The following is a 125,417-nucleotide window of genomic DNA, read 5'->3' as shown; positions in this document are numbered from 1 at the left end:
GTTGGTGGTAATTGATTATAATAGTTTAAGTGATATTGCAACTAGGTTGATGGTCATTGATATAGCCTGAAAGATATTGCAACTAGGTTGATGGAAATTAATGCAGATTGAAGGATATCGCAGCTAAATTGTCGCTGTTGGGCTAGATCAACAAAAGATATCACAGCCAGAATGACGGCTAAACTAAAGTATAATATTGCAATTCTTTCACTGAAAGTCATTTGCAAGCACATGACTTCTATTTTCCATTACTAATAATTACTTGTGCAGAATTGTTATACATGGGAAATGGCTTTTCCACCTACACCTTTTTGGAATTCCAAATTTAAAGGGATCTTCCAACGACTTTATGCCCGAATATGCCACTCGCCCTTGATAGGGATGAACGTAAATACCGATCGTGAGCTACTATATAAATCATATTCCTTTTATATAACGCTTGCGATACCAACAATGAAAACTATAAGAAAATTTTGCTTGGACAGCGGCGCTTTTGCCTCTCTTCATCGAATTCCCTCTGTCACGGACTCTTTTACGTGAACAACAACGTGCACGCAGTACACGGGCTTTTCTCACCTTCCGAATGACTAGACACTGGAACTTACCAGACTCTCTATACTGCAACACCGATTAGGGGAAAATACATTGGAAAATGGTGAGGAAGGATTTGGAACAACATCGGTATTCTTACCGTAACCTGCTGGTTTATGAGCCAGTGCCTCACTCACCGAGCCACCGTGCCTTCTCATTCTATATTTATTTTTATAACATTTCTTGGTTCCGGAAAATAATACTGATTCGTGCTGTGGTAAATGGCGAAATTTGGGTGTTGGAATTAGTCTGCAGAAAACCACTGCATCATGCAAATGGGCGGGGACATTTTAGGGTGAATTGGCTCCATGGAATAGAGTTGGTTCGGTAACCGTAAACACATGTACTTTTTCAGACCTAATGCGAAATATTATATCAGTATGACATTTGCAAGGGTAGTATAATCAAAAATAATCATAAAAATCATAAAACAAATTAAATAAAAATGTGTTTATTAATAATTAACATTAGTTCAGTAAGTTCTAACCAATCTTACATCACAAACGCCACGATTCTGTTTTTGGTGGCCAAGCAACTGTTATCACAGGTATTTTGGGGGTATTACTTTAAATTGTAAAAACAATTGGAGTTGATAGTGTGGGTAGAAGGCAATTAAAGACAAGTCTTATTTATCTATCAGTCACGGTCAAAAATGCAATGCCCTGTCACGTGCACTTATATAGTATAAACATAATTTTGCTGCAGCAAATGTTCATTTAAATAAAATAACTAGAAGGGTTGTTCATTTGCTCAGTTAATCCATAAACGTGACGCAATACTTCATTTCACTCTGTGACGTTCCGGGATTTTTATTCTACTCAATGGCATCGGCTCTTTAAATATAAATCAGAGTCTTTTTGACCAAACTGTATGTGAAATAGCTTTATTTAATGCCTGCATCCACCGAAGTGATATCGCCGACAACATGTAAAGAAAGTCCTAATTATTTATACAGATTCAAAATGAAATCCTAATAAACCGCAAAGTTGTTCTTATGTCATGTTTCGTTGAGATTCTGAATAATGTTCAGGATGCTGTCTCTCAACTTGGTGCCAGTTTAAGTAGTGATCTGAAAACTATAGAGATATATATAATGCCTCGTGTCTAGGAAAAACCTTTACCCACATCCCGAAAGATTACTAAAATTGAGGAAAAAAACATAACATAATGTCATTAAGCCAGTTCGGGTTTCAAATGAATTTAGGACTGCGAATTTGTCAATATTATATACAATTCATAGCATAAGCTTATACAACAGAGAATAGGAGGTAACATTCTTAATAAAGTAGCCAGGGGTCTTTGGGACAAATTTAATTCGAAAATAATTTATCAGATAATATTTCAATATCTAAATTGTATGTTCCAGAGCGAGGTTCTCTCCCTTGTTCTATTTTCATTGTGTTTGAATGGTTGCGAATTTCATCCACTGGCATATTATGATGTTCAACTTTGGACATAAAGCATAATTATGTATGCTATTTTCAGAAACTCTATATGTACTTATACACAAAAATGAGATTTATGAGTGAATATTTCAAAATCAAAATCGTAATTTTTAGAATTGGGGGGGAACATAGGGAAAAATAGATGAATAATATAGGCATTTTGTTATCAAATCTAGAATTTGTTGATTCTTTTAACTAGTTAAAATTTAATGGTAAAATTATAGAACGCAAACAAATGTATCTGACCAGGCAGGAAAAAACTTCATTTTCAGTCTTAAGGATGCTAATTAAAACAATTTCAACACAGTAACCAAATTGTCAGTTTTGCATATCATGTAAATATGTTTCTTTTCTTTTTCTGTTATGTGTATTATTTGTGTGTTTTAACGGCGGGACCTTGACCCAAGGGAATAAAGAACTTGGACGAACTTGATAAAAGCGATGATAATGGGTGATCTTAAAGCTCCATGGGCGGTGGTGCCAAACGCTGGAAGTGCCGAAGGCGCGAAGCGGACAACGGGACCTCCCCCGAAAAATTTCGAAAAACTAGAAGCCTGGAAATGTCATTTCCAGAGAGCTCAGACTAGACCCGCTCTTGAACTCTTTTGTTAATTAGTGTTGTGTAATTAATGGGATGGATGGATAATAAATATGGATTTTGACCACAGAATTTGTCCTTTATGAGAATTATACAATTGGCGGTGAATACCACTATTGCGTCTAGTGTGTATTTTGTATAAAATATCTTCTATTTGACGCTTAAATGTGTCGTGACTTAAACATGCATTATGCAAGAGCAAAATATGCTTATTACAAGTCTTTCTTTAGGCCTGAAATGTTATCTAAATTATCAATTAGACATTAATTAACTTATCCAGACCATAATAAACTCTCGATGTCAAGGCTAGCCTTCGATGTTGGCTGGATTAGATTCCTATATGCCGCTAACGGTCATTAATAATTAAATCAGAAAAAGTGGATAATCGAGACTATGCTGTTTATATTATTAATGATTTTAGTAATGATGACGGAGACTATGCAAAAATTTCACCCGCTTCTTTCTCGGCTCATAGTGGATCAATTTGACTGAAATTTCCAGCAAATTACCTTTACACTATCTAGTTTTTAACTATTATAGCGAGAACTGCCATCTCTTTATCTTATCTCCCATAATGTATCTTTAAGTGCCTATACCCATTTAAAAGACTGTGAATGCCCCAACTCCGATGCGCTCACTTTATTAGAAAATCAACTATTCAGTAACTTGGAAGCATACAATTTGTAGTGTGTATCACTCGTATGCCACTAGATCGCGATAGTGTTATGCAAAAGTCAAAAGAGCTAACTATCCACCCCACATTATGTTGCATTGCAGACTCCAGAATCTACCATCGCTTCTTTGGAATGGCTGGAAAGTAGTGAATGGGAAGTGTTGTCTATATGATACACACCCGGTGCTCTATGTCAACGTGTTTAAAACAACTTCTCAGTCGATATCTCCCATGTATATGATCTGAGTTGTGAATAAATTTATTTTCTGCTCTAAGTGTACAATATAAATCTTAATTATTATACTAAAATAAGAAACCATAATTTATACATTCATAGAAAGCGGTATGAGTAATGAGTAGTACTGACTAATAAAACTATATATGGATCTGGTCTGATAGCCTAATATTATATACCTATTTGGATAAACATTATAATAACACCTTACATGTAAATACAACCATTATAATAATGATGCGATCGCATGCATTACACGCTATTATATATTATCCCAATCGGTGCAGCAAATAAAACGTTATAACCCCATTTCATATCTCTATTTAGGACGAGTTTTTGTCCGGATGCTTTTTGTAATTATTTTGCAGACCATCGCACCCCATCCCTAAACGTTTAGTATACTAAAAATAATTGATTTAATTTTAATTTGATACTGTTGCATCTTATGAACAATAAATTTTGATACCTCTAAATTAACAGTAGTTGTTTTTAAAATATTCAGCATTTCAAATTACAAATATCAAACATTTGCCAACGTGATTTGGGACAATTTTGATGTAACAAGGTAAATATAAAAAAACCTGTAAAATTAACCCCGATGCACACAACCCAGTAGACAACAGTATTGCACGTCATGTTGTCGAAGTAGAAAATAAAAATTCATTTTGTCAGTTTGACCTATTGAATATCTAAGCCTTTCAATGATAACATTAACAGATATATCACGAAGCATAATAAACAGCCCGGAGAGCAGAGTTTTTAACAGTATTTTATGAAAGGACGGGGAAATTTACGTGCAATATTTAATGAGCTTTTATCCAATGAAAAGATATGTTACGAGTGAGTTAAATGAACCGTAAAACATGACGGCATATTAAATCCGTTGTATTTTAAATGTAGCCAATAAAATTTATGCCGTACAAATAGCTACATCCATTCGAAAGACCATGATCAATTCTTAACATTCCTCGGTTCCTCCCGTTATTAACTATACTCGGGTATTATGCAGGTGTTGAGGAGATTTTATTTCCATCTTTCACGATCTGGGACAGGATAATCGACGCGTGATGAAGTTCCCTCTAGGGCATATCACTAAACAACCTATGAGAATAGAATATTTTGTTCATTTCCTTCACTGCTCCTAGACAATTTTAAGGAAAACGTAGATTATATGCATTTATCTGTCACACCTTTATCCACAAGCTAATTCATGATGATAATAGATAATATATACGTCGTGGTTATTTGAATATTGTATAGAGTTAGTCATTTGAACTATTATAAAAAGAACGGCCAGCTCTTTATCTTACATGATAATATCTTTAGGGTCAATACTGAAGATAGAACAAAATACTGAACTTACTCCTGGAAACAAAAACATGTTCATTTTATTTGATCTCCAGCAATAACTTCTCTGGCTAAGGGAAGAAGTAACACGATCATTTTTTCTGCGCTTCTAATATTTTCTACAGGATCCATTCTGAAAGGTAGCATTCAACTCAATCCATACACATAGCTGCTATATAGTATTACCTCTTATCTTACTTTGTGTATGCCCTACTAAGTGAGTTAGACCCGAATCCAGTCGGACAAAGCTCAAGACGGAGGTTATGCTTGGGACAGAGAGATTGAAGAAAATAACCCGAGAAAAAAACAAGTCGAGGAGTTTATCTTGCTTATAAACCGTCTGTGTTTACATGTACGTAAAATGAGAATATCCCAGAATTCTAGTAAGAAAAACAAAACCTTATATTATGTTTTTTAAAAACCCTACCCTGGAAGAATAACCCGTTACAGGTTTAATGAAAAGCTTTCAGAGGAATATACCCCAAAGATCAAAGAGATTTACCGTTACAGGTTTATAAGGACACACAATGCATGTATATACCTTAATGAGAAAGTCCTAAATTTTCTAAACCAACAAGGTTCATCCTCTTTGATCTCAATAATTCGCATCAAATTTGAAAATCAATATGGTTTAGCACCCCAGAGTCCCAATGCTTCATACCAAAAAAAATCAGTTAAACAGTATAGCTTCTATTGCAGTAACAAGCTTTTCAGTAAAGGGGGGTAACTACAAAACAGAAGATCGCGTAACGCTGCTTATAGGTAAGATTCGCCCTTTCGATCATATTCAAAAAGCTTCACACCAAATTTGAAAAAAAAATCTGTTAAAAACTAGTCTCTATCACATTAACAAGGTTTTATAAATAGAACAACTATACTAATTATTATTGGTAAATATTGGGAAACTTCCCAATTTTCAAAATGCTAGACAGACGTAGCATATTACAGAGTTATTGTGTCCTACAAGGTGTGCATACAGGCAGACTGACAGATAATTCGCCTATACGCGGAAAATAGTCACCATCTGACTCAGTAATGACAGTCACCGAATGCAAATCTAAAAAGTTTGAAAATTGTTCTACCCCAATCAGACGCAGAGTTATTGTGTCATAAAATGTGCGAGGATGCACGAGCTACTTTTATCCCCTGGTTTCCTTGAAAGGCTTAGATATTTTGTTATGGTCACAAGTGCATTTAAATGCCCGATGTGCTACTAAGGATTTAATGAATAATTCGAGGGCTGAAAGCCAGAACTGACTATCTCCAAAATTGACGTTTTGAGAAAATGAAGATTTAAAGTTTGACTAAATTTAAAAAATCAGGTAATTGTTGGATTTAGATGATTTTTGGTAATTACGTGTGTATTAATAGTTGAAAACAAATTCTGAATGATCAATAGGCTTATTGCAGTAGTTTTCAATTTATTTCATAATAATGGATATAGACAATTCTGGTTGATATAAATGCCCCCAATATGGGAAGTCAACATTGGAGATATATGTGCATAATGCTCATACCAAGTTATGAATAGACTGAACAGAAGTCAGAAATTCAGTATGCAAGCCCTGTGCTATAAGGGGAATTTTGCCTAGACAGCATTGGCGGATTTAGGGGGTGCTATAGGTGCCCAGGCCCTCTAAACTTGGACAACACAGCATAAAAACACTGTTTGTTTTTTTTTTAAAAATTGTTTAAAATAATTATTCGCCCCCCCCCCCCCTCACCTATTTCAAATTCCTAGATTCGCTACCACCGCCACTGAAATGAATAAATGAATGAACTACTTTAAAACATTGAAAAATGCATTTAATTCAAACAAGTAATTCAAATACATTTTAACAAATTGAACATTAAAGGTACATTATGGGAGATTTTAATAGAGAGTTGGCCATTCTTGCTATAACAGTTCAAAATAGACGATGAAAGAAGAATATATTGAAAATTCCAGTCAAATTACTTTATTCTGAACAAAGTTATCACTATTGTAATTTTTGACTAGAAATAGGAGTCAAATCTCTCTTCACCGTCTCCGATCGTTAACTCCACCTACATAATCTCGATTATCAAGTAACGTTTTCAATGGCTGTGGTTTGAGACGGGGTTGCAATTCAATTCGTATCACTGATTCACATTTATTTTTACTACAAATTAAAAATAAGACTTTTAATATATAGATAAGAAGCGAAAGTTTGAAAGGAATGGACCAAATCAATGAGGCATAATTATAGCCGACTTCTTGTTAGCCTGCGTGTACTCTTGTACTGTAACTGGTAGGTCTACGTAACTCACGAACAGTGATCCAATGGAGCTGCAATTTAACTGGGGTGATGTTAGCTGCGATGTTTATCAATTTCCATAATTTTTCTGTAAACGCAAGTGACAAAAGAGCGTATAATACCGACATCCAAACTCTCATTTTAACCACAACTAAACATAATATCAAGGCCGTATATATCGAACTTTCAATCAAATTGACTGACATGCGGCCACGCTCAAAAGCGGCCTCGCTTCGCACAATCTATCATTTAGCCTCGATCTAAAATTATTTCCGGGAGTATGACGTCAACGTAACGGTTAATCTCCGCTTACGACGCCATTTAAAAATTTAATCAATCAACGAAATCCTCTTTAAATCCAAGCCGAATCCAAGCCATCCGTGGGTCTACAGAGTTGATTTTGTGCTTGTTGTGTAAATAAAGATCTAATTTATAATTTCTATGACATCTGAAGCCTAAATAAAGACTTGCAATAATCAGATTTAGCTCTTGCATAATGTATGTTTAACGCACAGAATCCACTATCTGAAGACCTAATTCAAATACATTTTAACAAATTGAACATTAACACACAGAATCCATTATCTTGTTTAGTGTTGATAAGAAAAATTTCTTACATACACGTTTTTGTTGTAATTTTTCTGTTGACATTTTCGGCAATGAGTACAAAATTGACAGAATTCTGGCTCTTTTGCGTTGGTTCTTTTGAACACGCACTCGCTGTACATTAAAGACCTCTATTCTTGACAGCAGATAATCCTTTTGTCTCTTATAGTCAGCTAAATCCCAACAAGCTTTACAAATTGCAGCTCAATCATCTTCATTGAAATCCATGTTGCATTTGTATCTGCAATTACAATTACAGGGTACTGGAGTTTTTTCTGACATGAGTTTTCCAGCTGAATTGACATGGGTTTTTTTCAGATAACTTCTTTCTGACATTTCGTTTCCAGTTAGCTTGATTTGCCTGTCTTATTCTGCTCCCCTGAATGTTTTGTTTCCCTGTTACTTCATCTTGTGTGTTGTCTTGTTGTCCATTATCTTGTGTGTTGTCTTGTTGTCCACCATCTTGGGTGTTGTCTTGTTGTCCATCATCTTGTGTGTTGTCTTGTTGTCCATCATCTTGTGTATTGTCTTTTTTTTCCATTATCGTGTGTGTTGTCTTGTCCACCATCTTGTGTGTTGTCTTGTTGTCCATCATCTTGTGTGTTGTCTTGTTGTCCATCATCTTGGGTGTTGTCTTGTTGTCCATCATCGTGTGTGTTGCCTTGTTGTCCATTATCGTGTGTGTTGTCTTGTTGTCCACCATCTTGTGTGTTGTCTTGGTCATCATGTACATCATCTCGTGCCTTGTTATGTGCAGAAGATTTCTTTGTGGTGAAGAACTGATCATCAGAAGTATCATCACCATCGGAATCAGACGTTTTATAATCTGGATCATTATCAGTATCATCAAACTCGCTTTCCATATCCTCTAATAGTTCCAGCGCCCCCGTAGCATCTAGACATCGTCCTAAAATAAAAACAATAAAATATTTCAACTTCCTTATTATTAATTGCGAAATATCAATATTGTAACATTTATTATGAATTAAAAGTGATCATGTTTTTGTCCTTGGTCGTAGGCCTACTTCAGCAAGAAATGGATATATCCATCAAGGGCTAAACTAAATTTTAATGAAGTACTTTTGGAATATCTTATGTATTATATTACATTATTTTTGTATATAAGGTTACACTAGATAAATTAATTGCCTCTTGCCTCGTCTAGCAGCCATTTAACAAATCACAAAAGTGAAACATCAATTTTATATCCTGTTCTGGTACATTAACAAGGCAGTTTAGGCAGTTATTCAAGGGAAATAACTCTCAACATATAAGTGTTTTATCAGCAAGAACTGGACAAGTGGGATATATACATATCTTGCACTAATGTAGCAAAACAAAATGACAGCAAGAACTCTCTATTTGGAGATACCTTTTTTTTTGCTTGAAAAAAAATTAGTGGTTCTGTACTTAACAATATATGACTTCTCTGTTGCGTCATTATTTATAAAGATAGGACGTCTGACTTTCAGCCCTCGAATTGATATAAAAAGCGCACATGTTGATATGGTTAAAAGGCTGCAGATTCGATCACTGGTCGCAAAGCTCTACACTGTAGTAACATAGAATGTATGATTGATATTTCAGGAAAATCGGAATAATACGTTATTTAAAGTAGCTAAAGCTCTAACTCAGTATCGTCCAAAATCTTCGACATTGAAAACACAAATTATTTGTCAATTTAAAGCAACACTGATGTTGTGATCTTACCGTGAAAAGATGGACTTCTGATATCCAATATTTAAAACAAAATAAACATTTTACGATTGTTACACGAATCGTGTACCATGATGCGTTTCAGCGCTATTTGTGATAAGGGACTCGAAAAACGAGGCAAGGCAAATTCTACAAGTTATGTCAAACGTTGACGTCATATTTTTATCTGGAGAGCATGCACAGTAAATATTATCGGTGTAGACTGGAATAACAAGACGCTAGAGATTGCCATAAAATTGAGACTTTTGGCGTATTTCGCCGAACATAACTGATTAGAAATTAAAGTAAAAACAGAAACGATTGAATGTAAATCAGTTTATATACATTCACATTACATTATTATATGCGTTGCGACCCATTTGTGTCAATTTCCAGGTCCCAAATATTAGCGATTTAGCCCCTTTAAGGATGACCATTGACCGTAAAGTTCTTTGCGTAAAGCTTTAGCATCATCTACTATATCCATTTGGATTTAGTTAGAATCCAGTAAATAATTTAGACATCACCGCTGAAACTTTTGAAATGTACTCAATTTCGGAGGGGTGCCATTTAGAAATAAAGGCGAAATTTACAAATCCATTTAGTGGCCATAATTATGGTCAAGACGTAGAAATTTTGCGCTAGAAACGTCGTTTTTCGCGAAAAATACTCTGTTTGACCTTTGATCCCGGACCTGGTCAAGATAGGTCGAAGTTCGAGTACAATGTGAGATATTTGCACCAGTAAAATTGTTATTCAATTCGATCCTCGTATCTAGGACTAGGAGCTCGACCTAAAAAAAATATCGTTTATAGGTTGTTATTGGCATTAGTATTCAATAACTACAATATTATACTTTGCATAATAAACCCAGTTAACTTCAGAGTATGACCCACAAACATCAAAACTCAATAGTGGCATTGTGATGACACTAGAAAACAGATAAAATAATTCCTCTTTAATGTTTACGTGAAACATTGTTCATTATAAACCCCGTTCTTCAGAATACGGCCAACAAACAACCTTTTACAATAGTGACATTATGGCCATAATAACAACCAGCTTAGATTTATAAAGAACGGGAATTAATATAGCAACCGAAAATAAATCTTTTAACCTAAATACGCACAGACACACAACCTTTCAATTTAATTTCATCATAAGCTGTACAGCTGTCCATTCCAACTTCCATCCACACTTCTTAAAGACCTGGGCCCTTATTCACGAAAACTTAAACTAAGATACAATCGAAATTTTAAGAAATACTGCAATTCGATTGGCTGACCAGTAAAATCAATTTGCATATATCCAATAAAGTTGCAGTATTTCTTAAAATTTCGGTTGTAACTTAGTTTAAGTTTTCGTGAATAAGGGCCCCGAACAGGATTGTCAGTGTTACGGTTGACGCCCCAACAGCAACTGTGTAAATCACATAAACTTCGAAATGTTAAACAGTCATATTCAGAATCTATATTAGAGCATTCCAAATACATCAAACGATACCTGTATAATAAAGTTCAAACTTTTGCCTATTTAACCAGTCATTCTTCGTCTCTATAAATGTCATTCTTAGAATTACAAAAATTATTATAAGTAAGATATATTACAATCAGAACTACATAATCCCTTAGAAATACCAAACATAATTCCGCAAAATATAAGCTAGGTACAATAATTCTCATATTACTCAAATTATTATGATTATAAACCGCAATATCTGTTACCATGTTAGCACTAATATTTCTCTTGACGAAACTAATCGGATTACAATCTGCTTTCATAAAAACAAATGGAATGAAATCGGGTTTAACGTCCTATTGGTCTGCTCTGTCTGGGTTAGTGAAGATGGACATACGCCATAGTGTGCTATGATGGAAATTTTGCCTTCACAGCGGCGCTATGGCCTACACTAATGTCGAATTCCAATTGTCAAGAGTTCTTTATATATGCACGCCAATGTGTGCACGGGATCCCGGTTTTTTCATCCCATTCAAACGACTATCTAATAAACATAAACCATAAGGCATTTAATTAAACGAAATACTATAGAATGAGAACAAAATATACGTATTTTAAATGCAAAATATAGGTCTTTGTCATAAGTGTAAATAGACAATTTACTATATTGGTAAGTAAAAAGTTACTTGCATAAGCATTACTAGGTTATACAAATGTTACTTGCATAAGCATTACTAGGTTATACAAATGTTTTAAATAATAAAATCGGAATTTCACGCAAACATAGATGTATTTTATTTGCCTTGAAGTTTTAAAAACTAGGATTGATCCAAAAATATTTGCTCTACATATTCACACAACTGAGCATTATACAACAATAACCATTATACCCAGCAGGATTAAAGATACATTAGTTAAGAGTTTAATAAAGAGTTGGTCATTCTTGGTATAATAATTCAAAAATAGGTGATAAAAAAAGAAAATATTTAAAATTTCATTCAAATTAATTCATTCTCAGCCAAGTTATCGTTATTGTTTGTAGTTTTGACAAGATGTGTTAAAATCTCGAGTATCCGATGCCATAGAGAGTCGATTATGGTCTTATTTTGTTAATAGATGTCTAATTAATAGTTTATATAACATTTCAGGCCTCAAGAAAGACCTGCAATAGGCAGACTAAGCTCTTGCATAGTGTATGTTTAAGTGATATTATTTTTATTTATTTAACTTATTCTTAAAGCTCAGTCCGAGTCAAATTTTCATTATAGATTACTCATTGATTTTTGTATTATTCGATAAAATATGGCCCTGATTAAAATTATTCCATAATAATTATCATTTGGGAAATGCAAACAATTATTGACGGCGAAACATCAAAATTGGCTAGTAAAAAATGACTTCATGGATTTTAATTGTGGACAATTGCATGTTTTTATTCTTTCTTTTTGTTGATTCGTGGGGTCTTATTTAATGAAAGTGAAACAACTTTGCTTCATGTTTATAGGCATTATTGTTTAGAATTACCAATAGCATTTGTTCTATATTCTACAATAAAACGTTGTTCTACCAAAAAGAATAATGTTGGTCTCTACTAAACGTCGCATGATACAAAGAAAATATATTGTTGATGTCAAATAAATGCTAAAACTACCATAACGTTTTTTATTTACCTATTTATAAACAGTTAATTGTATAGAGCTGCACCGCTCATAAAAGACAAGAAATAGCCTTTATTATTATTATCATGAAAGTGCGGTCTTCAATAATTATTCCGTGAAGAAAACACCCTTTTCAATGGTAGCTAATCGTACGTTACCTTACTGTATAATTGTCCTACATGTTAATAAAGACTCCTTTATGCGGAAAGTAAAATCATGATAGCCAATCATATTCATTGGAAGAGCTCGGCCATATCCATGTTGCTTAAATAAACAAAAATTATGTCCAATAAAAAGCATTATCGGATTTTCAATAATTTCATTGGATGTTTTGATAGCATCAAAATGTATAAATATGGACATAATGGATCATTACTTCAGAGGTATACAAGGAGGAGAGAATGGACCTAGTGAGAACAATGGAGACTAACAACATACCATTCAACACTAAGAATCTACTCTTCCCGCGACCAGATTTGAAACTGCAAATCTTCGAACAAATCCACGCCCTAATGGACACAGTTGGACTAAGTAGAATAGTGAAGTAAGAGGGGGTCACGGCTAGACGGGCTCGGCATCTAAACACTAAACTACATAGGGGATTTATACCACACTGGCAGGATAGTGGAGTAAGGGGGAGTCACGACCAGACGGACTCGGCATCTAAACACTATTCCGCCAAAAACAGACACCAAACCTACAGAGTGGGATAGTGGAGTAAGGGGAGGTCACGATAAGACGGGCCTGGCACCTAAACACAAACCCCTCAAAGATGACATCTACCAAACTAGCAGGATAGTGGAGTAAGGGGGAGTTACGATCAGACGAACTCGGCACCTAAACACTATTCTGCAAATAAAAACTAACACCAAGCCCAAAGAGTGGGATTGTGGAGTAAGGGGAGGCCACGACAAGACGGGCCTGGCACCTAAACACTAACCCCAAACGATGACATCTACCAATCCAGAAGCAGACGAAATCATCCATCAAACGATATGTTTTATATTAAATAAAGGGAAGAACTTCCCACTAAACCAAATCCATGGCCTAATGCCAAATGGAAAGATTGCAAAATCATATTCTAAAAACAGGAATCAGCTAAATTCGGCTCTCCTATGTCTTGTCTGCGATATCACTTATGTGGAAGCAGACGTTAAACACCAAGAACTACTACTACTACATCATTACTTCATTCGATTCCAACTTTTCTTATATTGGTAATCAAGACACGAAGAAGAATTTCAAGATGTTAAGAATAATTCTGGTGAGTATTTCATTTCGTTTTTTTTATTAATGTAAGTTTCTGAAGTCAAATTATCATGGTTAAAATTGTAAAATTTTATTTGACAATATTTGATATAGTTATTTTCGTCGGTGAATTGGAGCTGTAAATTATACCGATTAAGCTGTAAAATTCTACTACTTATTAAAAAAAAAAATATTAATAAATATACGAAAATTTTTGGTTATTTCTAGATTTCTAGTTTATTATGTTGGTTATTATATATTTCTATTTTTTATCTCTGTGTTATAAGTACAACCATATACCAGGTTAAAAAACGAAGAAAGTGCCCCAATATAAGAAAATAGATAGCGTTGGCCATGTTAATTGTTTGATTTCTATCCATAATTTTTATTACAGATAACCATATTGGTTGCCCTTATCAATGCCCAGGTTAAACTTGAACCATCACTGTCAGTCGATTCGATTGCACCAATATGTAAACTAGAACCGTCGGCTTTAGAAAATTCCTTGCAAGTAAACTCTGCTGATACACAAACGTCAGCACAGCTAACAGATGAGATGGCGAAAAAACTATTAGCGCCCGGAACAACAGAGGAAGCTCCGATCAGGTAAGTTTATTAATTAATAACATCATCAAATCTGAGTGCTGCTGAGTTTTGATCCACAGCTATCTATAATATATCTACATGATATGATTGACTGTAGATGGACAAGTATATAAAGTAGCTGGATGTACGGGAATGTGGAGTGGATGCTTGACATTGTTCAATTAAAAATAACCGTCGAAACAAATTAAAAGATCATGGATAAAACAATTATTTTTTTTCTTATATCTTGATATTTTAAATAGATTCAGCTTTTCATTAGATTCAGATATATTACCGTTCACGGTCTATAAATATGATTTCGAAGATTTCAAATAGTCCGAACTTATGGCGAATAAAAATAATTTATATGCTTTACCTTTATTATTCTATAACACCGTTTCTTTCACAAAATACGTAGACAGTTCTTTCTTTTAAAAAAAAAAAATCGCCAAAAGTTCACTCCGGCTGCGAACCTAATAATTAAATGAATTAAATTCTGTATATTATACATATGCATGTTTGAATTTGCTATATAGGCCTGTGGGCCCCAACTTTGTTTTCAATTCTATAAAAGATGAATTTACTGTTAATATACTTTTCGCCATGCTTTTATTATTTATCTAGCCAGGTTCGAACAAAAAGAGCAGAAAGTGTAGCTGCTTTGGCCCGAGCGGAATTGAAAGATGCCACTGGAAGTATCCTTGCTTTACCTACATCATTGAAATACAGTAAATGCCCCGAGTACCCGGCAGCCAATTCCTACGTAGTACAAGATGTTTGTCCTCACGAAAGAGTATTATTGACATCCTTCTACAGTGGTGGATATTGCAGAGTTATTTTCCCTTACTGGCAGAGAAAATACCAGACCCGGTGTCTGTAAGTACATTTAGACATATCTTTTAATGCAAAAGATGGCGGCTATAAGCAAACTAATTGAAACGCCGTATACAACCGTTGACACAAACTAGTTATAAACACATAGATTGACTCAAACTAAATAAAGAAAAACACATCTATGAACTTACCAGTAGACACCAGTAAATACTCAATTAGGTTTTTCGCATTTTCTTAGTGTGCCGTTCAAAATTTCGCTTGCACACATAGAAAGTAAGCTGCTAAATTGACTAACGGTGGTTTTGGTAGTACTTACTACTTACTTACACAGATTTTCCCCCGCCCCCACCATCACACACCACAACATTAAATCTTTATCTTTTTATTTTAGATGCAACAAATGTCTAACAGGATGCAAACCAACAAATGGGCGTCGAAACTTGTGCAGGCCAGAAAAATATACTAGCCATAAAGTTTGGGCGTTCTGTCGTGTATGGGGATGGTTATGGCAAGTCAAGAAAGTTACAATTCGACTTGCCGATGGTGACTGCGATTGTAAATCGTACCGATCTTATTGTTAGGTATTGTTTTAAAGAGATATCACATTTTTTGAAAACAGAAACAAAATTGTTAAGCTTATTGTAATTTCATCATGAAGTCCATTGTATATGGCTAAGCTACATTTTACATTATCTTTTGTTTAATTGTATTTCCAATTTTAACATGAAGTTATTAAAATCATGTATGTAAGTGCTTGTAACTTTGTATTTGTGAACTATGCTTAAAATTACTATTAAATAGCTTGGTAAAATGTTTTTATCTGTTCGTTATTGCGAGAGAGAGAGAGAGAGAGAGAGAGAGAGATGGTACAATTTGCATTTCAAACATTTAGTAGGGGAATTTGGCAATGTGGGAAAACTGAAGAACACAGAGGAAACCCAGGCAATTCTCCGTAATCTTTGTCACGCACACGTTTGTGATCGATCCCACGCCATTCGATTCAAAGATATACCTTATAATCTAAAGCGCACGTGTTGCCCCCCCCCCCCAAGATCTAATATACCTTGGCCCCGAAGGGTAATGGATACCGCGGTGGCTAAGTGAGTTGGACGTTGGTTAACCTGGAGGCCCCATGTTCGATCCCTGCGTTCTGGTTTCCCCTTGTCAGTGGTGTATGACCGAGGGCTTGGCAAGAGACAAGGACGAAAAATCAAGGTCCCGTGTACATAGTGGCGTGCACGTAAATGAACCCCTGACAGTTGGAATTCGAACGAATAGTAGGCCAAATTTACCTCATAGCACACGGCATCGCGCATCACCTTATTGAATCGATTTATATATACATATTGTGAATGCTCATGAACTTTTTGTTTACGGCAATAAAACAATACAATGCACGTCTTCATTAGCCCAGTAGGAGCAGAACAATAGGACGTGAAACTCCATTTCATTTCATTTCTGAAGGATAATGAACACTTTTAAAATTGCAATCAAATACGTTTAATGACCTGCAGCTAGTCTGAAGGAGGTCGCAGCTGGAGTCAAGGCATTTGCTTGATAGTATATTGCGAATTAGATTATTGATTCATATATGCAATTAGATCAATGACAGTTTATCTGTTAGTTTAAAATCACAAAATATTCCAAGCAAATATACTTTAAGTATGCCATCATGATGTCTGAATTGTTGATAGAAATTTTCATTGATTTCAGACAAATTGCACGTATATTTTGATACGAAAGCAACACCTTCACATTCTCCTTAAATTTTGTTTGAAAAAATTATGAGATATTAAACAGTCTCTACAATATGTACACATGTAAAATATAACATCAAAGAATTATGTATTTCATTAAGTCAAAATGAATAAACTACAAGATACAAATAGAAATGTTAAAGAACCTATTATAAAAGTAATTACAAACACAGATGTAAATCAACCCCTTAGTACAAAAAGATACTAAAGCACCCGCCCGTACCCAAACACAAACACACACATATACCAAACCAAGGCATCCACACTGTAACATAAACCCAAACAACACACTGATAAATGCCATAATGCATATACCAAAGATAATCACGCAAAGCGTGGAAATACGCCGACACAGCAGTTTTGTCCCAACTACAGCTTATCCGAAGGAAAAATTGGATGTTGAGCAAATTCGACGACTTGGAAAGTCGCAGAATGTTTAATATTGATAGGGTTCGTCCGCACATGACCCAATACTCCCCACCCCTATATCTGAAAGAAATCCTTTACAACTATAGCCTACCGGATTCACACTGTTTTTAGAAAAGGGGGTGACTCCTAAACGAAAAGTCGCGGAACATTGAATATTGATCGGATTTGTCCTCTCATGACCCAAATGCTTCCCACCAAGTTTGAAAATAACCGTCAAAAACCGTATAGCCTGTATTGAGATCACATGGTTTTCGGCAAAACTGGCATAACTCTACTACTAAATGTCACAGGATGTTAATTATCGACAGGGATCGTGACGACGATGCTTCACATTCATTTAAGTCTACCAGGTTATGACCAAGTGTGCATCAATAAACTAGAGATTCCTATGGAACAGACGATAATCAAACCGTTAAATACCACGCGCGGGTCCCTTGGGAATTTTTCAAATCTTCTCGGAGCGCCACATCTGCATTTACTCTTTTCATTCAGATTTCTCACATTATGATGTACAGTGCGTGCCCCAACTTTTCACATTAATCAGCCTTAAAAGCTTGGGCCATCTGACACCGGAAACAAATATTCATGAAACGACATGCATTCCCTTTTCTCCACAATTCACACCCACTCTTCAGTGACTGCTTTGAGCTGCTAATCATCGACAAGAATATTGTAAAAAGTATAAATAAACATATCGTATCAATAATTTAAATGGTTTTATAACAAATGAGGAAAATGATGGGTAAGTCAAATGTTGACAAAGCGGAGTAACATTGTTTCATTCTGTATGGCGACATGTATTTGATAGTGCAGAAGCTGGTTTTATTTTGAAATAATAATACATTATATCCATTAATGGGCGTATATATAGCCTTTTTTCTTTGTAACCTTAATATAGACGAACATGGGTTTAAAAGCACACATTAAGATAAAATGCGCATATATAAAGTGATTTACACCCTTTTTGAAAAATTGTTATTGTAATTTCTAATTAATTACGATCGGTGAAATACACAACATTCCAAATTTAACGACAGTCATTTGCGCCTGCTTAGTCATTTCAACATGTTTGTTTATATATTATTATTTAGATGCTATTGAATCAGCTATTTTTATTTACTTCCGCGTTACGTTGTCTTCTGGGATAGGTTTTTTTTTCCATTACAAATGGCGCTCGAAACAATTATACGTAGAATGCCCGACTCGTGTAGTGATTTTAAAAAGTTCAGTGCCTGATATAGTTGATATGAGAATCCCATATTTTCACGTTAAAGGACTATCCCGATTTGAACAGAGACTTAAAAATAAATGTCCGAGTACGTATGACTTGGGTGACTTGATGATCGATTCCCGTTCCTTGAGAGGTCTATACAGTGCACGACCCACGTGCTGTACTTGATAACGAAAGGTAAATTTCACCAACACATTATTTTTTATAAAAAAAAGTCTTATTTTATCCAGATACCGCATAATACATCTTGAGACACCGGTCTCCATTTCCAGATGAAGACTGACGGGTTTAAGTTGTTTGAAAACGTATCACAAATATTGAGTTAGTTGCTTGGCCCTTAGGTAGACAATTTTAAGGGATTTTAACACAAAATTAAGCAGTTTTATTCTCCAAAAAATTATCGGGATTGGCCCTTTAAGATATAAAACATGAATATTAATTGAAATGGACCAAATTTTAATTCCAAATCGTGTTTCGAATATTAAGGTTTAGTTCCTTTAACGATAATCCAAACGTAACTACTTTTGGATATGATAAGTAGTGTATCTTATATTATCTATATTTAGTCGGGTAAAGATAAGCCATATGGAATGGATACTTAGAATAAATTGCAACAAAATTTATCTCGATGGAATCTGGTAAAGGGGTCCCTGAAGGTCCCCCAAACAAAAATCGCCCAAAATAAAAAGATAGGTTTTCGAGTAATTAGCATATGGCCGCCATTGGCACCTTAAAACTCCACTATCTCGGGAATGGTTGAGTTTGGAGGGTGTAAATGTATTACGGGTAGATAGGAAAGTGGTACAGATGGCTCAGAAAAACAAAGCGAAATGACGTCCCTGTTACGTCATACAGTCATACGACCAACGATTTGCATAAATCCGATATGGCCGCCAGTGAAACATAAAACTCCGACATCTCGGAAATGGTTGAGTTTGGGGGATGTAAATGTATTAGGAGTAAATAGGAAAGTGCTACCAAAGAACTAGAAAAACAATGCCAGGTGACTTCCCTGTGACGCCATAACGTCATACGGTCAACAATTAGCATAAATCCAATATGGCCGCCATTGGCACCTTAAAACTCCAATATCTCGGGAATGGATGAGTTTGGGGGTATAAATGTATTACGGGTAGATAGGAAAGTGCTAACAAAAAATCAACAGGAATATTGAACTTGGTTTCTGATAGACCTGGATTTCAATTATGGACTGTACAGTTCTTCTAACAACTCTTCTTTATTGACGATTTCAGGGACTGTAGTGTCAAGTATGCAGTTGGTTCAGGTTCATGCGAATCGTTGACTATGAATTTCAATCTTTAAGTTGGCATCGGGTGAATTAGTTAAGAAACTTGGTGAGTCAAATCCTACGTACTAATGAAGACGAATGATATTTTTATATACATTAAAAAACTCCAGTGATATTTGAGTAAAGTTCTTACCATTGTCAAAATATCCATCAAATTCTATCAGTGTATGACATGTGGTTAATAGACCAAATAAGGTAATGTTCTCCCCCTGGTTTTTGGAGAATGGGGGTGCTTATTCCATATTTGGGAAGGAAATGAACGCCTAGGTCAGTCTATAACGTGCAGAAATTAGGGGTTATACAAGAGGGAGTTGAGTGAAATTCCTAGCAGCTATCATCAATGCTTTATTGAAAACGTGAAACATAGAAACTTTGCAAGCAGTTTAATAGTAAAGCTGTAGAAACGAAATAACATGTAGTTATTATCAAAGTGAATTATCATAACATCGTCGAATAGTTGTTCCACTTCTTCGTTTAATCATTACGTCTTTTCACATTGTCTGCCCACAATACCTAAGCTATTAGAGTTTTAAGATTTCCAAAGGCGGACATATGGACGCAATTTAGCAAGGTTTTTTCTGATTCTTTGAGAATAGTTAAACTTTCTTTTAATTATGAAATAATCAATCATATCAATGAGTCTATATTCTTGAATATAGAAGTTTTCTTTAAATTTATGCAATAAACAATCATATCAATGGGTAATCTTTCTTTTAAATTTTAGAAATGACATTAAATGAATTAAAATGTTTGCTTATAGTTATAGATCACTATTGCTACATTTTATTATTTAGTAAATTGGGTTCGACGCCCGTCTATCTGCCTGGTAAACTTTTTGGGTCACAATAACCCTGCTTTTAATTGAACTAGAATATTCAAACTTGGTGTAGGTGTTTATTAGGCGAATGCTTAGTACATGATACAGAGAAAAGTTATTTGAAAAACTTTATTCTAAAAGGGTGAGCGCCCCTGCTCAGAAATATTCGAAAATGGCATCATCTACAGCTTTCCACTGTCCAACTGTATTGAGTAGGTCACACAGTGGGCTCGCGAATTGTCCCTACAAAACTAATCTATTCAACCGTAACTAATCTAAAACTTGTCACAAATGGAACGTATAACTAATAAGACGTGACCGATAAACACATTTGTACCAATAATATATGTCAAGTATTCTAGGTCAAAGACCCATATTATTCTAAAAAAAACAACAACAACACAACACAATTTCTATGGAAAACAATCACTGGTTTATAGACATATAGCACGACGTTTCGACAAGTAATCACTTATCGTTTCAAGTACAAATTACACAACGGATTTAACTCATTGACAGCCGTGTTTAACAATTCAGTTAAATTCTCCAAGAGCTCATAAAACTTATCTGCAAACATAACAAATAACATAGGTCTAAGAATACAACCCTGTTTTGTACCTTCAGAGCGATCAAAATATTCAGACAGTTCATTCGCATCTAATTTATTATGAAATTAAATTTATTTATATCAAAGTACTGATGTAAACATTGAGATTATATACAAAAGTAGGATCCCATATATTGACTTTATCTCAAGATTAATATAATTATGTAGTCTCGTCAATAGTTGTACCAGTCCGACTACCAATTGGACCTTCTGATTTATTTGTTGTCTGTCCCCGGGATTCGTTTCTACACAACTAGTTATTAACATGACAAAAATATAGTCAGAACTAGATTGTTTACCGTATACAGTGGACCGGGAATGGAAATAAAGCCCAACCTTTCATACATTTAGCCAATAAAGTAGCGGTCTCGACGTACGAAACGGTTTATAATCAACGTATCTTTGTCACGTCCACAGAAGATGATGAAGTCGGCGGACACGAATTATCTTTTCGTAACCGTTAATAGTCCAGATTCAGCTATTCCATTCATTATGAAATTGAAAGCTGAAGGCATTCCTTCACAATTCATATAGCAAGAATACATCCGTGATTCTAAAATAAATAAATACTATTAAAAATGTTTCCAGGATCTTAAACTCACCGATATTAAGAACATCATTCTCTCTCCATTGCGATAGATGTTATACGTCAAAATGAAATTAACGATATTAGTTCGAATGACATAATTTACCCTAATGTAATAGTTTTAGAAATATTTAAAGAAAAAGTTCAAGAATGAGGAATTTACAGTGTGAAAGTAATTGACTAATTGATAATAAGGATTCTAAAAGCTTGCAAAATCAGTGTGAAAGACAAAAATCAAATATACCACTCCTGTATTCCATATACAGTGAAATAGGTTTTACTGTGAGTGAAAACGGGTCCACTGATTTTGAAATCGCTTCAAAATAGTAAAACATTCACTGATATATTGTTATCTTCTTTCTAACTCTGCAGATTTTACATTGAACAGTTCGGAGGCGTATTAATCGTTCAAATAAAAGAACGAAACAGGATCCAACAATTCCTATGCACACAATATAAAAAGCCGCTTGAACGTCAATTAAAGATAGTATCCTTGCAGCAGCGACCGACGATGATGAAGTGTGTGAACACTGATTACCGTTTCTCAACCATTTGTTCATCCACATGGTTAATAATCCAGATTCAGTTATTCGAATAATTCTGAAATTGAAAGAAACCCTTATGAAAGGCGGTTGCCTTATTTTAGTGTGAAGTCAAACGTAATTTCATCATAAAACGTTTGCAAAATCCCTGGTCCTACTTAAAACGTCTTAATTTATGGGACAATACAAGGTTCACATGTATCTGCCATTCTGAACATGGATATGAAACCGTTCTCACTGGTCCACCAACCCTCAGATTTTTTAAAAAGTATTCTCAAAAGCCCTAATGCGAGTAGACCGTTTGCGTGGTCTCTCCTTGTCAGTAGTGCAGAACGGAGGGCCTGACAGGAACAGCTGTCTAATCGTTGGCAGATTGAATTCGACATAAAAGTAGGCCAAATTCCCCTCATATGCCCGTCCTCATTAGCCCAGTAGGAGCAGAACAGTAGGACGTTAAACCCCATTTTCTACTCCAGTTTGTTGGGGTGGTGACCGGAGAATGGTCTAAGCCGTGCGCTTAGATTATAACGTCGTACCAATATAAAACCTGTGGTTACGCCATTATAGTTTAGGACGGATTTCGGCTCCTAAAATACAACTTACTCTTTAGATATTATATCTTGTAGACTAGAGTTCATTGGTAGAGCAACACTGTAGTATAGGGGAAGAAATTTCTCTTTTATTATATGTAAACTGCAGTTATTTGCCTTCATGAATGACTGGAGAGCCATCATATCTCCAACATAGGCATACTTCTCTTGCGTCAATTTAGTTTTGTGAACATCAAGAACAGAACTTATGACGTCACTATCTGTCTTCCTGAAACGGGCAAGTCCATTACCAATTTGAGTGTATATTTCTGTTGTGGCATTCTGAAATATAGACCATACACCGTAAAAAATACATTTATTTAAAAAAAATTGGACGCAAAAAGTATTCAAATCGATCGATTTTATGGTCAATTAAAGTTTACATTACTTTCGACTGATTTCACACTCCCGTCTTATGTAATAATAATCCTGCTATATTTTTCGTACTATTAGCCCCGATGGTTTTTATATCCGGGTGTGCGTAATTACAAAATAGAATTTAAAAAGATAGCCACACAAAGCGTGGAAATACGCCCACACTACAGCTATGTCTAAACAGCAGTTTATCTGAAAGGAAAACTTGGATGTGAACCAAATCTAATCTCTCTCTTGCCCAGAAGCTTTTCCGAACGCATAACATATCTTTGGAAAGTCCTAGCTTGCTGGAATGAAAAAGAGTTCACCCAATCCGATTCAAGGCTTTGCTAGAAAATGGGATTAGGCTTGGGGTTGTGGTGGTTTCAACTTGCTGTAGTCTATGTCGTGGTCACCTTTTTTGGGAAAGTTGGATGTGAGGGAGGGGGTGGGGTGGGGGTAACTCGGGAACGGAAGGTCGCCGAATGCAGACTCAATTGAGTTAACAAGGTTTTCGTAGAAGGGTGAGTGAATCTAGAACAGATAGCGGAAACGGAATACGGATAGACTTAGTTATATCATGACCATAATGCTTTACACTGAATTTGGGAAAAACTGTAGCCTCTATCTGATAAATAAGATTTTGGGAAAAAGTAGGGGAGGGGGGACTCAGGCACTGAAGCCTAAAGAGAGCTGAATATCAATAAGGCACGTCTGCCCATGTCCCCACATCTTCAATAGAAGGCTTGGTCTCGCTTTAGAGAGAAAGAAAAGTGGGGTTTAACGTCCACTCAACACAAACTAGGTCATTTCGGGAATAACACATGGTTCAGTTTTATTTCAATAATTCGCTTGCGCGTAGGGATTTTTAGCAGTGGATTCAAACCGGAGGACCCACAGAAAACCCACGAGGTTGGACAGGCGACCCTACTCCTTGTCACGTACAAACGGGGAATCGAAACCACGATAGTTGACTCAATGACAGACCTTATGATACAGCGCGAACGTGCTAACTATTTGCCCCCCCCCCAATCTCGCTTTAACTACGTACATATTATCAATGCCTTCACGCAATACCCTGCATATTTCGGCGCTAATTCCGATTGGGTGATAATCGAGTTGCAAAGTTCAAGGTTCGTTGCATGTCAAGGTTTCCGTGGAGGTCGCTATGTCATAACCTCTGATTGGACGCTACTGTTCACGTGTCTTCAGATAACGTTGCTATAATCGGGAAGTGTAAAGTAATCTAGCAACGTCCAGATGTTGTAAAACTCACAGTCGTTGCTTCAGGAACATGATGTCCCCAATGCTTCACACCATATATTCAAAACTATAACCTCTATCGCGTTAACAGGCGTGGGGTGTTATTCTGGAACTGAAGGGTGGTCCTAATGCTTCACACCGAATTTGAAAACTATCAGTTAACAAGCGATTATCATACAAGATAGACCCATATTTTGCAATAAATGGATTAAGAACAGAGAAAACCAATAGGGCTCATTCTCTCTTTGCCCTATTTGCTTCACATCGAATTTGAAAAACAATCAGTTAAAACTGATTAAATACTTGCCGTTATAATTTAACATGTCTGTTTTAAAATATTGTCCTTACTGGTCAAGGTTATGCCATAGGAAATTGTCCATATTATTGGGAATAATGAACAATGATCAAAATATGCATTGTTTAATATGTTGATTATTATAAACACAAATCTGTTTGTTGTGTAATACCAGCGTATAAATATTTCAATGTGAAAGAACAAAGATTTAAAAACTCAATATCTTGTTTAATACAGCCTTAGCGATCCATAATCGTACTCATTCAGTTTTAAATGAATTGGACAAAATTGTAGATTTCGGAACTCCTGCAAACTTCATACATATTTCAAATATTGCACAAAACAGGGGCCATAACTGTAGAACACCAAAATCAAACTATTCCAGGATCTTTTGATCCCTGAATTATGTTAAGTGCCATCTGAATACAGAGAAAGGGTTACTTCCAGAGAATCAATCACTTTACGCACCTATTTGCGTAAAAGGGGGCTGTCATGTTGACGGGAAGTTACCGTCCGGTTTTCACGAAATTCGAACTAAACCGTAATTATGGTGTAACAGTAATATTTTTGAATGGTTTTTAAAATCAAATAATTGGGATCTCTAGAGTGTCCACAAGCTAAAAATGTAATATTTCGTACACACAGGGGCCGTAATCCAGGAAGTTACTTCCAGATATGGGACAGTATTTAAGGAACCGAGATCTTTGGGATATAAACATTTTTATGTTTCGCCCATAACGGATAAAAATTTTAACACCTATAGATTGTCCTCAAACAAATGTGAACGGACATATGGACGGGCAGGGGCGACAACAAAATTTCATGTAGACGTATACAAACTGTAGCCTCTTTCGAGTTAACAAACTCCACTGTGACGGTCGGCCGGGTAAAAGGACCAACATGGGTATAGGTCACATGGCTTTAGTGTTCTTGTTCTAAACTAAAACATCCTAACTCGTCAAACGAAAAGTAGCACCAGGTGTTCTGTAAAGAGTAAATATACACTATGACACCCACCACGTCCCCACCTAGCTGGAGCAATGGTTTGTACCAGCTAGGATTATATTCCCCGGGAGCTACTCGAGCAGAGTCGCCAGCCCAATAGTAAATAACCACAAATGTGTTAGCCAAGTGAATTAAACAAATGGGAAGTAGTACCAGATGTTCTGAACTTACATTAAAGAGATCCGTGTAAGCGGAACCACCGAGTGTACCCCACTTATATTCATCTTGATCTACCATTCCTGCTAACGTATCAAATGGTACATTGACTCGAGCAATGGTTAAAAAAGCCATAAGGTTACCGCTATAAATAGCTACCAACATTATACAAAATAACCACCAAAAACTGATGAACTTCCGCCCTGCAAGTGATTCTGGAAGTCTTTCTCCTCCTGAAATCAGGTGATCAGATAAAATATGTGATACGCATTGTTAACAACTATCCGATTTAATATTTCATCATTCATACAAAGAGCTCTCGCAAGCAAAACTGTTATAACAATAGAGAAAACAAGTTTATGTTACATGGGGTAGAGCACAAACGGTACTTCTCTTATACCTTCAATGGGCGGTATAAAAGTGGTCTCCCAGGGTGAATGAAAGGATTTTCTCACATGGAAGAAAACCTCGCCGGAGTTCATGCCTCGGTAAATTAATCATCCGTTTAAGTAGGGCAGTTCAGAGTTGAAGCTGTCTACGCAGTGTCGGGTTAACAATTAGGTAAAAAAGGTACGTTCCTTAGGGCCAGCCAAAAATTCAGGCCACAAAAAAATAAAGTAAAAAAAAGTTGTAATCTAGCTACTGCAATCATATAGTAATTCCTATAGTAAGTGTCTACGATATCAAAAGTTGGAGTAAAACCCTTAGGAGTTTATACTTCAAGTAAGATTAAATGTGTTTATTTGAAGATATACGCATCTGGAATTTTTTTCTGCTGTATAATTGTCCTTGGACATTGTTTACTTGGACCTACATGTATATTTCAATAATTGATTAAAGGTATATAATTTAGTTGTGGGGTAGATCTATTATTGGTAATTGAATGTTGCACTCACTATTCTATTTGATGTTAAACATTTTTCTTACCTTGTGTTAACATTGCCCCATAAAGATACCAAAACACACCCGAGAAATTCTGAACTGGAGTATTCGGGTGTTTTTCATAAAATGGATTCCATTTCTCAACAGCAAACAATACCATGGTTCCTAGTGCCAGTGAAACTAACACACATATCAACACGTGTGAGCTAAAAGGTTTAAAATACGTGAACCAGTTATTTTCACGTTCACCTGCTGGTTTTAGAATAATAGACGTGTGTTCAATGTAAAATGGATACGAAAAGCTAACAACCTCTTTACGTTTGGCCGTCGCTGATACAGGGGCAACCGAGATATCCGCTTTCTGAAAAAGATGATAATTTTACATTAGTTGCTAGTGATAATATGTCAGATTTATAGAATTAAAACAATTGTATAAATAGAGAATCTTCTACCAGTCTTTTTTGATATTAAAAAATATCAACACAAGTTGATAAAGTGTTGATATTTTTTGATATCAAATAAGACGAGTAGGGGATTTTATTTATCACCCAATCCCTTCTTACATGCACAAATGGATAAATATAATTCTTTGCTGTAGATTTCACTTTTACTGAACATTACGGCGTAGTGATACATCATTTTTTGACAGCAATTCAACCATTGCAAAGTCCTTCATATTGACCCAGTGTTTCCATCAAGGTAAATTGAATAACAATAGTTCATTTTTAATATAAAAAAAGTTACTTTTAATAAGAAATGAACTGTTCTTTGAAAATAAAAAAAGTAGTTCCTTTTCAACTGACCAATCAAATTCATGTAAAGCGATATCTCCTAACGAGATATCGCAGTAGATTATGAAATATATCACACACGCGATATCTTCTGTAGAATGTATTATTGTGTGATAAATTGTCTTTAAAGATATTCAAAGATTTTCAGAATCAAATCTTTGTACTGTTTCACCTCATTCTGTAATTCACCGATTATTCCTGTCCAATTTCCATCTTCAGTTACTTCTCCCCATTCACCATCTTGGGACTGAACGATTATATAGCTAGAAAACAAAAACAAAAAAACAACAAAACATAAACCTCCAAATCGTCCCCAAGTCAAATGGTAGGCCTAAATAAGATACAAAACAGTACACAACAGGTCAAATAATAACGACAAAAACGTATAAATGAAACACTATTACACCAAATCAAGCGTTTAATAAACATCCAGGGTTGATGAAAATATACCCTGTCATCCGTGTCACAATTTTAATGATCTTTGCAATATCTAAACAAATTAATCAAATTGCATAAAGATCTAATCTGAAATGATAACGAAGAGATATTATCGGAAATTGTTGAAAATCGATAAGTTTGTCCATTCTACTTATCTTTACATATTAAAATTTTATAAAGATCGATTGATAACTTTGTAGTCTTATATAGTTTCGCACTGGGGACAGAAGTCTGCAAGTCACCATCTTATATCGTTAAACAATTACTGATCTTCAATGTCACCCATCTGAGCCAATATTAAAATTTGACATAATTTCAATAATGGAACACGCATTTTATTAAGGCAAGTATCATCATAAATCCTCTATAATCAAGATTTAATTATAATTAAAAATAATTTGGGGATGGTGGGATTTATCGCTTTGGAAATCAACAGGGGTTTTCTATTTTTCAAGCAAAAAATTGTGAATACTATAGAGGGGTAGATTACAGGCAATTAATTTTTTTGAAACAATGAACCAAATATCAAGGGATATTAATCTAAAAAGACTGCCACATTCATTTAGCTAAATTTAGCCAATTTTAAGTGAATGCCTGTAATCTACCCCTCTATAATACTTTCAATTTCGAAAGGGTTCTCATTTATTATGCTAGAAAAGGTAAACGTGAAAAGGGGTGGCTGTCGATTATTCTATATTTGTATTAAACTGAAGCGACTATCATCAATACGCACCTGAAATTCATTAATCTTGAAAGTTCTTTTAATAAATCCATGCATATACCAGTATATACAGTTTCTTTTTTTAAAATGGTTTTATAAATAAAAGGTTCATACTGAAATACGACACAAAAAATGTTTTCATTTAAATTGTTGAGATTCTTGTCAGATATACATACGTGTATTTTCGTTTGATAAATAAACAAGACACACAATTGAAAACATGTTCTATTCAAAGTGAGTGTGTGTACCTCGTTGCCCTAAATATGAACTAAACTATTTTAGTCGACCCCCGCGCGCCAAATGTTTACAAAACCCCCAGTGTGATCAATTCCGTTACGTAGAATAACAGCGTTTCGAAGAGTAGACAGGAAATTGTTCATTGCATTAATATGGGCATCTGAATATAAGGAGTAATTCAAGAGAAAGTGTTCAGTATCTTCGAATTAGTGACCACATTTACAAAATGGAATGTCAGAAGCATGACGTAAAAAAATTAGGTTCGTTCAGACTGCTACAGGCGAGACGCAGTTTCCAATGAATGGTTTGGTTTAAGCGGGATCTTGATAAAAAGGATTTAGTTTCGAATTAAATGTATTTAAAGAAGGTTAATTTTTAGTGTCTGGGCTTAATTTGTTCTGACTTAACTGGCGATGGTATGAAAGAATTATAAAAAATATTTATTATACACTGATATTCAGGTAAAGTGTTTTGTACGGAGATTGCAGTTACATTTTGTTAAGATTCAATCATTGTGGAGAACGGCCTTTAACACTTTTATAAAAAAAAGTTCATGTCTTCTGCGTTTCTCTTTTAGGGTAATAAAAACGGTTTCTTTATAACAGTTTATGGCTGGTATCCCGTACAGCAACAGATATGGACCGAAGTGCATCCAGTTGCGTGGCCTAATTTTTCAGCTAGCTTGTCCGTAGAATTGTCTTTGATGGTGTCACAATAATCAAAATGAAGACGCATAGATATTTATTAGGGTTTAGTCTGTATTTAAGGAATATTAAACCGATATAACTGACAACTTTACTTAAAACAAAATCAATGTGATTGATATGTTTATTCCATTTGCAATTTCGTTGAAAGGTAAAAGACCAAATGATTGTGATCAGAGACCTCTCCTTGATAGGAACACTGTTACACTATTTAGCTTAAGAGTAGATAAAAAAGATTTTGTTTTGTTGTCAGTTCTTCGGATCTCAGTGGATTAATGGATACCAGCCACGTTTAAGAATAGTTGCGTACTGGGTAGGGTCAATTATTTACGGATAGCGAGCGGCAGGAGGGTGGGGTATCGTTAGCGAAGAATCGAACGTCCTAGGGAAAATCTTTTTTTAGTAAGAGGTGAAACCTCCAGCAACAACAGACTGTTTTCGACCCTCTAAGTAGTTGTGTCAATAAAGAATCGAACATTTGATTCATTCACAACATCATTGATGTACAACAATAAAAGAAGTTGTCCGAGAACAGAAGCCCCATGGTAAAACACCAAAAGTAACAACAGACTGTTTTGGTCCCTCTAAGTAGTTGTGAAACCATTTAAGGGTGTCTCCTCGTAACCTAGCAGCTTTAAGCTTGTGACAGATTTCAGCACGCCAGGTCTTCTTAAAAGCTGTACTTATGCCACAGAACACTGCTCTCGTATAGGATCCCTGGCCAATGGCTTTAAGCAAGTAATGTGCGATAAACAAACGAATCCGCATGCAAATAGCCAACCTGGAGCTTATATCGCGTACGGTATACGTTTAGATTATATTTGACGATATATGCGTAACATTTACCCTTCATGTGGAAACAGTCGGGATGATCATTTATTTGGCTACTTACAGTGTTTACAACCACATCTAATGTTCGATTGTTGAGTCCAAAGTGAACATTTGGAAATATATCTCTATTCGTTTTCCTAATACATCTACTGTTAAGATACGCAACAAGATTTAATCTTCGACCTTCAGGCTTCCATAATAATGTATACAGAAAATTGGTATGAAATGGAGACAGCGATAAATACTGAAAATTAAAAGTAAACCCACAAAGTTTTAGTTTGCCAATGAAATAACAGATTAATGTCACCTCGCTGTCATTGCATAAGAATATGTTCTGACTCAGATAGAATGCAATATGTCGACTGTACCCATCTTTACGGTTCATAGAAACCAGTCATCATAATTTTGTAATAAGCCCTTTAAAAACTTTAAATTTATTACAAAAGACAAATTGCAACAGAAGAATCCGGAGTTGTTATACGCGTTTAATTTTGTTATAAGCCCTTTAAAAACTGAACTTTATTACAAGACCTTTAAAGATCGAACTCATTCATCTTGGTTTCATACTGAATAACTTCTTTTTGTGACAAACCTAAGAAGCTGTTTGATCGATTATGTATTGATTCAGTGAATGCATACCTCCGATATTTTTCTCATGATACCAATCTTAGGTACAGTTATTACAGCTATATTATTTATATTATATGATGCTTCCTGTATCATAGACTTCGATTCATCTGTTTCGGGAACAACCGTCAGCCATCGTGTGGTTTGACTTAATGTAAACTTCTTCCCCTTTCTGTGTTCATATATATCTACCTTTGTAAGAAACGAAAAGATGGTTAAAGAGATAAACAAGAGACCACTAACCCATTCTGTTAATGCACTGTGGAGATTTCATATTATAAACGGATATGGTATTTTTCATGTTGTTTGGAATCTCGACTACCGGGGAATATATTTAACGAATGAAATTATAGTAGTGCATTGAAGTCAATGATCTTAGAATTTAATTTACATAAAATAAAAAGCTACTATTAACGACCTTTTTTAACTTGTCCCTACTCAATCCTTCTTAGTGATAACAGCGGTTGCGCTAATATTCACATCGGACCAGTGTCGGTTAGAATGACAAATCATCAGCTACAATGCCGATGACATACAGTTGGGAATCACTATTGACAGGTGTAAAATATTGTATTATTTAAAGATGCATTATGTAAGATTTAGTCGAAAAGTCGTTCAGTAATAAGCAGTAATTGTATTCCATAGAATTGTGACCTGTATAATATGTAAGATTTATACAGTTTTCTGTATAATAGTAACAGGGGATATGTTGAAATTTAAGTCAAATTACTTCATTCTGAGCGGAGTTATCATCGTTTGCAGAGCAGCATATTCCTCCCGTCCGTTGTTACGATAATGTACAAAGTCTCGATTATTCATTTTTAAATTAAATCATTAACTGTCAGTCGTATTTAAATCTGTTGAAAATCAAAACCATCCGAAGTTACTTATGGGCCTAGCATGTAAATAAATTAGGCAAATTAAGCTCTTGAATAATGCATCCTTATCAAAACATAGTTGTTTATATACTTAGAAGAAATTGAATGTGCAGTTTACCTGCTGAAAGATATATTGTATGCTATTAAGAGAAGCTAAAATTAGTATATATTTCTGTCTGGTAGTGTGTATAGTCTCTAGGGTAATAATGAGATTTGGATCTGAAGTGAACATGCGGGTCTGGTAGTAGGTTATTTGAACACCTCTAGTTGCAACTTTCCTCTTGATTTCATCACCAATTATCGCTATAAAATGTTCGAAAATTATAGTTATTAAAGAAATAATATTCCAGAAGGGTACAACAATGTTACAATATTAAATAATGTATATAAAACACTTTAAAAATTTTGCTTATCACTTCTATCACACTAGATTTACACATCTTGCACCCTCCAGGTTTTAAAATAATCATGAAATGTTTATTTTACCACTTCGCCATTAGCCCAGTCGGAGCAGAACAGTAGGACGTTAAACCCCATTTCATTTCGTTCCCATTTCGTATCCATTTTCTGTCTTAACTTCTGGCGGTTGATACCCACTTTCTGTCTTTAATTCTGGCGGCTGAATAGCCAATATCAGGGCTGGGTTTAATGTTTAAACCAATCGTGACAGGTACGTTGGTGGCCCAAATGTGGTGCATTTGTTTTGTTAAGTCTTGTGAAGCGTTTATAATCTTAGGCCGTGTCATCAAGGCCTTCTTTCTGGTCCTCAAATATGTCTCCGCCGTTTGACAATTATGGAGGGTAAAGAAAATGGAACGCCCACCAGAAGTGTCGCCCGAAATTTGTAATTGGCTTCCATGGATTCTAACTGCAAAGTAGTGTGTACTTACCATAATGATTCTCAACCATTAACACTAAATGATCTAAATTTGATATCATTTCTAAAACACTGAAAACAGCATCACTTATACTAAATTCATTAATTTGTCTTGAATTAAAAGATGATCCAGTGGGGGAAACAGTCGTCTCATTATTTTGTCCAAATTCACTTTCACACCAATCGTTTTCTGTATTGGGTAAATACGCCGTTATAAAACTTGCTGTCCGTGAATTCAACAGTAAAGACTTAATATAAAATATGTGAAAATCTTTTTGTAGAGCTTTATTTACTTCATCTGTTATCATCAATACATCAAATTTCTGCCCAGCTACCAAATGTACTGTAAACGAAAATTAAAAACTGAAATACTGCTATTTAAAGTACGTTTTAGCGTGGATTAAGTTGTAAAAAAATAGATAATGTCTGAAAATGCAAATGACAATCGGGCTTTAAGGATAACCATAATCGATGTTAAGTAGTAACGATCTAAACTTGTCACACACGACTAATCCCAGTTGTTCATCAAAAAAATGAAATGAATTTAAATGGGGTTTAACGTCCTACTGTTCTGCTCCTAAACTAAACTAAACTTTCAAGACTTTCGATAGGATTTTACTTAAAGGATAAATCCACTAGTGTGACTCAGCCTTAATAAAGACGGGCATACGCCATACAGTGTGCAATGAGGGAAATTTTGCCCGGGCAGCGGCGCTACTCTTATATTGAATTCCAACTGCCAAGGGATCTTTGACGTGCACGCCAATATGTACACGGGACTTCGGGTTTTCGTCCCATCCGAGCGACTAGACAGCTGTCCTTGTCAGGCCCTCCGTCCTGCATCACTGACAAGGGGAAACCACGCCGGAAAATCTGGATGAACTTTCTCGGCCAATGCAGGGATCGAACACCCGACCTCCAGGCTAACGAGCCAGCGTCTTACCCACTTAGCCACGTGATCCCCAGGTGTTCATCAAATGTAAAGCATACCGGTTCTTGGATGCATAATGCTAGCCATATATCGTTGTGCAGTAACAATAGATAGAATAATTCACGTCACTTGTTTTTATGCTATAAGTAAAATTTAAATTCTTTACCCTCTCTATATAATAAAAGTTGGTAACCAGTCTGTACGGCAACGGAGTAAATTGTTAAGTTTATTTGACTATTACAAGTGATCTGTAAAGTTGTTCTTGAAACAGGCGGTGGAACATTGGATACTGATAGAGTACCTTAATATAGAAAAAAAATTCATAATAGATAGACTTACAGAGAATCACAAAAGCTGTATTTTCTCCTTGACGTTTGTAATTTTGATATAACTTTTGTCCAAGGGGACGTTTTTAAACTTGACAATACGCAACATACATGTAAGTAATATACGCAGATATTTATTCACTTTAACCACTAGATCTCTTATACAGTCACTTGTTAAATCCCACATTGATAATTTTTATTCTTTGTTAGTTGGCACACCACATAAACCTACTCAAAAGATTACAGAATTCAACTGTTCGTCTTATAACTGATCAAATCACTCATATACTATTCAGTTTTGACACTGGCGCCCAATTTTTGTTAAGATAAAACTGAAGCCACTGAGTCAAAGCAGAATCACAAGCTTGGCTGCTGGCTGCCGTAGTTCAGCGGTTATACACTCTTAAGACTAACTAGAAATCAGCCCGATTTCTTCAAGTTTAGGAATTTGACCTCACAGATAATGGAAGTTTGTTGAAGAGAATCCTGTCATCAACTTCTCAAAGATAATAAATTGTCGCCCAATTATTATCTATTTAGATGGTGCAGTGTATAAGTGTCATATTACACTGCTCTATATTTAGAATATAAAAGCTAGATGATTTGGAGATCAGGCTCTATGGGATTTTCAATTGAAATTAAAATTAAAATTGAATAAGAGAATAAAAGAAAATAATTAAATTGAATGTAGAAATAAACAAATTTAATAATAATTTAATATAATAATTATATCATGAAAATAAAATTGATTCAAATATTACATAAAGTAATAAGCTTATTTAATTAGATGTAATATCTACAGCATCTTGTTTTAGTCAGGGCATACAAATATCAGGTTCTATGAGATGTTCAATTTAAATTGAATTAGAGAAACTAATCAAATTAAATATAGAAGTAAACAAATTTAATAACAATTTAGTATAATAATAAAAACCAGCGGCTGCCAGGCAGGATATACCCACATTTTCCAAGAGATGGATAGAGAACAAGCTAAAAACAAACGCAATTTTTTTGTACAATCAGGGGCAATAATCCAGAAAGATATGGCCTGAAATGTGCAAATATCAAAAGGGACTGAGATCTTTGGGATATAAAGATATGTTTGAAGTTTCATCAAAATGGAATAAAAATCGTGACCTCTAGAGGGTCCACAACCTTTGTATTACACACACTATTTTACACAATTTGCGTACAAAGAGCGTCCATTTTGTCGGGCAGTTTCATTTCGATTTTCCCGAAATTCGAATTCAACCTTCATTATGGTGGAATGGTGATGTATTTAAACGGTTTTTAAAATCGGAAAAAAAAATTGTGACCTCTAGAGAATCCGCAAGCTAAACGTGTGATTTTTCAAACAATCAGGGGCTATAATCCAGGAAGTTAAGTTCGGGTATCCGCGATTATCAAAAGGAACCAAGATCTTAGTGTGTAATGGTGATATATTCACACGTTTTTTTTTAAATCGGATAAAAATTGTGACCTCTGGAGGGTCCACAGCATTGATTACCAGATGTTTACACTATTTTCGTACGAGGGACGGCCATTTTGTCCGGCAGTTTTGGCCCTTCTTTTCGCGAAATTCGAACTCAACAAACATTACGATGTAACGGTGATATATTCGAATGTTGTTTTTTTTTTAAATTGGATAATAATTGTAACCTCTATAGGGTCCACAAGCTAAAACGTGATTTTTCGTACACTCAGATGTCATAATTCAGGAAGTTATAGTCCGATATGCGCGAATATCGAAAGATCTGTGGGTTAAAAACATACATTTCAAATTTAAACCAAATCGGATAAAAATTGTGACCTCTACACTGTTCACAAGCTAAAAACGTTATTTTCGTACAATCAGGGGCCATAATCCATGAATTTACAGTCCGATACATGCCAATATCGATAGGAACCGAGATCTTAGGGGGATAAACCTATATTTTCAAGTTTCATTGAAATCAGATAAAAATTGTGACGTGTAGAGTGTTTACAAACAATTGTGGACGGACGGACGTCCGGACGGAAGGACAGAGGCGACGACAATATACGTCCACATGAAAATGTGGGCGTATAAAAATTGATTCAAATATTACATAAAGTACCGATAATAATAAGCTTATTTAATGAGATAATATCTACAGCAACTTCTCTAAGCCAGGCTATAAAATATCTTACACTATTTTACTGATATACTTTGACATTGACCAATTTGATGTTATCCAATTTTGGACCTTTTTCCTGGGAAGATTAATATTCATAAGTAAAATAAGCGTTGTTGGGCACATTATCTTTGTATAACTCTAGCCAGTGGCACTTTACATTCACCTATGCATATTTATTTCCATAGAAAAGGGCCTATTGAGCCATCGTACATGTACTATATGTGACTACAAGGTACAATACTATTTACAAACTTATCAATTATTATTAAAGAAAATTTGATCCCAAAATATCTTATGTTCGTGCAAAAATATGAACATTTCCTGATTTTTTAAATACAGGGAAAGGTTACCTCAAAACAATCTATTTGTTATTTAATATACAGTATGAATATGAAATATATTTGGAAACAGGCATTGCCATGCAAGAGACGCCAACATTTTGCGAGAGATGGACAGAGAACAAGCTTTAAAAACAAGTTTTTCGTACAATCAGGTATCATAATCCAGGCAGACACGGTCCGAAGTATCGACTGGAACCCAGAACTTTGGGATGTAAATGTATAATCGGACAAGATAAAAACGTGATTTCTCGTACAATTGGGGTCATAAGACGGGAAATTAGGTCTGATATGCGTGAATATCAAAAGGAACAGAGATATTTGTCGGTAATGAAATATTTAAAATACACCAAAATCTGATTAAGAGTAACAACTCATTATGTAATTATCAGAAAATCATTAGAATTTGTTTGGCCCATGCTAACGTATATGCAAAACACTTAATGTCATGTATTTAGCTGTTCAAGTTATCAAAAATCATTGAAAATCAATATACTTGTTCGTCTCAAGACCTTAAACTCTGTATCAATCTAAAGTCAATCGAAACTATTATATATAGGCGTAAACACGGTGTATGAATATAAAATCAATCAGTTGATAACTATCTGGCAGTAATTATCAGAAATCGTTGAAAATCAATAGGCTTCTTCGTCGGATGACCTTAAGGCTTAAAGACTGTGTATATATTTAAAGTCAATCGGATATTAACTTTAGCCCCTAGAGCGTCCCACCAGATTTTTCAAAGTGATAAAGGGCCATATATGTAACTCTGGCAGTAATTATCGGAATTTGGTTAAAATCAATAGGATTCTTCGTAAACACGGATATTAATTTAAAGTTACCCGGATTTAAATTTACCTCTAAAGGGACCACAACCTTGTATTACATACTTTTAGGCTGTTCTTCAAGTGTCATATTGAGTAATTTGTATATAATAGTGTTAAGTTGTTATCTATCAACCTCATCATCGATAAATATGTTTTATATAAAAAGAGCTTTTTATTTTAGAAATTAAAATGTTGTCATTTGATACCCACAATGGCAGGGTTATAGCTATCAACATGTATCTAACTGAACTATTTATATCGGGGCAATAATGTCACTCAAGTTGGACATGTTGTTTAGATTAGCATTCCAGGCAATTAAAAATCAGTGAACCAGGCCAAACCCAAACATCCAAAATTTAGCTCTTTTTTCTAGATGGTCTTAGGACTGTATAAATCCGAGCCTGAAAAAAGTTCTGGAATTTTAACCCATGTACCCACTAGTTAGTGCTAGAACATGCGCGGCTCACAAGTAAAGTGTTGTCTTAGATAAAAATTGGAGTGCATGTAAAAGATGCGCTAACAGTTATAATTGGATAAAAAGTAGGTGGAAACGCAGATTTCCATAGAATTGTATTTGCAAACGCGGCAGTATTACAACTGAACATTTTTCGATTTCAGTTCTATTTTATAGAATAAAATGTACAGCCTTGTGTTGTAATTCCTAAAATCTAATATAGTTCGACCACGTTTATCGTTTAAGTACAACGTAGGAACAAATTACTATATATCCAATTAGTCCTATTTTCATTTTAACAAAAGAAAGCTCCAATGCGTCATGACAACGTCAATAGTTTTTAACATGTATTGATGATCGTGTTTTGAAGCTAATATAAATAAATGTATGGGTGGAAGAAATCGGTGAATAAATACATTTCTATTTATATTATTGACAAAGTATCAATTGTAAATTTTCTAAATTACGGTTTACATACTAATGCAAATGAATAGCCATGTATATAACATCATAGCATGATTTCTTCTATACTAATTATTCCCGATGATTCACATCAGATTTGACCCCGCCCCCCTCAAAAAAAAAACAACAAAAAAAAACAATCTGTTAATTTTCATTCAGCAAGATTTTCATGTTGCCACCCCTGTCCGCCCGGGCGTCGATTCACATTTTTTTGCGGACACTCTACATGTCACAATTTTGACGAAACGTGAAATATGTTTATATCCCAAAGATTTCGGTTCCTGTCAATATTTGCACCTTTATTGATTATAGCAATTTGTTTTTGATTTTAAAAAACATTCCAATATATCACCGTTACACCAAAATCATGATTGAGTTCGAATTTCGTGAAAATCGGGCCGAAACATCCAAACAAACTGGGGAAAAATGTAATACGTATACCAAGGTTGTGTTCAGGATTAAAAATCTTGCATGAGTTCGATTTTGGTGTGTATCAAAATCCCTGCCTTACACGAAAAATGCAAAATATGTACACAGGTTATAATCCTTGGGTGGCATTTAGTGATTGAGCACATTAAAAAACACAACACAATTTATATGGAATACAATCATTTGTACTTGATAACGATAAGAGAATACTTCTCGAAACGTCGTGCTATATGTGTATAAACCAGTGATTGTATTCCATATACATTGTGTTGTGTTTTTTAATGTACAAAGGTTGTGCACACACCACATGCCATAATTTCTTGTCTGATACATATGAGACTTATCACATATGTTTGGTTATGCCCCCTTACATAAAAACTTTGTGGATGTGATAGTGGCCATAGTTTTTAACCAAATCTTTTTCAGATTTTGTGTGAAACATTGAGTTTATGCGAGCACGAACTATATCGATATTCAGCATTCTGAAACCTTTCGTCCTTTGCTGAAAACGCGCTGAATGCGATAAAGGCTACAGTTTTTAAAAAAGTTGATGTGAAACATTGGGGTCGTGTCGATTTTCAACCTTCCGCGACGTTCGGTTCTAGAGTTACCTTCTATCTGATACCTTGTGAACGCGATAGAGGCTACTGTTTTGATCGGATTGTTTTCTAATTTGGTGAGTTGAATTATTCTGCTAAAGTTTTTAACAATATATATTTTTCAAATTTGGCGTGAATGACCCCTTTCTGTGATGTTCGTTACGGGGTTACGCCCCTTTTTGGAACATCTCGTAAACCTTCCGCGACCTTCGGTTCTAGAGTTGCCCTCTGTCTGATACCTAGTGAACGCGATAGAGGCTACTATTGTGATCGGATTGTTTTCTAATTTGGTGAGTAGAATTATACTGCTAAAGTTTTTGACATATATATTTTTCAAATTTGGTGTGGATGACCCCTTTCTGTGATGTTCGTTACGGGGTTACGCCCCTTCTTGGAACATCTCCTGAACACGTTGGAGGCTATATTTTTAAACAGCTTTAAAGTACAGCATTGGGCCATGAGATGGCTAACTCTATTGAGTAAAGTGTTCTGCGACCGTTGGTTCTGGTGTAACGCTCCCTTTTCCGAAAACCCTGTGAACGCTATTGATGTTATGAACAATTGTTAGAGGTTTTGTTTTTTCAAAATTAGTGTAAAGCATTGGGATCATGAAAGGGCGGGTCTTTTTCATTTTAGCACTATCCGCAGATTGCCGCTTTTCCGAAAACATCTTGGTCATGGTTAAAGTTACAGTTTTTAAACGATTTTTTTAAAAAGACATGATGTGAAGCATTATGGTGCTACCCTAATTTTTTTTTGTCTTACAGCCAATGGATAAACCGTATTTATTTTCAAATAAAATCTAGTGGGAGTATAACGCTGTTAATTTTCAGTATTCTGGTATCCACGCAAAACACTGACCAAATAAATTGTCTTAGCTATGTTATTTTTTGTGGCTTAAGATTAAAACCAGGACTACAATGCTCTTTTTCCGTTTATAGACGCTGAAAAGATATGGAAGATAATCATCTTAGGTATGACCACAATAAAATAGATGTCTTTATAACTTGATTTGGGTTAAAAACAAAACTGTCGATTTCACTGAATTCTATACGTTGATGTGTCTTGTGGTAGACAATATTTCTTCGTTGAAAATTTTACGTCGATACATAAAGCCCTTGTTGAGATATAATCAATTGTGTGTTCTTGTATCTACATAGTTGGCTACAAATGAACATGAAAATTAATAAACACACGGATTTACAGAATATAAAGTTAATCGTAAATGGCTTGTTCCATCACTACAGAACAACCCAATTCAGTACTTTATTTTGACTTCTATGAAAGAGGTGGAAGCTCCTTGAGATTAACTTTACTGTACTGTTGGTTTAAATTGCCCCAGAAAAGTCCTCGGAGAAAATGATATATTCTACTCACCTATCTTGATAGAAAATATGTATCCTCTAAAGACTGCAGATCCAATAAACATGAGCAGCAATAAAGACGAGAGAATTTCCATTATCCCTTAGCAGGAAGATCATTTACACTTAGAACAAGCTTTGAGATTGTCTGTTTCACGGGATTGTGTTATATACACATATAGGCAGATGTGTGTGCTAGTTCTAATTTACAATTAGTCCTATAATGTCGCGTGCATTAATTTAAGTCGTTGAGATATCAATATCTCCTCTTTTTGATAGAAAATATAACAGGACTTCATGTATATTCACCATATTTTGTTAATGCTCGTTATATTTATATATTAATAAGGTTGTTGGTAACCACTTTGCCATTATAAATGCTATGTATTTGATAGCAGAATGTAGACAACGGAGGGAAGTCAGGCGACGACGGGAAATGGCGCGTAGAATAGATATGATGTAGCCTACAACATTTTGTACTAAATATTTACACAAATTATCAATTTTGTCTTAATTAAATTTGCTCAGGCTGTACACCTAAACTACTACGGTGATTAATAAATAGTATACACGCAATTTATATATTTACATTCTTTTAAACGGATGTCGTAGGTCAATATCTGTTGTATTCGTTGTATAGATTTAGTTCAACATGTAACTTTCATCTGTATAACAAAAAAACCAAAAAAAAAACCAAACAAACAAAACGGAAAGTGGTGCAGTAGTTGGGTCTTACTGGTATTTTGACTGACTACTAAGTTCAGGGTCGTATAGAATACTATTCATACTGAAGGTATATATGTCGGGTCTGTGCAGGAACCTTGACAAATTTGGTCAACATACAAGTTTTATTTTCGAATAAGCTGCCATCTGTGGCATATTATTGCAAATAAATTTTACAACCCTCAATATTTGTGTTGGATATGTATGCTGATACAGTGTTATTCTTTTAAATATAGCTAAGGGCTAATGTGCGAATATAGCATGAATTATGTATGATGCTGTCGTTTACCACAATGGCTATTTATTGATCTGGCACATACCTTTTAAGATACATTCCCATTTATAGGTAGCTGTTGAATTAAACGTATTTCAGACTTGGTACATCTGGAAAGTAGAGTCACCTGATCTCACAATAAAAATACCTGATTTTCCGAAAAACATTCACCAATTGGCACTTTATCAGTTTGCTGTCTGCTTGAATGACGTGTGTGTGGTGGTGGTGGTGGTGATGGTGTGGGGGGGGGGGGGGTGTTGATCGAGTGTCTAGCGGATGTGAGAACAGTGGGATAATACAAATGATAATAAGGATGTGTTTTAAATGTGCTCCCGAAGTGCAGTCAAGCGGATCTGACCTCGTTTATAAGACTTTGTGTTTGTTTTTTCCCTCGATTTTTTGGGATTTAAAATTCTACATAACTGGAATGTGATCTGGATATTTAAGTGTGTAGAAATTGGGATTTTGCCCCTGGGGCCTGGACCCTCACAACATGGATACCTGATAGAATATAAAAAAAAGGACCCTGAAGGTAAATGTTATCAGTCTGAGAAATATATGTATTGGTGATGTTATTCAAGCAGTTGAATATAGATATGAAAATGGGCGTTGTATTGGTTGTGTCCCTAGAAAGCCAAATATAATTGAAATAACTTTAAAGGGACAACAACACTCTTGCTGGTTTGACAGCTCCAGAAAATAAATAATAGCCTTATTCTAAGTATTAGATGTTTAAGTGTCCTACCTGTTGTGTAAATTATCCATTACATCCTATTTTACTTGTCCAGAGGGTTCGAAAATATTTTTAAATCCAAGTCACATTTGAAAAGGTTTACGTTAGGCTTTTCAAATCATTTAGTTGAATTATTCCAGTTTTTTAAATTAGGTGTGTTAATATGAAATTTGTATCACCAATTAATTGGAATATTGTAAAATAGTACAATTTGTTGACCAAAATAAAGATTGGGACATATTATTCAGTTACAACAAGAGTGGTATTGAGCCTTTAAATACAGTAGTTAATACGATTGGTATGTGTGAAGGAATCGTTAGTGGAAAAAATTATAAATGTTAAAATGTTATATTCTCCATATTTCGTTTAGGAATATTCGTATTCACATCGAAGATGAGATTATACTACAAACACTAGAATCACATGAGGTAGAAATAGCTGATCAAGTTATCCGTCACTTTATGATATGTTTAAAACGTAAGCGAACGGTACCAGGCATGTGAAATGCACGTTTCCACCCCACATTACATCCTTACCGTGGGCGATGAATTTCGACACACATGAAGGAATAAGAAGTTTTAAAGTTCTGCATAATAACCAGGGTAAGGTTTCCCCCCGAAGCAGCTAATTTCTAGGTGCCCCAAAATTAGTTGTAATAAGTGTGGACATTTTGGTCACATGGCGTATGGGCGTCCAGCTTCTTTTTGTAATACGCCTAATAATGTTTCAAGTAAGTGTTAGTGCAATATGGAAGAAAAAGAAGAATTTGACCATGATCAACATATGTCGAGTGAAAACACAAAGCCTAAAGATACCGACTTAATTGTCAACTCTACTCAATCTATAGCAAGAGAGCAAGCAAAGAACGCGGGAAAATGTGACGAAACAAATGTGCGTGATGACGACCATCTAACAAGTGATGAACAGACTCAAAACGCGAGTGAAGATGTTTCCCCTCAAACCGGTGTCGAAAAGAACAAGAGAGAGAAAGAGAGAGAAATGGGGTTTAAGGTCCACTCGACACAAACTAGGTCATTTCGGGACTAACATATGATTTTTTAAAATTTTATTTCAATAATTCGCTTGTGCGTAGGGGTCTTTAGCAGTGGGGGGAAACCGGAGGACCCGGAGAAAACCCACGAGGTTGGACAAGCTACCATATTCCTTGTCACGTACAACCGGGGATTCGAAACCACGCCAGTTGACTCAATGACAGACTTTATGATACTGCGTGCACGTGCAAACCATTCGGCCATCCAATCCCCCGAAAAAAAAACAAAGTATATGACAAACAAGAGAATAGTATGAATAACAACTCAGTGCGTCCGATTGAATAAGCTGAAGCTAATAGATAATGAAAGTGAACGAAGTGGACAAGAAACATCAATTTAGCTACTGTTTACCTTTTATCTCTTATATTTTTGATAATGTGGAAAGTAAACGGTTTAAGAGACTAAAAAAATAAATAAAATATTTTCTTTATTACACGAATCAAATTCAAACATCATTTGTCTTCAGGAAACTTTTTGGGATAAAGACTTTCTCGGGTCTATTGTGCACTTGTGGGATGGGATTATATATTGTGGTTTTTCGGGAAACAATAGAGGAAAGGGGGTAGCTATACTTTAAAAAAATAATTTAAAAAAAAATGTGTAATTGAATCTGCAGATGAAGAGGGTCGCGTTGTTAAAGTAGACCTAGAAATAGACGATAAAATGTTTTCTGTAGTATCTGTGTATGCACGAAATGAATATTTAGAAAGAAGTTTTTAAAGACATAAGATTTATTTACAACTGAAAATTGTATCATAGGTGGTGACTTAAATGAGGTCTTAGACCCATTTATGGCCCGAAGTAAATGATAGAGAGAGAAATGGGGTTTAACGTCCACTCGACACAAACTATATCATTTTGGGACTAACATATGGTTCAATTTTATGTATATAATTCGCTTGCGCGTACAGGTATTTAGCAGTGGGAGGAAACCGGAGGACCCGGAGAAAACCCTACTCCTTGTCACGTACAAATGGGGAATCGAAACCAAGCCAGTTGACTCAATGACAGACTTTATGATATAGCTAACCATTCAGCCATCCCCCCACCACTCCCGTAGTAAAGGAATGACTCCAATTAATCAAGCAGTATAGAGCAGGAGCCCAGGGGGTTAACCTAGCTAAAAAGTGTACCAATTTTCTCCTATATGGTATTAATGTATGTATATCTGGTATCATCAGAATGTAAGTCTGCCGGGTTTCTGGTGGTGGGTGTGGTATGCCATGCCCCCCAACTAGTCTAGATTAGCTCAAAAGTGTACCACATGAAAATTGCACAGCAATGTACCGTACATCTTCAGGTATTACAAAAACACTCTAACAGATATTTCTAGTGATGGCGTACCCCTGACAGAGCTATGTAATTGCCAGACATTTGTAGTGATGGAGTATCCTTGACAAAGAGTTATCTAATTTCCAGACCAAAGCTAGGCTAGATTAGCTGAAATATGTACCACCTAAAACAGCTTTGGAGTTGTTCAGTACCACCACAGGAATCATAATGACCACTGCCGGACAGTTTGTGCGGTGGGTTGCCCCTAAGAATAGTATAAATCACAGCTTTCTATCCATAGACGTTAATACATGTACTGAAGAAAAAAACCAAACAAACAGACAAACATAAAGTTCTGTGGCATAGGACTACACCCAGAAATAGACCAATTTAGAGACTGCTTAAATGTCAGACTCTGACTTTCTAATATCATCATGCTTTGATATATTTCTGTCAAACTAAAAAGGACTAAAAAGTGAAAATGTGTTTAAATAAAGTCGCGTATTTTTTTTAATCACATACCTGTCAGTCCAACTTTTCGCCCAAGTTCTTTCCAAACATCTTGTTTCTTGGTTGTGTCTTTGTAATTGTTATCTGTTTTGTCATAGAGTATGGGATTTCTCTCCACAAGGATGATTATTTCCTCTGTCCTGTCCATGTTGTGGACACAGCACACAAGGCCAGGCTTTTCTTGGAATGGATTGAGTTTCTATTTTGGGAGCTGATGTAATAAACGAAATGAAATGGGGTTTAACGTCCTACTGTTCTGCTCCGAACTGGGCTAATGAAGACGGGCATACGCCATACAATGTGCTATGAGGGAAATTTAGGGAAAGTACTCACTGATTGGCTAAAGCTCGGTTCACTAGCCGAAATGCCGGACGCACTTTACAAAAATACGCTCTGGGAGCAATCAATCCGGCTTGACGGACGCATTTGTTTTTGTGCGCAATATGTGCCAGATTCTATTTGAACCCTTTCTCTAAAAGTAACTAAAGTATACCAGTACGTTCACGCACGTATTTACAGATACGGATACGGATGTAGTATGAACGGACCTTAAAAGAATCGAAGGAGCCACCGTGTCGAAAGCAGTAGATAATCTTATAAAATTAAAAATGTACATTTTCTATTATTAATTTCCATTAAAACATCATTTCAAACCCGGGTTAAAGCGGTTTCGGTACTGTGAAATTGTTTATAAGCACTTTGAAATGGTTCATAGAAACAGTTATCATATAGATGGGCCTTTATCTAAGAAGCAATGCATTTCTGCAATATTTTAGACAAAAACGCTCATGCTGTATCTCACCCATACCTCATCTGGATGTTCAACCAAATTGGAATTATTAGAGAATGAAGCATCGTCCACCTGACTTCTTCCATACGAAAACCAGACAATATCCCTGAACCTACCTGTTTCGCCACCCTTTCCTTTAAAGGTAGCTTTGAAAATTTCTCAGTAGCAGCTTTATAATCAACGATATCTCCATTTTCTATAGAATTAACATTAAAAGGTTGGCTAGGACGACTCTCGACTGTGATATTCTTCCAGTCAGAAGGTATCACCGGTTTTCAATTTTTTTACGCTTCTAAATACAGCTAAAGTCCCTGTTATTTGGCAAACATTATGACCACGATGTAAGACATAATGGTTTATTTCTGTATATAGCCTTCAATACATCCATTCCTAAATAAATTCAGTTTTTCTACTCCATCCCGTTTTCTTTCTATCAGTATTTTATTAAGGAAGCTGCTAACCTCAGACGACCATCTTATTGCAATTGTTTCATTCCATATATTTAAATTTTCGTTATGGTAAACTTAAGCATCGCTTTAGAAAATTCTGTAATATGTTGTCTTATGGTCTGTCGTGTATTTTCTTCCTTTGTGGCATGATTACCATGTTTATCTCGTTGGTCTACTGGTGGTACGGTACATTTTCGAACATACTGAAGTTGTTTCGTCTTAATACATAGAATACCTTTTAATGCAGATTGGCATATTTCAACATCTACTTTTTTGAAATATGTATATGATGCTTTCCTATATCCTTCCCTGGGAATATCCTCTGTTTGTCTACTTGTTGGTGAGCTTTTTCTAATATAGTCGAGTGCGAGAACGCGACGAAACAGGGCGAGGATCTGGTCCCGAAAAACGAGATTATTTTGACCTGGACTTCTCGCTACCCCGTCTTTGAAAATCCTCGACTTCTCGTTCGCGCCCGGTCTAGTGGATAATGTTTTTCATTTAGGTAGGAATATTGAGACACGTATTATATACGGTGACTGATGGCACATCAGCTCCAACCGGGCTATATTGCGCCAAATAAACGAGACAAATTAAAACAATATCACAGATATGTACTTATATATGTAAATAAAAACCATTATCACAGAAAATATAATTAAACATAAATATATCAAATCTTTTACATATATAAATATCTAAAACGGAATAAATGATAAATTATATACAATCAAAATGTTGAATAAAAGTTCGTCTCTTAAAAAATCTACTGCATTACAATATAGACCCGGTTGGGCAAACAACTGGTGTGGTGACTGACAACGGTCATACCGTGATCTACTCAATCAAAATGTACCTGTCAAAGGAACATGACAATGTTCACATTCTGGCTGAGGCTCTCGCTTTAATATGAAAATGTGAGTTAAAAATGTATGACCGATCTATGCGAGAGCGACACAAAACAACTTCGCCCTCCTGTTGGTTCTGTAGGAGCTTGGTCAGTCTCCTAAGAGAGGCTTGATGTGATGAAATTTATTTGTGCCTGCAAGATCCCAAGACCGTTGCCTGCGGTCGCATATAAACTGCTTTATGGATGATTTAAAATCAGTGAATGGTTCCGATTATGGAAGATCTAAAAAAGCATACTTTGCAGCTGAGTCTGCTTGGTCATTCCCTTTGATATTCATATGGCGAGCCAGCGAAGGACCATGTCCTTGCTGATGAACTCGTAAGATAATAGCAAACAATAAATGTCTGCTATCAATGGGTGATTAAGCTGTTTATTGCTAATTGCTTGTAAAGAGGACAAAGAATCAGAACAAATTATGTGTTTTGATTATGCCTTGCCTCGAGTCGTTCGTTGTTCAACAGATTATAACTACTTGAATTGATATTATTTGTTGTCTATTTCTTGCAATGTCCATGTAGTTTGTCTTGTCCGCCGGTTTGTCTTATCGGTTTTGTTTCGCGTGTAGTGTGGTCATACCCAGATGGATGCTGATAGTATCCACAGTACAATCGAATGCCAGCTGCCAGAATTACGTCGATTGCACGAAATAGTCTCTCACCGTGTGATGTAAGATGTATCGCATATATTTAAAAAAAAAAGATAATAGTAAATTAAAGTATTATACGTCCATTCGCTTTTGAATCAAAGTTGGAGAACCGATCGTCACGGAACTCCGTGTCTTATGGACCGGAGGCTCCGTGCAGGGGAGGGGGGGGGGTGTGTCCATCAAATGGAGTCCAGCCATAAAACTATTCAATTGTTTTTTTTCGGACAACTAGTTTCATTTTGTATAACAATCGTTGTGAAACTAAATCGGAGAGATTTCGACAGTTTTTACGTATTTTTGAAACAGGTTTCGAAGTGTTTTGTTTCTGTTATGCAAGATCTTTTTCCACAGGCACTTGAAGGGATTAAAATAAAACTTCTTACTACTCTTTGAATATATATTACAGTAATAAGAAGGTGTATCAGCTGCCATTTTGTTTTGACTTGTTGACATTTCGTCTGCTATCATCTCATAATACTCACTAGTTCTAACACTTCCCGTCGTATTTATTGCCAACAGACGTTATTTGATCATTATACACCTTCCACTGTAATTAAATTGGTCATTTTACAGCGTTATTAATTACAAATCAAACTTGAAGCGTGATCACTTGGCTATTCGTATCTTAGACGGACCGGAAGAAAGACGAAATGAGGTCAAAGGAATTCCCTTTTGCTTTTGTTTGTAGCAGTCGGTATCACCCAGTCCCTTTATAAACCTATCCATTACTCGAAATTTGCCTAGGAACTGGGTGATCCAGACTGCACCAAAATACAAACACGCGGCCTGCGGCCTCGATCAACAGCGGCCTCGCTTCGTAGGCTCTATCATTTACCATGTTTTACATGTGGCCTTTGAAGATAAAATCAACGAAGCTCAATCACCTTCAAGAAATAAAATCTTACAGTTTCGTCGCTACTTTCTAACTAATCTAAGTTTAGAACATTGGTTATTTATATTGTATAGACAATTTTCATTAACGTGGTAGGTAAGATTCACTTAAATTAGTTTACATTGCTATACATTGCATTCCTGAACATCATGTTAGTACAACCGTCAAATTAATGATAATCTTTGTGACTCATTACATTCAAATTGGTGTTATTGTTTAGTCAATTTCACACGATTGTATTGTTCTTGTAAATATTTTCGGTCAATTAGACAGCATAGCAGTTTACTTTTTAAGTTATGTATTTCTTACTAGATTGTTAAAAGTTAAATTAACAAAATTGTTATTTATTTATTTTAATAAACAATACAACTAATTCCTGATTTACACGGGGAACCGCGGTGGCTCGGCGAGTAAGAAGCTAGATCGCTAGCATGGGAGTCTCTGGTTCGCTGATGTGTTGGCCCAGAATGTTCCTCCGATTTTTCAGGCGTGGTTTCAGACTGTGGAACAATTTACCTCCACATATCCACGACAGCAAAAACCCCACAAGTTCCAAATCACAATTAAAACCTCATTAGTTTACAAACAATGTTATATGTCTAATATAAAGTTAGCAATCAACAGAAACCAGATCGCTCACTTCATCATCTTAGACCTGCGCCCTGCCTTTGACACGTTAGATAATGAGATCTTGTTCAAGTGTTTAGAAACTGTTAATGGGGTTAATGCTGTTGTATTGCAATGGATGACATCGTACCCGCAGAAAAAACCCACAGAAAATTCAATGCAAGAGATCAGTTTCCAAATCTAAATCATTAACTATTGGCGTTCCCCAAAGGTCTGTGGTAGGTCTCTTCTCTTTCTCATCTGTATCTTGCCACTCGGTCAGCTAGTAAGAAAACGCAGTGTGTTCAACCAGGGATTCGCTGATGATACTCAGATATACAACATTTTTGCTCTTGGTAACCCCGATTCTGTGGCATTATCCTTAAGGAAGCTGGAAAATAGTCTTACGCTGTCATTCGTAAATGGATGCTGAACAACAAACTAAAACTGAACAATGATAAATCTGAATTTCTGGTCATAACAATTAAATTGCAAACATACAACGCCTTTACAACGCTTAGGAATAAATTTTGCTATAATGTGGCGCTTTAAAAATGAAATTATAGTAATAATAAACTAAATTGTATAGATGTTTTAACATAATTTAAAAATATCTGAAGGAGACGTAGAAGTTAGAAAGCATTTAATGTTTTCGAAATTTTCCTGTGGCATCGTCTTTTCCACATTGATCCCATAGAAACAGCTGTCCATTCATAGCCACATACACGGTTGGTCGGTGAATTGATTTTAAAACTCCCAAACAAAATCCAATATTGAATTCTGCATCCGAGTTCTTAAATGTCTCTGGTAGAACCAGTGAACACAATAATTTTACCAATCTTCGCTCTTGCTATGAATTCTGCTGTTTTAATCATGGTATCGGTTCCGTGGGTTATCATTATTCTGTTCTCGGGAGAACATGAGCAGACTTCTAACAATAGTTACCTGTAACGATAGGAAAATCCCGTACTTTAAGAAATACACCATAAAGCATGTCGCCATATACGTAACTTAAACTAGACAAAAAAAGAAATCCGAAAGAGGATTTTATTTATTGCTTGAACACGATTTGAATGGGAATATGTGAAGTAAATTCGTGTATCAATTTATTTTCTCCATGATATCTATTAAATACAGTACAGAATTCAGAGTTTTACTGAAACCGGATAACAATAATAAATGATTTCCACCGCTAGCGTCAGTCTGTTGAAATTTGTTCCGTGGGCCACATTTAAACCCTTGGTGAGCCAGATCTACCCTGTTGGCCACTGGTTTGACATCCCTGATCTAGATCATAACTACCTTTCGGTATCTGTAATATCTTGATTTTGCTACCATTAAGGCCGTGTCGTTCTAAAACTCTCAAAGCTGCAGATTCACCAATTTCGAAGGAGTAGCCGAGTTTTATTTACGAATTGTACCGTTCATTAAATGATGTGGAGCAGTTCTGGCACATTGATGACAGAACAACAAATTTCATAAGTTCTTTAATTCCGAAATGTCAGTCAATCTAACTCTTGGAACTTTGACTTTGACTAGTTGATCTGATAACTAAAACCGCAGAATAGCCTCTCATCAAGTCAAGTGAAACAAACATGTTACTTAAAGATCTGATACAGATCAAAAAATATAGCAAGGAAAATGATGTGAAGACGAAAACTCTGTTAACGAATATCGCAACAACACAAGAGTGTGACAGAGAAGACACTGCGCCAGAGGATATTGTGAGGAACAAAAGTCACTTCAACCCCAGGCGGGGCAAGGACGTGACGCTGGACAATTTCATCGACTATTTAACCAAGTTGACACTCTCTATAAACCGCAACGCAAAATCAAATGTGTCGAAGAAGGAACAGTGTGCTCAAAATTCTTCCATGTTATCATCCGGATGTGGAATATTATGAGAGAAACGTCCTTAACACACTTGAAGTATACAACGGGTGTATACAACCATAGATTCGAACCATGATAAAAGAACAATGGGATTAATAAACGGCTTGATTCAAAATCATAAAAACTAACTGACGGACAACGAACAGGATTATCTCCTAAAATTCGAATATAAAACAAGTCAGTTTTATGGTCTTCCAAAAATCCATAAATCCAAGATGATCAAAGAGTCTATTAAACACCAAAATGCCGAATTCGTCAGTGTTTTCCAGCCAGACGATCTCCCATTCAGACCAATAATTGCCGGTCCGTGCTGCCCTATGAATAGACTCTCAAATCTTTTTGATAGCTTACTTAAGCCGTACGTGCCAAATGCAAAATCTGTTATTCGGGATGAAATAGAGTTTGTTAATAGATTACCCCAAAATCTGAACGACGGCGACGTTTTCGTAACCATTGAGGTTTGACAGGCGACCCTACACCTTGTCACGTACAACTGGGGATTCGAAACCACGCCAGTTGACTCAGTGACAGGCTTTATGATACAGTGCGCACGTGCTAACCATTCGCCCATCCAACCCCCCAACAAATTACAAACAAATTCTTGGTATAGCGATGGGTACCAAGGCGGCACCACAATTAAGTAATTTAACAATGGGATTTCTTGAGGAAAAATGTTTCTCAATTGTAGAAAATGAATATTTAGCAAATCCGTTGAAACGATTCCTAGACGATATATTCTGTATTTGGAATGAGCGAATTGGAAACGTTGCAGATTTGCAACAAATAATGAATGATTTAGATCTAAATATCAAATTCCCAATTGAAACGATCTGCAAATCGCATTCTTTGACGTTCTAGTGAAACGAAGGGGATAACTCCTTATAACGGATATGTATTCTAAAGAAACAGACACCAAAAACTATCTTTCTTATAAATCATGTCACCCACGCCATAATATACACTCGTCTTTAGCTAGAAAAATATGCACAATTGTGATAGATGAAGACCTCCGGATTCTCAGATTAGGTGAGCTATAAAGAAATTTATTGAAACAGCATTACCCCTTCGAAGTAATAGAAGTTGGGATAAATAAGGCTTTGGTAATTGATATCCAAACATTGAGGGCTACTAAAGCAAAAGACAGTTCGGATAATATTATTACCTTTGTCGCTACTCATGTTGCGACCATTACGCCAAATAACAAATATAATTTTCATAAGTTTACGTTTAGTGTCAACGACAATATGAAATGTGACACAAAACATCTTAAACATATCTTGACTTGCAATAGGTGTCTAAATTTCTACATAGGGGAGATGGGCACGCATCTACGGGATAGAGTACGCAACCATCTACGGGATTCTAATGTTTGTAAATAGACATACCTTTACCTACAAGTAATATTCCCAATTTTCCCTTTTTATAAAATGAAAACCGATGACATCACGAAAAGGAAATTAATGGAAAACTATTTATTAAAAAAAAAAAAAAAATACGTTCCTCGACTTAATAGTCAATAAGTAACAATTGGCCATTAACTTCATTTATTTTCTTAAATCTATCCCATGATTATCTTCCACCCATTGTTCTTAAATTGAACCCCTATACTACAGATTAACACATGTGAGTACATGATTTCTATTATACTGTTAAAAATAAATGTAAAATTACAGTGAAAAATTAATTTCGTTAACATAACGCTGTAATGTAAAAATACCACTGCATGTGATGCAGGACGGAGGGCCGGACAAGGATAGCTGTCTAGTCATTCGGATGGGACGAAACGCTGAGGTCCCGTGTACACGTTAGTGTGCACGTAAAAGATCCCTATTAAACTGTTATAAAATTATATGTATATTTATTGTTATACTTAAAATACAGTGTCCGATTTGTAATATCACATAGTTCGTTAATTTACTTTTAGAACGATGTAAATACATATGAATACAAAGCTTATGTAAGATTACATCAAACTTAATGTAGAAATACAGCTATAAAATTATGTCCGTTTACTTTATGTGAGCTGTACATTAACAGAAATTAACAGAATTGCCATTTGAATTATTATTTTACAGCAAATTGTGAAATAACTTTCAAATAGTGGCCATATCGGTTATTCCCTCTTTGGCCACATGTAAGATTACATCACACGTACTGTAAAAATACAACCATATGTCAGTTTACATTATTTGAGCTGTATATTAACAGAAATGCCATTTGAAATAGTTTTTTTTTCACAACAAATTGTCAATTTACTGTCAAATAGTGTTCAAATCTGTTATTCCCCTTCGACCACATATCGAATTGTGCAAATAATTTACTGTTATTGTAGTGTATTTAGACTCTATAATAATATCACAGTCAGTTGTAGTGTCACTCCTGTTCTATAGGCAGTACCTTAAGAGTTATCTTAATGTCAAGTGACCTATCTGGCATATCATTCTTGTTGTTATGGACGCTGACATATTGTTTTCCAAGTACCGTATTGAATAAACCTTTAAATATGGAATTACGATGGTAATATTTAACAATTGGCGACGAGGATTGGATAATTAACGCACGAAGATGTCTGCGAAGCGTTTGTACCGGCTGACGAGATTATTGCCTGTTATTTAGCCAGAATCGGGCAGTATTTCATCGCTATAGACCTGGACAATAATCGAGACAACAGGGCAACACGTAAAGCGATTTTACTGAGCAGCATTGGTGCAAAAGTCTTCAAGACTCTGACAGATTTGGCATTTCCCCAACCACCTGATGAGCTTTCTTACGATGAGATAGCAGAGCTTCTCAAGAAACATTACAAGTCAAAAACGCTGGTGGTAGCCGAACGGAACAAATTACGCCGGTTGAAATAGACACACGCACAGACTGTTACGGAATTTGCTTCTAGTTTACGACAAGGGGATATGTATTGTGAATTTGCAGGGGCTGACAACTTGGACCAGAATTTGAGAGACACATTTATTGCTGGAATTAGTAACGAAAGCACCCAGAAGAAAATCTTGACACAAGGGCTTTGGACATCGCTCTCGCAGATGAGGCAGCCTCTCAGAACGTAAAAAGATCTTTTGGCTGAGGGAGAAAGGGTTCATAAAGTACAGCCACCCTATCATCGACCTTCTTATCGCAGACGTTGTGAACGATGTGGCATGTCAAACCACAGCACGAATGACTGCAAATACGCTAACGCTACATGTTACAAATCTAAACAAAGGGGACACCTACGTTCAGAATGTAAACCAGCGGCTGCCAGGCAGGATACGCCCACATTTTCGAGAGATGGATAGAGAACAAGCTAAAGACGCGATTTTTCGTACAATCAGGGGCCATAATTCAGGAAGTTACGGTCCGATATGCGCGAATATCAAAAGGAACCAAGATCTTTGGGTTATAAACTTACATTTCGAGTTTCAACAAAATCGGATAAAAATTGTGACCTCTATAGGGTCCACAATCTTGATATACCATATTTTTATGCTATTTGAGAACGAACGGCGGCCATTTTGTCTGTCAATTTTGAGCCGATTGTCACGAAATTCGACCTCAGCTGTCCATAGGGTGTAACGGTGATATAATAATACGTTTTTTTTAAATCCGATAAAAATTATGACCTCTATAGGGTCCACAAGCTAAAAACACGCTTTTTCGTATAATCAGGGGCCATAATTCAGGAAGTTACAGTACGATATGCGCAAATATCGAAAGGAACCGAGATCTTTTGGTTATAAACTTATATTTCAAGTTTCAACAAAATCGGATAAAAATTGTGACCTCTATAGGGTCCACAACCTTGATATACAATATTTTTACGCTATTTGAGAACGAACGGCGGCCATTTTGTCTGTCAATTTTGGGCCGATTTTCACGAAATTGGAACTCAGTCGTCCTTAGGGTGTAACGGTGATATAATAATACGGTTTTTTAAAACGGATAAAAATTATGACTTCTATAGGGTCCACAAGCTAAAAACGCGATTTTTCGTACAATCAGGGGCCATAATTCAGGAAGTTATGGTCCGATATGCGCGAATATCGAAAGGAACCAAAATCTTTGGGTTATAAACTTACATTTCAAGTTTCAACAAAATCGGATAAAAATTGTGACCTCTATAGGGTCCACAACCTTGATATACCATATTCTTACGCTATTTGAGAACGAACGGCGGCCATTTTGTCTGTCAATTTTGGGTCGATTTTCACGAAATTCGAACTCAGTCGTCCGTAGGGTGTAACGGTGATATAAAAATGCGGGTTTTTAAATCGGATAAAAATTATGATTTCTATAGGGTCCACAAGCTAAAAACGCGATTTTTCGTACAATCAGGGGCCATAGTTCAGGAAGTTATTGTCCGATATGCGCGAATATCAAAAGGAACCGAGATCTTTGGGTTATAAACTTACATTGCAAGTTTCAACAAAATTGGATAAAAATTGTGACCTCTATAGGGTCCACAAGCTAAAAACGTGATTTTTCGTACAAACAGGGGCCATAATCCATGAAGTTTCGATCCGATACATGCCAATATCAAAAGCAGCCGAGATCTTTTGGAGATAAACCTATATTTCAAGTTTCGTCAAAATCGGATAAGAATTGTGACCTCTAGAGTGTCCACAAACAAATTGTGGACGGACGTCCGGACGGACAGGGGCGACGGCATAATACGTGCACATGAAAATGTGGGCGTATAAAAACGATCACCTCCGTCAAAGAAGAAACCTAGTGGTAGGAATTGGAAGAAGAAATATTACAAACAGCATCAATTCTCTTCTAAAGTGAACAATGTTGATACCGGTACAGACGACAATGATTCTGATGATTTTATTGGATCAATTCTTAAAGTCACACAGTCGAGTAAGCAGTATCATGGTCCAATTAAAGTTCCAGTTACATTATCTGGTTCACCTATTTCTATGGAACTGGATACTGGAGCTTCTATAGCCATTATGGGTAAAAACGACTACAGACAACATTTACGTCATATACCAATTGAAGAGGTTGATAGAGTTCTACATGCCTACAATGGTGCTAAATTAAAAGTTTTAGGTCAAATTCACGTAGATGTAGAATACGAAAATCAAAGTGCACGACTACTATTAATTATTGTAGACGCTGATAATTCCGCACCCCACTGATTGGCAAAAACTGGTTACGAGATATACGATTTGATTGGCCAAAATTACTTCTTGGAGAAGGGCAATTTAGAGTCAGAGAAAAGCTATCAGAATTAAAGGACAGATATAGTGATATTTTTAAACCTGGTCAAAGTTACGTAAATGGTGTAGAAGCAACATTGCATTTAAAGGCTGACGCTATCCCAGTCTTCCATCGAGCAAGATCTGTACCTTTCGCTTTACGCCCCATCTGAAAACTGATGGAACCGTGAGACTATGCGGAGATTACAAGGTTTCCGTAAATCAAGCTATTCACACTGACCAATTTCCTATACCAACACCAGAAGAGGTATTCAGTAAATTGGCTGGCGGAAAGAAGTTCAGCCAAATAGACTTAAAGTGCGCCTACCAACAGATGCGACTTGATGAGAAGTCACAGGAACTTGTTACGGTGAATACAATAAAAGGGTTGTTTAGATATACACGTCTTCCTTATGGAATTTCGTCTAGTCCAGCCATATGGCAGCGATTTATCGAACAAGTGAAATCAGGACTTGATGGTACATGCGCAATTATGGACGATGTTCTAGTTACCGGGAAGGACGAAAATGAACATTTGCGTAATTTGGAAAATGTATTCCAACGATTCAGCAAGTATAAACTACGAGTCAAGGCTGAAAAATGTGGCTTCATGAAAGAAAGTGTTGTATATATGGGACGTAGACTATCTGAGCAGGGTATTCAATCCACGGAAGATAAGGCAAAGGCTATACGTAAGGCTCCGACACCAACCAACGTTACAGAGCTTCGCTTATGGTTGGGTATGGTGAATTTCCATGCAGTTTCTAGCAAACTTATCATCGAAGATGTACCCTGTAAATGAACTGTTAGGCAATAAACCATGGAAGTGGTCGCAGAAGTGTGAACGTGCTTTTAACGACATCAAGGAACTTATTAGCTCAGAGAAACTTTTAGCTCATTACGATGCAACATTACCGTTAACGCTGGCAGCAGACGCATCTCCTTACGGATTAGGTGCTGTTATATTTCATACGGATGGAAATGGTAAACAGCAACCTATAGCGTATGCATCACGTAGTCTGAACAAACATGAAAAGGGTTACGCCCAGTTGGATAAAGAGGCTTTATCAATTATCTTTGGATTAAAAAGATACCGAACGTATTTGTATGGTCGTTTCTTCCAGATTCTATCAGATCATAAACCACTTCAACGTATCCTGGGACCAAAGACTGCTATCCCAACTCTTGCAGCACAACGCTTACAACGGTGGGCAATACAGTTATCTGCTTTCGATTATGAACTCCATTATATTTCGTCAAAGGATAATGTCTTTGCAGACGCTTTATCAAGGTTACCGTTACCTTGTACGAGTAAATCATCTGATCTTGAAGAGACTGTTTTCAATACAGGAAAAAAGATTCTCGATAGTTTCCCAGTGACAAGTAAAGAGATCAGGCGTGCTACACACGTTGATAAGGTTACCTCTCGAGTTTTAGATTTTAATAGGAATGGATGGCCGATAGAGGTTCAAGATGAACGTTTGAAACCTTATTTTCAACGGAAGCATGGAGCAAGATTGTATTTTATGGGGATTAAGAGTAGTTGTTCCAGAGAAATATCAACAAGATCTTCTAAACCAGCTACACTCATCTCATCCAGGTATGGTTGGTATGAAGGATTTAGCACGAAGCTACGTATGGTGGCCCAACATCACTCAAGAGATAGAAACTTTAGTACGTCAGTGTTCAAGCTGTCAACAAACACGCAACTCTCCATCAGTTGCTCCCTTAATGCCCTGGATATGGCCTAGTGCACCTTGGTATAGAGTTCACATCGATTACGCTGAGAAAAATAGGCAAAATTTTCTAATCATTGTTGACTCATATTCTAAATGGCCAGAAGTGATTCATATGAAAAGTACAACTTCAACCGCAACGATTACTGCAATACGAGACTTATTCAGTAAATATGACATACCGTCTCAAATTGTGAGTGATAACGGACCTCAGTTTGTTAGTGAGGAGTTTCAAACATTTTTAAAGAAGAACAATGTCAAACACGTAATTTAATCGCACCATATCATGCAGCCAGTAATAGTGCAGCCGAACGCATGGTTCAGTCGTTCAAACGTGGACTTACTGCTAGTAAATCTAGTGGCCGGACCTTACAACAAATTATTGACACATTCCTACTCGCATATCGTTCCACGCCACACGCCACTACAGGATGTACTCCTTCCAAACTGTTTTTTGGATGTGAGTTAAGGACAAGATTATCGCTTGTAAAACCTAATTTGAAAGAAAATGTTCTAAATAAAAAAAGCGATCAGAAATTACATCATGATAAGAGACTTCCTTTAAGAGAATATTATCCAGGAGATCCTGTTCAAGTCAAAGATTTAAGGAAGGAGACATAGTGGCCAGGAACTGTCACAGAAAGGACAGCGCCGAAATCATATAATATACTATTCAAAAAAAGTAGGGGATATTTGATTTTTAAGTGTTATTAAAGTCACCTAATGAAACTGACGAAGAAACAAATGACAAAATGAAATGAAGTTCACATTCATCGATTTATTCCAAATGATCGTTAGACTAAGTAAGGCACAGACTGACCATTATAAGGGTAAAATGATACCCGGGGTCAAACAGCAAAGTTACCACAGCATCACAACCAAGTCAGTAACGGGTAAATCCTCCTCTGTTTGCCAAACAAGCATTGATCCGACGTGGCATACTCCTAATGAGACGTCTAAGGTCATTTTGGTCCAGATTGTCCCATTCCTGTTGCAACGCAGCAGCAAGTTCTTGGACATTGGCAGGACGTTGTTGACGTTGACGTAACCTCTGTCCAAGCATGTCCCAGACATGCTCGATGGGGGAGAGGTCGGGACTCAGTGCTGGCCAAGGTAATGTGGTGATGTTCTGTTGTTTGAGGTAACCTGTAACGATCCTGGCCCTGTGACATCTTGCGTTGTCATCCTGGAAGATGAAACGGCGGCCATGACGTCGTGCGAACGGCACAACATGGACTGCCAAGATGTTGTCCCGGTAGTACTGGCCTGTAACACGCCCTGCAACAACATGTAAAGCCGTTCTTCCAGCAACAGTGATGCCTCCCCACACCATAACAGAACCACCCCCAAATCGATCATGTCTGATGACGTTAACGTCTTGGAAGCGCTCGTTTCGACGACGCCACACCCTCCTACGTCTGTCCAAAAAATCAACAGTGAACCTTGACTCATCTGAAAACATCACATTGCTCCAGCGTCGATTATCCCAGTGTTGACGATCCCTACACCAACGACGTCTTGCCTGAATGTGATGATCTCTCAAACAAGCGATCACGCGAGGACGTCGGGCGCGAAGGTGACCTCTATGCAGTCGATTCCGAATCGTCTGGCCACTCACTCTCACACCAGTGTCTGTTTGAAGACGAGCGCTGATCTGATTTGCTGTGATGACACGATTTCTCAAGGCCAAGGTATGGATAAATCGATCCTGGGCTTGAGTTGTCGCCCTTGGTCGACCTGAGCGTGGTCTGTCCTGTACAGATTGTGTATCACGGTATCTGGACCATAGCCTGCTTATGATAGACTGAGAAACATTCATCGTCCGCGCCACAACCGCCTGTGTTGTGCCGATCTGTAGCATGCCAAGGGCACGTAACCTTTCATTTTGGGTAAGCCGACGCATATCAAAATTTGTTTTCTGGTCACTAAAACAATTAAACTGATGTTTCCACCCTGGAATTCAATGCCACAATGACTGTAACATTCAAAGTCAGAGTCGTGCAAATCTTGGGTTGGACCCCCATGATGATCCCAAGCATCACCTGCATTCCATGCGGTAGCTATTGGTGCGTTTGGGCGTCACATGTAACTGGAAATGTTTCTTCTGTTAGGTTCTATAGTGACTTTTTTCGTAGTCATTTGCATATTTTAGTATTATGCCCCCAAAATCAAATATCCCCTACTTTTTTTGAATAGTATATTATCGTGTTAGATGACGGTCGTGTTTGGAAACATCATGTAGACCAAATGCGCAAGGGAGATAACTACATAAACTCGGATCAAAACACAAAGCGTGAAAATGATGAAAGTTATAAATCGTCAAATCCAGTGCACATTCCAACTGACAATTTGTTGAACGTTAGTTATTATAACACTCAACCAGTAAATGATGCGAGTATAGCACAACCATATGACTTAAGTTTGGATGCTTGTGTACAACAAGGAAATCAACCACAATGTCGATATGAACGTCATAATGTCGCTCAATATGAAACATCAGCGAACGGAAGTGATAATGTGATAATGAAATTGAAGAAGATACTGACATTTCTAGTACTGTGGATAAATCTAAATCAACTATACAAACGACAAGGCAAAACACTCTTTACCTTCATCACTGAAACTAACGACATCAGGAAGTAATCCAGCTAAATGGAACATATCATACAACGATCCCTCAAGTCAGTCATGCCAGTTCTTACGTCATTCTTCCCGAGTTACTAAACCACCTGATAGACTGAATTTGTAATTTCGGACAAACACTAATTATATTTTCAATTTAAAGTGCAAACGATGCATTTGTGTTAAATAGTTATGTTACGTTTGTATGTGAATTACTCATGTTGCTAAAGACATGGCATTGATTATCGAATGATGTTTTGCACGCCCGGCTGAAAGGTCAGCAAAACTGTATGTGTTCGCGAAGATCTGACCTAGGACTACTTAGCCGAGTGGGGACAAACACATTCAACGTATATTTCAAGTGTAAATGTGTAAATTTACTACAAGTCAGTGTTAAAATAAAGTCAATTTACTGGCAACTTTCTGCCAGTCAATTTACGGTAAAAATACACAAACATTATTTACAGTGTAGTTAACGATATACTATCTATAACCATAGACAATGGTAACTATAGCCAATTAAAACCAGTGTTACTATGTAAATATTATGTATAAATATACTATACTGTCCATCTTTATACAATGACATTATTTATGAATAGTCCACAGACGGACGAAAAGTACTTTAAAATGTTATTAAACCATTGTTGAAATCAGTTTGCGTCGGCATACCTTTTATCTTTTCACCGTTTACCGTGAAACAAAGTAGTGCAGCTTTACGGTTGCTCTAATATTTCTGGATAGTAAAATCGATTTAAATAACATAATTTAGAATTACCCCCAGTTTGTATCAGACGAACCCTTTCTTCTTCAGTCATCATCCAATGCTTACAATATTATTAATAAATGGTATGATTTAAATAATTAATAATGTGTCCTGTAAAAGAGAAACAATAAGCAGAAGACGGATTCTTACAATTTGCCGAGGGCATATAGGTAGTGGATACGAGGGCTGGCTGAAAAGTTCTAAGCCCGAAAAGCATAGATAATTTGGGTTGAAACAAACAAATTTGTGTCACCAACAAGTAGAAGCATTGAATAAATCATAGACAGAGAACTGTAGTGTAATTATTGTCTTCGTACCAGACCATCTTTTGAACCTGCCTATTAAAATCACCAGAAATGTAACTAATTGTAAGGACGAACCCTAAGACAGCTACATGCCGACATGGTCCCCACTTAAGGCGATGATGCTATTCCTTTTTCTGACCGGCATCCGGGCTTTGCAACATCGTTTTCGAAAGTGTGTACACGCATTTTGGGCGTGTCTATTAGGGATAACCCACCGCACAAACTGTCTGGCAGTGGTCATTCATGATTCCGGTCGTGGTACTGAACAACTCCAAAGCTGTTTTAGGAGGTAAAGATTTCAGCTAATCTAACCTAGCTATGGACTGGAAATTAGATAACTCTTGTCAGGGATACTCCACCACTACAAATGTCTGGCAATTACATAGCTCTGTCAGGGGTTCCCCGCCACTAGAAATGTCTGTCAGAGTGTTTTTATAATACCGGAAGATGTACGGTACACTGCTGTGCGAATTTCATGTGGTACACTTTTGAGCTAATCTAGACTAGTTGGGGGCATGGCATTTTAGGCTTGGAATACTACACTCACCACCAGAATCCCGGCAGACTTACATTTTGATGATACCAGATACAAATGCATTGATACCATATAGGAGAAAATTGGTACGCTTTTCAGCTAGGTAAACCCCCCGGGCTCCCGCTCTAGTATTTTTATACCGTATTTAAGTCGAAAGAGAAGGGTTATATATTATACATAGTGTTTTATATTATGATTATTACTTTTAAACTATGCATTAATACTGTTTACAGGTTATTTGTGTTTTGTTTCCAAAACAAGGCAAGTAAATTAGCGGAAATGAGCTCATTGGTAGAGGTGAAGCCAAAGTTCAGTGTTTTACCTCTAAATAGGCCCGACCAAGATTTTGTTTTCATTCTGCGCAGTAGTAGAATCTATCAGAGGGTTGTCGATGTAGTATAATATACACCCACACACCATTTCATAAAGAACCCCTGTGTGGTCATTTCAGCCTCGGCATTTGACCGCCTTCAGCTTAACGACTAACAGACCAGTTACCTCGTCTTATGTGTTTAAATCTTCGAAGGATTGCCAAACATTGTCAACGTAACCCACAAATGTGTCCCTATTGGGTGCGTTGACAACGGCGACTATATAGAAATATCTGAGACAAAAGGATGCATCATGTATAGCTAAGTTGGTATTCACAAAACTGTTTTGAGGGTGATGGGAGATACGGTCCAGTGCGGTTTTGTCCCACTTTTGCCTTACATATTTAATTAGTATTGGGTAGTATTGGGTAAATCATCTCGCCGTACATTGGCTGAATAATTCTTTTGTAGAATTGATAACTCGAAACCAAGATACGGCAATATTGAGCATATGTTTTTATTTAAAGTGTATAATAGTGATTGAAATTAATAGTGGAATCTGGTAATAGCTCTTGTAATCCATCGTCATTTAGCCATAAAATGCACAGAGTAGGATCAGTGCGCATTGGGTGGCCAATATTTAATATAGTTATTTATCACGTTCCACACATGTAGCGTTCACAATAGGAAGTGTAATAGATGTCAAATTTGGTTGTGGATTGGTAATAATTCCATAGTTTATCCAGTTACAGCAAATTTCTTTTTTCGGGGTTGCTTCCCTTTATGTTTGTTTTATTTTAATTGAAGCGCGTTATCACTGCATGCCTGGGATCGATTCCATTTTGACAGTGTGTCTTGTCCGCAGGTTTTATTTTATTTTTAAGTTTGGTCCGCTTCTCGTTTATTTACTATTAAATGGTTGGTGGTCAGGGAAGAATCAGGATAGTAAGAAGCTTTCTGGCAAGGAACGGCCTCTAATCATATACACATTGCCATGCAAGTAAAAGAGCTCTTGCCAGTTAGGGTTCGGTAAAGAGTAGGCATGGACGCAGCTGTCAGTGCGAAAACCCCTTCATCAGTCAGGTTGATGATGAAACCAGCACATTAAACCACATTTCATTTAATTTGGTTTACGTGCATGTTCTTGGAAAATAAATCAATCCTGTCTGACTATTGCCACCAGATTTAAAATATTTGCCAAAAAGATGCAATAAAGCATACTTTTCCATGTGGCCTGGATTTTCGGGAATCATGTCGAAGTCAGTCTTTTAATTTAAAGAGGCAGTCTTTTAATTTGACATAATCTGCACACTTTTAAACAAATATAGCGGATGTCAATACTTTGATGATTTTCAATAGGTTTAACGAACGATAGTGAAAATCATTTCACTCTTTTGATTTTTATCAATAATTAGCTGAGTCTGAATATGATATTTGTATTTATTTTTTGAAGGGTGTAGTAATACTTCTAGAAACCGGCAGATTTTCGCTTAAAGTAGCTAAGTCAATTTAAATCAACATTGATGTTGTGATTCCACCGGGAAAAGATGGGCTTCTGATATCCAATATTTAAGACAAAATAAACATTTTACCATAGGTACACGAATCGTGTACCATAATACGGTTCAGCGCCATTTGCATCAAGGGAGTCGAAGAAAGTGGCTAGACATATTCACGAGTAATGTCAAACGGTGACGTCATATTCTTATCTGGAGAGCATGCGCAATAAATTCTATTGGTGAAGACTGAATAACCAGACGCTAGAGATTGCGATTCGATTGAGACGTCTGGCGTATTTCGCCGAACATAACTGATTAGATATTACAGTAAAAACAGAAACAAATGAATGTTAATCAGTTTAATTACATTCATATTACATTATTATATACGTTGCGACACATTTGTGCCACTTTCTACGTCCCAAATATTAGCGATTTAGCACCTTTAAAAATACGGCTTCAAAAAGAGCTGAAGAAATTATTTATAACCATTCGTTATAGACCATTTTTGATCTGAATAAAATGATAGTTTTCCTATAACAGGAATAAAACATTTTTGCCGGGAGTTACAAAATGAACGCTATTTTCACATTAACGAGTTTGAATAACGAAAATTGATGTCAGAAAGTAATTAATCAATTGTCATTACGCGCCCATTCAGTCGTTACATTTAGCAACCTATGTATAACAAGGAATAAACCCACTTCAATAATCATAGCTGTAGTAATGGTTGGGTTAAAAATCAATTGATTTTGATTAGTGTTATTGCTAAGCAACTTCTGCATACGTTAAAGCATTATTTGTTATTCAATCGGATTGGAAACAGGCAAAAGCCTATATAAGTTCTCTCCAAAATATATTTACAACTAGATGACTATTCATCCCTATCCCGCGCCCTTACAGTTGTTTGGAAGGCATAAGGAATGCAGCTTCTTGGAATATCAATGGGACAAGCCAGAAGATGTATACTCTGACCACAGTAGCTCGGCAGGGTCCCTAGTCCTGTAAAGTCGGCCCACCAGCCTTTGCCTACCGCAATTAGCTGTTGTATGTTAAAAAATAAGTTTTTACATCAGAAAATAAAATACTATACTAGGTTGATGTTTGTACAAAGTTTCAAAAAGATTTCTTGATAAGATAATAAAATATGTTCCGGAAACGAAATCGGGATGGAAGGACGGTTATAAGAACATCATTCTTCGTGTTTACAGTAGCTGGGCATGTTGAACAGTTCCAATGGACGGCATTTAGTCTGCTTGACTTTATTTGGTACTTGTAACCATTGTGTATTAAATTTCGACCACCTCGATTATTACCCGAACGCTTGCCATTTTAAAATAAATATAATTTCGACACAGATCGACCATCTATTTATATTAATATAGTGAATTGAATTCATGTTTGAAATCATAACGTCGGCATGAACTGTGTTCAAAATGTCATTAATTAGCTGGTTAATAAATTTTATTAAGAGCTCATTAACGCTGAACACTAGTGAACAGTTCTTGAGTGACTACTTTTAAACAGACTATAGTTTTCAATCAAAGGATTAACAGTCTGCCGGCTAAGTGGGAACACACCCATTTCAATATCCCTCTCTAACTACGTTCGGCGCGGGATAATAAACAATGGTTGTTTTAAATGTGTGTTAATCTGTTGTATATGGGTACAATTTAGATACAATGAGTGGAAGATAATAAAGTGATAGATTAAGAAGTTAATTAATGGCCAATTATTACTGATTGACTATTAAGCCGAGGAACGTATTTTGTAATAAATGGTTTTCCATTAATTTTCTATTCATGTCATTGACTTTCATTTTATAAAAAGGGAAAATTTGAAATTTTACTTGTAGGTGGTTTGCACATCTAAACTTATATGTCTATTTACAAAAAAAGGACCATTTTCAATATTACACTCCCGTCGAAGGTTGCGTACTCTTTCCCATATGTGTCTGTCCCCCCGATGTAAACATTTTGCCCACCATTACATGTCAAGACATATATGAGATTTTTTATGTTACAATTCATATTGGCGTTGACAAGTACAGTTATGAAAATCATATCGATATTACGGTGTAACGGTGATATATTCGAACGGTTTTTCAAATCGGATAATAATTGTGACCTCTAGAGGGACCACAAGCTAAAAACGCGATTTTTCGTACAATCAGGGGCTATAATTCAGGAAGTTACGATTCGATATGCTCGAATATTGAAAGGAACCAAGACCTTTGGGTTATAAACATGCATTTCAAGTTTCATCAAAATTGGATCTAAAGTGTGACAGCTTGAGCGTCCTCAACCTTGATATACTAGATGTTTAAACTGTTTGCGTACGAGGGGCGGCCATTTTGTCCGGCAGTTTTGTCTGATTTTCAAGAAATTCGATGTAACGGTGATATTTTTGTAGGTTTTTTTTTTAAAATCGGATAATAATTGTGACCTCTAGAGGAATTACAAGCTAAAAACGCGATTTTCCGTACAATCAGGGGCCATCATTTAGGAAGTTATGATCCGATATGCGCGAATATCGTAAGGAACCAAGATCTTTGGGATATAAACATTGCATTTCAAGTTGCATCAAAATTATGACCTCTATAGAGTCCACAGCCTTGATATCCAAATGAACTAAAAAACATTACAGATATGTGTCTAATATTTCGTTCCTTGGCAAACTTTTAGAAAAGGTTGTGTTTAATCAAGTCGATAAGTATCTATCCGATAACTCCATGTACTGCAAGTTCCAATCGGTATATCGCAAATTCCATTCCACCTATGTCCTTCTGGTAATAATTGACCTTTCAGCGGCTTTCGATGCGATAGGCCATTCCATTCTATTACAACGTGTGCATAGACGCTTCGGATCCAGTTGTAAAGCCCTCTCTTGGTTTGAAACTTACTTAGTCGGCAGAAAACAATCTGTGAAAGTAGGCTCTGCATCATCAAAAGCGTCAGTATTAAAATATGGCGTCCCGCAAGGCAGTGTGTTAGGTCCGGTTTTGTTCAGTCCTAACTGCACACTACTTGAGGACATTATAAACCAGTATGGCCTTGATTTTATGGTTTACGCTGATGACACTCAGATCTATTTTTCATTTAAATCCGGTGACCTGTGTACTGATTCAATAGAAAAATGTGTAGATAAAATCAGGGCATGGATGGCAGCAAACAGACTTGTACTTAACGACGGCAAGACAGAGGTCATATATTTTTATTATAAATTTCGAAATCAGTCTATTTTAAACACTGTTTGTATTGATAGTGAATTTGTACATCCTGTAAGTAGTGTTAGAAATCTTGGTTTTAATCTTGACAACGTATGCTCATTGTCATCACATATTATTTCTGTATGTAGATCTGCAAGTTTTGCTTTGTATCGAATAGGCCGAATTAGAAATATCTTAGACCGCACCAATACTGAAAAACTGGTCCATGCTTTTATCATTTTTCGTTTAGACTATTGTCTAAGAACGAGTCCGTGAGAAGACCATGCAAATTCTGCAAAAAGTGATAAGGCAGCAGGAAACCGATTTTGATCAAACTTGGTGGTTGGTACCCCGGGGGACCTCAGACCCCACAGAAAATAAAGTAGGTTTCTGCTCCACCTGATTGCGGAGCTTGGTCGCCCCGATTTTTTGGGTTTAAAACGACGCTATTTTCAGTGAGAAAAATACCATACTTTTGACGGCAACTGCGGCTTCGGTACACATTTTTCGAAACTGTTCATAATGAAGTATGAACCACCTTGGGTCCCCCTCAATATATGCCCAATATCAACGAAGTTCAAGTTGGAGTGTAGAAATGAGACTAGTTTGAAAAACCTAGGTATCCAAAACACTGAAATTAGACCCATTTTAAATCGCGTTTTTCTCGACTGCGGCGGGGTGCATGGTCGACATCGACCTTGAGGGCTGAAGTATATTAGTGACACATAATTTATCTGAAAAAAGTTTCACTGCATCGGATCTATACAAATCACAGGAACCCTGGGAACTTTGGGTATTTACTCGCTTTAGAAGGTATTTTTTGATTGATTATCTTGATCTCTATTGATTTATCTTGATCTTAATTTCATTTCCACTCTGATCATATCATCATATTCATTGCAGTGTGTGCCGTATATTCATTTATGACCATATATTGAGGACATCAACTCTGAATTAAGCATTCATGATCCTGACTCTCTTCATTTCTTTGACATCCAGTCTCTTTTAAAATGTTGTGAAAAGAGAACTGTCAGTATGCTGTGCCACTTTTTGCATTCACGATTTGTAACGTTTTATATTATGTATTTTCATTTAGTGTGTTGAATCCAGTGTCCTTTTTCACGAGTACACTGTATAAAGCGAAACGGTGTGAAATCAAAAAATTCGAACCGAATGGTGATATGAGATACAGGCCTATATGTATTACGAGTTATAATATTGCTAGTAACTGTATATGTATGATATGTACATAATATATATGGAATACTATTCAAATTAATGATATCTTTACATTTCGTATATTTCTTTTTATCATCGTCTCATATACTCAGATCAAGTTTGCGGCGATGTTTTTGGCCATATTCCCTTGACGTCTCTGTAAAAACGTGTGGTAATGACAGAATCGTAATGTACATGTGATGACCTTTTCAGCAATATGTCACATGGGTATATTAGTGTCAAGTCCAAGAAACCGGAAGTGACGTCACTGATACCGGAAGTGCCCTTCTGGGCTTTGTATTACCGTGGGGAAGCTACATTCGAAATTTCATCTTGATGTATGGCAGAAAAGTTGACAATAACTTAACTTACATCGTATCCGAAAGTGTCGTAATATCTGCCGAGTGTGCCTACTTTCAACACTCGCTCCGAAAAACTGGGGCGAGCTGCATCCAATATTATTGTTGATATATATAGTGGAGATAAAGTACTAAAAGCACATGTATTCACCCTCGCCCCCCCCCCCCCCCCACGCCGCCGCAGTGAAGAGAAACGTGTCGAAACATAGCCTATTTTATTTGATGCCATGGACTTCATGTGAGAGAGAGAGAAATGGGGTTTAACGTCCACTCGACACAAACTAGGTCATTTCGGGACTAACATATGGTTTAATTTTATTTCAATAATTCGCTTGCGCGTAGGGGTCTTTAGCAGTGGGAGGAAACCGGAGGACCCGGAGAAAACCCACGAGGTTGGACAGGCGACCCTACTCCTTGTCACGTACAACCGGGGATTCGAAACCACGCCAGTCGACTCAATGACAGACTTTATGATACAGCGCGCGCGCTAACCATTCAGCCATCCACCCCCCTGGACTTCATGTATCGAAACTCTAACCCAGGCTCTATGGCTGGATTCAAGTGAAAATAATTTTGTGGAATATTTCAAGGGACAGTAGGCCTACAAAATCCCTAAAAAGAATTTCGTTCAGGTGAGTATCCGTTGCGTGAGTGAGACTTAAAATTTAGTTAAGAAATGCATTAAAATTAGCCATTATTTTTAAGAAAATAACGAAGAATAATTTCTGTGGGTACTGGTGGGATTTGGATCGCAATATGCCCGCATGTGCATCTGGGGGTCCTAAGGAACCAACAGTGGTTGTAATGTTGTATGGTCCGGATTCATGATTTAGGGCCTTGTCACATTTTGCATGCTTTTCTCACGAACACGTTCTTAATGCACCGGACTATCTAATCAAGCGTATCCAATGCCTTCAAAACTCCGCTGCACGCCTTGTCTGTCACACTACGAAATCTTTACACATCACTCTCATTCTTTTCTCACTACACTGGTTACCCATCGCACAACGAATCCATTTTAAAATTCTACACAATCAAGAGCACCTTCGTACTTACGTGATCTTATCTCCTGTCGTCAGTCAACTAGAACCACCAGATCTTCATCAGGAATACAACTGTTCGAGCCACGTTACAAGCAGGAGTTTTATGGCAAACAAGCGTTTTCTATTGTCGCCCCTCGTCTTTGGAATGACACACCTTTAAATATCCGTAATGCTCCATCACTTGAATCTTTTAAATCCCAACTAAAAACTCACCTTTTTAGCATAGCATATTATCAGTTTTAATTATTTAATTATTATATTTAATTGTGGATCTACTTTTAACGTAAATGTTATTTATATACATACATTTTGTTGTTTTTCTTTTTGATGTTGTACCGCCTATTGAGATCTATGTTGATGTAATTGTCGTTAAATAATAAATATTATTATTATTACCATATGTTTACACTATTTGCGTACGCGGGGCGACAATTTTGTCTTGCAGTTTTGGTCCGATTTTCACGAAATTCGAACTCAACCAACATCACGGTGTAACGGTGATATAATATTCGAACGGTTTTAAACATGCATTTCAAGTTTGATCAAAATCAGATGAAAATTGTTACCTCTAGTGTGTCCACAAGTTAAAACCGTGATTTTTCGTACAATCAGCGGCCATAATCCATGAAGTTATGTTCCGAAACATTCCAACATCGAAAGGAACCTAGATCTTTGGGAGTTAGACCTATATTTTAGGTTTCGTCAACATCGGATAAGAATTGTGTTCTGTAGAGTGTCCACAAACAAATTGTGGACGAACAGAAAGAAAGACATGGGGCGACGACAATATACGAATGCGATTTGCAGATAGTTCGTTTGAAATGTGAATTTGATATTTAGATTCTTTATTTGTTGCAATCTGCATCGTTGCCAATTCGTGCATTCCAAAATACAGAATACATGGTCATTGAATCGTTTCAACTGATTTTCTAAATATAATCTGTAATCCACGCCATGTTCAATTTCTACAATTGAGTGTAATTTTTCCTCAAGAAATCCCATTGTTAAGTTACTTAATTGTGGCAGCTGATCGTTGGTACCCATCGCTATACCAAATGTAAAAGTGTGCGAATGGCTATGATGAATTTTCTTTTTAAAATTCTCCCATGACTTCATTCAGGATGTTTATTCAGCCAATAGTCTACGGTCTGGGGAAATGTGGCCATACATATTACAAACATCCATGGATACGAAATAGTCGCCATTTTTTAGATTTTGGAGTAATGTATTAACGAAATTTATGTCACTCCGAATAACATATTTTTAATTTGGCACGTACGGCGTGTGTAAGATATCAATGAGAATTGATATATGTTAGTAGGATAGTACGGACCGGCAATTATTGTTCTGAATGGGAGATCGCCTGACTTGAATTCGGCATTTTAGTGTTTAATGGACACCTTGATCATCTTGGATTTATGGATTTTTGGAAGACCATAAACTGACTTGTTTTATACTCGAATTTCCGGAGATAATCATATTCGTTGTCCCTCAGTTCGATTTTGTGATTTAGTATTAAGCCGATTATTAATCCATGATAACGATGCCCCCCCCCCCCTTTAATAACGATCGTGTCGTTAGATTTCAAAGAATTTATAGCGCACTGTTCCTCTTTGACATATTTTATTTTGCGTTGCGGTTTATAGGGAGTGGCAACTTGGTTAAATAGTCGATGAAATTGTCCAGCGACGTGACGTACTTGCAACGCCTGGGGTTGAAGTGACTTGTTCCCCACAACATCTTCTGGCGCAGTTTAACCGTTTCACACAAAATTTCCTTTAGTCGTAGCTTCCTACAGAAAGCGTTTATATCCCACTCTACTCTACATATTTGCTCTAGGCGTGGTGTGAATTTTAAATCTTTCTGGGTGAGGTATATCTCGTAATCATTTAAGACTATGAATGGTTCTTTGTGTCCCGAATTTCGTCCTTGGTTTTTGCATTTTTATTCCCGGCCGTTTGCCAGGTGTCTCGAGATAGTGGCGCATCGGAAGAATTGGGTTCCTCGGTATCTTGTTCGTCACTGTGTGGATGCGCCCTATTTCTGAAGCACGCGTTGGCAAGTTGGTAAGGCATAATTTGTTCTTTTTTTCCATATCGCGTGTGACTTATTTTCCTCCGTAGAAATGTCTGCGATCAGCGTGTTTTTCAGAAGGTCCAGTAGTTCTTTTTCATGGTGTCCTTCGAGGAGTGGCAATGGCGTCATCTTCGTTTATCCGTTTAGTTTGGTTCACCGACTCATTTAGTCTTGGTTTTCCTACAGTTTGCGAGGGATGAAGGGAATGTCCATTTCTAAAAACTCTTGGTATATTTCAGCCCTTTCCTTATTTTATAGAATACTGTTTTTCTAACATTCTTGCATATGTTCCACGCTTTTGTTATCTACTTTACTATAGGCAATATGAACTGTGACACAAAAACCTCATATTGTAATGGTTTCCACCACTTTAATATCGGAAAGATGGACACACGTCTAAGGGGCGGGGTCCACCGACGTGTGACGATAAGTACGCCATCTATTTCGGTGCTGAATGCTACAAAATGTACCATAATTTTTTTTCAATTGTCAAAAGAATAAAAATTGATTTCTGTGTTCTTTGTATTATTCCGATCATCAACGTTATCAGCGGTTGATATGAACCAAATATATCAACCTGAGATGGCGTCATCAGCGGTTGATATGAACCGAATATATTAACCTATGGTGATATGAGATATAACTTCTATGCACATCTAGCCAATGATGAAATATCCAAAATAGAGACTGGAAATGAGGTCAAAAAACGCGTGTGTAGCGCTCTTATTCGAAAGAGAACATAGCAAACAACGCATATTAAAAAGTAAACATTTCAATGAAAATATAGACCTTTAACCGACCTGGCTATACTATAAGATTTACAAATCGCGAGACCCCACTTCCGCTATGCTAACGCAACTCTGAATTTGATCAGTGGCCAGAATAATTATATAATTAAAATCAAATAAAAGTACACGAGAAGGTAACATTCCAATGTGTCACAGTGGTTTGAAGAGCAATTTGCGTGTATTTCAAATAGCTATATTTATATTTTCTTCACGGATACGTGATGTGTGTACCAGCTAAAACCATTTCATTAGGTTAAAAAAAAATGAATACCCCAACTTGTGGGTTTTGTTCGAGGTAAATTGATTTGATAAAATTCTGGTGGTTATATGAATATATATTCATCGAAGATTTAACTAATCTTTTTTATGAACCAAGAATTCAGCTAATCAATGAAAATGAACCTTAATCAATAATACAACGGGGATTAATTAACAGTCATGTAGTCATATTAGTTCACTAGTCGTAATAAGGTTCTTATATTGGTATTCTCAAAAGTAAAACAAGGATTTTAACCAACTGGTAATAAAATCCACTGTTGGATATGTCGAGCAACCTATTACAGATGCATTATATCGACTAATCACCTTTATAATATAGCCACAGATGTTAATGGATTCGGGAGTGGTGGTTAACCGTGAAAATTAAATTAATTATTGTGTATATGATGATGATTATTATTCCCCAGTAATCAACAACTTTCGTCCTTATACAACCACGAATATACCATTGCATAGTTGGTGTAATACGCAAATACCCGGAGAGGGAGACATGGGATATAACGCCCACTCGACACAAACTAGGTCATTTCGGGGCTAACACATGGTTCAATTTTATTTCAATAATTCGCTTGCGCGTAGGGGTCTTGAGCAGTGGGAGGAAACCGGGGGACCCAGAGAAAACCCAGGCGACGCTACTCCTAGTCACGTTCTATGGAGGAATCGAAATCACGCCAGTTGACTCAATGACAGACGTTATGATACAGCGCGCACATGCTAACCATTCGGCCATATCCAACCCCCTGCAAATACCTGAAGAGTTATAATTGGACGCTCATGACAGTGACACATTTTATGATTGCTTCACAACCCCGTACCATGATCATATACATGTGTATGGTAATAACAATACCTGAAGATCGATTTCAGCTTAAATCGATTTTTATCCCAGTCGTATCACCATGCGGCCTACTAGATATAGCTTGTATTTTATAACGCATAGAAATGGTTCACATTGAAATGGCGTTAACAACTTATCGGCCATTATTACTATTATTTGGAATACAATTAATTGGAGGGTGTAATTTTTCAATGAATATAGGTAAGTGTTCTCATAATAATAATTTACCTCTCTTCCAGTGTTTCAAGTTGATAAATCCAAATTCCATAATTGTTTCATTGTTCAGATCAAATTCAAATTTTAACATTTTTAGCTAAAAATATCGAAATGATTCCATATGTATTAGATACAAAATGAATAATTCGATGAAAATATTATATTTAAACGACAGTGTTTCGTTTTGTGGTAATTTCGTTTAAAATTGCGAGAGAATATTTTATCGCGGACTTGGGATATTTAGCTTTTTATTATCATTCTGTTCAAATTTTCATTTTGAATTCATTGATTCCATTTTTTTTACAAATATCTAATACTTCCCTTCGTGACAAACAAGAAACGGAGGATATCCAGCTAACTTAAATTTAAAAATCGATTAAAAAGAACTTACGTTTGTCTATAAATCTCGAAAACAACATAAAACAATTGATATTTTTATGGAATTACAATCAGCATACTTTTTGTACAATATCTTTCACTTTTCGATTTAGAAAACAGTGCTAATATCACTCACTAAAGTAACTCTCGTGATCCTTCAAGGAAGAAGCAGTTAGCCACCCTGTTCTGATTACGTATATCTTAATAAAACAATCGGTTGGCATGGAAGATACGCCAACATTTTGCAAGAGATGGACGGCAACAGGGAGAATCGATGATCAAAGCCTATATTGTGTTTTCAAGGCTTTCGGAAAATGTGCAACAGAAGGTGCGAACAGTGGCGATGCCAGGCATTTGCCCTCCTGTAAATTTGGTTTGCCCTCCCCCCTCCCCTAATTTTTAAAAAAAAAATATATATTTGGGATATTTTTCTGTAATCAATACATCGTACGGTGATTAAATCCCATATTCCCACTCAGTCTAAACTTGCATGTTGTAAAGTCCGAGTGAACCCATATTGCTGTAAACATACTATAAACAATAACACATAAACCACTTGAGAAGTGTTTTTTACAATCTTCAAAGTTTTTGGGTATGGGTTCAACGCGGCAAGAATATTCATCCACTTTGATTCACTCACCCCGTTCGTTGGACACACCCCTCTCTGTTCGGATATAAGCTAGTGTGTCTGAAATACTGCCAGGCTGCATTTTCGACGGCAGTCTATTTCTCGAAGGCGGAGTATCAGGTTCAAAATGCGATCTAGAGTAGAAAGTAAAAAATGAAATATAAAAGAAAATTCGGATCGATGAGGGGCATTTTCGCGTGGAAAACTTGTACCTCTTGCGTTTTTCAACTTTTATGTCGTAAATATTCTACTTTTAACAACAGAATTTGTTCTTTCAATAATCAACCTTTGACATCCGTCTTTCAACTTCAGAATTTGTACTCCTACTTTTCTACTAGAGATTATCTTTATGCATAATTTACGGAAATAAATTTAATCACGTGACTTTTTGCATGCCATTAAAATACCGTATTTTTCCAAAAATAAAATAAAATGAACGATCCCAGGGAAAATAACTCTTAACCGTACGTCTGCTTTCAATCTGTCTGCTGTGCTTTAGCTCATCATCATGGAGGACTTGGCAGAATTATTAAGAAACCACAAGAAGCGGATGTACTTTAAATGCTAGCGCAGGAGCAATTACAAGTAGGTCAACGCCCGAAGTGGCGGAAGTAAGAAGATTGTTTTCCCCTTATCGCCATAGTAACTCAAAGAAGAGAGCAACGACTGCCACTGAAAAACCGGCATTATTTTCAACAAAGGCTGCCCTATGAACTCATTGCCATTAACTCCCCCGAAGAAGTTATTTAGGCCTATTTACTGAAATAGCAAGTCATTCGGGTTTTTACTAGAGAGTACTTCTTCGTTTGAGATATGACACCAAATTATTTTACCTCTACTCTTATTTGCAAAACTACTGAAGAAAACAAAATCTAAAAAATGCTAAAAAAAAACTAACGACGGTGTTACATTTTAAAGTTTGTAAATATTGAAAGCTTAATACACAAACTCTGCATATTTCCGTCATGTGAATACGGGGACTTGCAGCGTAGCGCGCCTAAAGGTAATTGAAATGAATTCTAGTTTTCTATTTGTAGAATGTACATACCAAACGAGGCCTTTTTTTTAGTGAACTGTCATTTGAAATATACATTGTTAACCAAGAATGTGTTATTATCATATTTGTCGATCTACATCTATAAATACATATGTATGTATTCCTCTTGCTTTATTGGTAGCCCATATGACTCAGTGAAAATTCACTGTCTGACTAACCAGGAGATCATAGGTTACATCCCGGTATGGCCGAGAAAGATCCTCGAGATCTTCAGCTTCGCCTCCCCTTGTTTGGATGGGACGAAGACCGAATTCCGCGGTGTACACGTTGGTGATCACGTAAAAGAACCCTTGACAGTTTGAATTCGATAAAGAAAAGACAGACACGCTGTTGTACGGCCGTGGGACGTTAAATCCAAAGCCATTTCTTGCCATTTCCAGGTTTGCTGTTGTGTTTCTTCTGAGAAATAAAAGAAAGAAAAGACATTTGTCCATACGTCGCTTTTGTGTAAACAGTTGCTACGTTTTTATAGTGCTCAGTCGAAAAATGCCAATCAAGGAATTAATCTAGAATTAAATGAACAATTCTGAAGAAATATTGCTAACTCTTAAAATGCATTATCACAGCACAAATTCGTTAACATTATATTGTTTTTGAGAACATGTTGTGTATATCGCCTTCATAAGCCCAGTTCTTGCCGAACGGTAGATCGATAAACCCTATTTAATTTCTGTTGGGTTTATTTATAATTTATCTTTTATATTCACAAATCCAGTGTAACAAAACACTGCAATAGCTATAGACAAATGATAAAAGTGTTCTGTGCCTAACGAATCCCATAACTAACTTGTCTTTACAATATATATGATGCGACGCTAACTTTACTATCCCGGGTAAACAAACCAACCTAAAGAGCTTTAATAGCCACCAAACTCCCCGGGGATTCTATTACAGTTCATTAATTTCTGTGAATTAAGCGTCTCTTTTGATTTTTTTTTGTTTTTATGTATTAATTTTAGTGATATAAAGATTCAATTCAATATTTCGTATAAACATTATATTTATACGTCCATACGAAAAAAGGCTAGATTATTTTCAAATTTAGTGTGACGATTGCAGATCGATTTTCAGCGTTCATGGGATTTTTTTCCAGGGCTATTCACCCCTTCACTCCGACGGAAAATTTCTTGTTAACGCCATTCAGCATAGGTAGGGTTTTGGAAGGAATTCTCTCAATATTGATATACAGCATAGGCACCATTGGGCAATGATTCTTATCGATTTTTCTGAATTTTTCTTTTCGAATGACGGCCCTTGTCATTGCGGCCGAGAACTTTTTCTTTTTGGTGTGAAGCATTTGGGTCTTGAAAAGACGAACCCTATCGATTTTCAACTTTCCGCGATCTTCCCTTTTGGTGTTCTGCCCCTTTTGTCAAAAACATTTTGGCAGCTTTTCAAATTTGGCGTTAAGTACTAGGGACATGAGAGAACGAACAATATCAATTTTCAGCATTCAGCGACCCTTCATTCAAGAGTTATGCCTCCTTTGCTTGAAAATCCTGACATCGCGATTTCTTGTTTACGCGATATAGGCTACAGTTTTTGAAGCAATTTTGTTTTCTAGCTCGAGGATCATGAGAAGATGAAAATATTAATTTTCAGCGTTTCAACTAGGTTTAGGAAGATCGAGTGGTATAAAGGAAGAAGAAAATAAAGAAGTTCTGCAGAAATATGTTGGGATGTTGCTTTGGTTTCGTAGGCGATAAGAATTTATATAAGGTGATATCAGTTGAATAAGTATTCGGGAGTGATATGGTTTACTATTTTGTAGAATAAAATTAATTTATATCGCCGTGTGATAAAACCGGGTTCTTTATATAACAGTTGGTATCTTGTACCCTTCACAGCGCCGCATATATAGTCCTGAGTGCATCTAATTGTAAAAGTTCTAGTTTATGTGTTAGTTCGGTGGTACTCTCATCCCAAATAACGTCACAGTAGTCGAAATTTGGAAGCATATGAGGTATACATGGTTTGGAGAGTTATATATTTTAATGAGCTTCTGTTGAAAAGAACATTCGCATCCAACACACTAGTATTGGACACTTGAATAAAAGTTAATGTGTTAGTCGCATTTTGGCCAGGCTATTGTGTTGACGAGACTTTAAATTCCATTCATCCTGTCATTCAACAGTTTTAGCCTGTATTATTAATACCAAAATGAAATGGGGTTTGTATTTGGTGCAGTATTCGATTATAATTTTAATCATCTCGTTATTATGAATATATTGTAGAATGCCACACTTAATGTTCTGGCAAACTCTTTACTTAATATCAAAACTATATAAAACACCAACCAGTGAAACGCGGGGTAAGTAAGCTAGTTTACTGATATATGTATTTAAACGTGTAATCCATATTAATAACATTCGTACGTGTTAATTCCATGCTGGATTTAAGATTGTTTTTGAGACGAGTCCGCATTTGTCTAATCTGCAGAATTTGAAGAAATAAACCCTGTAAATATCTGTCTGTGGAAATTCACCAAGAGGTTGTTTTACTGTCCTTTTTCTGAGTTAGAAAATGATTGGACGTGAGAGGCTCTTGACTATCTGCTGCCATTGCTATTGACCGACAAATCACTTTCGATTCAGCTTTGGTGAATAAAGTTCTAGCGATGTGTCATCAAGTTGACCAACATTTTTGTCTAATAGTGAGGAGAGAACACAAAATAAATTTCTTCCAAACTTTGTCATGCAACATTTCCTTCTGGACTATGTCAAAGTCTAAGTGTGATTTCAAAAGTTCAGCGTTCGCACCTACAACATTGTTACCTTGATCACCTTGTTAATAACACTTCTGTACGAGCTCAGAAAGGCGTCTGTTTCTAATGAATTTAGTCTCTAAATGAATTGCTCTGGAAGTGAGTCCGGTATAAAGAATGTTCTAAGATCTAATTGAGCTAGAATGTTAAACTTGGTGTAGGTGTTTATTAGGTCGATGCCTTGATGTATAGCTTTATTATATCAATACCTTGACTAAGTTCGATGATGAACATTTTTTGCTGAGGGTAAGCAGAGTGATACGCAATTTGATTGGTCAAAACTTTGGAACACAATAACTCTCCTTCTAATTGAAGTAGAATGTTCAAACTTGGCGTAGGTGTCTATTAGGCGAATGTTTAAACTTGATGTAGATGTTCATTAGGTGAATGTCTTGACTGAGTTCTATGATTAACATTTCGAGCTAAAGCTAAACAGAGCTAATGTTAAGTATCAAATGACAAATATGTTGTTAGAAAATGCTTTTATTGACGTGTCTACATTTTACATCTCTCACATTACATTTTACATTTGCGCTCTGCCACATCTCATTTGTCCTTCACGCTTTCTACATAGCATCTTTCGCCCAGCATCAACTTTCAAATACATATGTAGGATATCACGTGACTTATTAACATATACGGAAACCTGGCACACTATAAACCAGCACACTACAAGGATATTCACCGCACGATAACAGTTAATCAAGCTGGCACACTATAAGAAACTATCCAGACGACCGTGCGTAATCCTGAATGTGTCAGGAAATAATTGATAGATTCAAAGAAACATACTTTCTAGTAATGTATAACACAATAACTGAAATTTCGTATTAATACCCGTATTTTGATGGTCTTTCTATAAAAAGGGTTGAGTACAGCCTAATTAACTTTATTCCATTAAAAAACCCCGACAGTATACAAGCATTGTGCCCAACAAATAAATAATATATTTAAAGAGAGGAATGACTATACATTTTTTAGTATAGACATAGAGAATCTTTAGTTTAGTTTAGCCCCCCCCCCCCCTTCATTTCAACTTTAATCTCATTATGAATGTGCCAAAAAGTTATTTGCATATTTGAAAAGCGCAATCAGTGATACGTAACATGGTATCTGGAATTTCGTATTTAGACCAGTATTTTTACTTGAATACCCCTTTAATAGTGTTTCATACCACTCGATGTTTTTCAAGGTATGCTAATCTGAATGTGCCAGTAAATTATTTACCTATTTTAAGCAGCAATGGACGTGCTTTTAGTGATAGATATCGAGAATTTCGAATTAAGAACCGTATTTTAACATTGAGCCCCCCCACCCCTCCGCAATCATGTCAATAGATTTTAGTTCCATCCAACTTTGGTAGTTTTTCAGGGAGTATGAATGTGCCAGACAATTATTTACATATTTCAAAAAAGCAATTATAGGTAACATTTTGGATTTTTTTTCTATCAAGACTCGTATTTTAACATTGAATACCTCCACCCCACATACACGCACATGCAGTCACTTAAACATGCATTATGCAAGAGCTAAATCTGTCTATTGCAGGTCTTTCTTTAGGCCTTAAATATTATCTAAATTAGTAATTAGGCAAATTAATTAATCCACCAGACCATAATCATTATGAAAATACGATTGTACTAGAAAACTATTTACATATTTACAAATAGAAATGAACGTGCTTTTCACTAATATGTAACATGATACCTGGAATTTCCCGGAATTTCGTATTTGGACATTGCACAGCCCCCCCCCCCTCCCGTAATCATGGTAAAGTACCATCTAAAGTGTCAGGGTAAGTAAATTTCTTATTGTGTGCTAAGCTGATTCCGTCTTCATTAGCCCAGTTCGGAGCAGAACAGTAGGATGTTTAACCCCATTTCATTTCATTTTGCTAAGCTAATTTCCTGTTACAGTGTCGTGAATATCCTTGTAGTGTGCTGGTTTATAGTGTGCCTGACACATTCAGGATTACGCACGTTTATCTGGATAGTTTCTTATAGTGTGCCAGCTTGATTATCTGTTATCATGCGGTGAATATCCTTGTAATGTGCTGGTTTATAATGTGCCAGATTTCCGTATATGTTAATAAGTCACGTGATATCCTACATATGCATATGAAAGTTGATGCTGTGCGAAACTTGCTATGTAGAAAGCGTGAAGAAGAAATGGGATGTGGCAGAGCGGAAATGTAAAATGTAATGAGAGAAATGTAAAATGTAGACAAGTCAAAAAAACCCAACATTTTCCCACAAAACATTTGTCATCTGACACTTAACATTTGGCATTTTACATTTAATTCTTGCCTTAGAGGTATTTTGACTTTATCATTACCGGTATTAGGACTTTGTACATTGTACTTTTTACATATAATCAATGGAAAAGACATTGTAGCAGAGCATTTAATATTGGTAGCGATACACTTCCATACACAACTGCTTGTTTGTGAACAGTCTACAGGTCACAATATTTATCCGATTTCAATGAAACTTGAAATATAGGTTTATCACCCTAAGATCTCGGTTCCTTTCGATATTGGCATGTATCGGACTGTAACTTCATGAATTATGGCCCCTGATTGTACAATAAATCACGTTCGTTCTCAAAGATTTCGGTTCCTTTCGATATTCGCGCATATCGGACTGTATCTTCCTGAATTATGGCCCCTGATTGTACGAAAAATCACGTTTTTAGCTTGTGGACCCTATAGAGGTCATAATTTTTATCCGATTTAAAAAACCGTTTTATTATATCACCGTTACACCCTAAGGATGGCCGAGTTCGAATTTCGTGAAAATCGGCCCAAAACTGATAGATAAAATGGCCGCCCTTCGTTCTCAAATAGCGTAAAAATATGGTATATCAAGATTGTGGACCCTATAGAGGTCAAACTTTTTATCCGATTTTGTTGAAACTTAAAATGTAAGTTTATAACCGTATTATTATATCACCGTTACACCCTAAGGACGGCTGAGTTCGAATTTCGTGAAAATCGGCCCAAAACTGACATAAAATGGCCACCCTTCGTTCTCAAATAGCGTAAAAATAAGGCGTATCAAGGTTGTGGACCCTATAGAGGTCACAATTTTCATCCGATTTTGTTGAAACTTGAAATGTAAGTTTATAACCCAAAGATCTTGGTTCCTTGTGATATTCGCGCATATCGAATTGTAATTTCCTGAATTATGGCCCTTGATTGTAGGAAAAATCACTTTCGTTTTAGCTTGTTCTCTATCAATCTCTCGAAAATGTGGGCGTATCCTGCCTGGCAGCCGCTGGTTGTATTAATAGATACATAGTAATGATTAACTATACTGAAATAATAAAAAAGAAATATTGCTTTTCAGGCACTCTGTCTTTATCTGAGGTACCACCGCCTGTTTCAAGAACAACTTTACAGATCACGTGTAATAGTCAAATAAACTTAACAGTTTACTCCGTTGCCGTACAGACCGGTTATCAACTATTATTATATAGAGAGGGTAAAGATTTTATATTTATCTTGTAAAATTAAATATTATACTTGTTATTTAGAGAAAAGGAATAATTTATAATCGAAGTTATGTTATACAGAGAAAGTAAACAACTTATAATTGACCTATAATGTAAAACAACCTTGATATATTGAAAGTAAATAATTTATAGTTGACTGGTAATGTAAAACAAACTTTTATATAAATTATAGCAATCGTAAATAATACATTATGACTTCAAATGTCAAAATTATTATACAAAGAACTAAATGGCTGTAAAACCTTTTAGTGCAATGTCTGTGAATAAATATTAAACAGATAAAGGAATCTAAAACACTAACAATCAAATTAACTTTATAATATTAAACATGCATTATGCAAGAGCAAAATCTGCTTATTACAAGTCTTTCTTTAGAAATATCAACCTGTCATCAGCGGTTGATATGAACGAATATATCAACCTATGATGACGTCATGACAGGTTGTTATGAGATATAACTGCTATGGACATCAAAGAAAAAACTACAGCCAGTTGTATATCAAGAATTAAAACGAATGAATCAGACTCAACCATATGAATATCTGCTTCACCATCACCTCTTAGTAACCATGCTGACGTGTGGACTGATTACCAATTTCAAACCAGTTACTCAGATGGAGGGGTATCTTTTGGACCAGTCAATGGCCTCGGTGAGATTACTCAAAAATATATTCGTGTTATAAAGGAGAATACTTTGCCCGATATCCGTATTATAGAGGAGAATACTTTGCCCTAAGTGAGTAAGACGCTGTCTCGCTAGCCTGGAAGTCGGTGTTTGATCCCTGCATTGGCCGAGAAAGTTCATTCAGATTTTCTGGCGTGGTTCCCCCTTGTCAGTGATACAGGACGGAGGGCCTGACAAGGACAGCTGTCTAGTCGTTCGGATGGGACGACAAACCGAGGTCCCGTGTAGACATTGGTGTGCACATAAAGATCCCTTGACAGTTGGAATTCGATATAAGAGTAGGCCGTAGTGCAGTTGTCCGGGCAAAATTTCCCTCATAGCACATTGTATGGCGTATGCCCGTCTTCATTAGCAGAACAGTAAGACGTTAAACCACATTTTATTTCATTTCGGATACTTTGCCTGATATTGAAAGTCCGAGACCGAGAATATTAAACATGCATTATGCAAGAGCAAAATCTTCTTATTGCAAGTCTTTCTTTAGGCCTGAAATGTTATCTAAATTATCAATTAATCATTAATTAACTTATCCAGACCATAATAAACTCTCGATGTCAAGGCTAGCCTTCGATGTTGGCTGGATTAGATTCCTATATGCCGCTTAACGGCCATTGATAATTAAATCAACTCAGTGGATAATCGAGACTATGCTGTTTATATTAATGATTTGATTAATGATGACCGAGACTATGCGAAAATGTCACCCGCTTCGTTCTCGGCTCATAGTGGATCAATTTGACTGAAATTTTCAGCAAATTACCTTTACACTATGGAAAATTACCGAAGTAATCACGTGCAATTACGTGCATGTTTTTGTTTATACGCGTCGCTATTTTGGGGTATTGAATTGCAAACAAAATGGATTGTAATACGAAGTCAGACGAATAATCAATCCCTTTTAGCCAACCGATGGAATAGATGTGAATGCAAATATCGATGAGGATCTATCCAAAGCCTGAAGAAAATTTTGATCAAAAGGCATTCTTTTTCGATAATTCTGACAGTGAACTCTGAAGGTTTTCGGTATGTTCAGAGAAGAATTTGACCGACTGTTTTAAGTGGACTGTACCCAAAAATACTTTATAAAGGAACTATTGCGCGATAAATACTTTCAAGTCTAGGTAGGAGTGTGTGGACGGAAAGAAGATTCTGAAAGATATCTTAGACATGGAGTATGGATAACCGATTTAAATATGCCGAAATGTACGCAGTCTAGTTCGGTCCTGAATGTTACAAACTGTACCATAACAATTTTTAATTGTCAAAAGAATAAAAATTTATTTCTGTGTTTTTTTTGTATTATTTAGATCATCTACGTCATCAGCGGTTGATATGAGTCGAATATATCGACCTGACATGACGTCATTAGCGGTTGATATGAAATATCAACCTGTCATCAGCGGTTGATATGAACGAATATATCAACCTATGATGACGTCATGACAGGTTGTTATGAGATATAACTGCTATGGACATCAAAGAAAAAACTACCGCCAGTTGTATATCAAGAATTAAAACGAATGAATCAGACTCAACCATATGAACATCTGCTTCACCATCACCTCTTAGTAACCATGCTGACGTGTGGACTGATTACCAATTTCAAACCAGTTACTCAGATGGAGGGGTATCTTTTGGACCAGTCAATGGCCTCGGTGAGATTACTCAAAAATATATTCGTGTTATAAAGGAGAATACTTTGCCCGATATCCGTATTATAGAGGAGGATACTTTGCCCTAAGTGAGAAAGACGCTGTCTCGCTAGCCTGGAGGTCGGTGTTTGATCCCTGCATTGGCCGAGAAAGTTCATTCAGATTTTCTGGCGTGGTTCCCCCTTGTCAGTGATACAGGACGGAGGGCCTGACAAGGACAGCTGTCTAGTCGTTCGGATGGGACGACAAACCGAGGTCCCGTGTAGACATTGGTGTGCACATAAAGATCCCTTGACAGTTGGAATTCGATATAAGAGTAGGCCGTAGTGCAGTTGTCCGGGCAAAATTTCCCTCATAGCACACTGTATGGCGTATGCCCGTCTTCATTAGCAGAACAGTAAGACGTTAAACCACATTTTATTTCATTTCGGATACTTTGCCTGATATTGAAAGTCCGAGACCGAGAATAAGTCTCAACCCAGCACCAAAAACAATGTATATCCGTAGGGGTAATTGCCTCAAAGATTTAATAGCATCGTTCAAGTATGTAAAGGCCAATACACCCTTGATTTTAAAGCGAGTATTAGATAATGGTAAGATGGAACTGGGCGAAGGTAGTGGCGTGGCCATGTACTATTGGCTTGGATGAGAAGATTCCCTTCTTGTGGCATGACTATAAAGAATCAGAATGGAAGGCATGCGGGAGGATATTTCAAATACATTCCTGTTCAGCTTAGTTGAACAACTTCTCTCCTAGAGAGTTACCTGCGATACGTGTGTCATGATGAAAGAGACACTATAAAAAGGCTTTGGTAGATTTTTCTGCTTTAAAAGACGAGCTTCTGGACGTGTTAGACAACCATCCATGTAAAAAAATGCCAACCAAAGAAAACCTGATAGAAATTATTGAGGAAATTGCACACGAGGAGATGATTCAGGAACCAATGTTCGTCATTGATTGTTGGAACGAAGAAATTACCCATAGTAAGGTCAGTCTTCAACATTTGACAGAGGAAACATTTACAAATTTGCATGAAGAAAGTATTTCAATCAGTCGACGTATTTTGAAGAGGTTTTTCGTTAATGTGGTTAGTAACTCACAAGCAGAATCAGCTTCATTCCTACAAAATACTTAAGAGAAATAGAGAGATCAATGTTTTAAAAGTTTCTTTTGTTGTGCATATTACTGCAAAATGAAATATTGACAAACTTTGTGAAAGTATTTGTTTTCCACCCGTTCTGAGTGGCCCGTTTGTAAGACATTGTCTTAAATATGAAACTATTGCATGCAAGTATCTTGAAAAGAAGACGGGTTTCATTGTGTCTAAATGTGGAATGTTTGTGCACCCAAGTTATCCGTAACTTGGTGCAACTCCTGATGGAGTAATTGATGATAATAAAATATTGTCCTTATCTGGAATATTTGGATGGTGGCAGCATAGTCATAGTCAGAAACAGTCGGTATTATTCTCAGGTACAAGGACAGCTGCATTTATCTAAACATCAGATATGGTTTTTTTTAATAATATTTACATAACTAATGTCAGTTACTTGGTCTTTGAAAACCCAACGGTAAGCAGTGTCCGCGATTTTATTAAATATTAATTTATAGATTATGATATCTGTTGCACAATATACCTGGGCATCGGAAGACTTGGTCATAATAAATATGTTTAAATTATTAGTGATATGCTTCTAAGTTCACGCTTCGTTAATTCATTCATTCTTGGCATTTCATTTCTTTATCCTTCCCTACTTTGACAGGTTACGAAATGACCTGTTTCAAACTGGTTTATGATTTGTTCTGACATAAATAATTAAAAGCATACCCTTGGATTTTTAAATGCAAAATAAGTTAGATTATTGAACAGGTCAGTCAAAGAATTTACTACACACGTGGTCGTTTCTCTAGCCGTGAGGGAAGATAGTACCAATGCCATGGCAATAGCCCGTATGTTAATGTCGTCAACTTTGAATCCATCATCGGCACATGGCATCATGATAATATAAATTCTTTTATTATTTTGTCTCTTAATCAAACTGTTTACATTTATTTGTATCTCTGTGTCCCTTTGAGACTGTTTATATAGTGTTGTTAATAAAATACCGTGAAAGGCGTGAAGCAGTGTCAACCAGTCGGTATCTCATGATCGAGGCTATCTCATGGCGGCAGTTCTGGGACCGTTGCTTGTCAGTAAATAAAATATAAAAACTTGACACTCGGGATTTTTGGGACTAGATTTTTAATATTTGGTTTAAGGCAACTATTTTAGTGTTATGTTGTGCACAGACGACCTTGACATCAACATAAAGCAAGAATACGTCTCGCCGAAAGTCCTTGACATTGATAACGTTCGTGATGTCACAGTACCCCCCAAAATGAAATTCACAGACTTGGAGAACAATCGGAATAAAGTGTTTAGTAACGGTTGTGGCCTCATCTAGCGTCTCGTACTGCCACACAATGTCTTCTCGTGGATCTCAGAACATTAGTAAACACTACCCGAGGAAGACGTCGCCAATGCTCAGCAAGAGCATGTTGAAGGTCCTGCAACGTCAGTGGTGGATTTACTTGCTGACGAACACGTCGACCCAGTTCGTCCCAGATGTGTTCAATAGGATTAAGGTCGGGGCTAAGCGACGGCCAATCCAGGACTTGGACACCGGCATTTAAAAAAATTATGGGTAGCAATTGCTGTATGGGGTCGAGCATTGTCTTGTTGAAACGTTAGTCCAGGCCCATGTCTCTGCATAAACGGAAGAAGAAAAGAATGCAAAATCTGATCCCTGTACTGGACAGCATTTAAGTTTCCTTGGACAACAAGAAGAGGAGAACGTCCATGTGCACAAAAAGAACCCCAAACCATGACGCTGCCGCCACCAAATCGGTCAACTTCTCTGACGCATACTTGAGCGTAATGTTCACCTCGTCTGCGGTACACTCGGACCCCGCCATCCGCAAATCTCAAAGTGAATCGAGATTCGTCACTAAAGACAACCGAATTCCACTGTCTTTGAGTAAACCTTATGTGTCTTGTGGCCCACACAAGTCGGTTACGGCGATGAAGAGGTGTCAATATTGGTCCATTATAGGGCCTCCCAGCTCGAAGACCAGCAGCCTGCAAGCGATTTCGAACAGTTTGTGCAGTTACCCTTCCACCAAACATCTCTCTACTTGTGGAGGTTGCAGTGATAAATCTGTTTCTAAGATGACGTAATCGTATTGCTTGGGCGGTCGGCAATAGTTCCAGTTGAAAGCACCCTCATTCTAAGATTAATTATTGTCTGGCGTGAACAATTAAAGGCTCTTGCAACAGTGACCACAGACTGACCAGCATAGAGCCTACCTGTAGCACGTAGACGTTCTACATTTGAAAGGCGCGGCATCTTCTAACAAAGATGAAAATAACAATTTTAATTTGTTTTTCCAGTTCAAGTTACGTGTGCGTGTTCCGTTTAAGCAAACTTGCACCGATTGACCTCACGAGTTTGTGTTTTTCAGGTTTTTCATCTTTATATGCTCAAAAGTCACGTGATCCACGTGACTTTAAAATTTTATGAAATTAAAGGCTTCTTACTACTTACTATCGTTAGAAACACTTTAAAATTTATTTGACTTATCAGAAAAATTTTTTGTTGAAATTCATCAGTGTCAAGTCTTTAATTTGGCTGAGTATATATCTTTCTGTGAATTTTATTACAAATTGACAAGTGTCTTATAGAGTATATATGTGATCTTTGGTGAATGTTGTAGATACCATTCCTTGGTATGGATGACAGATATGATAAGACTTTATCACTTCCGTTTTGCGGATGGACACCGTGTATTTTTTCACATTCTAGCCTACTTTACTTATCACCTACGGTGTCATGTTCATCGATAAATAGTGGATTTTAATGCGTCAATTCATTGTTCATATTTAAAGGCAAACAAATGTAGTTATAATTAAAGGACAAATTTTGGACCTCACTAAATTTGACCAAATAATTATGGAAGTGCCTAATTATTACGGATGAAAACGGACATGCGGGCGGGTCATAAGAAAAAAACAAACAATTAATTAACCATGGCCTAAAGATCTCTATATAGATAAAAATAGAAATCGACACTGATTATTGTAGAGGTTCTTTATTACCTAAGCTTGAATTATTTTATCATAAATATTTAAGACCTAATTTATATTGTATCCCATTTATAACAATGGTGCTATTTACAATGACAACAGTTCTGTTAAACAAAATTAATCAATTTGATACCAGGTTAAACAAGACCTTAAATATCATTCCTTTTATAACAACGGCGATATTTACAATTACAACTGGATCACAACTGTGCTAAATCAAATGCCTTCTTATATACATCACATTTCCATGGACTAAATTTATATCATGTTGTTTATAGGAATGTACAATTTTCCTGTATCACTTAAAATTGTCAGGGTTACATATCTGATAAATTAGCCTAGAGTACGGGTGCTGATGCGGGTGCTGGAATGTAAAATATTATGCGATAATTAAATAGTCTATTTTCATGTTGTTATTTTTTTGTCCCCCGCCTGTCCGTCACACTTTTCGGGACACAATAACTCTCCTTCTAATTGAGCTAGAATGTTCAAACTTGGTGTAGGTGTTTATTAGGTCAATGCCTTGATGGATAAGCAATTTTATTGGCCGAGACTTTGGAACACAATAACTCTCCATCTAATTGAGCTAAAACATTCAAACTTGGTGTAGGTGTTCGTAGGGTAAGCACGGATGAGCATTTAGATTGGTTGATGCTTTGGGACACGATAACTTTAGTTCTAATTAAATGAGAGTGAGGACATGGTGTTAGTTTTATCATCTTGACTAAGTTCTATAATGAGAATTTTCTGCTTAGGTTAAAGAGCGATAAGCAATTTGATTGGTTAAGACTTTGGAACATAACTACTCTGCTTTTAATTGAGGTAGAATTTTTAAACTTGATGTAGATGTTCATTAGGTGAATGTCTTGACTGAGTTCAATGATTAACATTTCGAGCTAAAGCTAAGCGATTTCATAGGTCGATGCTTTAGGACAAAATAATTTTGATTCTATCTGATAGAGAGTGATGAAACTTAGTGTATAGTTGATAATCAGTTTGATTGCTTGATACTTTTGAAAAAAATAAATGTGCGATTAATTAATATGTGTCATCTATTTATTTTGGGATTTCGGCGGGGGACATCAGCCTCACTGTTGGCTTGTTTTAAATAAAAACGTGTCATGCAGTGCTTTTCAGGTGACACGGGATTGTCTGAGAACCAAAATATTTTTTTTATGGTCTTATAACAATGGTGATATGTACAATATTTACAAATTAGAACATGACTATTGCATGGTGCTTATCCGATTCCACAGATGTGTTATCTCTTGAAAGTTTTTAATAAGAGATTTTCACTTTTAATAGCCGCTACCATCGTTCATAGCAAGTTAAATATACATTACTCAAGTGTGCTAAATTTAACTATTGCAGGTCTTTCTTTAGGCCTTAAATGTTATATAAATTATCAGACAGTTATTAACATGCCAAGGTCAATCCTCGAATATACCACTAATGTGGTAATGATAATACACATCTTGTCAAAACTACAAATACTGATAACTCGGCTTACAATAAAGTAAGTTGAATAAAACTTTCAATATATTCATTTTGCATTATCTATTTTTGAACTATCATAGCAAGAATGGTCGGCTCTTATCTAAATTTTACATAATGTATCTTTAAGAAACTTGTACAATGCAAAGATTGTGTACATGATTTGTTTTAAGTAATTAATTATTGAATTGTTATTATTAATATAGGTATATGTTATGTTATATAAAATGCTTTATTTATGATATTAAATACATGTAGTTATAGTAATAATCACAGTATTATATTATACTAGATTTCTTTCTTTGCACTATTGGGGGAGGGGTGTAATTAGGCAAGTCTGGTGACAATTGATGGACGGAAATTTGATAGCATATAGCTTATTATTATAAATACAATTCTCGAACCAAGAGATCGTTTGCTGGCAGACATCTTTTTTCAAAATTTTATAGGTTTTACCTAAACCCATGATTCTTTGGACATGAATTCTCTTTGAAGCAATCCGACGATCATGTACGACTTGTTCAGATTCTAGCTGCGACTTGGCTTTCAACATCGTTGGGTGTTGACAAAAACATTTTTGGATGCAAAGATATCCTGGACCATAATAACCCGGTCAGTTATTATTCTATCTCTTGGTTCAAACATATAATTATTATTGACTAGTGTGGATCGTTCAATTATTTTTCTGTCGCTAGCTGATCTTGGTTCAAACATATAATTATTATTGACTAGTGTGGATCGTTCAATTATTTGTCTGTCGATAGCTGAACCGCCATAACGGTCACTGATATATGATACAAGTCCTCGAGGTGAACAACCGATTATGGTTTTCAGTGTGTTTTTATTTTTGTACATAGAAAATGTCATACTTTGGGCATCAACATTCTACTGTTTGAAATAGGAATTACTGTGGCGTCTAGTACTACACGTGTTGTAGAAAATGCAGATTTAAAGTTATTAGGCATATTCTCTTGCACAATAAATTTATCGGGCCAAATATTGATTTCTTTTAATTGGAAGTATAAAAAATTGATCCATACATTAATTAGCTGTGGAACGGTACATTCACTGACTTTGAAAAAGATACTGAGTTCCAAATCTCCATTGGCTTGTCTTAATTTCATTAGAGTTAAGAAAAGTTGATCTTTAGGTTTTAACAAAGAACACTTAAATCAAAAACTACAGGACCGAGAACATTAAAGAAAAACATAAAATGGGCATAATCTTTAAACCCAGAGTAATATTTAATGGCTCTTGGATTTTCACAGAAATTTTCAACGGAGGGTTTTCTCCGGGTCCTCCGGTTTCCTCCCACTGCTAACGACCCCTACGAGCAAGCGAATTATTGAAGTAAAATTAAACTATACGTTAGTCCCGAAATAACCTAGTTTGTGTCGAATGGACGTTGAGCCCATATCGATGTTGGATAATTTTCTATTTAAAACAAATATGCTCTTTCATTTAGGCCTAAAATACTGTTGTATTAATATTAATAGCCCACTCATTTAATATTTATATTAAAAGGTACACTGGTGCATAGTAGATTAGGGCCTTAAGTTTAATAAAGAGTGGAGGATTGACATGGAATGACGAGTGAAATTTTTTTTAACGGAACTAGGTCTCATTTATACTCGTATGGGATTTGGACAAAATTAAATTTAAAATCTTAATATATACTCTTCAAAAAGAGTAGGGGATATTCAGAAACAATACAAAACTGCGGAAATGCACTGCTGTTTTTATTAGAGGTAACCAGGTTAATACCAGGTCAATTGTCTACACTTGAACATAAACAGTTCATATAGGCGGCTTATCTGACGGTTCCATTTCACTCGCAAAGTGAAAAAAACTATAACCCAGAATTCACACGCGCCACCTGGCGAAGTGCTCATATGCGAAACCAATTGAACAGTCACTCTATTTCTAATTAATTACGTCATATTTGACCAATTAGATAATTGAGCGCCCAAACCCAAAGCTACAAAACCATATTTCTGAGCATTCTAGGGATAGCAGCTGGATTCTAGATGGAAAAGATGTTGCAATCTCTATCATCAGACTCGCCCCAGCGAGTCTGGCTGGATGGGGCTTGAGAGAATGACTTTATTGTAATCTTTTATGCATTGTACCATATGTAAGCAGCTTGATATACTGAGGGCCATGGAAAACGCATCACTTTTTTCCCAAATATTTTATTACTAGGTGGTTTTGTATGTATAATATTATGCAATATTATGAACTATTGTTTCACACAATGCTCCCAAACGCAAAAAATATCGGCCCGTGTGCACGAAAAAAAATTGCACAAGATGCACATGAACAACCCAATATTCACATACAGCATTGTGTGTGAGTCCTTTAAAAGCATGTTTTCAACTTAATGTGCAGTACATGAACTGCGAACCGTCAATCTGTCGTAATTTGTTGTGTGAAGGAATCGAGCTAGAGATGCCGCGACTTACTGAAAATCAACGGAATGAAGCCATGGGAATGTCCAGGGCTGGCATGTCTACACGTGCTATTGCCAGACACTTCCATTATCATCAGTCCACTATTGTAAGGTTGGTGGAACGTGTTCGAGTTACTGGATCAAGAGCGCTACATCCGGGTCACTCATTTGCGTGACAGATTCCGCCCAGCGACTCGAACAGGTGCAGCAGTCGTCGGAAGACAAGTACCAGTAAGTGCCAACACCGTAAGACGTCGTCTAAGAGAAGTAGGACTCCGTGCACGACGACCTTATGTTGGAGCTATCTTCAGGGATCATCACCGTTAGCGGCGTTTGATATGGGCTCAAGGACACCAGACATGGAGAAGAGTAGACTGGCAAAGTGTGCTGTTCAGTGATGAGAGTCGCTTTCATCTTTATCACGCTGATGGCCGTCAACGTGTGTAGGGACGTCTTGGGGAACGTCTTGCAGACTGCTGCGTCTTCGAAACGAATCGATGAGGTGGGTGAAGTGTAATGGTGTGGGGAGGCTTCACATTTCATCACCGGACCGCCCTACACATTTGCAGGGGTCGCGTTAATGCTGTAGCCTACCGTGATGATGGCCCGTGGAGGACACGCGCGCTACTGACATCTTTGTTGTACTTTTGGTTTTAACCCCTCTGACTTTGTATCCTTGATTACAGATTAAACATCCATAAGTGTACAAATGTGTTGTTATTGATGTGTTCCCATTTGAATATTGTTCACAATAAGAAGCAAAATAAATAAGATATGTTTACAGGATCATTTTGTTATACGAAAAACTAAATGATGCGTTTTCCATGGCGCTCAGTATATATAAAATGTAAATACGAACTGTTGCATTGTTATTCCTGGTAAGACAACCGTCTTGACTACTGAGAAGACAAACGTCTAGTAAAAATACTAGACGATCAAGGGCTACTAAGATATGAAGTAAGAAGAGAATGCATGGGTTATACGTGGGGTGTGGAGAATGCTTCTGCCAAAAGACCCATGCTACTACACCTCTCTGCTAATGGAAAACCAGCCAAAATACATTAAGATGGATCGATAACCAAGTCGGTTACCACAGCCATCCAATTTGCTGTTCATAAAGTAAGCGACGTCTATTACATCTGAAGGATATTTATACCTGCACAGATATTACGACGTAGTATGCGTCGCAATTGCCTGTCAGAAATACTTATATCTGCAACTTCTTTTAAAATTAGTAGCAGTCTCGTTGTTTAAACTCCACCCCAAAGCAGATTCGCACTAAAGCGTCCATTTTAAGGGAATATAATGTATCTCGAACACTCGACGTAATTATCACGAGCGCTCGGCCGAGTATCTCGATCGCTCGACTTCATTATCTCCAAGCCTTGACTTAGTATCTCGATATTATTTTTTTTTTGCCTGTTCTAAATCAGCCACCGTATAAAATAAAAACCGGTGTTGAATTAAATATTTATAGAAAGAGAACAAAAGTGTTACATATAGACGGAATATACCGTATAGTTTACTATTTGTTGTGAATAAAACAAGCCGTCGCATGCAAAATATGCCCACATTTTGTAAGAGATGGACCGAAAACAAGCTGACAAAAAGCGATTTTTATACGCCCACATTCTATTGTCGTCGCCCCTGTCCGCCCACAATTTGTTTGTGGACACTCTTCAGGTCGCAATTTTTAACCAATGTTGACGAAGCCTGAAATATAGATTTATATCCCAAAGATCTCGGTTCCTGTCGATATTGGTATGTATCGGACGATAACTTCCTGAATTATGGCCTCTGATTGTACAACAAAGCATATACGTTTTTAGCTTGTGGACACTCTAGAGGTCACAAATTTTATCCGATTTTGATGAAACTTTAAATGTATGTTTATAACCTACAGATCTCGGTTCCTTGCGATATTGGCGCATATCGGGTCGTCACTGGCGGGATTATGGCCCCTGAATTAAAAACAAAACGTTTGAATATATCACCGTTACACCATAGTGGCGGTTGAGTTCGAATTTCGTGGAAATCGAACCGAAACTGCAGGACAAAATGGCCGCAACCTGTACGCAAATAGCGTTAAAGTGTTAATATCAAGGTTGTGAACCCTCTAGATTATGGTCCACAAGCTAAAAACGCGATTTTTCGTACAATCAGAGGTAGGGTACCCCGTGCAGCGAAAATTTTCAGTGGCTTGTCCCGAAGTGATTTCTGTCTGATCACGCAGTGCAATAACCCTCAGCATAAGAGTCTATGAGTCTATAAATAGCCATCGCACGTGAAATTATCTACACATCTATCTACTATTACAGCCGTAAAAAATCTATTGTTGACGATTCTGAATAGCAGTAATATTTAGCTTTTTGGTTATTACAGAAGCTTTAGAAATTACATTCGTTTTATCTTTTAAGTTGCTTTATCATTAACTATACCGTTAGGAGCGGCATCTTTTGGTTTAGTACAAATAATATCTCTGAAACACTTGTGTAAGACAAGAAAATTATACTAGCGGTAGTTTCATTTTACTTTTACATGATTCTTAAAACAATAATTGTTGAGTTGCCTAACGTGCGTGTTTCTAAATTCAGTTTCTTGTTCCAGCTTTCTGTTATGTTTCGTAAAAAAGTAGTCTTGATTATCCCGGCCTGTCAATCAGGCGGAGAAAGGTAGACTAGTTAAACGAGACCATTTTCTAAACAAGGGCACGTAACCTATTTTTTACTCAAAAGTGCCCGGATGTTATGGCCGACACTGGTAACCACTTTTCAGTCTATATATATTTATAGATCGTTAAATGGTCATAGCTTATTAAGTACAACATGGCCGTTTATTTGGTGACTATAAATGTGCGAAACCGATTTAAGGCTTGGTATATTATATAAATATTGTGGTGTAATTGTCGAGATATTTGGATATATTTATTTATGGTGGGGCACCCTATCAGAGGTTATAATCCAGCAAGTTATGGACCAATATGAACCAAAACAGAAACCGAGATCTTTGGGTTATAAACACACCTTTTAAGTTTAATCACAATTGGATAAAAATTGTGACCTCCAGAATTTCGACAAGCGAAAAACGCTATTTTTCGTATAATCAGTGGCTACAATCCACGAATTTACTCTCCGATAGGCCCTACGTGCCAATATCGACAGAAACAGAGATCTTTGAGATATAAACCTATGTTTCAAGTTTCGTCAAAATCGGATGAAAATTGTGACCTGTAAAGTGACCACACACAAATGTGAACGGACTCACATCCCCAATAATAATAAGCCTGCAATAAATAATTAAATTAGTTATTTCTGAGCTTTAACCAATGTTTTATGACGTCCGCTAGTACCAGTCTATTCAACATCTCCCAAGTGATGGCGGATATGCTAAAGATTTTTAGATTTGTCAAAAATATTACCTTGAAAACTAAACAGTTCAATCACTTGAAGATACCACTAGCAACCCCCCCCCCCCCACACACACACACACACATACAAAAAACCAATGTGCATTTTAAATAGTTTATCGACACAAGTACTGCGATACATAATTTCATATTATACTTTCAGTTCGTTCCATATCTAAAGACCATCTTGATGTTATAATGATAACTGACGATGTAAGGAGACAACTTGATATTCGCATTCCAATGTCCTTTATGGGGTCTGTGTTGCATAGCAATACAGTTGAGAATTCCGTTTCTGTCCCTCTGCCAGATACAGAAGAGGAGTGGTGTAATGCGTTAGTACCTGTCGATACTGATACTGAATATAGTCTAACACAAACAGAATCGGGGTCCAGTATTGGTTTAAGAATAAGTGCTGCTGTAGTAAAGGTTTTATTAGAGCTGAATGACGACCTAGAGGGGTTTTTGATTATGGCTGAAGATGAATATGGTAAGTAGGACTATGATTAGTTATTGTATAATAGGCGATCCTATGGCATAATTAATAAATGCTCAAAAGACTAATACAATAGCACTGAACGAACATTGGTATCTGAATCTACATGTAGATGATAAAATCAAGTTTTAATCAGTCATCCGTACAGAACAAACTCTGGAAAACAACCAATACTTTAAGGTATCCTGCATACCATCTTCGGTATCAAAGAACGTGTCTCGGCACTTCACATCCATTTTGTCAGAGCTAAATATCTCATTGGCGGTAATTAGATGTAACTTTAATTTGAAGCCAATCAGATGAGAGGGGGCTCATTCATTCCACAAATAATGACGCGATATTCGTATAATCAGTGACCCCGTTTAACGTTCGATACATAGAAATCGGCACTATAAATTTAAACTATGGTAACTTGTATATATATATATATATTATTGACAATTTTCTCTAATATGCCAGGGTGTCCAAGGGAGAAAATCTATATTGAAATATTGGGTCGTTATCCACCTTCATAAGATGTTTTCGCACTTAGCCCAGTTGGTACAGTATTTAACAACAGAATTGACAATTATTGCTTTATTATGACGTTACAAAAATGGCGATTTTATAACATTACTCGAGCAGGTAGAATATAAATTTTCTAAAGAATCTTGCTTGTCAACACCGAATGATAATTATTTTCAGCCGACATCATATGTGAACACGAAAATAGTTTTTTTTTTGTTAATTAGAGTTAAATATTTTGATTTTGTTTGCAACATCAATTAACTAGTTCGAACTTGAAGCATCCTCTATCGAAGAATTACTGGAGCGTGTGTAACCACAGAGTCTTTCGTCCGGTATAACGGGATGTGATTAATACACACTCAAGCCATGCGTGCTTTTTTGGGTTCAAATATATTGTCTATCGATTATTTACCCAGAAAAAACAAATACATCTATAGAACTGGCGGCATAACACAATGTATCTATTTTCATTAAATCTCACAGGGTTTGTGACGAATACTTCCAGATTAAAGCGACGCGACACTCAACCTGCAGAACAACGGATTTCCCAATTTAGCGCCCTAACGATAAAACATGAAAACATCAAATGGACCAAGTTTTGTATTCTTGAATGGAGCAAAATGTATCAAAAATTCTAGATGTACATTTGTCGTTTTCCTACAGAGTACAAATTTCTATTTTCAGCAATGGTTGCCGATGAAATCAAGGGTACAATTTCTACGAAAGGAATTAAAATTACCTACCTCCAGAATCGTAACTTCACTATAGATGAAACTTTAATGAGTAACATAGAGAGTATACACAGAACCAGACAGAAATATATCCTAGTTTTGGCTTCTGTTCCGAGTATAAAATATATCTTTCAACAGGTATAATATATTGCGTGAACATGCACTTAACGTCGTTTACTTTAACAATGACATTTTACTTGCGCTCAGTCGCATCTCATTTGCCCTTCACGCTTTCTACATAGCATCTTACACACAGCATTAACTGATATGCAAATGTAGGAATCAGATTACTTATTAACATATACGGAAACGAGGCAGAGACCAACCTTGTCAACAGATATCAGCACGCTATAAGAGGAAATCAAGCTGGCACACTATAAGAAATTTTCCTATCTTTAAAACGATCAAAATTGGATGGTAATTCTTATTACCATCATTACAGATGAAAATACTGGTCTTAATACGAATATCCAGATATAACGTTAGTGAAAAGCACGTTCATTTCCCTTTTCAAATATGCAAATAATCTTCTGTCGCATTCATATTTACTCACCATGAAAAATGACCAAAGTTGTATAGTACTAAACTATATTGTGAAATTACGGGTCTTAATAGGGAATTCCATATACCATGTAAAGTACGGTCATTGCCCTTTTTGAACTAAAGCTTTGGCGCTTAACCCAAAATTCCGTATATCTATACTGTGAAATGTATAGTCATTCCTCTCTTTAAGTATATTTATTATTTGTAGCGCACAATGCATATACTTTTTTTTAAAAAGTTAATTACCCTTTACTCAAATTTAGAGCGATGGGGAGCGGTGGTGCGTGTTTAAAATGCCAAAATACGGGTCTTAATACGAAATTCCAGTTATCGTGCATGTTTCTATGGCTCTATACTATAAATCCATAAGTTATTTCCGGGCGCTTTACTTTTAGAGAAAGAAAAATCCTCGTTGCCTTGTCGAAAGAAAATGTGTTGCTGTCAAACAGTAACCTAATTTCTTAATATAGATTATACTTTCAATTTATCTTATTTGTCGAAGGATCCAATTAACCATACCAATCACATGATTTCATTGCCATCACGGTTGTTCAGTGAATTTCTTATAGTGTGTCAGGTTGATTCCTCTTATCGTGTGGTAAATATCCTATAGTGTGACAGGTTGATTTCTTCCTCGTTTCGGTATAATATGTTAATAAGTCACGTGAGATCCCACATTTGCATATCAGAGTTAGTGCTCTGAGTAAGATACTATGAAGGACAAATGAGATGCGACAGAGCGCAAATGTAAAATGTAATGAGAGAAATGTAAAATGTAGACACGTCAAAAAACACCATTTTCCACTAAAACATTTGTCATTTGACACGTAGCATTTGACTTTGGCCCTAGAGGTATTTTGACTTTAACGTTACCGGTATTAGGACTTTGTACATATGATACCCGTATAAATAATCGAAAAAACATTTTAGCAGAGCATTTAATATTGGCAGCGATAACCTTCCATATTTTTTAGTCACTATCGCTACGCCTATAACTTCTTCATAACAGTTTTCTTAAAAATAGAAAATATTATTAGAAATGACTATCCTGACCGCATTTATAATAAAAATATTCGAGAAACGTGTGGATAGTACGGTACGTTCCCCAATTGTGGCCAATTGCCAGGAATAATCAGATATGAAGTTTCCATGTTCATAGATGGCCCTTCGCATTAACGATAGTAATAGTGGATATTAAAATGTTATTTTACTCTTTTAAATAGGTTGACCGATATGAAAGCAGGAAAGGAAAGAAATTTACATTGAGTCAATCAACAAGATGGTTGACCGTTATACCTGATACACGATCGTCAAGGGTGATTGTACAAGACGCATCCAAAATAATAAATAATATCGCTGTAATAGCTATGCCTGTCATTAGAACAAAGGCAACAATTCGGGAGGTAAACATTAATGTTATTTCATAAAGTATAGTATTGTTCATGTTGTAGACCCGTGTTTATAAACTATTGATAGTTTTAAGTATACAAATAAGGTTGCAATAATGTGCAAGCGCATGACTTAATCCACATGATATTTAAAATTATAGAAATAGAGTAAAGATCTGGATGATTAATGCATTTGGTAAAAAAATTGGTAAAGCCTATGTATATGATTCTATAGTTATGCCGGGTGTCTCTCGTACGATAGAGCCTGCTTGCGCCTACTCTTCCGAGAAAAAAAATGACTATTGCTGATTAATAATTGGCCATTTAGCAAGTCCGCTTCTATATTTTCTAGATATTAGTTTTAGTTTTATGTACATTTTGTCAATACACTGATTTATAGAAACTTTGACTTTGTTTAATGACATTAGGGAATAACAATTTGATTTTCTTCGTCCAGCATCTATTATCGCTGTCTCCATGCCATACAAGTTATCTGTATACATTATTGTGGAAGCCTGAAGGTCGAAGATTAAGTCTTGTTGCGTATCTTAACAATAGATGTATTAGGAAAACGAATAGAGATATATTTCCTAATGTCAAGTTTGGACTCAACAATCGAACATTAAAGGTAGTTGTAAACACTGTAAGTATCCTTTAAATCAACTAGATGGTACAAGAAATGATAACCCGGGAGCCCAGTGAGATTTAATCAAATATTGAGTCCAAAAGGTTTGAGGTTTACAACACATATTTTACCCCTAGATCATTTTGGAAAGCCAAGTCTTAAGTTTTGTAACCTCTGCATATACCTGGGAGCGCTCCCCCTAACCCTCCCATATTTAATGGGAGTTAAAATTCAATGTCCATTTACAATTTTTTGCAAGCGTTTCACACTTAACACTAAGAAACAGAATGCATGACTTAAGAGCATACAATGTTGTGCTAATGTTACTTAAGAGCTTAATTAATTAGCCCTAATTAGTGACCGTAATTAAAATTTAGAGTCCATAACTGAGATAAAGCCTAAAAAGCTAGCTAACCAAGTCATGAAACCAAAAATATAACTTAAAAGCGACAAAAGTTGAACAAACCTTGCTTAAGACTCGTTCAAAGGTCAAAGGTCACTAACGAATGACCATAATTAAAATTTAGAGTCCGTAACTAAAACAAACCCTAAAAGCTAGCTAACCAAGTGAGGAAACCAAAAATACCACTTAAGAGCGACAAAAGTTGAACAAACCTTGCTTAAGAGTGGTTCAAAGGTGTCAACGGTCAAAATTTAGGTTACATAATGACGTTTGAGTGTATTTGATTAAATTGTCTTGTCCGGGATTATTTTTCTTTCTAACACCATTTCTATGAGTTTTACTGCACAAAATGACTGCTTAAGAGCATGAAATGCTGTACTAATGCTACTTAAGAGCTGATTATATTAGCGCTTTTTTGTGACCATAAAACAAAGCCTAAAAGCTAGCTAACCAAGTCAGGAAGCCAACAATATCACTTAAGAGTGACAAAAGTTGAACAAACTTTGCGTAAGACTGGTGACAAAGGTCATATTTTGGGCCACATTATGACCAATCAACCAATCAAATTGTTTATCTCTGCTGATCCTAAACATAAAATGCGCATCTTCGAACTCCATCAAGCCATTCACATTATCAACACCTACACCAAGTTTAAAAATTCTACCTCAATTAGAAGAAGAGTTATTGTGTCCCAAATGGCTTGATGAACAGACAGACGAACAGGCCCATTTTAATAGTTCCCTGCTTTCTTCGAAAGACGGATGACAATAATGTTGATGTCAGCAATAATTATGCACTTGAAAGTATGGCAAAGTTATCAGTACAATAAGGAAATTTAAAATTGAAAGAGACTAAAGTTCCTTTTAGGCATTATTCGATTTAAATAAGTAATTCCAGAAATAGTTCAATGGGTGAACTGTTTAAAGTTTGATTAGCTCTGGTCTTTTGAAGAGACGAAATTGGGTCGGAAAGCACATGTTATTAATGTAATATGAGTATAAAGTAATATGCCAAATTTTGAATTTATTTTATTGTATATTCTAATCAATTGTTAAACGTCATTGTGAAAGATTGGATAAAGAGCTGACACTTCGCGCTATAATGGTTAAAAATAGATAATGTCAAGAGAATATGCTGAAAATTTCAGTAAAGTTGCTGAACTCTGAGTCAAGAAAAAATTCATTTCAATAACACTGTAGACTCGGTTGTCATTGTTAATGTAACGATAACAGACAAGTCTCGCTTATCCATTTTTACGGTTAATCACCAAGCATTGTTGAACAGCAGATCAGATTTAAACTTGTATAAAATCAGACTCATCAGATGTCATCGAGGGTTGATTATGGTCTTGCCATGTTAATACACGTCTAACTAATACATCATATAACATATAACTAATGAAATACTTGCAACTGACAGATTTAGCTAACGTATAATACATGTTTATTATATTTGATGTCATCGAGGGTTGATTATGGTCTTGCCATGTTAATACACGTCTAACTAATACATCATATAACATATAACTAATGAAATACTTGCAACTGACAGATTTAGCTAACGTATAATACATGTTTATTATATTTGGTGAAATATGCGAACAATTCAAATTGAACGGCTTGTTTTGTTCTGTTTTTGACGGTGGTGGGTTGTGTGAAACAGCCATTTTAAATTACTTTCGCATTGTCGATAATGTCTTGGTAGTATTTATTTATTGTGGACTAATCAATTAGTTTGCGAACAAATTTTCTTATCAACACCCTTTTATTTAACAGAACACAGTTTTTATGGGAAACAATCACAGGTTACTATAGCCTACATCAACAAGCTTGACAGTACTAGATCCATATTACAATCGTTAACAATATAATATTATTACGAATAGATAAAAAGCATACAGTTAACGAGGAGACAGAAATGTATTGAACACAATGATGACAATACAAATATTAAATCAAAATAATTAACCACTTCGCATATATATAAATAGAAGTAGCATTGGTGGAATACACAAATCGAATATTGTAATTAATCACAGCTCTAAACTCCTTTTGATATCTAGAAATTGTCATGGGTCGGTCGCAGGGATTGTATGCCTCCTTTAAGAAGCATCTCTGGTGTTGAAATCGCCCAAAACAGCATCGCATTCCGAAATCCGTGCCTCACTCCACAGCAAATCTAATTTACAATTGGAAATATTTAGGAGCGATCATCCGTAATAGAATGAAAATTGATGAAACAAGACTATTAGCCAACAAGAGTATCGCATGTCTGTAGGAATGTATTACTTGTGTGTACATGTATCTGTTTTCTATGTTATATCTATTATTAAATGTATACGTGTTGTCCTAATGGACGTTTTGATGCAATTAACGTCTTATCTTATCTAGCACAAACATCTTGTAAGTAAAAGCCGGTCTTGATACTATGATAGCATTATACGGAAAATAACCTTCCGATTTCGATTTTTTTCCGTAAAGATCCATGTAAAGGAGAACACATAAATGTTTCAAATCGTATATGGACTAATTCATAATTTAATTTTCTGTTGTTTTTTTTAAAACCAGAGAGTTATCCAGTTCTATACTTCCATTCTCAATATTTAGAATAAATGGAAAAACTTAACAGTTTTTGCATTTCATTTCCTAGGAATGAGTGATTCGTCGCATAGTTTTTCCGCGTCTCTTTGGGGCAAGCAGAGATAAGCAATTTGATGGGTTGATTGGTTAATTGGTCATAATGTGGCCCAAAATATGATTTTTGTCACCAGTCTTACGCCAAGTTTGTTCAACTTTTGTTGCTCTTAAGTGATATTGTTGGCTTCCTGACTTGGTTAGCTAGCTTTTAGGCTTTGTTTCAGCTATGGACTCTAAATTTTAATTATGGTCACAAATGAGTGCTAATTAATTAGCTCTTAAGTAGCATTAGTACAGCATTTCATGCTCGTAAGCAGTCATTTTGTGCAGTGAAACTCATAATCCCGGACAAGACAATTTAATCAAATACACTCAAACGTCATTATGTGACCTAAAATTTGACCTTTGACACCTTTAAACCACTCTTAAGCAAGGTTTGTTCAACTTTTGTCGCTCTTAAGTGATATTAATTTCCTGACTTGGTTAGCTAGCTTTTAGGCTTTGTTTCAGTTATGAACTCTAAATTTTAATTATGGTCATTCATTAGCGACCTTTGACACCTTTGAACGAGTCTTAAGCAAGGTTTGTTCAACCTTTGTCGCTCTTAAGTGATATTTTTGGTTTCACGACTTGGTTAGCTAGCTTTTAGGCTTTGTTTCAGTTATGGACTCTAAATTTTAATTACGGTCACTAATTAGTGCTAATTAATTAATCTCTTAAGTAGCATTAGCACACCATTGTATGCTCTTAAGTCATGCATTCTGTTTCTTAGTGTTAAGTGTGAAACGCTTGCAAAATAAATTGTAGATGGTTAGGGGAGCGCTCCGAGGTATATGCACAGGTTACAAAACTTAAGACTTGGCTTTCCAAAATGATCTAGGGGTAAAATATGTGTTGTAGACCTCAAACCTTTTGGACTCAATATTTTGATTAAATGCGTATATTGAACTACTGACATGCGCTGTGAGCGCTTAACAGGCAGCACACAAAATTTTTGGCTCTTCAGTTTTTGCTAATATTTACAAGTTTTAAGAGATTTTTCAAATATAATTTTTGGACTAGTCTGTTTCCAAAGTCTTTCAGACTCAGGATTTAGTTTTGTGAATGGAAACAAATGGATTACTATGCTATTTCGGATGATATTTATATTTTATTTCTGGATAATTCTGGAAAGTAACAGTGAACTCATATTTAACACCCAAGCTCTGATGATTTCCACCAACCAGATTAATCACTACAGTAGAGATGAGCTATTGAACATAAACTCATTAACAAAAGATGTCATTAAACTAGATCAATTTGAAGTGACTACTTTTCGACAAATTGGTATTTCTAACTCAAAACCAACAAGAAGGGGTAAAAGAGCTGGAGTTAGAAAACAAAAACTTGCTGATGTCAACTCAGATGTTGACAATTTAGTTAAAGATGATCAATTCAAAAAGGTCACTTGTCTTAATAACCTCATTTCACAACCGAAACACTCTATTAAACTAGCACTTTGGAATGCAAGATCTGCTAGAAATAAAACTTTAGCAATATCAGACGAAATTGTTGAAAATAAACTTGACATTGTGTTAATCACGGAATCATGGTTAAAGAAGACTGGGGATGACTCAAAACTGAATGAATTAACCCCAAATGGTTACTCCTCAAAAAGCTTTCCTAGATTACATGGTACTGGTGGTGGCATTGTCATCATTTACAAAAGCTATATTAAACTTGTAGTGGTTGCATCACACCTTTAGGTTTTCACGTCTTTTAAATCTGTAGAATTTCTAGTAACCCATGTGTCTCAGACTCTTAAGATTTGTAGGTGTTTATAGATCTCCATCATGTTCTGTGTCTGACTTTTATCAAGAATTTTCCCAGTTATTAGGCATTGTTTGTGTTAAACGTGGTCAGCTTATTCTCCTTGGAGACTTTAATGTTCATTTTGATTGCCCAGACAAACCTGAAGTAAAGAAGATAGTGAATTTATTATCTATTCATAACCTCACTCAACTTGTTGAAAGTTGTACACATAAAAGTGGACATATTCTTAATTGGATTGTAACTCGTTCTTTTGAGAAAACAGTAAAATCTTGTGATGTGGTAGACAATCAGATGTCCGATCATTTCTGGATATTTTTATCTCTTGATTTTGAAAGACCTGTAGAAGCACCACAACTTGTCACCTGTAGGAATATCAAGGATTTTAGTAAAGATCTTACAGAATCCAAACTGTTGAAAAATCTTCCTGAAGACTTGGATCAACTTGCAGATCTATTCTTTACAACACTGACCAACCTGATGGATATACATGCCCCAAAGGTCTCGAAGCATGTCAGAATTAAGCCAAGATCGCCATGGTATTCTGAGACCATCTCCCTAGCTAAAAATGTGCGATGGAAAGCAGAGAGACATTGGCGAAAATCTCGTTTAGAGATCCATCGACAAATCTATGTCAGCTGCAGAAATGATGTTAATAATCTCCTTAAGTCTGCAAAGGCCAAATATTGTAAAGAGCAGATCGAGTCAAACACTGGTAATTCTAAAGCCCTTTACTTTTTTATGTTTTCTTTAATGGGCAAGCGTGATGAAGGGAGGCTTCCTGTGGTTGATAATGATACTGAATCCTTGGCAACCAAATTCAGTAACTTTTTCCATAAGATTGTCACAACCCGGCAGTCGATAAATAAACACGATTACTCTAGTCTTGCATTCAACAATCCTAGTTATTCCGGTACTTTACTGGGAGCTTTTACACCTTTTACGGATGATGAAATTCAGAAACTAGTCCAATCCTCAAAACCAACATCATGCGAGCTTGGTCCAATTCCGACTAGCGTTTTTCTAACATATCTGGACATTCTACTGCCAACCATCACGAGCATTATCCATAAGAGCCTTGTGACTGGTACTGTTCCAGCACTCTTCAAATCAGCTGTGGTAAAACCTTTACTTAAGAAACCATCTCTTGATCCAAATATTCTTAAAAATTACAGGCCGGTTTCCAATCTGTCCTTTTTATCCAAGATTCTGGAAAAGGCAGTCAAAACCCGGTTATTTGATCATCTTGAAAAAAACAACTTGTTTTGTGAGTTTCAGTCAGCTTATAGACCTCATCATGGAACTGAAACAGCCTTAAACAAAGTTGCAAACGACCTTAAGATTTGTGTCGATAAGGGACATGTTTCACTGCTGATATTGTTAGATCTTTCGGCAGCTTTCGACACAATAGACCACCAAAAGCTGCTTTTCCGTCTTCAGAAAGACTTTGGTATTAATGGCGCTGTTTTGGAATGGTTTAGATCCTATCTGTCATCTCGAAATCAATCTGTGATTGTCAACTCAGACAAATCAGAATGTGTTCCGCTAGTGTGTGGTGTTCCTCAAGGTTCTGTTTTAGGACCTGTTTTATTTACCATGTATACAAAGCAGCTTGGAGATGTTCTAAATCAAAATTCTGTCTGTCACCATCTTTATGCTGACGACACCCAACTTTTAGATTCGTTTACTCCTGGATCAGATCAGACAGAGGTGCTCACAAAAATGGCTTGAAATTAAATGCAGAAAAAACCGAAGTTATCCTTTTTGGCTCCAAAACTCGATTATCGCACTTGTCAAATTTAAAATTCGACATGGGAGATATGGAATTTCCGCCAATATCAGTGGTAAAAAAATTAGGCGTTTTATTGGATAGTGATCTGACCTTTATGAAACAAGTTGATGATCTGTGTAGAAAATGCTACTGCCATCTGAAGTACATCAGTTCCATCCGCCATCTTCTCACACAAGATTCAGCTTCAGCTCTAGCGCGATCATTAATTCTATCGCGACTAGACTTGTAATAGTCTTCTCACCGGCCTACCGCAAAATCAACTAAATCGGCTTCAGCGAATCCAAAATTTCACAGCAAGAATGGTCACAAGATCTCCATATCATTGTCACATAACCCCAGTTCTCCAAACCCTTCATTGGTTACCAGTCAGTGCCCGGATAGACTTTAAAATACTCTGCCTAACACATCAGTATGTCAGTGGAGACGCTCCTGATTACCCCTGCAAATTAATGCAACGGTATATTCCAAAAAGACAGTCGCGTTCAGAAAATCTCAATCAGTTAGTGGTACCAAAGTGGAAACCTGCTACCTTTGGACAAAGGGCGTTTGCTGTTGCTGCCGCTGAAAGATGGAATGCACTTCCAGTTGATCTCCGTTTTGTGACTTCTTTATCAATCTTCAAATCTCGATTAAAAACTCATCTTTTCAAAACTCACTACAGAAATTGACAAAAAAAACCCAAAAAAACAAAGAGCCAAAAGACTTTTGTATAGTTGTATGCGCTATGAGCACGATTTGTGGATTCGGCGCTATATAAATGGACATATTATTAAATCTCACTGGGCTCCCGGACTATGATGTGACACAAACCGTACTTTTTCAAGATTACCAAACACTTACATTTGTAGAACTAATGCTACCCTTGTTTGCTTTTTATAGATCTTTACATGCCTATTTTAATTACACGTTTTACTATTTCAATCAGATTTGAGAACACACAATTTGCAACAACGTCCACAATTCCCTAGATGTCTGTGTGAAAAGCATACCACTTCACAAACATAGCAAAAAAAAAAACTTTCTGTACTTTTGTTTTTTCCATTGATTTTACATATCCGCTGTGCAATGTCAAGAAATCAATTTGTATATTAGAAAACAAAAATAGACTAACCCTTCAAGCTATTCAGCCAAACGATTGTATTAATTTCACGGAGAATACACTGGAACAATAATCTCAAATTATGCTTGTGGGAGAAAACACCTAACATACCCGTACTTTCGGTACCCGCTTCGTGACTCCCAGGCATTCGAAACACGAGTACCCGCCTTAGTAAAAATGAGTAGTAAATATGAGTCGAATTGGCAGTCATTATTAATCCGGTATGCATATCCTATGGGCTTGTGTTCATTTTTGTTTCAGTATGCACCTTTCATCTATAAAAGAATGGTAAATGGAGAACCTGAATATAATGGTCTGTGTATAGATTTATTAATCGAACTTTCACGATCGATGAATTTTAGGTGTGTACATACAATGATGGTACTTTTGGGAAATATCGAATAAATTATGTACGACTTATTGTTCGTAGAACATCTGATACTGTTTATACTGAGTGAGTGGATAGATAAAAAATGGATAATCGATTTTATGCACCCACATTTTCATTTGGACGTATGATACTGGCGTCGCCCTGTCCGTCCTGACATCCGTCCACAGTTTGTGGACAGTCTACAGGTCACAATTTTTTTCCAATTTTGACGAAACTTGACATGTTGGTTTATCTCTCAAAGATATCGGTTCCTTTCGATATTGGCATGTATAGGAATGTAACTTCATGAATTATGGCCCCGTATTGTACAAAAAATCGCGTTTTTAGCTTGTGGACGTCCTATAGGTCACAATTTTTATCAGATTTTGATGAAACTTGAAATGTATGTTTCGATATTTCGTAACTGGATTATGGCCCCTGATTGTACGAAATATCGCGTTTTTAGTTTGTGTACCATCCCTAGGGGTCTGTCAATGCGTTATGTCGGATAAACCTATTTTTTTTCTCTGTGGATTAGTATAAATTCTGTTGATGATTCACCAGTCAGAACCATAACAAGGCAAAAGAATAGTTATATGAAGTTATTTCAATAACAAAATCACATAAATATTATCCAATTTAATATTGTAGAGAAAGTAATGACTTAGCTTTTTGTCTTTACGAAGGCCCATTAATCCGTTTGAACGAGTTATATTTATTTTGCATTATCTATTTTTGAACTATGATAGCAAGAACGACCAGCTCTTTATCTAAATCTTACATAATGTATCTTTAATAATGTAAAGACGTAGATTTGAAACGCACCCAATTCAGAAATAATTGTGCCTTAGCTGAATTTTAGCTAGCTCAGTGAACAGAACTACGATTGTTTGTCAACGGTGTTTACATATTAATTGAACTTTGCAGTAAAGGATTATCCCAGAGTAAATGTATTCCTAGTGTTGATTGCCTTGCCATACAACAGATGGAAGCGGGATTTCTAAGATAGAGGGGTGGGGGTGTAGAAGAAACAACTAATTTGCGACGTCTACTTTAATGGCGCGAGTTTTGTTAGAAAAGTCTGCTGTCCTCGGATGACACGAAAAACTGTGGATGACACAAAAAAAACGTGGAATGTAGTAGCAGTATGCAAAACGAAACAAGCGTAGTAATTGTGCCGAAACATTGCACGTCTCACCCCCCGCCCCAACCCCCCGCCACTTGGGTGCCATGTGGCAAAGCAACGCTGCTGTTGGTCGACTTGTTCGAGAGAACAGGGGACGTGAAACCGAGAGCCGCAGAGGGGAAGGATGGCTCAAGGTGAACCAAGAGGGAAAGGTCTCCGTGTCGGCTTTCGCCGGTAATCAAATGTAGGACGGCCAGAACAGCCGTTCCTCGCTTGAGACAGTGTTCTCCTCTGCAGCCCTCGGCTTCAAGTCCTCTGTCCTATCAAGGAAGTCGACCAACGACAGCGTCGTTTCTCCGCACGGTTCCCTAGTGGGAGGAATGCGAGGTGCAATGAGATGAATTTTGCGGCACTACTACTCTTGCTTCGTTTTGCATGCTACATGCGCAAATTAGTTATTTCTTTTAACACTCCCACCCCCAACCCTCTATCTTATTAACTCACCCAAATCCTCCCCCAACGCAATCAACACTGGAAATAAGTTCATCTGGCAATAATAACATTAATCCTTAATATGTAAACATCGCTGACAAGCAATCTTATACCTATAGTTCCGTTCTCTGACCTAGTGAAAATTCAGCTAAGGCACAATCTACCATTTTATTTCTTAATTGGGTGCATTTCAAATCCACGTCCTTACAATATCATACATATACCTGTCGTAATGCCTGTTTAAGCATATACATGTCATAAAACAATGACTTCACTACAATGTTTTGGCTAACCCAGGCTAACATTAAACAAATTAGATAATTTCCAAGGTATTCTATACTAATTCCCCTTTTTACAAGTGTAGTTCCTTCTACTAACGCTAACGCTAGAAAAAGTAAAGAACCTACGCGTATTAAATCATATTATCTTTACTTTAAACACAATTTCTGCATGTCCGTCCATACTTCTGTACAATCGAAATCTTAATTCGTTCAAACGAGATAATTAATTCGTTCAAAGGAGATACTAACTCGTTCAAACAAAATAAGTAATTCGTTCAAACGAGATAATTAATTCGCTTAACTGAGATAATTAATTCGTTCAAACGAGATACCAATTTGTTCGAACGGATTAATTTTTTTGTTTGTTTGGCACTAATGGGTCTTCGTATAAATATATCACCGTTACACCATAATGAAGGCTGGGTTTGAATTTCGGGAAAATCGAAACGAAACTGCTGCTCCTTGTACGCAAATAGTGTAAAGGTCACAATTGTTGTCCAATTTCGATATTGATCCCTTTAGCTTGTTCTCTATCCATTTCTTGCAAAATGTGGACGTATCTTGCATGGCAACCACTGGTATTCTAATTCGTCAACCCTGTCCACTTAGTGGCTGCTTGGTATCATCTCGTAATATCGCCCTTCACCGTCGTGGTGTCGAGTGAAACTTTCGCGATGTCGGAATAAAATGTCGGGATGTCGGGTTATGAAGGGCGGCATGATACCAATAAGCCACGGTAGTCCATCCTGTGCCCGATTCCTAGAAAATTCTTAAGCACGTTATTGTGCTTAGATTTAAGTAGACTTTGCATTTAAGTAAACTTACCTTATTTTAAGTAGACTTCATTGATTTTAAGTAGACTTCATTGTAAGCACAAGAACGTTATTATGCGTTCCAAGAAAAAACTTCAGCACAACTTCGTTCTTAAACATAGTCAATCTAAGCACAAGTCCCAAGCAAGGTATACGGCTTGCTTACCAACCTTAAGTCTGTTTCTGCTTCAAAAAGATGGCTGACGTAGAGTTATTCGACGGCATTTCCGACACCTTTTGATACAATTACAAGATCGAGAAAATCCTTCCCCATAAGAAATTTCAAATTAAGAATGCTATAGAAAATATCGCTTCTAGGCCTACCCTGAAACCATTTTATTTATTTGCCAATTAGTAAACAATAGGCTACAAACACACATGCTACTTTAAGATCAGGCGCTCTCACAATTATTCAGTTAGTTTGTATGTGTCTGCGTTTTTTATCTTGTGGCATATTTTATATGTGAATAGGGGACATGGCAAATGCATCGAAATGAACATTATATATGACGTCAATGAAGCAGACGACAAATTTAAGACGTAATTCGCATACCAAAGTTGTTTTTATGAGGTTAAAGAGCATCGTAGTCTCAGTTTATGGTAAACTTTACCAGTCACAATGTGCTTAGACTTATACTTGACATGTGCCTTCGTAAGAATGGTCTTGAGAATTTTCTAGGGACGGTATTTTTATAAGTTTCTTACGTAAGAAAAAGTGAAGCATAACTTTGTGCTTACTTTAAGAATTTTCTAGGAACCGGGCCCAGGTCTTATAAGGCGTGTTCTGTGATGCACAGTTTGTGATTGGTCGCCCCCGGATAGGGCTGCCTAATAAAGGGACCCTCAAATGACCCATTTCCATCCTTAGCACCACTGTAGTAAGATATTTGGGAAAATAATATAAACATGTCATTACTAGCACTTCAAAGTTCTAAATAATTTATAGAAAACTTAGACCCCGATGCTCTGACTTGCAAGGTCACAAATTCCTTGTCCCGCATGCCCTTGCAGTGACATATTTGAAGATCTCAATCACTACTTTCTGCGATGTGTGTGTGTGTTAAACATTTTAACTATGTATACCGCTTTGTTCGGGCGAATAGAAATTTGGCATCGGGACTGTGGACACATTAGGTGAATTTGGGCGGCATTTGATTCCCTCAAACTCTGTACTAAATAGATTTTTAGATTTAACTAAATTCAACAATCCCTTAAATATAATCGCGTCAACAATATATGGACTTTCGAAAAGGAGGCTGGGATATATACCTTAATAGCGATGCAGTATCAGATGTTTCGTAAGAGTAAGTTGAGAAAAAACTGATGAGTTATCGACGTTTTAAGAGTCAGTAAATAATTGTGGTTTTCATCGATTTCTTCAAACAAAATACTTTGTAGTGCTTGAATTTTTGAAAGTAATAATTAATGTATATTTTACAGTTATACAATTTACCTACCTCCAGATGGTGAATGGGGAGGTAGGACCAGTAATGGTAACTGGACAGGCATAATAGGAGAATTGCAGTACGAAGTGAGTATTGACTTAAATCATAAGTATAGCTCTCTCTAATCTGTTTTGCTATTCAACTGTGAAAACCATGTATATAGTATCAGTAAATGGAAAACCAAAATTAACGCTGTAAGTGGATAAAGTAAGTTCTTTGCTAAATGCGTGACTTTTATTCTGCAGATTAGAACGCCCCAAATCTGTAGCGCAACTTTCGACGGTGCCCTAATGCTCACACACATCAATGTGGAACATTTTATTATACAGGATGAAAAAGAGTTTAACTTCATACATTTCTGCACAGAGTAGGCTAATAAACATAATCTTTAAAGGGGCTAAATCGCTAACACTTGGGACCTAGAAATTGACAAAAGTGGGTCGCAACGCATATAATACTGTAATATGAATGTATATAAACTGATTTACATTCAATGGTTTCCGCTTTTACTCCAATTTCAAATCAGTTATGTTCGGGGAAATAAGCCAGCAGTCTCAAGCGAGCGCAAATTTCTAGCGTCTGGTTATTCCAGTTCACATACGCCGTTTGATTTGGTGCAATGTGTCTAGCCTCGTCCCTCGAGTCTCTTGATGCAACTGGGGCTGAAGCGCATTATGGTACACGATTCGTGTACCTATGGTAAAATGTTTATTTTGTCTTAAATATTGGATATCAAAAAGCCCATCTTTTCCCGGTAAGATCACAACATGAATGTTGATTTAATTTGACAAATAAATCGTGTTTTCAATGTTGAAGATTTTGGATGATATTGAGTTAGAGACTTGGCTACTTTAAGTGGCCTTTACCGATTGAGAACTCATTAACAGATTACAATTTTTAGGAAAAAAGATCACTGGTTATTCGTAACCTTTTATCGTTCGTTATCAAGCAGTAACGTCGTGCTTATAGAATAAATGATTGTGTTCTGTTAATGGACTAAAGAAGATGTGCATGTGCCATGCAGTTTGCTATGATTCCAACTGTCAAGGGTTCTTTCAAGTACACGCCAATGTTAATTAACATGGGGCGTCGTTTTTTTAGTCAAAACCGAACGACAATAAGCTGAGCCTTGCCAGGCTCTCCATCCCGCACCACTGACAAGTCGATTGAACGTGCACGTGCGTTACTTTACTTTTTATTGGAATTATATATTTTAGTGCAGTGGTCAACCAATTTAAGGCATAAAACTGTATACGTTTAGAATCTTCTCCTAGGCCATTTGGCGGCTTTCTGCGAAACTTTTCGAAATGTTGCTTGGGTTGTATTTTATGAGATTTGCTCAAATAAAGTTGATTGGACTATAACGAGATGGGGACCTTTATGGGGAACGCGTAGATATTTTCTACACACTTTACTTCTTCTCCTTAAACGTTTTATGGATTAAGGTAAATCTACGTCATTTGTGTTTTTTTCCCGGAAATATCAAAATTTCCACCACTTAATCAAAATATATTCAAATCGATTATTTAAGAACAGTCAATCCAAAAAAATCAAAAAAAAAATCAACGGCTTTAATTTAAGTAGATTTAAAAGAGGCCCATTAAAACAATAAAAGCGAAACTTAATGGTACCGCTGGTGTGTTTTGATTATAAATAGCCCGTAGTTGATGCCAAATTTATCTATTTTTGGAATGATATTTTATTTTATTTTTTTTTTATTTTTGCAAGTGAATAACAATCCACCAAACGACTTTCAGGGACTGTATGTAGCATAAGCTCGTATAATTATATTAAAGCATATGTGGGTAATAAAGTAGTATTATTAAACGGCCTTTCATTGATATATATATATCATTACTTGTTAGTTTGCCCCTTGTATTTGGGTGAACGATGGATAACAATTGAGACTCTCAGACTCTCCCAACACAGCAGAGAAACATAAAAAATACTACTTTCTGGATCTGCCGAACTTACCAATGCTACCAACTACTCCATATTTTCAATGGTCCATAATTTCATAGAAATTACAAAACGATTTTAGTTGGTTTAGTATTTTATATATTTTAATTATTATTATTATTATCCCCCCCCCCCCACACACTTAAATTTCAATATTATTATTATTGTTATTATTATCATCATTATTATTAGCCCACTTTGAATGCAATTGATTATTTGAATGTAGCTATATTTATGTACTATATTGTAAATAGTGTACATATTTCTTTTAACTTGTTTCTTTACATGTTAAAATTTTAGGGTATAGGGATTATATAGGCTCTGCCTGTTTCCCAATCCTAAAATTAAATAAAATGGTGTTTCTTTACATGTGACAATTTTGGAGAGAGGGATTATATAGGCCCTGCCTCTTTCCCAATCCTAAAATTAAATAAAATATTGTTTATATAAAAACAAAAACAAAATATTAAACGCCCTTTCATTGATATATAGAATTCTTACACGGTGTCCCTATTTTCAGAACGCCGATATATCTGTGGCCCCTCTATCATCAACATCGGATCGTCAAGAAGTTGCCAGTTTTTCCTATCCGTTCTTCATTGAATACACGTCAGTAATACTAAAACCACCAAACGAAGATGAGAAAAAATGGATGACATTTTTAAAACCATTCCACCAGCAAGTGCTGATCTACGTCACAGTTTCCTTGTTTGTTGGAACAATTGTTTTATTTGTCGTCGAGAAATTTAATCCATTCTACAGAAAACATCCAAATACTCCAGCTCAAAGTTTCTCGGACGTATTTTGGTATCTGTATGGAGCTATGTTAACACAAGGTAAGAAACACTATTATGTTAAAGCTCATGAGATATATAGGCTTATTGAATAGCTATTTTTAGGTAGGTTTACCTACATGCGACCCCCATGTGTATGTGTACTCCCATGGTACTTTAAACGCATTCATTTATTTATCAATAATTAATTAAAGAGGGTGTTTCAAAATTTAAAATAATAAATAAATAGATAGAACTCAAGTCACCATTGAATACCGCGGCAGGGATACACTCGAGTGAACCATTGAATAACCCGAGCGGTATCCAATGGTTATTGAGTTCTGTCTATTTATTCTATAACTACATGCAAATACAAGCAAATGTCATTGAATAACCATGAGTTATTCAATGGCTATATTCAATGATTTTTGCTTGTATTTGCATATAGTTATAGAATAAAATACAGATAACAAAACAATATGTTATAAAAAGTTTTTATTTGTCAAAGATATGGCACGACTGACTAATAACGAATACTTTTGGTCGCCGAATGCATCTGATCGGGGTAGGTGTTTTGAATGACAGTTTTGTGGGCATTGCTATTTGCCAGAAGAAATGTGCCCATATAGATTAAGCAATGCACTTCTATTGTTTGTATTTTATGTCCTAAGCAATAACATTTGTTTGTTTTTGGTTTTGCATTTCAAGTATATAACATTTTTTTTTTCAAATTCAGGGGGAGAAAAACTTCCAGGATCACTTGCAGGACGGAAGTTCATCAGTTTTTGGTGGTTATTTTGTATAATGTTGGTAGCTATTTATAGCGGTAACCTTATGGCTTTTTTAACCATTAATCGAGTCAATGTACCATTTGATACGTTAGCAGGAATGGTAAATCAAGATGAATATAAGTGGGGTACACTCGGAGGAACAGTTTGGTCAACCCTTTTTAGAGTAAGTATTTTTATACTTTTTAATAGATTAAATAATCTAGAAGGTAAACTTGATATTCTAATGATATGTTTTTATTCACATATTCAATTACTTTTTTTATTGCAAAATCTTGAAATGCAAAGTTTAAACAAAGAGGTATATTAATCTATTCAAGAAGAGTTCTGAAAGAAAAGAAAATGTATAACCATGTAAATATAAAACATTGTTTATATTAGCAACACACTAGCTTGGGTTTAAATTTTCAAGCCAACAGTGAGGTCGATGTTCCCCGCTGCCATGCTAAAATAAATAGATGACGCATAATGATTAATAGAAAATTTATCTTTTTGAAAAGTATCGTATAATCAAACTGATTATCTATGCTTACGCCAATTCGGATGGAAACTAGTTGCCACCTAAATAGGGGTAACTCCTAGCCTTTAGTGGTGTAAACCGATAACACCCAACTAGTGTAGAACATTACACCAATTCAGGTGGAAACTAGTTGCCACTTACAGTAGTGTAACCTGCCTGATGCACTCAGTGTAATGTTACACCCGCGGGTGTAGATTAAGCATAACCCCTCAAGGATGCTTTGTAAATTACACTTCCATTTTAATTATTACACCAACGTGGGTGTAATTTGTTTTGTTGGATATTTATTTTAAGCCAACGACTTCTAAGTTCAGAAAACTTGAAATTGGCTATACGTCTGTATGATAAAGGGCGTTTAGCCCGATCCAGATTACATAGACCGTCGGCTACTTCGCTTCATTTTACAACGACATTAAATTGACAAATATCCATCAGTCTGATTCAAATTCAACTGCTATTGGTCAATTAGACAATCTGTATCAATTTACAATGAATATAAATCATGAGGAAAAACCAATACACCCATCCTTACAACTTAGCTGAATAATGTGGTTTATTCATTTATGCACCTCACCTGAATTAAGAATAATTATGATATCGTACTTAGTAATATTTTGGAACATTAATATTTTGGAACATTTACACGTCTGTAAGTGTATACAAGCTACAATAATATATACTTGAGGCGTTATGAAATATTATTAAGATTACTATACATGATAATATTCTGAAAGGCATATTCGATATGAGTAAACACTCTAAAATGAGTTATAGTTGTATTGTGTCACTAATGCTATTAACGCCATATTTTACAACAACAAAAAAACAACCTCAAATTGGAGTACACAAATACTGTTGTAGCGCAAGATACGGTGTAAAATTGACACACTGGTAGTGATGTAGCTTATCCAAACCACCCCACTGTTACACCTATTCAGTCATGAATATCTGTTACACTTGTTAGGTGTAGTTATGTTAGCTGGTTATCCTTGGAAAGGTATTACATTTAAAAAACGCTAGCGGAGGTGTAAAGTTTACACTTAATTAACACTGCTTATAGTTTTTAGTTACACCCATTTATACAGTGTAGTCAAAGCATAAAAATGTTCACGGCCGAATAACCTCTTAGTAAAACTCTACACTCAGTTTCATCACTCTCGATAAGTTAGAATTAAAGTTGTCCCACATCATTGACCAATGAAATTGCTCAGCTCTGTTTAGCTTTAGCGGAAAATGTCAATCATTGAACTCAATCACCTAATAAACATCTACACCGAGTTTAAAAATTCTACCTCAATTAAAAGCCGAGTTGTTATGATCCAAAGTTGCTTATCGAAATACTTAGCCTAAGCAGAAAATTATCATCATCGAACTTACTCAAGGAACTTATATAATGAACCTATACTGTGGCGTTCATCACTCTCGCCCAATTAGAACCAAAGTTACAACCAAACAAATTGCTTATCTCTGCTTAGCCATAGTGGAAAATACGCATGATCGAACACTGTCAAGGCATTCACCTAATCGATAATTACGCCAAGTTTGAACAAACTACCTCAATAAGGAGATTTATTGTGTTCCAATTGCTTATCACTGCTTACCCTGAGCCGAAAATGTTCATTATCTCACTTGGTCATGGTATTGATGTAATGAAACTATGTAATAAAATTTGTTTTACAAATCAGACATTTGTCATATCAGATTTGTAAATTGTGTCTTTGTTGAATTTAATTGTTTTTTAATATAATAATAAATTATAAAAATATATTTACTTTTCATCAGAAATAAAATAAAAGTACGAACAATCCAAACCATTAGACAAAATTCGAAGTCCTACCAAGTACAAACAATCCAAACCATTAGACAAAATTCGGAGTTCATACAAAGAAAAACAAATAACAACAAATTTCAAAATACAAATCTCCAAATACCATCTTGTAAAACCAATGTCAAAAAACATTTCTCCAAATTCAACTAATTGAATTCTGAACATTATGACTAGCCGATAAAACAGTAGATGTGCTGCTATACGGTTCTTTCATAATATACATTCTACCTTGTAATTTAAGCTTTACATAAAAATTATTAAACTCTTTCAATATTTATAATTTTAAACAATGTACTTGTAATTTTGTAAATAATTTCTTAGGTGAGATTTATTATACCAAAATCGTTTCTGATGAAAGGAAAGACGCATATCGACATTGTTTTAATAAACATTGCATTGGTTATTTTAATGACCATGGATGCCGTGTAAATATTTCTTTGTTTGTATGACAGATGTGAAACGGACTAGCATAGCAACGCATTACAAAACAGTACACTAATTTTTGGATATGGCGGCCATTTAAGGCAGAGATCTATTCTCGAAGAATGGAGTAGATGGATCTCTTTGTGCAGAATGCTTAGGGAGGATTAGACAAGTTGTCTAGCCTGGCAGTTCAGCATTGTATGGCAGTATTATTCTTTAGATCAAATATATATAATTTTCGTAGAACATAATGAACTCTTGATGCCATCGGATGCCTCGGACTTTTAGTAGATCAAAAAAGTTTCGGCCATTTAATGGGTTAATTTACAAATGGAGAAGCGAGACTAAGACTCGAATGACCAGTACACAGTTTACGATCTTGTCAAAACTACAAACATTGATAAATAAAGTAATTTGAATGAAATTTTCAATATATTCGTTTTGCATTATGTACTTTTGAAATAGCATAGCAACACGATCTGCTATTTATCTAAATCTTACATAATGTCCATTTAATAGGGCCTGTCCTAATTTCGAATTAATCGATTTGACTAATTTTTGGACCCTTTGATTGTGTATGATCTAAAAACTCTGCATCCTAACCGTTTTTCTGACATGTTGTCGATTAAACACCATTATGTATTTATTTCAGAGTGCGGATAGTGGTATTTATAAAGCGATAGGTGAAGGACTGACCAGATTTAATGCCACAGATATTGGGGTTCTAAGCATCAAAACAGAAGATCATTTTCAAAAGCTGTACAATGAAAAATATGCATACATTGCTGACATGACATCTTTTCAGCTATTGATGAGTCACCATAATTGTAGTTTTTACATCATTAAGGAACGGTTTCTACCATTATATTACAGCATAGGTCTACCGTTGGATTCCAGCCTCCAAGACACGGTATCAACAGAGTAAGTTGCCATTTATGGTATACTAGCAGGATACCCGGCTTCGCTCGGGGGTCATAACCCGAAACCAGAAGTGGTAGACTAACGCCACCTGACCTATGTTACTCCCCGGTCTGAGCTACCCCTCTACCCCAAATTTCAGACTCGGGGCAGACCTAGTGTAGCCGCCAACCCCGAACAGACAGACAGACAAACAGACAGACAAACGACAGTCACAAATATTAGTATATAGATAGATAGATTGGATGTCATACTATCAGTTGTGAAAAGTTCGCCTTTCTATAATACATGTATGTGTAAAGTAGTGTACCATAGGTTTATGCAGAACCGCTGGCGACTAGAATAATAGGTGTCCACAACTAATCAAAAATACAATTTATTGTTACGGCAATGAAATATTCGCTCTTTTGAACGTGGGTGCACGGCATGATTATATAAACGACAATCATTGCCTAATAAGCAAAAAGTAGACCATGCACTTGTATATAGATGTCTTCCTGGTTCATTTTGGGGTGTAATATGTTTAAGCCACGCTTGTTCAAAATTAGCCACGTTCTTTCAAAATTGCCCTTCTATAGTCCGCGTAACAAATCTTGCAAAAACAAGACTAAGCTGGAAAGGGGGATCATGTGGACATTTTTAACATGTTGATGGCCAAGCATAGATAAGCAGTTTGATTGGGCGATACTTTGGATGCTTTGATGCTAATTGAGCTAGAGTGGTGAAACTTGGTGTAAAGTTTCACTGAAACAGACAATTTCATTCAAAGGAAAAATATCTGTTTCGATTAGAAACAATGAATTTCCAAGTTGACAATTTGACGTGACAACGAATTCTTAAGTTCGTGTTAATATGCTATTTTCCCATCTATATTAGCTCAGTCGGAGCATAATAGTGGGACGGTAAACCCCATTTCATTTCATACGTCATATTGATTGGCGAACATGGTATTCTGCTTAAAATATTACAGAGTATAAATGCAAGTAGGGTAATATTTGTTGTTTTATAATTTCAGAATTATCCGAATAACCGAGTCCGGAATATTGGCATTGTGGATGAACCGTTGGTTTCGCAAAGTCAGTTTGTGTGCGTTTAGTACATCGTCGTCTGTTGCCGTAGCAAAGATATTATCTTTAATTGATGTTCAAGCGGCGTTTTATGTTGTGTGTATAGGAGTTGCTGCATCTTGTTTCATTCTTTTAGCTGAACGATTCATACGTGCCCGTTGTGTTAAAAAGATAATTACAGAAATGAGGAAATACGCACCTAACAGACAATAACTACAAATTCTTGTGATTCGATAAACTGACTTAAAGGGTGGGGTCAGCAATTTTCAGCAAGTTCTCCATAAATTTTAAATATATGTTCGAAAATAATATCCTCGGTATTACAAGCAAAATAACGTTTTTGCAAGCGAGAAGTTACTTTTGATTAAAACCAGAAGTGATTTAATTTGTTCAACATGCTTGCTGATCTCTATAGTTAGCATACAGATTTGGCATAAGTTTACCGCTGTATTTTGTTCACCTGTCGTCATTTGGTCAAAAATCTGATTTAAAGGGCTGTTTATTAACTAAGTGACAGTTATTTCGTCAGCTTCGATGTTTTTGTGCTTGCTGACAGTGTTTTTTAACATAAACACACCACAATTATTATGGCGGGGTATCAGGTTCAAAATGCGATCTACAGTAGAAAGTAGAAAATAAAAAGCAAAAGAGAAAATTCTTATCCAAAATGGACATTTTCGTGTGGGAAACATATACCGCTCGTGCTTTTCAACCTAATACGTCCACCTTTTCAACTTTAAGTCGTAAATATTCTACTTTCAACAACAGCATTTCTACTTTCAACAACAGAATTTCTACTTTCAATAATCAACTTTTGACATTCGACTTTCAACTTCAGATTTTCTACTCAAGATTTTCTGCTCGAGATTTTCCCCATGCATATTACGGAAATAAATTTGATCACGTGACTATTTCTGCATGTCATTAAAATATGGTATCTATGGGATCGTTTATTTTTACGGGAAAATTCTGTTGTTGAAAGTAGAAATTCTGTTGTTGAAAGTAGAATATTTACGACTTAAAGTTTAAAAGGTGGACGTATTAGGTTAAAAAGCACGAGCGGTATTTTCTCTTTTGCTTTTTATTTTCTACTTTTTACTGCAGATCGCATTTTGAACCTGATACCCCGCCATAAATTATGGGCATGCAAGACATTTGGCACATATGTCGACGTGAGCGACTTCTCCTTCTTTTCTTCCATTTCATTTTGGGAATGGCTGGGCTCGAATCTGTATACGGCATTACTGTAGACTCCATCCCTTGGAGTCTGACATTGACATAATTTGGAAAATTATAGATTTTTAAGTATATAAAAACACTATCAGCATTCACAAAAACATTCAAGCAGACGAAATATCTGTTACTTGCTGGTCGTCAATTAAAAGAAAACCCGATCAAAGGGACTGTTTATTGGGATACTATAAATATAAAATTAAGTTTTTTTTAACGTTTTCTTGTTTTTGTTACAGAGGGAATTATGTCTGAATATATATTTAAGATTTATGGAAACCTTGTTGAAAATCGTTGTCTTTCCCCTTAAGACAGATTCCAATATTCTTTCCCCAAAGTTGACCAAATATTAACTTCGGGGGAAAAATGTTTTTGAAAGAAATGAATCTTAATACCATCTGTATCATTATATAATGCACAATTGGTGTATGGTATAGTTCAGACATCAAAGTCTTAAAACTTGAATATTTATCCTAAACCAACAACAGTATTGCAGTACGTAAATGTATGCTTAGCGTTTACCTGATTCAATAAGACAACATTAGCGAGGTTAGTAATACCTAACAACTAATTTTACCAATATCGTTTGGTGTGATGAGTTATGTTTTTTTTAGGACGGACATCTGAACTAATACAATATTGTGATTTTACTATAAACCTCCTTAATACTTTTATTTTATTGCATATTTAATGAAATACAAGTATATGCGTAGTTGTTTGTCTAGTTTTCCCAACAAATATCTCACTTTAATTTGATGCAAATGTTTCCCTTGTGGACGGACAATATATAAAGGTTGTAACATTAGCAAAGATTTTATACAATATGGTGATACTCTTACTGATTATCTGTCATTTTATTGTGCTTAAAATGGTCACCAACACTTTCTTTAGGGTGAATTAGAAAAAAATTGGACAATGCTTGCACAATGTATAGAGCCATAACCATAATAAGTAACAACCATCACCTTCAAAATGTAACAGCGGTACCTACCTCGACACCTTTGTCATTTTTAACTGTTTATATAATCCTGTAAATACTGGGGAATTGCAATGTATGCCTATGATATTTTCAAGTATATAATTGGTTATATATGTTTTGTGTTATGATTTAGTCTGTTTCATAATTCGTTGGAGCTGACGTGCCATAAAACACAATATCATGATTAGATTACACAAACTAAATAAAGCAGGATCTACTGCACATTGACATAACACACTGAAGATCCAAGTTTGATTTACATTTACACATATCTTCAATTTAAATGTAAAGAATAAACTTGTGGCAAAAATCTCCACACTTCAACACACAGGGAGAAAAACAACTACTTAAACTTATCAATAACACAAATCTGAATTAACACAGAACAGAGAAGTCAGTAACTGCATCAACAATATGTGACTGCAACAAATTCATTGAATTATTTTTCCACGGACAGCTTAACGAGAGTCGCCAAGATGATCGGCCTCCCATCGAATTACAAACACAAACATCTGCATAATATCAAAGCAGAGACAATCATTATATTTAATCATTATATGAAAAAGACCCATTAAAAACATTAGACTTTATCGCGTTCATAAGGGGACATTACTACGGAACGGAAAATCGCGGAACGCTGATGACAATCAATAGAGTTCATTCTCTCATGACTTCATTGCTTGCCACCAAATTTGAAAATAATCTGTTTTCGATAAAGGGGGTATAACTCGTGTAATAAACGTCGCAAAACACTGAAAATCGACAAGGTTCGTCGGTTCATAACCAAGATGTGTCACACAAAATCTAAAGGGGTCGATGTTTCACTCCGGAATAAACTATAATTATGGCTTATAATGAATTAATAAAAGGCAATGTAATGTACATACTTTTTTCTATTTTTTTGCTTTCGCTTATCTCGTGACAGTCGATTTATGAATTGTTAATTTCGAACAGATATCCCCCACAGTCTAATATTACAAATTTTCGTCTTCAAAGGAATTATTTTATATTATCAAAGATTGTTAAAAATTTGACTGGAAAGGGCAAGTACACAGTGGGGAGCCTTCGAAGTGTTGCAAAATGTTCTAAGGGATCTGCGAGTGGGAAAGGGTTGGGGACCACTGTAACAAGCAAAGAAAGGTCATTTAACGTTGAAATATATAGGGAGCGTATTGCTTGTCTTAGCTGACCATTAGAAATGGTGTTACTTCCCTTCATTCACTCACCGCGAGTATTTCACATCGCAGGACGACAGTTCGAATCAATGTAACATATCCATGTAACGTATCTTACAAAAGACAATTTCAGCGTATTTCTTCCCTTTATTTGTAGTTACCCTTTAGCAATCTCTCGATAACATAATCGGGATCAGTATGAAATTGTTTGAGTAAAATCTCGAAATTACAATCAGTGTATTACAATTC

General features: G+C 36.1%; 2 protein-coding genes and 1 pseudogene across 4 annotated transcripts; 1 reads left to right on the top strand and 2 right to left on the bottom strand.

Moving 5' to 3' along the window:
* Positions 1–6,702: 6,702 nt before the first annotated feature.
* On the bottom strand, positions 6,703–98,854 carry LOC126821237 (glutamate receptor ionotropic, kainate 2). Of its 3 annotated transcripts, XM_050549615.2 has the most exons (13): positions 98,700–98,854; positions 34,274–34,408; positions 33,190–33,519; positions 32,418–32,602; positions 31,434–31,613; positions 30,856–31,038; positions 29,035–29,135; positions 28,036–28,126; positions 27,118–27,433; positions 26,206–26,423; positions 23,131–23,399; positions 22,524–22,585; positions 6,703–8,678 (listed from the first exon to the last, which is right to left on the bottom strand). In XM_050549615.2, exons 3-13 carry the CDS (start codon positions 33,482–33,484, stop codon positions 8,284–8,286), a joined length of 2,295 nt encoding a protein of 764 aa, XP_050405572.2. In that variant the 5' UTR covers positions 33,485–33,519; positions 34,274–34,408; positions 98,700–98,854; the 3' UTR covers positions 6,703–8,283. The 3 variants fall into 3 exon arrangements, with proteins under 3 accessions (XP_050405572.2, XP_050405574.2, XP_050405577.2); XM_050549617.2 differs by lacking the exon at positions 34,274–34,408; XM_050549620.2 differs by lacking the exons at positions 28,036–28,126; positions 29,035–29,135; positions 30,856–31,038; ... (3 more) ...; positions 34,274–34,408; positions 98,700–98,854 and adding an exon at positions 27,876–28,015.
* Positions 50,560–51,315, bottom strand: LOC130012900 (uncharacterized; annotated as a pseudogene).
* On the top strand, positions 74,702–122,401 carry LOC126821238 (glutamate receptor ionotropic, kainate 1). Its single transcript, XM_050549621.2, has 12 exons — positions 74,702–74,788; positions 82,978–83,112; positions 97,117–97,443; positions 98,641–98,825; positions 100,454–100,633; positions 101,076–101,261; positions 109,244–109,344; positions 113,504–113,594; positions 115,988–116,303; positions 116,977–117,194; positions 120,452–120,720; positions 121,733–122,401. Exons 1-12 carry the CDS (start codon positions 74,707–74,709, stop codon positions 121,995–121,997), a joined length of 2,355 nt encoding a protein of 784 aa, XP_050405578.2. The 5' UTR covers positions 74,702–74,706; the 3' UTR covers positions 121,998–122,401.
* Positions 122,402–125,417: the final 3,016 nt, after the last annotated feature.

Source organism: Patella vulgata, chromosome 5 (genome assembly GCF_932274485.2).
Source record: "Patella vulgata chromosome 5, xgPatVulg1.2, whole genome shotgun sequence".
Lineage (NCBI taxonomy): Eukaryota > Metazoa > Mollusca > Gastropoda > Patellidae > Patella > Patella vulgata.
This window is presented reverse-complemented; position numbering and strand designations above follow the sequence as displayed.

Coding starts and splice junctions, on each gene's coding strand:
- LOC126821237 (XM_050549615.2), bottom strand. CDS start 33,484: ATGATAACAGATGAAGTAAATAAAGCTCTACAAAAAGATTTTCACATA. Junction 27,434..28,035: donor TCGGTGAATTACAGAATGAG/GTGAAACAGTAC, acceptor CATCTTTTTCAG/AAAGCGGATATCTCGGTTGC. Junction 23,400..26,205: donor CTTACACGGATCTCTTTAAT/GTAAGTTCAGAA, acceptor TCTATATTTCAG/AATGCCACAACAGAAATATA.
- LOC126821238 (XM_050549621.2), top strand. CDS start 74,707: ATGGCGTTAACAACTTATCGGCCATTATTACTATTATTTGGAATACAA. Junction 100,634..101,075: donor CAAAGGCAACAATTCGGGAG/GTAAACATTAAT, acceptor TTCTTCGTCCAG/CATCTATTATCGCTGTCTCC. Junction 120,721..121,732: donor CAAGACACGGTATCAACAGA/GTAAGTTGCCAT, acceptor TTATAATTTCAG/AATTATCCGAATAACCGAGT.